This window comes from Pristis pectinata, chromosome 8 (genome assembly GCF_009764475.1).
Source record: "Pristis pectinata isolate sPriPec2 chromosome 8, sPriPec2.1.pri, whole genome shotgun sequence".
NCBI classification, from domain to species: Eukaryota; Metazoa; Chordata; class Chondrichthyes; order Rhinopristiformes; family Pristidae; genus Pristis; species Pristis pectinata.
Window position 1 is genome coordinate 34,508,690 of NC_067412.1, and position 132,347 is coordinate 34,641,036.

General features: G+C 39.7%; 2 protein-coding genes across 4 annotated transcripts; one reads left to right on the top strand and one right to left on the bottom strand.

The window, feature by feature from the left end:
* The first annotated feature begins 10,951 nt into the window (after window positions 1-10,951).
* Window positions 10,952-78,171, top strand: flr (fleer). 3 transcript variants are annotated; one of them, XM_052020939.1, is made up of 19 exons: window positions 10,952-11,317; window positions 19,607-19,672; window positions 26,478-26,687; window positions 34,872-34,928; window positions 37,570-37,705; window positions 40,458-40,562; window positions 42,797-42,925; window positions 44,682-44,731; window positions 46,801-46,953; window positions 49,922-49,987; window positions 51,461-51,514; window positions 52,342-52,407; window positions 53,540-53,616; window positions 56,074-56,284; window positions 66,086-66,157; window positions 66,874-66,977; window positions 67,828-67,906; window positions 70,560-70,689; window positions 78,035-78,171. In XM_052020939.1, the coding sequence occupies exons 1-19, from the start codon at window positions 11,264-11,266 to the stop codon at window positions 78,169-78,171; spliced, it is 1,956 nt and encodes a 651-aa protein (XP_051876899.1). In that variant the 5' UTR covers window positions 10,952-11,263. The 3 variants fall into 3 exon arrangements, with proteins under 3 accessions (XP_051876899.1, XP_051876901.1, XP_051876900.1); XM_052020941.1 differs by lacking the exon at window positions 19,607-19,672 and having other exon boundaries at window positions 11,139-11,317; XM_052020940.1 differs by lacking the exons at window positions 10,952-11,317; window positions 19,607-19,672 and adding an exon at window positions 25,646-25,776.
* A 1,616-nt stretch (window positions 78,172-79,787) lies between these two features.
* Window positions 79,788-104,250, bottom strand: c8h16orf89 (chromosome 8 C16orf89 homolog). The gene is made up of 8 exons (XM_052020942.1): window positions 104,056-104,250; window positions 103,285-103,437; window positions 97,013-97,163; window positions 94,812-94,929; window positions 90,094-90,256; window positions 87,195-87,296; window positions 83,593-83,676; window positions 79,788-79,924 (listed from the first exon to the last, which is right to left on the bottom strand). Exons 1-8 carry the CDS (start codon window positions 104,216-104,218, stop codon window positions 79,830-79,832), a joined length of 1,029 nt encoding a protein of 342 aa, XP_051876902.1. The 5' UTR covers window positions 104,219-104,250; the 3' UTR covers window positions 79,788-79,829.
* Window positions 104,251-132,347: the final 28,097 nt, after the last annotated feature.

The window sequence follows — 132,347 nt, forward strand, 5'->3', positions numbered from 1 at the left end:
TTTCCAGTCCAGTGAGGAAGGGACATTGCTGGGTCTGGATCTGGGGTCAAGTTAAGCAAGTATCAGTGGAGGAGCAATGATGGTAATAGTGCCAGTTTTGATTAGCTATGGGAGAGACGAGGTATAAAAATCATTAACTGGAGGGGGCCAATTTCAGTGATTTGAAAATAAATCTGGACAAAGTAAACTCAAATCATAAATTGGCAGACATGAATACAATTGAAACAAGGGCAGCCTTTAAAAAGATATCAGACAGGTCTGGGTACCCAGGAAAAGGGAGGGCAACCAAAACCAAAGTTTACTGGGTAAAGATAGAGGTAAACAGCAGAATGAAGGAGAAACAGATGTATGACCGGTGTTAAATTGATAATACCAGTGAGAATCGGGTTAAACAGAGAAACATCTATGAGGAAGCAAATAAGGAAGTAAGAGGGGAAGGGACAATATGGGGCAGACTGAGAATTAACATAAAATGAATCCAATAGCTTTCTACATGCTTATGAATAATAAATGGCTAGCATAAAGTGGTGACGTAATATAGCTGAACTGGGGACTAAAAAGGAGGCAGGGGGATATAGGATGCATATTCTATAGGATACATTGAGGCAGGGAACATAGCAAAAATATTTTAAATCTCTCTGGAAGATTCTGCCATATAAATGGTGCTTCAGGATTTGGTAACTATTGGTATTGGTATTGGTTTTTATTGTCACTTGTACCGAGGTACAATGAAAAACTTGTCTTGTATACAGATCGTACAGATCAATTCACTACACAGTGCAGTTACATTGAGTTAGTACAGAGTGCACTGATGTAGTACAGGTAAAAACAATAACAGTACAGAGTAAAGTGTCACAGCTACAGAGAAAGTGCAGTGCAATAAGGTGCAAAGTCACAACAAGGTAGATCGTGGGGTCAGAGTCCATCTCATCGTACAAGGGAACTGTTCAATAGTCTTATCACAGTGAGGTAGAAGCTGTCCTTAAGTCTGGTGGTACGTGCCCTCAGGCTCCTGTATCTTCTATCTGATGGAAGAGGAGAGAAGAGAAAATGACCCGGGTGGGTGGGATCTTTGATTATGCTGGCTGCTTCACCAAGACAGCAAGAGGTAAAGACAGAGTCCAAGGAGGGGAGGCTGGTGTCCCTGATGTGCTGGGCTGCGTCCACAACTCTCTGCGGTTTCTTGCGGTCCTGGGCAGAGCAGTTGCTGTACCAAGCCACGATACATCCAGATAGGATGCTTTCTATGGTGCATTGATAAAAGTTGGTGAGACAAACCGAATTTCTTTAGCCTCCTGAGGAAGTAGAGGTGCTGGTGAGCATTCTTGGCCATGGCATCTACGTGATTTGACCAGGACAGGCTGTTGGTGATGTTCACTCCCAGGAACTTGAAGCTCTACACCCTCGTTCAAAAAAGGATGCAAGGATAAACCCAGCAACTACAGGCCAGTCAGTCTAATCTTGATCACCAGAAAGCTGTTGGAAAGGACAAAATTTGTGATTCACTTGGACAACTGTGGATTAACAAAGGAACACCAGCATATATTTATTAGGGTAAACTGTGCTTATTGCATATTTCTTAACTAGGTGTCAAGAGAAGAAAAATTGTGTTTATTTCTATTGCTCTCCATGAATCAGTCAAACTGGAATGTTCCAAACTGTCTATTGCAACTTCTTCAGGAAATTTATGTGTAGTAAAAAATAGATCTTAACCCATCCTGCATCCTATCATAGAACATGACCTGCTTTATTTCTATGACCTGTTTTACTTCTGCCACTTCCTTTGGCTGTCAGTGAATACAAGGATGCTTAACGCTCCTTTATCACATTAATCAAAATGGACCCAAGGAAATGGTTTTGTGGCCACTTCCAAATCTGGAGTGGTGCTTTATGAAATTGTGTTCTGCATTCTGACATACCATATATTTGATGGGTAGACCTTTTTTGTCTTTGTGGATACCAGGCCAATGGATAAATCCTATGGCCACTACGTTCATATTTACTATAGCCAAGCATTCTGCACAGATTTCTTATCTAAGTTTCCTTTACAATCCTTTCAATTTCACTATCCTGTGTCCTGGTTAGTGGACAATTTGGAGCGTTTGTGATATCTTCATTTCAGATCCTTGACATAGTCTGTCCATCTACTCAATGGGAATTTGCTTCAAAACAGGATCATCTTTTATAGCTCTAACTACTTCCACTGCTAAATTACAAAAATCCTCTTCTGCTACCTATAAAGTATAAGTACTGATTTCTCTTTGTATTGTGGTGTCTTCATAGGGTAGTCTCAACAAGGAACTTGTCATAGCATTTTGACTGGATGTTCCACACTCAGTACTATTATCAGACTGAGGATTTTCTCTGATAGCAGCTTGTGGTCAGTAACTAGTATGAATGGTCTTCTCAGAAAGAATTGATGAAACCTTGTAATTCCAGATATAATGGTAAAGCTTCCTCTTCTATTTAAGAGTTTTTTTATTCAGTTTGCATCGCCATAAGCTCTAGACTTTTCATGGCCACTCAATGGATCATACTTCAGAATAACCAGAGCTCAGGAATGTTTTTGGATTTAGGTTTATTTTGATTCTGAAGATGGCCTCAATGCCCGAGTCAACTGGTGGCAACCATTTCTCTCTGCTCTTAAGCCTAAATAAATACATTCTTTTGTCCAATTGGAATGTCATTTTAATTCAACAAACAACGCTGGATCTCTTGCAGGGTTCTATCCATTGTTGCTTAGGATATTTTGGGTAATGATTTTTATCTCACATGATAACTTGTTATACAAGTGCAAACCCTTCATAGCATTTGCCATACAATCCCACACAACCCCCAACTCACTGTCTACCCAAGCAGTTAATTTTAGAAGGTTGTGAAAGTCCTAGACCTAAAGAAGATGAGGAACAGATTTACTCGAATAGTTCCCGTGATTCAGCTTTAAGGTCGGACTCAAGAAGATGTGATTTGTTTTCCTTGGGGCAAAGAAAGATGAGAGGAAATTTGTCAGAGGTCTTGACTAGTTTAAGGAAGATGAACAGAGAGATGCTGATCCCAACTGCAGATGGTTCAAGGGCCAGGGAACATACAGATTTAAATTTGAGGCAAAATGGTATGCAAAAAGAAACTATTTTTACTCAATATAGTTATGATCTGGAATTCAGTATAGAATTGGTGAGAACAAATAATCAGTGCCTTCAAAAGGGAACTAGATAGACTTATGAGGGAGAATAATTTTCAGGGTTTTGGAGAAAGAATGGAGGAATAGGATTAATAAGATCACTCAGCTAGAAGCCAGTTTGTTCTTGATGGACTGAATGGCTTCCTTTTGTGGTGTAAAAATTATTGTCTGTTTCAATTTGAATTTAGTTTAGCTTTACGTACAGAGACTATATGCCCTTACTTTCTACAGTTGAAATATCTTGTTGCTCTTAACTGACATATTTTTTACTGAATCAACAAACAGTCTGCTGGAGGAACTCAGCAGGTCTGTGGGGGGAAAGTAACATCTGTGAGGGAAAGTGTCGACGTTTCAGGTCATAAACATGCATTATTCCATTCCCCCCACAGATGCTGCTTGACCCACTGAGTTCCTCCAGAAGAATGTTTGTTGCTCCAGATTCCAGCATCTGCAGTCTCTTATTTCTTACCCTCACTGAATGATTCCCATTGCAACAATAAGAGCTTCTTATCAGACTTGCTTTTCACACCACTTATGTGACCCAGATTCAATGTCAAACTCCTGCCATTGCTCCAGAAACCTCATTTACACTAATATTAGGAAACGTCCAAAATTCTCTTGCAGTTCTAAAGGCAATTTCCATAGATATAACTACCTTGTAGGACCTGTCAAATGTTAAATCTTGAAATGGATCTACTCATCCATTAGTTCCTGCACAAATATCTCTTGGTTTGCAGTCTGGAAACACACCAAAATTGCATTGCAAAGCAAATATATTAGAGCAAATATATAGTTGCTAATCGTCTCCCCGATCTCTGGTTATGGGTTCCACTCATGTTATTCCACAATCTCTAATGGCACTTTTCCACTACTTCAATAATTGGGACATTGATTGTTACTTAAGATTACAAAAGTCACATTAATGTCTAGCCCCTAGTTCTACTAACTGCTGCACATCTTTATTTATGACCTCATTCTGAACACCCACACCTTCATCCTCTATTTCAAAAAAAATTTCATCTGCTAGATATATGAATTGAAGTGTTTCCATGCCTTGTTTTAACCACCAAGAATTCCAGTAAAACTAGTGGATTGGTTGGCCACTTTGTATTATCTAGCACTTTGACAATTATTACATTTGACTTTTTACTCACACTCAGTTTTTCATGAGCTACATACTGTATTTGTTTCTGCTGCTCAGGTCTGCAAAGTCTGCATGTCAGAGTTGCTGTGATTAATCATGAACTTCAAAGATTCATCCTACCAACAGAGTCATGTCACCATTTATTGTCCTTAATGATTGTCACTCTTAAACGTGTGTGATTCACCAACATCCTGTCCTTGTTGCCGGTGTGAACTATGTGTACTCAGGTGGTTGCTTAACTTCCAACAAAGTCCACTGCAGAACATGCAGACTCGTTAACATGAGGAGTTTACATGTAGTGTGAAGTGTATGTAGTTTATGCAAGGGCTCTTCACAGATGGTATCTCTAAAGCTCTCTATAAACGTCTTTCTTGTGGTCCAGAGAGCAGAATCCTCAAAAGGGTGGCAGTATTAAAGTAACAACCATTGTTTACAACCAATATACTACACTACTCTGTTATTCCCTAACCTCCAGAGGCAGCAACATCCATATCCCTTATGTCATAGAGTCATAAAGCATGAGTACAGGCCCTTTGGCCCAATGAGTCCATGCCAACCATGGTGGTCATCCATCTAGTCCCAATTTTGTGTGTTTGGTCCATATCCCTCCAGTCCCCACCCTCTATGTACCTATCCAAGTGTTTCTTAAATGATACTATTGTACTTGCCTTAACCACTTCCTCTGGCAGCTCATTCCATATACTCACCACTCTCTGCATGAATAAGTTGCCCCTCAAGTCCCTTTTAAATGTTTCCCCTCTCACCCTAAATCTATGCCCCCTAGTTTTGGGATCCCCTACTCTGAGGAAAAGACTGCTACCATCCACCTTATCTATACCCTCATGAATTTATAAACCTCTATAAGATCACCCCTCATTCTCCTACACTCCAAGGACTAAGGACATAGCCTGGCCAATCTCTCCCTGTAATACAGGCCCTCTATTCCTGGCGACATCCTTGTAAATCTTTTCTGCACTCTTTCCAGTTTAACTACATCTTTCCTGTAACAGGATGAACAAAACTGTGCACAGTACTCCAAGTGCAGCCTCACCAGTGAGTTATACAACTGCATCATAATGTCCCAACTCAGTGCCCTGACTGATGAAGTGCCTTTTTCACCACTCTGTTTACCTGTGACGCTGCTTTCAACAAACTATGCACTTGTACTCTTAGGTCCCTCTGTTCCATTACACACCCTAGTGCCCTACCATTCATAGTACAAGACCTACACTAGTTTGACTTTCCAAAATGCATCACTTCACACTTATCTGTATTGAAATCCATTTGCCAATCTTTGGCCCACTTCCCTAACTGATCAAGAACCCCTGTAATCTACGATAATCTTCTTCACTATCAACAACACCTCCTAATTTCATGTCATCCGCAAACTTACTGATCAAGCATTCTCCATTCACATACAAATCATTTATATAAGTAACAAATCACAAGGGTCCCAACACTGACCCCTGCAGCACACCACTAGTCACCAGCCTCCATTCTGAAAAGCAACCTTCAACCACCACCCTCTGCTTCCTACCTCCGAACCAATTTTGAATCCACCTAATTAGTTCTCTCTGGATTCCATGGGACCTAATCTTCCAGACCAGCCTACCATACGCGATCTTGTCGAAGGCCTTGTTAAAGTCCAAAAAGACAATAAGAGGAGGAGGGGTGGTGTTACTGGTCAGGGATACTATTACAGATGCAGAAAGGGTGGATAATGCAGCAGGATCCTCTCTACAGTCAGTATGGGTGGAAGTTAGGAACAAGAAAGGAGTGGTTACTCTACTGGGAGTATTCTATAGGCCCCCTGGTAGCAGCAAGGATACTGAGGAGCAGATTGGGAGGCAGATTTTGGAAAGGCGCAAAAATAACGGGGTTGTTATCGTGGGAGACTTCAACTTCCCAAATAATGATTGGCGCTTGCTTAGTACCAAAGGTTTAGATGAAGCAGAGTTTGTTAAGTGTGTCCAGGACGGATTCCTTTCACAGTATGTTGACAGGCCGACTGGAGGGGATGCCATATTAGATCTAGTATTAGGTAATGAACCAGGTCAGGTGACAGATCTCTCAGTGGGTGAGCATTTGGGGGACAGTGACCACCGCTCCCTAATATTTAGCATTGTGATGGACAAGGATAGGAGCAAGGAGGACAGGAAAATACGTAATTGGGGAAGGGCAAATTATGAGGCTATAAGGCTAGAACTTGCGAGTGTGAATTGGGATGACATTTTTGAAGGGAAGTGTACTATAGAGATGTGGTTGTTATTCAGGGATCTCTTGCAGGATGTTAGGGATAAATTTGTCCCAGTGAGGCAGAGAAAGAATGGCAGGGTGAAGGAAACATAATTGACAAGAGAGGTGGAACATCTAGTTAGGAGGAAGAAGGCAGCAAACATAAGGTTTAGGCAGCAAGGATCAGATAGGTCTCTTGAGGAATATAGGGTAGCAAGGAAGGAACTTAAGAAGGGGCTGAGGAGAGCAAGAAGGGGACATGAAAAGGCCTTGGCAAGTAGGGTTAAGGAGAAACCCAAGGCATTTTTCGCTTATGTGAAGAGCAGAAGGATGACGGGAGTAAAGGTAGGTCTGATTAGAGACAAAGGTGGGAAGATGTGCCTGGAAGCTGTGGAAGTGGGTGAGGTCCTCAATGAATACTTCTCTTCAGTATTCACCAAGAAGAGGGGCCTTGATGACGCTGAAGACAGTGTTGGTAAGGTTAATGTTCTTGAGCATGTTGATATCAAAAGAGAGGATGTGTTAGAGCTGTTAGAAAATATTAGGACAAGTCCTCAGGGCCTGACGGAATATTCCCCAGGCTGCTCCATGAGGCAAGGGAGGAGATTGCTGAGCCTTTGGCTAGGATCTTTGAGTCCTCGTTGTCCATGGGAATGGTACTAGAGGATTGGAACATGGCAAATGTTGTCCTCTTATTCAAAAAAGGAAACAGGGATTGTCCAGGGAATTGTAGCCTTACGTATGTGGTGGGCAAGCTGTTGGAAAGGATTCTTAGAGATAGGATCTATGGGCATTTAGAGAATCATGATCTGATCAGGGACAGCCAGCATGGCTTTGTGAAGGGCAGATTATGTCTCACAAGCCTGATAGTGTTCTTTGAGGTGGTGACCAGACAGGTTGATGAGGGTAGTTCAGTGGATGTGGTCTACATGGATCTTAGCAAGGCATTTGACAAGGTTCCACATGGTAGACTTCTTCAGAAGGTCAGAGGGCATGGGATCCAGGGAAGCTTGGCCATGTGGATTCAGAATTGGCTTGCCTGTAGAAAGCAGAGGGTTGTGTGGAGGGCTGTGACTAGCAGTGTCCCACAAGGATCGGTTCTGGGACCTCTGCTTTTCTGTGATTTTTATTAATGACTTGTATGAGGGGGTAAAAGGGTAGGTTGGCAAGTTTTCAGACGACACAAAAGTTGGTGGTGTTGTGGATAGTGTGGAGGACTGTTGAAGATTGCAGAGGGACATTGATAGGATGCGGAGCTGGGCTGAGAAGTGGCAGATGGATTTCAATCCAGAGAAGTGTGAGGTGGTACACTTTGGAAGGACAAACTCCAAGGCAGAGTACAAAGTTAATGGCAGAATTCTTGGTAGTGTGGAAGATCAGAGGGATCTGGGGGTCCATATCCACAGATCCCTGAAAGTTGCCTCACAGGTGGATAGGGTAGTTAAGAAAGCTTATGGGATGTTAGCTTTCATAAGTTGAGGGTTCGAGTTTAAGAGCCACGAGGTAATGATGCAGCTCTATAAAACTCTGGTTAGACCACACTTCGAGTACTGTGTCCAGTTTTGGTCACCTCATTATAGGAAGTATGTGGAAGTGATGGAAAGGGTGCAGAGGAGATTTACCAGGATGCTGCCTGGTTTGGAGAGTATGCATTATGAGGAGAGACTAAGGGAGCTAGGGCTTTACTCTTTGGAGAGAAGAAGGATGAGAGGAGACATGATAGAGGTGTACAAAATATCAAGAGGAATAGATAGAGTGGACAGACTGTGCCTATCCAAATACTGGTAGATCCTGTTCCTTAGAATTCCCTCCAGTAACTTCCCCACTACTGACGACAGACTGACCGGCCTATAGTTCCCTGGCTTATCCTTGCTACCCTTCTTAAACAACAGAACAATATTAGCCACCTTCCAGACTTCGGGAACTTGACCAGTGGCTAATGATGAGCAAAAATCTCTGCAAGGGCCTCTGCAATTTCTTCTCTGGCCTCTCACGAAGTCCTTGGACTCACTTGGTCAGGCCCTGGAGATTTATCCACCTTAATGCATTGTAAGGCTGCAAATACCTCCTCCCTGGTAATATGAATGTTCTCCAAAACATCTCCACTAGTTTCCCTTATCTCTTGAGCAACCATGATTTTCTCCTCCGTAAACATCAAATAATAAAATAAATCCTACAACACTACTTAATGAAAAACTGCCCCGATAGGCCCATTGTTTCCACATGCTCCTGCCCCACTGAACTTGTGTCCTTGTATCTCGACTCCATTTTGTCCCCCTTGGTTCAGTCCCTTCCCACCTACATTTGTGACACTGCATGCTCTCCACCACTTCAACAATTTTCAGTTCCCCGACCCTGACCACCTCATTTTCACCATGGACATCCAATCCCTGCACGCTCTGTCCCCTATCAGAAAAACTTCAAAGTTCTCCACTTCCTTTTTTGATAACAGACCCAATCAATTCCCTTCCACAACCATCCTCCTCCGTCTGGCAGAACTGGTACTCAACCTTAACAACTTCTCTTTCGGCTCCTCTCACTTTCTCCAGACCAAAGATGTAGCCGTGGGCACACACAAGTCCCAAATATGCCTGCCTTTTCGTTGGCTACATGGAACAATCCATGTTCCAAACCTACATCAGTAACTCTTCCCAACTCTTTCTCCGCTACATTGATGATTGCATTGGTGCTGATTCCTGCACCCATGCTGAGCTCATCAATTTCATCAACTTTGCTTCCAACTTCCACCCTGCCCTCAAATTCACTTGGTCCATCTCTGACACCTCTCTCCCCTTTCTTGATCTCTCTGACTCCATCTCCGGAGACAATTATCTATCAACATCTTTTACATACCCACTGACTCCCATAGTAACCTTGACTACACCTCTTCCCGCCCTGTCACTTGCAAGGATGCTATTCCCTTCTCTCAGTTCCTCCACTTCTGTTGCATCTGTTCCCATGATGAGGCTTTCCATTCCAGGACATCTGAGATGTCCTCCTTTTTTCAGAACACAGGGTTTCCCCTCCACTGCAATCAATGCAGCCCTCACCCACACCTCCTCCATTTCCTGCATATTTACCCTCACCCCATCCCCCTGACATAACAGGCATAGGGTTCCCCTTGTCCTCACTTACCACCCCATGAGCCTCTGCATCCAACATATCATTCTCTACAACTTCCGCCATCCCCAACGGGATCCAATCACCAGGCACATCTTTCCCTCCCCTCCCCTCCCCTCTCTCTGCAAAGATCGCTCTCTCCGTGACTCCTTTGTCCGCTTGCCCCTCCCCACCGATCCTCCTCCAGGTAATTAATATCCCTGCAACCGCACTAAATGTTACAGCTGCCCCACTCCTCCTCCCTCATCACCAATCAGGGCCCTAAACAGTCCTTCCAGGTGAGGCAGTCCTTTACATGTGACTCCACCATTATCATTTCTTGCATCCGGTGCTCCCAGTGCAGCATCCTCTACATCGTTGAGACAGGACGTGGATTGGGAAATCACTGCGTCAAGCACCTTTGCTCCGTCCTCCGTAACAGCCAGGACCTCCCGATGGCCAGCCATTTTAATTCCATTTCCTATTCCCCCACTGACATATCCGTCCACGGCCACCTCTACTGCCAAGTTGAGGCTAAATGCAAGATTCCACCTTGGTAGTCTCCAACCTTACAGCATCAACATCGATTTCTGTAACTTCTGGTAACCGCTCCCCTCTGTCTCCCCCTCCCCTGTTTTCCCTTATCCCTCCGGCCCCATTACTCCTTCTTCTCCTCCTTCCTCACCCTCACCACCTGTCCATCACCCACACCTTCCTCCCTCTGGCTCCCCACCTCCTTCCCTTTATTCCATGGTCCACTGTCTCTCCATCTTCTTCAGCCCTTTATCTCTTCAAACTATCACCTCCCACTTCTCACAACAGTCCCATCCACCCGCACCTCCCCCACCCCGCTTTCTTCCCGGTCCTGATGAAGGGTCTCAGCCCGAAATGTTAACTGTTCATTTCCCTTCATAGATGCTGCCGGATCTGCTGAATTCCTTCAGCATTTTTTTGAGTGTTGCTCCAAATTTCCAGCATCTACAGTCTTTCCTGTGTCTTAATGAAAAAAAGATTTAACTTGTTCAGTGATTTTTTTAAATGGCTTTAATGGGACATTTATTTAGTTGTTTGTCCTTTCTTAAATTTGTTATGCCAGCTTTTGTGAAATAGGCTCTAAGTTTCTCTTAAGTTATTTCACAGTGAAGATGTAACTCTCTAGCAATTGGTCCGATTTTTTTGAGAAAGTATTTCCTATTTTCCTTCATGCTGATTAATGTTAGATGAAGTCGCATTCGTTGAAAACACAGTGATTATTGCAGGGTTTACAAACAAGGCTTGCCAGTAACGAAGATGGCGCCTTACCTTGAGGACAGCTCGCCCGTAATCTTGCCAATAGTAAGGACTGTGACCTCGCCTCCGCTCTATTCACCAGCGACTGTGCCAGTAGTAAAGATGGCACCCGGAGTTCAGGTCGGCTCGTCAAGAACCGTCGAGGGCGGTGATCTCATTTCCTCTCGTACTTCCGGACGGTTTCCATGATCACAGCGTACGCGCAGAAAGAAAATTTTATCACAAATGACGGATAATGAGTGGAATTAATATATAGTCAATCAAATCAGATCTTTGTTAAAAGTCTGTTTATTTCGCCCACATTATTAGTGACAATGACACTGGTGCAGATAAAGGATGGAGAGTATACGGCGACCATTTATAAACTGGTGAGTTTGTCGTGACGGAGCGGCTAAAAACGGCGAAACAGAGGTTTGTATTGCACCAAATGGGCAATGAAAGTATTCTGCAAACACTCAGCCAGCACTTGTGCCGAGAATCTGGTGATTGACAGAAGTCATTAATTCCCACCTTTTATTGGTGGTGTGCTGTCGGTGTGTTGATATTTATTTGAGTGGTGGAGTTGTTGGGTAAGTTGGGGATGGGGCCTCTCGTCTGTAAAGTGGCCTGTTTATCTTCCAGGCTGTTGGGCCACAGTGCTGGGCAAACTGTTGGAGAGGATTCTTAGGGACAGGATTTATGAGCATTTGGAGAAGCATAGTCTTGTTAATAATAGTTAACATGGCTTTGTGAAGGGCAGGCCGTGCCTCACAAGCCTAATAGAGCTTTTTTAGGAAATGGCAAGACAAATTGATGAAGGTAGTACGGTGGATCTGGTATATATGGATTGTAGCAAGGCGTTTGACAAGGTTCCCCATTGTAGGCTCATTCAGAAAGTCATGAGGTATGGGATCCATGGAAAATTGGCTGTATGGATTTAAAATTGGCTTGACTACAGAAGGTGGTTGTAGAAGGGGACTATTCAATCTGGAAGTCAGTGACTATGGTGTTCCGCAGGGATCTGTTCGGGGACCCCTGCTCTTTGTGATTTTTATAAATGATTTGAATGAGGAAGTGGAAGGATGGGTTGGTAAGTTTGCAGATGACACGAAGGTTTGGTGGTGTAGTAGATGGTGAAGAAGGTTGTCGTAGGTTGCAGTGGGATTTAGACATGATGCAAAGAAGTGGCAGATGGAGTTCAATCCAGAGAAGTGTGAAGTAATACACTTTGGAAGAATGAACTTGAAGGCAGAGTACATGGTCAATGGCAGGATTCTTAGCGGTGTGGAGGAACAGAGAGATCTTGGGGTTCAAGTATGTAGATCCCTCAAAGTTGCCACACAAGTGGATAGGGTTGTTAAGAACGCGTATGGTGTGCTGGCCTTCGTTAGCTGGGGGATTGAGTTCAAGCACTGAGAGGTAATTTTGCAGCTCTATAAGACTCTGGTTAGACCACACTTGGAATATTGTATTCATTTCTGGTCACCACATTATAGGAAGGATGTGGAAGCTTTAGAAAAGGTGCAGAGGAGATCTACAAGGATGCTACCTGGGTTGGAGAGCATGTCTTAGGAGGAGAGGTTGAGCGTGTTAGGGCTTTTCTCTTTGGAGCGATGGAGGATGAGAGGAGACTTGATAGAGGTATATAAGATTATGAGAGGCATAGACAAAGTGAACAGCCAGCATCTCTTCCCCAGGGTGGCAATGGCCAATACTAGGGGTCACCCGTTTAAGGTGGGTGGAAGAAAATTCAGGAGGGATATCAGAGGTAAGTTTTTCACACAGAGAGTGGTGGGTGCCTGGAATGCACTGCTGTGGGTGGTGGTAGGGGCCGATACAATAGGGTCATTTAAGAGACTAATAGGCACATGGTTGAAATAAAAATAGAGGGTTATGGGAGGTGAAGTAGAGAGGGGGATAGATTGAATGTGGATAAGGTTTATATAGGTCGGCACAACATCGTGGGCTAAAGGGCCTGTACTGTGCTGTACTGTTCTATGTTCTAAGTCTAAGGTACAGAAACAAACCATTCACCTCAGTAGGCCCAGTGCCAGTATTTATGCTCCACACAAGCCTACTCCCTCTAATCTTAACCAATATTATTATTATTTTTTTAAACTGTTGTTTCTAGACACATTCACAGATGACGTGGCTTACATTACAGAGAACCATGATACACACTATTTTCTAAGAACTCACACCCATGCCCACCCTCTAGTAATGTTGGGATCACCTGTAAGTTCTGTGTACAAGGAGCCAGTGCCACTCATGTGGCCTCTTTGGATGATACATCCTTTGTGTTTGAAGGGCTGTTACACAGGACCCAGTCCTCAATATCTAGTGGCGGCAGGACCTTAGACTGTAATTCTTCCCCACAAAGCCTTTGCATTGTCTGCACCAAGCTTCAGTGCATCCCTTAGCACGTACTCTTGCAGCCTGGAATGCGGCAAATGGCAGCATTCCCTTATGGACATCTCATTGTACTAGAAGACCAACAAGTTTTGAGCAGACTAAAGTGCGTCTTTCACCGTGTCGATCGATAGCACTTGATATTTGTCTGTTGTGTCACGCAGCTACATAGGAAAACCTCAGCAAAGACCCTTGCCTCCTTTACCAGACCTTCTTTGCAAACACGTAGTCGACAAAGAGGTGGACAATCATGTCAACCTCATTGCTGCCACCTCAAGGGCAGCTTGTGTTGCGGGTGAGACACTGACTATGCAGGAAGGATCTGACAGAAAGGGCCCGTCTTACTGCCAGCCAAGCAAGGTCTTGGTTCTTGTCGGTGAGTACCTGCAATGAGGCTTTTTGCTAAATGGTTTTGTCAGTCTGCCTGGGAAATTATCCCACCGTGTGCTTCTCCCACAAGGCCCACAGGAGGTTCAATGCTGACCACTGCCTGATGGAGTTCTGGTCAAAGATGTTTCTTGAAAGAATTTTTCCACGAAGGATGGGTAGTGGGGCAATGTCAAACTGAATGGAACATTTTTTTGATAACGAGGCCAGGCCCATCCTTCCCAACAACGGAGACAGGTAGAACTTCAGCATGGGGCAACAAATGGTATTTCCTACATTTGATGCAGCCAAACACAAAGGGGACCACCAGGACAAATGCAGTGTTGGGTTTGCTTTGTCCCCTGTTCCCTGACGAGTTATGCACACACCTCTCTGAGTGCATTGAGGTAATTTCACTAGCAACTGCCAATGACACAATAGAGTGGGGATGGTGTGTGGTGCTTTGAGAAATTTAGGGAACAAAGTTACACAACTTGTTAGCATTCGTCCAAAGCAAATCTTGCTGAATTCAGTGAGACTTATCCAATCCAGGTATAATGGTAGTTCTTGTGTATGTCTGCTTCCCACCCTACCCACAGTACAGTTGTTTTGTAAGATCTCTGTATTTGTATTTTCTTCTAGCTGAAGGGTTCACACCTAAAATGTCGTCATGTCTGTTCTCATGATAGATGTTGATGACATATTGAGTGTCTTCAGTATTTTTGATTTCATTTCAGATCTCCAGCATTTGCAGATTATGCTTTACAAATGGTTAGATAAAAGCCTAGAAAATACAATTGTTGACATTACATGAAAGCTTGGAATTATTTATTATTTGAAATTTTACAATGCATTTCCGAATCTTCCAAATCTGGAGAAGGGTAGCAACACTGAAGGAACAGTGACAGGAGTCAGGATGGTGTGCATTTTGGAAGAAAACCTACAAGTGGTGGTGCTCCTATGCACTGGTTGGTGGAATTCATGGATTAGGGCAGTGTTGTGACAGCCAAGCAAGTAACTGCAGTATGCTGATAGTGGAGGGAATAAATAGTTAAGGTGTAGGATGGGGTAGCAGTCAAGCTGGCTGCTTTATCCAGGATGATATTAAGATTCTTTAGAATCATTGGGACTGTACTCATTTCAGTTTATGGCCTGCTCTTGTAGAACTACATTTATGTATCTGATACAACTGAGTTTCTGGTCAATCTTGACCCTACCACCCCATAATGTTGATCATAGAAAACTTGGAAATGGTAATACCACTGAATATTAAGGGAAGTGGTTAGAATTTGTCTCGTTGGAGATGGTCATTGCCTGAAACGTGACGTGAATGTTACTTGCCACTTACCAGTCCGTGCCCATGTGTTGCCCAGGTCTTGCTGCATGCAACTGTGGAAAGTGAATAATGTTATCTTAGTTAATTAACTCAGTTAATTTAGTTAATTACCTTAGTTAATTAGTTGATGGAACTTAGTTCCATGGGCTTCTCAATGTATTTTCATGGATGTCAAATCTTATCTGACATAGGTTATACCACTTCAATAAAATTGATCAGCTTGGATGGGGTAGCAGTATAGCTGGCTGCTTTGGGATGGTATCAAGTTTCTTTAGAATCATTAGGACTGCGCTCATCCCAGCTTCTGACCTGCTCTTGTAGGACTATATTTATGTACCACTTCAATAAAATAGAAGCTGCCTGACCTGTTGAGTATTTCCAGTAATTTATATTTTTAATTTGATTAGCTTATCAGCTAGATAATATTTTGGGAAAGATTTAACTTCATGTATCAGTGGAGGGATCCATGATGGAGTATCAGAAAAGATTTTTAAAAAGTACATATTGCGCTGAAAGAGACATAACAAATATGCCTATGTGTTTCACAATATCAATCAATAATTGACATCAAACCACAAAGAGTGGTATCTACAGCAGAGAAGGAGGCCACTTGACCTCTCAAGTCTACATCAAGTGAGCAAAACTTTGGTCTAAAATCTAGGCTTCAAGCAATATTGCAAAGGAGTCAAAAGACGTAGTGAAGCTGATAGGATTTGGAGGGTGTTTCAGAACTTGAGCCTAGCCAACTGGTGCACCTACCAGTACTGAGGTGTTCAAAACTGGAGATAAAAAGGAACTCAGAAGCACAGAGACCTTGGAAGGTTGTAGAACTGAAGAAGATTGCTGAGACTGGGAGTGGCAAAGCAATGGAAGTATTTTAAAATTGTGCTGCTGGACTAGGGATTTTACCAAGTCAACAAACAGGAAGTTGATAGATGACAGGACAGAGTTTGAAACTTTTGGACTACTTTTTCTTTTATTAATCTTGAAACCCCTACAAATTATACATGCACACCAAGGCTATTTTGGAACATCATACTCAAGGTTCCCATATGTACCTACTGCACATAATTGCATGAATTTGTTTACCAATCTCCCTCTGATCACAAAGAGTTATTAGTGTTTGAGTGATAACAGAATAATAGTTATGATTCTGGTAAAAAAAAAACACAACCCATCCACTCCCTGTTAATCAGTGCCATAGCTATATTGGTTAAAACTCTCTAGTCTGGCATTCTGTGGTCCACCAACTTCTGTGGTCTGGCATGTTTTGAATTATAGTACAGATCTACACAAATTCTTAGATCTAAGAGAGATATAGCATGGAAACAGGCCCTTCAGCCCGCCAAGTCCTTGCTGACCATCAACCACACATTTACACTAACTCTAACCAAGATCTAAGTAAGATCTGTACTAATCTGTGGCTAATTAACCTACCAGTGCAATTTTTGCAATCTCAGCCAGATTTCAGCCAACAGCATTTCCAATTTATGGAGACTTTGGGTTCTGGCAATCCTTAGAACCATATGTGACCGTGGAGTCTCTGTACTTAAAAAGAACCATTCCCTTGCTCTTTCCCTGATTGCTCTTCACTGATGAATAAAAAATATTGCAGCATGAAAATGTTAATTATATTTTTAATTGACACATTGTCTGAAATATAGTAAAACAGTGGTTATATAGCCCATTGTCCTTGGTCCTTGTTACAAATTCCATTCCTAAATCACACATTGCATTCCTGGCAACTATTTGAAACACAACTAGGATATTTATGATCTTGCTCTCAAACCTAACCCCTAAATGAGCTTTAGACCAAATATCTGTGTCATCACTAAGACTGGTTTTGGTTTATTATTGTAACTTGTACTGAGGAACAGTGAAAACTTTGTCTTGCATACCGTTCATACAGTTCATTATACAATGCAATGAGGTAGTACAGGGTAAAAACAATAACAGAATGCAGAGTAAAGTGTCACAGCTACAGTGAAGTGCATTGCAGGTAGACAATAAGATACAAGGTCAAACAAGGTAGATTGGGAGGTCATGAGTCCATCTCATCATAAGGGAACTGTTCAATAGTCTTATCACAGTGGGATAAAGGCTGTCCTTGAGCCTGGTGGTATGTGCCCTCAGGCTTCTGTATCTTCTGCCTGATGGGAGAGGGGAGAAGAGAGAATGACTCGGCTGAGTGGGGTCTTTGATTATGCTGGCTGCTTCACCAAGACAGCAAGAGGTAAAGACAGAGTCCAAGGAAGGGAAGCTAGTGTCCGTGATGCGTTGGACTGCGTCCACAACTCTCTGCGATTTCTTGCGGTCCTGGGCAGAGCAATTGCCATACCAAGTCATGATGCATCCAGATAGGATGCTTTCTGTGGTGCGTCGATAAAAGTTGGTGAGTGTCAAAGGGGACATGCCAAATTTCTGAAGCCTCTTGAGGAAGTGGAGGCGCTGGTGAGCTTTCTTGGCCGTGGCATCTACGTGGTTGGACCAGGACAGGCTATTGGTGATGCTCAACCCTCTTGACCTCGGCACCATTGATGTAGACAGGTGCATGTACACTGCCCCCTTTCCTGAAGTCAATGACCAGCTCTTTTGTTTTGCTGACATTGAGGGAAAATTTGTTGTCATGACACCATGTCACTAAGCTCCCTATTTCCTTCCTGTACTCCGACTCATCGTTATTTGAGATACTGCCTACTATGGTGGTATCATATGCAAGCTTGTAGATGGAGTTAGAGCAGAATCTGGACACACAGTCAAGAGTGCATAGGGAGTAAAGTAGAGGACTGAGGATGCAACCTTGTGGGGCACCAGTGTTGAGAGTAATCATGCTGGAGGTCCTCACTGATTGCGGTCTGTTGGTCAGAAAGTCAAGGATCCAGTTGCAGAGGGAGGTGTTGAGTCCCAGGTCTCGCAGTTTGGTGATGAGTTTGCTTGGAATTATAGTATTGAAGGTGGAGCTGTAGTCAATAAACAATAGTCTAATGTAGGTGTCTTTACTGTCCAGATGCTCCAGAGAGGCGTGTAGGGCCAGGGAGATGGCGTCCACTGTAGACCTGTTTTGGCAGTAGGCGAATTGCAGTGGGTCAAGGTTGTCTGGGAGGCTGGAGTTAATGCGTGCCATGAACAGCCTCTCGAAGCACTTCATGATGGTGGATGTCAAAGCCACTGGTCGGTAGTCATTAATGCACACTACCTTGTTTTTCTTAGGTACCAGGATGATAGTGGTCTTCTTAAAACAGGTGGGAACCTCGTATTGAAGCAGGGAGAGGTTAAATATGTCTGCAAATACCCCTGCCAGCTGATCAGCACAAGATCTGAGCACATGGCTGGGGTCACCATCTAGGCCAGATGCCTTCCTCGTGTTCACTCTCCAGAAGACTGATCTTATGTCCTTGATGGTGACCATGGGTTCAGTTTCATTGGAGGCTGTCAGGGTGGGTGGTGACAATCCACTTAAACAAACAATCTCTCCTGTTTAAAACACATATAGAATGCATTAAACTCATGAGGAAGGGATGCAGTGGTGTTGACTATGCTGCCTGACTTTGTTTTGTAGCCTGTTATAGCATGTAAGCCCTGCCACAACTGACAGCTAGTCTGGAACTCTATTTTGAACTGGTATTGTCTCCTGACATCCCTGATAGCTTTTTGGAGGTCGTATTTTCTCCCTGATAACATCATCTCACTCCCAGATCATTTCCTGCTGAAATCCTCACCCATTCCTTTGTTGCATTGAAAATTGACTCAGCCTACAACCCACTTCTTCTGCCCTCTATAAACACTGAGATAATTTAAAACAGCCATTCATGTATAAACTACACCAAATCCCATTCATCTCGCATCTCCATGCTTGCCGACCTACGTTGGCTCCAGGTTGATTAATGCCTCAATTTAAAAATTCTCATCCTTGTTTTGAAATCCCTCCATGGCTTTTCCCCTCCCCCTCACTGTAATTTCTTCCATCCATACAACCCTGCAAGGTATTCATGCTCCTTCAATGGCCTCATGAGCAGTCTCAAAATGAATCTTCCCACTTTTGATGGTCATGCTATTAGCAGCAAGGCCTAAATATCTGTGTATTCCATCACGTTCCTCCAAAGAGCTCTCCTCAAGGTCTGGTCCTTGACCCATGCTTTTGTAACCTGCACTAATATCTCCTGGTAGTAATATATTTTGTTTGATAACATACCTGTCAAGTGCCATGCAATGAGACATTACACTAAAGGTGCTATTTAATTAGAGACACAAGATTCTGCAGATGTTGGAATCTGGAGCAATACACACAAAATGCTGGAGGAACTCAGCAGGTCAAGCAGCATCTATGGAGGGAAATAAACAGTCAACGTTTTGCGTCAAGACCCTTCATCAGGATTGAATGAAACGTCGACTGTTTATTTCCCTCCATAGATGCTGCTTGACCTGCTGAGTTCCTCCAGAATTTTGTGTGTAGTGCTATTTAATTTTTTAGTGCAGTTTTTGTTATATGTTTTGCACATTCTGCTAATTATCAGGAAGGAGAAATTCCATTAGTTGTGTCTGTAATGGCATCTGTTCAATTTTTCAGATCCGAGATGGAAGGTATGGAGAGGCCATTCATGTTCTCAACAATGAACTACAGAAACACTCAAAAGTAACTATTGTAATTTTGAATGCTTTTATATCTTCTATTTAGTGCCAGAAGTAACTGGACATACATCTAATTTACAGAATGTTGAGGCCTTATAAATAGTCACGATAATGAAATGCCCTTGGATGAACCTGCTAAGCATTTACTTTGATGCAGAATTTATTAGTACAGCACTGTAATGGGATTTCCAGAAGCAATGAAGTTAGCTGCCGGTGGTTTAGCATTTTCCTAACCAACAAGTTTTACATCGTCTGATGAATTTCATTTAAAAGTAAAACTATAGTTTCCATAAAATATGGTGTGAACAGTTGCATGATGAAGTTTGGTCTACAATACAGTTTGTGCAGATCTTTTATTACCCTGAAGGACAATTATTCCTTTTAAAAAAAGATTTTTGTTTTTATGTTGTTAGTCTGATAGATCAATTGGAAAATATTGTGACTTTTTATTTTATTGTCAGCCACAAATAACGTACTGTGGCCTTTCATAACACTTGTTTGCCCGCAAATCTTCCATGGGCTTTTGCTCTGCAGTCTGCTGTTTACAGAACCATGGTGGCATAGTACCCTCTACAGGGATGCCGGGACCTGTGCAAGCATTGGCTGAGAAATTATCTTCACAAACCAAAAAAAACAGTGCCTTCCATCTGAAAATTGGGTTAACGCAGAGCAGAGCAATAATTGCACACATTTGAGTATCTTAGCACTCATGGAGTAAATTGGCCCCTAACATTTTGGCAAGGTTTTTGTTTGCACTAACATTTTTTCCAATATAAAGCTCCCCTAAATGATCAGCTGAATTAATCTCCTGCATGATTTTTAACTTCATTAGTCTGAATAACCTAATATACTTATCAAAACACGGAAAGCTATTCAGTCCATCAAATGCATGCTGGCTCCCAATAAAACAATTCCATCAGCAATGTTAGTCATATTTCCCTGTAGCCCAGCAACGTATTGTCTCTCACATGTCCATCAACTTCCCCTATTGAGTCTTTTGCCATTTATGAACATTATTGGCAATTTACAATGGCCAATTAATCTAATAGTGTAGCGGTTGCTACCGCGGAATAAAACAAGACTCTACTCGGAGGATTGCCAAACAGAACTGGTTTATTTTCCCGCCTTGTGCGGGCCCTTTAAGGGAGAAAAACTCCCGCCCAAAAAAAAAACCGGCAATGACGTAAGTCCTACGTCATCAGGACTTTCCCGCGCGCGGGTTCTCCCCGTCGCTCGGAAAGACGAGGCCCGCCGCCATCTTGGGCCTCGTCGCTCCGACGCCGCGCGACCCGACTGCCGAGCCGGTTCGCCCGACTAGACGGTGAGTCGCCACACAACCCCCCCCAGAACCGGCGAGACAGTCCCCAAGGTCCGTGGGCTGTGCCAGCTGCCGCTTAGGGGGGCGGCCTCTGCGTTGTGGCGTGGCAACCTCGACAGGCTGTTGCAGATCCAAATGGGCCGGTTTGAGGCGGTCCGCCGTGAAAACCTGTTCCCTGCCTCCAATGTCCAAAATAAAAGTGGATCCGTTATTCCGTATGACTCGGAACGGTCCCTCATATGGTCGTTGCAATGGCGCCCGAGGTGTGCCCCTGCGAACGAAAACAAACTTACAGTCCCGTAGTTCCTTGGGCTGGCAGGATGGGGCTTGACCGTGCCATGAGGTGGGAATCGGGGCCAAGGCGCCGAGCTTCTCGCGCAGTCTTTGTAGAACTGCTGGGGGTTGTTCCCCTTGGTCCTGAAGGGCAGGTATGAAATCCCCGGGGACAACTAGTGGCGCCCCGTATACAAGCTCAGCTGACGAAGTGCGGAGGTCGTCTTTGGGGGCAGTGCGTATGCCGAGCAGGACCCAAGGCAGCTCGTCAACCCAGTTAGGACCCTTCAGGCGGGCCATCAAGGCCGATTTTAGATGGCGGTGAAAACGTTCCACCAACCCGTTTGATTGAGGATGGTAGGCCGTGGTGGTGTGCAGCTGCGTCCCTAGCAGGTTCGCTAATGCAGCCCAGAGACTGGAAGTGAATTGGGTGCCTCTGTCTGAAGTGATGTGGGCCGGAACGCCAAAACGTGAGACCCAAGTTGTGAGCAGCGCTCGGGCGCAGGAATCAGTTGTGATGTCAGTCAGGGGGGTTGCCTCAGGCCACCTCGTGAACCGGTCCACGATGGTAAGGAGGTACCGGGCTCCTCTTGAAACCGGCAGAGGGCCCACGAGGTCGACGTGTATGTGGTCGAACCTCCTACGGGTAGGCTCGAACTGCTGTGGTGGGACCTTGGTGTGTCGCTGGATTTCTGACGTCTGGCAGTGCAGACAAGTCCTGGCCCACTCACTGACCTGTTTGCGCAGGCCATGCCAGACAAACTTGCTGGCGACCAGTCGGACAGTAGATCTGATGGATGGGTGCGCCAACCCATGTACCGAGTCAAAAACGCGTCTCCGCCAGGCTGCAGGGACAATAGGGCGGGGCTGACCAGTCGCAACGTCGCAAAGTAGGGTCCGCTGACCTGGACCAACCAAGAAATCTCGGAGCTGCAGACCCGAGACTGCGGTTCTGTAGCTGGGCAGTTCGTCGTCGGCTTGCTGTGCGTCAGCCAGGGCCGTGTAGTCGACACCCAAGGATAGGTTGTGGATGGTTGGTCTGGAAAGTGCATCAGCAACGACATTATCCTTTCCGGAGACATGTTGGATGTCAGTTGTGAACTCGGAAATGTAGGATAAATGTCTCTGCTGACGAGCTGACCAGGGATCGGAGACTTTGGAGAAGGCAAAGGACAGAGGCTTATGATCGGTGAAAGCGGTGAAAGGCCTGCCTTCTAGAAAGTATCGGAAATGCCGGACCGCCAGATACAGCGCTAGAAGTTCCCGATCAAAAGCGCTGTACTTCAGTTCGGGCGGTCTAAGGTGTTTGCTGAAAAATGCCAAGGGTTGCCAGCGGCCTTCGAGTAGCTGTTCCAGTACCCCACCCACCGCGGTGTTGGACGCGTCTACCGTGAGGGCAGTCGGGACGTCAGTCCTAGGGTGTACCAGCATCGTGGCGTCTGCCAGGGCGTCTTTGGCCTTAACGAAAGCAGCCGCAGCCTCGTCAGTCCAGGTGATGTCCTTGCCCTTACCAGCCAGCAGCGAGAACAGAGGGCGCATGATACGGGCTGCTGCAGGGATGAAACGATGGTAAAAGTTGACCATCCCAAGGAATTCCTGTAGGCCTTTGACTGTGTCGGGGCGGGCAAAATGGCGGATAGCATCCACCTTGGCGGGTAGGGGTGTTGCCCCGTTGCTGGTGATTTTGTGGCCGAGGAAATCGATAGAGTCAAGTCCGAATTGGCACTTGGACGGGTTAATCGTGAGGCCGAAATTGCGGAGGCGGGAATACAGCTGGCGGAGGTGGGAAAGGTGTTCCTGGCGGTTACGGCTGGCGATCAGTATGTCGTCCAAGTAAATGAACACGAAGTCCAGGTCTCGGCCTACCGCGTCCATCAGCCGCTGGAAGGTCTGCGCGGCGTTCTCAAGGCCGAACGGCATCCAAAGGAATTCGAACAGGCCGAATGGGGTGATAATCGCAGTTTTGGGGACGTCATCCGGATGGACCGGGATTTGGTGGTATCCCCTAACGAGGTCCACTTTGGAAAAGATGCGGGCCCCGTGTAAGTTCGCTGCGAAGTCCTGGATGTGAGGGATGGGATAGCGGTCCGGGGTGGTGGCGTCATTCAGCCTGCGGTAGTCGCCGCAGGGCCTCCACCCTCCGGTGGCTTTGGGGACCATGTGCAGGGGGGAGGCCCAGGGGCTGTCTGACCTGCGAACAATCCCCAGCTCCTCCATGTGATGGAACTCTTCCTTTGCCAGGCGGAGCTTGTCTGGAGGTAATCGTCGTGCTCGGGCATGAAGGGGTGGCCCTGTGGTAATGATGTGGTGTCGTACCCCATGTGCGGGCCGAGAATTTGTAAACGAAGGTGCCAAAATCGATGGGAATTCGGCTAGGAGCTTGGCGAAATCGTCGCCAGAAAGGGTAATGGAGTCCAGGCGCGGGGCTGGTGGGCTGATTTCTCCCAGGGGATAGGTCCGGAGAGTGCTAGAGTGGACTAACCGCTTCCTTCGCAGGTCGACTAACAGGTTGTGGGCCCGAAGGAAATTGGCGCCTAGGAGTGGTCGGGCGACGGTGGCAAGGGTAAAGGTCCAGGTAAAACGGCTGCCGCCAAAGTGTAATTGAAGCGTACGGGTGCCGAAAGACCGTATCGTTGTACCGTTGGCGGCATTGAGTAGAGGACCTGGTGGCCTGTCACGAGTGTCGCGGCCTGTCGGGGGCAAAATACTGACCTCCGCTCCAGTATCAACGAGGAAATGCCGTCCAGATTTCTTGTCCTGAACGAAGAGGAGACTCTGTCAGCGGCCAGCCGCCGTAGCCATCAGCGGCGGCTGGCCCTGGCGTTTCCCTGAAACTTGCAGGGTGGGTGGCATCGACGGGCCTCCGCACCCCACCTCTGATGGTAGAAGCACAGCTGGTCACCCGTGTCGTCGTCTGCGTTCCTGGGGCGTGGCTGCTCGGTTGCTGGGGCCGGGCGAGGCAGGCGTTGGGCTCGCGGCCTGGTGATTTGACTGACGGACGAACCGCTCTCGCGCTTGGCCCTCCACAGGACATCTGCCCGGGCGGCCACCTCACGGGGGTTGCTGAAGTCGGCATCAGCTAACAACAAGTGGATGTCATCGGGGAGCTGTTCGAGGAAGGCCTGTTCGAACATCAGGCGTGGCTTGTGTCCCTCGGCCAATGCCAGCATCTCATTCATTAGGGCGGATGGGGATCTGTCCCCCAGGCCATCCAGATGAAGCAGGCGGGCGGCGCGCTCACGACGGGAGAGGCCGAAGGTCCGGATCGAAAGATCTTTGAAAGCCGGGTACTTATCTTCCTCCGGAGGCGACTGGATGAAGTCTCCAACCTGGGCGGCTGTCTCCTGGTCCAGAGAGCTAACCACATGGTAGTACTTCGTGGAGTCGGAGGTGATCTGCCGAAGGTGGAATTGCGCTTCAGCCTGGTCAAACCAGACGCTGGGCCAAAGTGTCCAAAAGGTGGGCAGCTTGAGGGCCACTGCGTTGGCTGCTGCGCTGTCGTCCATTTCGCGGGTCCAAAAGCCGTTTGGACCGTCGGGGTCACCAATGTAGCGGTTGCTACCGCGGAATAAAACAAGACTCTACTCGGAGGATTGCCAAACAGAACTGGTTTATTTTCCCGCCTTGTGCGGGCCCTTTAAGGGAGAAAAACTCCCGCCCAAAAAAAAACCGGCAATGACGTAAGCCCTACGTCATCAGGACTTTCCCGCGTGCGGGTTCTCCCCGTCGCTCGGAAAGACGAGGCCCGCCGCCATCTTGGGCCTCGTCGCTCCGACGCCGCGCGACCCGACTGCCGAGCCGGTTCGCCCGACTAGACGGTGAGTCGCCACAATAGCATACATTTAAATGTGGGAGGAAACTGGATCATTCAAAAAAAAATTCCACACAGCCATGGGGGAGAACGTGCAACCTCCAGATGGGAAGCACTTGAGCTGAGGATCAAACCCAGGTTTTTGAAACCCTGAGGCAGCAGCACTAATTGCTGCATAACGTGGGTTTCCTCCAGGTGCTCCAGTTTCCTCCCACATCCCAAAAATAGGTTAGTTGGCTGCTAGAAAATGCCCTTTGGTGTAGGGTAATGGTAAAGGGAATCAAAGGGGAGTTGATTGGCAGAGATGAGAAAGAATATATCGCCGTATTGCCAGGGGTATAAAGAAATAGAGGGGAATTGGACTAGTGGCATTGCCCCTTGAAATGTAACATCTGGTAAGCCAAAAATGTTTAGTTATAAGATAAAAAAAATTTGTTTTTGGTTTTAAAACAGCATTTTGGCTCACGTTAAGGCTTTTTATGAAAGTCACATAAAGATTTAGTAGTGTTAGCTTTTTCTGTGTAACAACAAACTAAAACTGATGTCATTGGTTTTCAGTGCAGGGTTCCCTGTTGATGTGTTATAAGTTCTCGCAGTTGTCAACACAGCCCATCTAACAATACAAGCAGCACTCTTTCAGTTGAAGGGAATGTTGCTGCTCAATGATGCTGCATTGATGATTGTTTTGAAGGATATACTTGGACAGGCAAGTGAAGAACCCATGGGATGCATGTTCTTTGTACAGGTGGAGATCCTCCCAGCAGGAAATGCTGGGGAAATCAAGAATACAAGTGCAACTTCTGAATGTCTACACTTTGGGGAAGCCTATAATGGTGACGAATGCTGGTGTTCATGCACCCTGCTTCTGTGGGCTGAAGGAAAAGTGGATACAGTCTTCTGACCTAGAGGACAGAGTCTGAGTGACCTCCTTAATGCAACAGTGAATAGCAAACCATGAGAAATGGCAGAGATTTGCGGAAGGAGCCTGGAATGATCCTGAAGTTTGGAAGCTGAGAGTGACTTTGAGCCTGACTACCATGGGCTGAGCAATCCAGGCACACGCAGTTGCGATTGCAGCTCTCAATGGTCATGGATCTCATTGAGGACAATGAAAGCAATTTGACTTTTGGCCCTTTAAGAAACAGGGTTTAGAACTTGTTGTTCCATGAATATATAAGAACTGTCATTTCTCAGACTAATGAGGTTGAAAATCTCACTGCAGATAAACTTTGTGTTGCTATACTGTTGAACCGCATGGCAGATGTATCTCTCTTTGGTGTGCTTTTACATGTGGCAATTCATGATTGCTTTTAATTTGAAAATATTTTGGAATTTAAGGAGATGGTTAATATTTCTAATGAATGATCTGTGTGCTAAACCTCTTAATTTATGTCAATTTTTCTCCAGTCTCGGGCAGCACTCTCTCTCTTGGGATATTGCTACTATCAAATGCAAGACTTTTCGAATGCTGCAGAGTGCTATGAACAATTGGTACAGATTCATCCAGAAGTAGATGACTACAAACTCTACCACGCACAATCTCTATACAAGGCTTGCATGTATACAGAGGCCATGAAAGCAACTTTTCTAATTGATAATCCCGTTTATCAAATTAAGGTAATACATTTGAAACTTTTATTGCTAAAAAATCTTGTATTTGTATTTCCCGTTATGTTATGGAGAGATTCATATGTCCATTTTGCCTAATTTAAAAAGTATTGCATAGCTTCTGTCAGCCATTGGATGTATGTGTAGCAATTAACTATATATTACAAACTTAAATTGTCAAAAGTCCTATTTCTCTGAAGAACAATAATATCCTATAATTTCAAGACTTCTCTATACCAATTAATGAGAAAATTCCGGAAGACAGCTAATTGTGATTCTTGCAGTTATTCTGGGGAAAAAAAAGACTTGGGCAGAGTAATCAGATCTCCTAATGAATGTTGGTTGCAAAGATTACCATGGTTACATATGTAGGTAAGATATGGCACCTCTGATTGAAAGGATATGACACTTCTTTAGTACCAACCTAAGATCTAAGAGGAGGTGCTGGAAGTCTTAAAAAGTATGATTTGATGACTGAATTGAAGGCTTTGTGGCCAAGTTTGTGAATGATACAAAGATAGGTGGAGTGACAGGTGGTGTTGAGGAAGCAAGGAGTCTGCAGAAGGACTTGGACAGGTTGGGAGAATGGGCAAAGAAATGGCAGATGGAATATAGCGTAGGGAAGTGTGTGGTCATGCACTTTGGTAGAAGGAATAAAGGCGTAGACTATTTTATAAATGGGGAGCGAATTCCAAAATCGGAGGTGCAAAGGGACTTGGGAGTCCTAATGCAGGATCCCCTGAAAGTTAATTGCAGGTTGAGTCTGTAGTAAGGAAGGCAAATGCAATGTTAGCATTCATTTCAGGACAACTAGAATATGGATGTAATGCTGAGGCTTTATAAGGCATTGGTCAGACCACATTTGGAGTATTGTGAGCAGTTTTGGGCCCCATATCTAAGGAAGGATGTGCTGGCATTGGAGAGGGTCCAGAGGAGGTTTACAAGAATGATCCCGGGAATGAAGAGGTTGGTGTATGAGGAGCGTTTGATGGTTCTGCGCCTGTACTCGCTGGAGTTTAGAAGGACCAGGGGGGATCTCATTGAAACCTACTGAATATTGAAAAGCGGTGGATACAGTGGACGTGGAGAGGATGTTTCCAAGAGTGGGAGAGTCTAGGACCAGAGGGCACAGCCTAAAAATAGAAGGATGTTCCTTTAGAACAGAGATGAGGAGGAAGTTCTTTAGCCAGAGGATGGTGAATGAGGGGTGAATGCACTCAGTCTTTTTCCCAGGGGTTGGGAAATCAAGAAATAGAGGGCATGGGTTTATAGATGAGAGGGGGAAGTTTCAGTAGGAACATGAGGGGCAACATTTTTGCACAAAGTATAGTATGTACTGTATGTGGAATGAGCTGGTAGAGAAAGTGGTTGAGGCAGGTATAATAACAACTATTAAAAGACAGTTGGACAGGTACATGGATTGGAAAGGTTTAGAAGGTTATGGGCCAAAGACTGGTGTGGATGGGGCATCTTGGTCAGCATGGACCAATTGAGCCAAAGGGCCTGTTTCTGATTGTATGACTCTATGAATACAAGTCTCTGTATCCAAAATGGTTGTTATCTCAACTTGAAATGATAACTGACCATGGTTATTCCTGGCAAAAGCATGCAATGAGGATGCCTCATTCTGAGCTTGTTCTTGGTGGTCAACATTGTTTTCTGTAAGAGGTCATGTGGTCAGGATGTCCTATTCAATAAATGATACTTATGTAGCTCAGAAGGAATATGGGCTTATAGAGAATACCCAGAAACAAACATTCCCAATCAGAATAACTGAAGGATACAGTTTTTCTTTATAATAACCCTTCTTGTGTGAGACATGACTGTACGTAAGGTGCTTATCAGTCATTTTTGATAAGAATTAATACAATTAGGCAGCAGGACCATTAAGAGGCTCAACTCCTACACTGAAGCAAAATAACTGCACCTTGCAATAACTCAATTACATCAAGATCCTTTGCCATCATTCCAAGACAGCCATCGTTACTCCTGTAAAGAAATCCTTAGTTACTTACAGATTCATCTTGCTGCATGGGTGGTGAGCTCATTTGAGAAAATTATGCTGCAGAACATTTTGCCATGTTGTTTGGGAATCTGAGGTGAAGTATGAAATCGTGTTCCTGATAAATGTGGGAACTTTAGTTGTGGTCCTGTCAGCCTCCAGTATGACTATGAGAAGATGGGGACTACATGCCAGGAAAGGCTGAAGGAAGAAGGAGAAAAGGGTCATGACAAAGTGTTGATAAATTTTCAGACATTAAAAAAGTAACATTAATTTAAATGCACTTAAAAGTCAATAAAATATTGAAGTAAAATAGTTTTTTTTAAATATCATTGACATTTCTCAATCCATGGACTGGGAATCCCCATTGAAATGAATGGGATCTTCAACTGTACACACATCTGGCCTGTCATGGAAGTGGTAAGGTGATTTCCCCACCTAACACTGGGGGATCCCAACAAGACCATGCTCCTCCAAACAGAGTTTGGAATTGCAGCAGAGTGACCGATAAGACACATCTGTTATTCAGTAAGTCCTGGACTTGCAACAGTTTCACATAAATATGGGATCTACTGCCTGAAGAACTCCTGGACATAAACAACACAGTGTAGCCCATAGAGGAAGTAAAATCCTTATTGCATCACAGTTTCCATTTTACCTTCACTCTGTTGCTTATTGTTTTTGAATTGTTTGGCTGCAAATTCTGAAAATAAGACCAAATTAATTCAATATTCTGAACCATTTCTATATTTCTAATAAATGCAAAACATATTTGAAAGTCAACCAATCACCCTTGTGTATACACTTTCTCTGACCTATTCTTCATTGTAGTGCACTGTAAAACTGTTGAAAGGCTGTGAAAGGCAACCTCAAGCCTCTCCAGGCTTAGAAAGTCTGCTTTGGATTGTAACTTTGTGGTACAGTCTGGGCTAACTGGTTGACAGACAACAAAGTGGAGTGCTATTGATGAGATCACAAATGCTGTCACCCTGAGGACAAGCAATTTGAGTTCCATGGAGAAGCTGCCATTCTCATAGCCAGCACCTCGTGAATCTGAGTCCGTTGTTGCAGGATGGATTGCTAGAGCGCTGTGAAACTCTCAATCTTTTTTTTTCAACACCAGCACCCAGAACCAAGTTAGCAGCAGCCTGAGTTTCTTCTGCAGTAGTTGGCCATAGAGCAGCTTCTGCCTGTACTGCCATGGAAGTAGAAGCCTCAGTCATTTGATGCTGCATCTTAGTTGGGTTGCTAAATGTTGAAATGGAGATGGCTGTTACTACCATGCTGAAAAGATGGGCTTCAGCCTCCACCCAATGCCATGTGCATGACTAGAGCAGGATATGTCAAGTTGTCCTTGATTTTTTTTATGTACGCTTTCAGGCAGACCTGGCAGTGCCTCAGTGATACTAATATGTATGTCTTTCAGCCTGCTCCATCAGAGTCCTCACCTGAATCCCCTGGAGTTGGACTCTTGTCACTCTCAATGAAGTGTGCACCTGAGCTACTATTGCTTCCTTTCTTGGCTGCAGGTCATTCAGCTTAGTGACTTGCTATGTGCAGATCCACCTTCTAAGCTACCCTAAACACCACGTGGAATGCCAGCAACTGAGCTGGTAGCATTCAGTCTCACATCAAGTAACAAGGTGTCTTACATTTTTGTCTTGGAAGTCAGGATCTGGGACTTCTGTGTAACTGGAGTTCGACTTATCTAGTAAATCTTCTCATCCATTTTCAAGTTATTGGTTCCAAACTGCAAAACCAAGGGCTGAAAACGTAACTGAAAATCCTGAGATGTTCTAAGAATTAAAACTAGCCAATGCTTTTCTTTTTTCAGAGAAAGGCCATTTTCTTTCTCTCAAATAATTTAACTTCTGTTCCAAAAAGTGTTTTACTCCTTACTCCAAGCAAAGATTATCCAACAGGCTTAACTTGCAGGATCTTCTTAGCATTGAGAGAGTACAGTCAGCAGTCTGTGCACAAAAGGACACACATTCTGAGAAGTTCTTGTTTCTCCTTTTTACTGCTCAAACTCATTTGCTCAATGCCAAATACAATCTGCCATTACCCAGTGCAATCAGGCAGCACTTTAAAACATTACTTAAAGCATTTTTCAAAGAAGTTATAATCTTTTGATTCATTCAATTTGATGCTGATTGATTAGCACAGATCAAAAAAAGACATTTTAATGACTATCAATCCAGCATCTGTGAGTAATATGATTTTAAATGCTGTAAAATTGTTTTATTCATATATACTGAACAATTTGCTGGTTATAAAAACAGAAAATGCTGGAAATACTCAGCATATGTGGAAAGAGAAACAGAGCTTTTCAGGTGAAAGACCTTTGTCGTTTGCTTCTTATATTGGAATACAGAATTTCCTTAGTAATTGTATTAAATTGTATACAAAGCATTTAAAATGTACTCACTGGTGTCTTTGATCCAGAAAAGACCTAATGTAATTTTTAGAACCACCTTTAAAGTTTGCACTTGAATGCAATTAGAAACCCCCAATGGTGATTAATTTGGCTTTGGGTGGAAACAAAAACATTTATACATTGAACCTACTCTGCCATTCAGTAAGATCATGACTCAACTTCTCCATCAAATTGTCAGCTGAGCATCAGCAGGCCTCTGGAGTAGAGAATTCCAAAGATTCCTTCTTGGTTCTAAACGGCTGATCTATTATCTTGCTGCTCTATACAGCCAGGGAAAATAACCTCTCAGCACCTTCCTGTTAAGTCCTCTTTTTTTTCCTCCATTAATTTTTCTTGTACTTTTAGTAATATTAATTACATGCATGTTACACATGCATTAGACTCATGGTATCCATGATTTTCATTTTATTTTTATTGTCCCAACTGTTGAGGACATACAGTATTTAAAGTCTCTGACAGTTCCTTATTCCTCATGAAAATTTCTCCTTTCTTTATCTCTAAAGGACCCAGGTTTATTTTCACTAATCTTGTCCTCTTGGCATACTTGTAAAGACTCTTAAAGTTGTTTCATATTCCCTGGTGGTATACTTCATTTATTTTCTCCCTCCTCACCAATTTCTTGCTTATCTTTTTTTTATGCCTGCCAGTCCAGAGCCTTATTGCTGTTTTTGGCAACATTGTAAGCTGCTGTGTTCAATATAATACTGCTCCTACTTCTCTAGTTATTCAGATTTAACTTGCAGGATCTTCTTAACAATGAGGTAAAGTTTCCACTTAAGGCACATTCAGCAGCCTGTGCATAATTTACGTCCTTTTTGAAATGCTTTTCGCCCTCTTGTGTCTTTCTGCTGAAACATATTTGCTCAGTGTTTAATACAACCTGCCACTTTTTCCAGTGGATTTTTTGTTCAAGTGAATTTATCTTTTTGAGAATTACTTTAAATGTTTCTCATTGCTTAACGCTATCAATTTTTAAGCTAATTTCCCAACATACCTTAGCTATTTTATGCTCCTACCTAAATAATTTGTTTTCAAGTTTAAGATCCCAGTTTTGGACTTAACTGCATAACTCTCGGGGAAATACTGTCATATTATAATCAACTTTATTGGAACCTCATTCACTGTAACAATACTAATTAACCATATTGTATTATACATTATTAAATCTTAAACCTATTTGCCCAGTTTTTGGTCCTAGAAAACTTTCTCTTGCATTCTCTTAATTTGACCTGTTTGAATTTTCCAGTCATACCCCATAATTATTATTTTCCCAATTTGCATGCTCTTCGAATCTACTGATCTATTCTTTCTCCAACAGCATGCTTAGTGTTAAGGGACATATAAACTACTTCCACCTGTCACGTACCAGCAACAAAAGAAACACATCGAGTCATGTATAAGTGATTAAAAAAAACTATTTTATTAATAACTAATGATAATAAAAAAAATAAAAATAAAATTGTTAGGATGTTAGAAGTAAAAATGTTAGATCTTAAACATTAACCCCAAAAATTAAACTCGAAGTGTGTGTGTGTGGTAAATTCCCAAACTCCAAGTCCAGGAATAGTTCTCAAAGTTCAGTTCAGCAAGCCGTAAGGTGAAACGTGAGCAAAGGCTTCTGCAAAACCACCATTGACTGAAGAGGAAATGTAGAGAGAAAATAGAGAGTAATTACGAAATCCAAATGTTCCACTTTGGAACTCATACGACACCTCAATCACTGATGATCTTCATTCCTTTGTTCCGAAGTATCTGCCACCCCGAAAGGCATTCGAGATGTGGCCGTCCACACAAATACTTGTTTCCTTCTACAGGTTAACGACAAAGTGGACTCCACTGGATTATTCCAAAAATCCATATGTGGATTGTAGTGACAGACACAGTCGTTGTTTTTCATCCATCGATACAGAGACCAGCAGGCTGGTGTGTGTGTGTCTCTCTCTCTCCGACTGACTGACTGCTCCAAAAACGTCATCACATCCTTATCTCCCATCACATCCTTATCTCCTGTTGTTGTCATCATCACGCCCCACAAAAAAACACACACACACACACACACACACACACACACACACACACACACACACACACACAACTGTACTATGTCTTAAAGGGACATTCACCAATAGTAACTTAATCCATAACACACCAGTATTTATGTTCTTGTTTTTTTTTACTCCACCTGTACTGATTCTATATACAGATTTTCTGGAATAAGATCCTTTCTCACCCTGCCTTTACTCAGTCCCTTATAGTCAGTCTGTTTAACCTCCTTATCCATTTCCCTATTGTTTCTAAAAGCCATATTATGAAATATTTAGTTCCCAACCTTGGTCATCCTGCAACCACATCTGACTAACAACTACTCAAATCAAACTTGCTCACCTCTATTTGTGCTAGTACTTCATTTAATTTGTTGCATTCAGATATTGCACTAAACCCTATGACCATTATGAAATCCTCTATCTCTTCCTGATACAACCTCCTTGATGTTGCTTAAGTTGTTGATCTGCTCTTTTCCTTTCGGCCACAAATTAACTTGTAAATTTTGAAAGGAGGTTTATTAGCTTGAGAATGAAGGGACCCTCCTGATTCTCATATTAAGTTAAGGCTGTGTCTCCCTAGTTATTTGACTTGCCAGTTATTTGTTCCTTTTGTTAACATTTTAGTGGAACCCATACAAATTATACAGCTCCCCCATTCCATGAATTGAAACCTCTTGTCTCCCACTTTTTCTGTCACACATTTAAACATTTCTGTTCCAGTTTACACGTGACTTGCTTGGTAATCTAGAGACTACCTTTGAGACTTGGCTTTTTTAATTTTTATGCTTGGCCTTCAGCTTTTTGTCAGCAGAACCTCATTCCTAGTTCTAGCTATGTTATTGGCTCTTAATCAACCATAACAAGAATATCTACCTCAAAGTATTTCTCTAGTCATGAGGAGATATTTTTAACTTGGCAATGGGCAGGCAATACAGCTTTTGGGACTCTAGCTCTGAGAGGAAAGAACAATATTAGTTCCCCAACTATTTTATGCCCTACAGTAAACATTTTTCAGCTCTCCAGTTTGAACCAACACACCGGGATGTTGTGAGCAATTTGTGCTGCAGTCTTTGTCCACACTTGTGGCAACTGTTGGATAACAGCATTGTTGGATGGAGCTTCTCCACTGCTCTGTATGTCCTTCCCTTATCTGTTTAAATGAAATTCATGTCTTCTTGATTCTTACCACCAACAAAATCAAAACTACTATCTAATCTGTGGTACAGATAGGAGTAATAGGAGTGGTACAGCCTCATAAATCAAAATACCCAAGTTACCCTTTCCCCTCCCTAATGCTTCACAATAGCTGTCCCTTACACTACCGCTCAAAATGTTGAGCTAAGTTTCTTTGAGTTGCTAATACTTCCTGCAAATGTATACCTAGGATTAGACTACTGATCCTGGAGACTACTAAACATGTCAGATCATGCACTACTGTTCTTTTTAACTTTGTTTTTTATATTTATTTGTTTTATGAATTTTAAATCAGAGCTATACTAGTTTAATGTATAAACAGAACTTCTGAGAAGCTCTGTAATGTTTTGTCCTGGTTTTGCTGGTTTCAAACAAATTATAACAAAAAAATACAAGTGGAGCTGATCAGAAGCTGTGGCTTACTTTGTTTTCAGTAATAATTCAAATATTATAGTACAGTGTGATTTTTCTAGAAAGTATGACAGCATAAATAAAATTTGATTTTTCTCAATCAGGTGTTGAAACTACAAGCTGCAATTAAATATGGTGAAGAAGACCTTACAGGAGCAAAGGTAAGTATTGCATAATCCTCACAATTAAGTTTTGGATACCTGAACATTAATGTGAATCTAGAAAGTTTAAAATGTTCTATGTATAAATAAAATTGTAACTTTGACCTGTATTTGAACAAATCTTTTACTAATTTTCTGGAGTTTAAACATTGTTCTAATTAAACTACAAGAGAGCCACAATTGACACCGAATGATGAATGTGCCTATGAAAGCAGAAGATGCTCAGATGAATTTATCTCAACCTTTCCCTCTTTTCTGATGCTTTGTTCCCTCCCAAAATATCTGATTTTGCTACATTATATCCTTCTGTGTTATCTCTGCAGCTCTTCACCTTTACGGAAGTTCTCATACTCATCTTTTCAACGTATTTTTTCGTCACTTCACCACCTTGCTGCTAAGTGTGCATTTTCAGTATATCTACCTGTGATTCTCAAAGGATTTTTTAAATGTTGAAGGGACTGGAAAAGTCTTTCCACTCACGTGTGCACTCTGAATGGATTCAGTTCAATACGCTCAAAAGATTAGAACATTTCAAAGGCTTTTCAAAAACATTTCAAAATTCCCAGAACCATTTGTGTTGAGATATTATTAATTCTTTTTATGTTAATTTTGGATTTAATTCATCTGAATTAAAATTACCCTCACAATTAGCCTCTTCTCCAGTTCAGAACTGTAAGTTTTCCCAGGAGCACTAGTTCAAGTTGTCTCTTCAAACTATTAATGTTTTCTTAGTTGCATAGGAATTAATTGATATGTTGTAAAAGTTTTTGCATATAAAGTATTTAATTTTTTTAAGAACTTGGCTAGCTAGCGTAGACTATTGAAACTTTCAAATTGTTCAGCGTAGTTTGTTGGAAGTTATTTTTAGATTGGTTTACTCATAGATGGAGGATTGGACACCTACAGAAAAAGGCTTGTTTTTGGAGATAAGCTCATTTTCAGCTGAAACTTGTAACATATTACTATCCCAAGCAGAAACTTTACCTGATGCATAAATGCAGGTTCCTTCTTCTCATCTTCTGTTTAAAAAAACACTCTGGATATCCAGGCTGGAACTTATTGATTTAATTAAGACTGAGCCACCAGAAGTAAATACTTGGGAAATGGGTCATTTTATGGGATAGTTCATCTGATGTTTTTGTTTCCATTCTAACAGGAAAGTGCAGGGTGCTCTATTATGTAGAATTCCAATGCGAACCAGGTGATGTGTCAGATTCTTTCAGGTTGATAGCGGAGTGACCAGTTGCAATATGTATGCTTTTTAAGGAAGCTGATCAGAGCCTTGAGAAGTTCATTTGCCTCTGTTGCCATCCACGCACAAAATGGGTTAGCCAGGACCACCAGTAGCACTCAGTATTTTCATGAAGACAGAAGGGTTACACGGCTCTAGCTACTCTTATTGACAACTATAATAGTCTTGATCATCTGTTGGGTCACTCTCTCCCAAGGGAAATAGTCCAATCTTTTCCAGTCTCTCCTCATAACTAAATCCCATCATGAATATCCTGACAAACTAACTCTGAACTCTCTCAAAAACCTTTATATCTTTCCTGAAATGTGACAATCTACAGTCCCCCATCTGAGGTCTAACCAGTGAGTTATAAAATTCTAGCATGATCTCTTTGTTTTTGTATTTCAGTCTCTTATTTATAAGTTCAGGTAACAAATATGCTTTTTAACCAGCTTATCCTCTCGCCTCTACTCATGAACATTTTTAAGAATCATGCTTTTTATTGGTTTGCTCTTTTTCCACTTTAACCCTCTCAAAGTGGAAAAAGAGCAAAACTTAACACTTCCCCACATTGATCTCCAATCTGCCTTGCTTCTACCTATTTCACCATCCTCTATGTGCCATCCCGAAATCTACTAGAATCTCCATCACTGCCTCCTACTTTGCAAATTTTATTTTGTTGCTTCTTTATTAAAGTTTAAGCAGTTTATAAAAATCAAAAAGAGTAATGGACCAAAAAAAATCTGTGGAAACCAACTCCCAGTCTAAAAAACATCCATCTACCATTATCTGTTGCTTCTTGTCAATGAGCCAGTTTTGCATCCACTTGGCTTTTTTCCACTCAATTCAACAGGCTTTCACCTTCTTAACAAGCTTACTATATAGCAATTGAATATCTTCCAAAACTCCAGACATGTATCATGCATAACACATCAAAGAATATAGTCAAGTTTATTAGACATGATTTCTGTTTAAGAACTAAATGCTTGGTGTCCATAATTAACTAAAGCATCTCCAAATTTAGCTTGCCTCTGATAATAGCTATCAACAACTTCACCATTGATGTTAGGATGGCCTATAGTTTCCTGGTTTATTCTTCTCCACTTTCTCAGACAGTGGCATAACATTAGCAGCCCTTCAGTTCTGCAGTGGAATGAAGGGATTTGGGAATAGAGTGAATGATAGCAAACAGCCAAGTAGGCTGTTAACAATTCTAATGCACCGCTAACGTCCTTAACCACTAATAGAAAGCAAGCTTCCATTCTGATATAATTTTAAAAACATTTATCTGTTAAAAATAAGGAATATGTGACAAAACCTCCAATATATGTCACTTGATGTTTCTAGAAGACAGTTTTCTTATATGATTGTATAATGAAATGTAAGAATGTATTTATTTTTAAATGTTAGAGCCTAGTAGAGCAGCAGCCAGCTGATGATCCAGACACTGAGATTAACTTGGGATGTTTGCTATACAAGGAAGGACACTATGAAGAGGCCTGCAAAAAATTTACCACGGCCATGCAGGTTGTGGGCTACAAACCAGGTAAATTATCTAAACTGATCTAAAATTTAACCAAGTATTGGTCAAAAGATATTTTTTTTTAAATCTTTCTAAGCCTTGCATCCCAGATTATTTTGGGTTTCATTGAATCATAAACCTTGAAATTAGATGAGAAAAAATAATTAGTACCTTTCTTCACGTATAAGTCACATGTAAAAAGCATGTTGCATATATTTTGGAGGATTTGTGCCTATGTCCGGCAGAAATCCCATGAATGAGGAAATTGAACCAAGCATTTCCTATTGTGATTCACACCAATGCTACTATCATTTCTCTCTATTTCATTGTGGAAGGTGGAGTTTCTAATGGGAACAGAAATTGAATCAAAAGATTGTGAGCTGGCTCTTGTTCAATTTTGAGGAATACATCACAGACATTATTTTTACTCTAATTGACTTTCCCATGTTGATGTACAAGTGCTGTACCCTTGGCAGGTAAGCAGCACTGACGAAGATCTGACAAATTCCCCTACTGACAATGTTGTGCGTCAGTGATCATCCCTGATGATCGTTGTGTTAGTTGCCCAGTTGCAGCATGGTGCCTGATTCTGCCATTCCATAGAGTAAGAGCTATGTTATCCAACACTGCACCTTGAACCTCAGTCCTAGTTTATCTCCCCCAGCTCTCTCATTCACCCCCCCCCCAACCCATTTTATCTCATTTCTATAGAAGCCTATATTGAATTAGAGTTTCTGTGAACTCCAGCAGTAGCTGTTGTCTGTGTATGTGCAAATCAATTGCTAATGTTTTTAAATGGGAGTAAACCACAATAGCAATTTCTTAAAGGGAAGATGTCCAGTGTAGAGATTTTGAGGTTTTATTTGCATCACTAGTTTGGCAGTAGGGCAAAATATAGTGCTTATTTTGAGCAACAAAAATGGACGTAATATTGAATAATACAGCAAAGGTCCCATTCAGCCCATACTACCTGTTCTACCCTTTGATGTTGTTCCAAATATTCTCCTGCTCTGGTCCCTTAGACATTCTCTTTTGAAAGTTGAGTCTGCTTCACTATCTGTTTATGCAACATATTCCAGATCACAACAGTTTGTATATCTTTTTGAGTAAAATCATCTTCAATTCATTTCTATTTCTTTTAAGCAGGGAGCTTATTCACAACATCATCTGGAATTAGACAAGATCAAGACCACAGCATTCAATAGCTGTACAGATTCGTGCACAGTGACTGACTTCTAAAGAAGAAGCTGTTAAATCAAAATGTGGCTTTTCTCAAATATATAATGAAATTAATCAAGATTTTCTTTTATCACTATGGTAGTCAGAGTTTATTGGACTGGAAAGAAAGTAGAATTGTTCCCCTGAGAATGGAGAAGGTTAAGAGATTTGGTAAAGTGTGCAAAATTGTAAAAGGTTTTGGTGATAATAAATAAGAAAAATCTGTTTAAAATGTCAAAAGAGTCAGTAACCAGATGACACATATTTCAAATGATTAGCGGGTGAGGATGATTTTATTTCAAGAAAACACAGCTAGCTGTTGTTATCTGAAATGCACTGCTTGAATAACTGAAATAGATTCAACATAAATTTGCATGCCACACACTTGATAAACAGTCGCTCAGAGATCAGCAAAGGCAATTTATTGAGATCAAAGTAAACTGTTAATGCAAAAGAAAAGATGACCAAATAGCTGATAAAGATTTGAGGAAAACCTATGGGGTCCTGTTATTCCTGCTTGTTATCTACAGCAGATTCTTGCGTCTTACACATAAGCACTTCTTCAATCCCTAAAACCACTGGGAAAGGCAGATTTTAATTTGCTATGTTAGCTGCTTGATTATACAGTAAAGTGTAATTTAGAATTGCTTAAATCCAACATTACAACATCTATTTTCATAATGTTAAAAAAAAAAGCATTTGTGATCTTCCTATGTTACACTGGGTCATCCCATTTAAACAAACTAACTTCTCTACAACTTGGACTACAGTCTAGGATAAATTTTTTCTCCCAGTGATCTTGTGTTTCAAACCTTTAGTGCTTCAACTTTGTGGTCATGCAGCAAACCTATCCCTTCTCTGATTGATTTATACCTCAGGTGGGCTGATTATGTTTGCCTCATTCTCTTAGATTATAAATGGAAAGATGAATACTAACAACAGGTAGAGATGTGAAGGAAGGGGAGGGTATATTTTCCTGTCTCTCTCAACAATGAATATTCTTGGACAGTGTTTTGAATTCAAGTAATTGAATTGTCCTGTTTAAATTTTTTAGGGGGTAGACATTCATCTCTGGTCATGTTCTAAATAAGTATTGGCCTCTCATTATACTGTCTTGGACAAGAGTATATAGATGTATACAGTGGCCAAGCCATACCAAAGCAGAAGCAAACGTAGTGTTTATATCGGGAGGGATGAAGAGCTTCCACTAAAACAGTTAATTGCGAGTTACCAAAGGTCAATTTATAGTCTGTGTCAACTTCAAAGTAAAATTAAGGATAATAATTTAATTGTTATGTACTATTTATACTTAGCAGATTGCAACTATTCTTATTACAACCTGAAATGGCAAAAACATATAGTATGATAGAATATAAAGTTCATGCATAGTTGATTTAATACTGAAACTGGAAATAACCACCTACTTTTACAGAATTCTCACTTTTTTTTAAAAGAAAACAGTGAATTTATAGTATTGTATCTGAACAGCTATGCTTATAGCATGCAGCATGTTGCAGTTTTATTTAAAATATCGTCTGTCACTTGTGCTCTCTTTCAGATTTGACCTACAACATTGCCCTCTGTTATTATAGCATGAAGCAGTATGCACCTGCTTTGAAGTATATTGCAGAAATAATAGAGCGTGGAATCAGGGAACACCCAGGTAAATAGATTAGTCTGATTTTACATTTGTTTTACAAATTGCACAGATTAGTTTAATTAATAAATTTAAAAGGAAGACCACAAGAGTGGTAATCTTTGGATTACTACCTGAGCCATATACTGATTGACTTAGAGATATATAGATCTGGATGGTTGACAGCATGATGTGGGACGAAGGCTTTGCATATCACCATGTCAGGAAGAAGAGGACCAAGATTCCAGTAAAATAGATAAATGAGTACCTGAGTAAGACTTTAAATCAGTAAAAAAAAAGAAGTGAGGGGCGGTACAATTAACAGGCCAAAAATAAATGATATAGGAGAGGAGACTAACTGACACCAAGTTGAGGAATTGTGGCACATAAATGTTTAGGAAACAATAAAGTTACTGAACATGAATGTAAAGTAATTGTTAAAAATAGGAATTATCCACAGCAAACGAAACACAGCAGGACAACTGTAGGCAATAATATGTACCACAACCAGATATAGCAGAGGTAACATGAAGGGCAGGACTGACAAATAAATAACAAAGGAAATCGCATCTAGGAAGAAGGGGAGTGGAATCATTGTATTAATCAGAATTATAAGATTCATAATTTAACCTTATTCTTAATTTTCTTGCAATATGTAGAATCACAGGATATAAGGCAAATGAAAAACATTCTAAAAATTTGTTTGCAACACCTTTTTAGGGGCTTTATTTAATAATATGGAAGTTTGCAGCAAATTTAAAGAAGGGATCCATAAGTGAATGTTTCCGAAGATTTTAGTTTTTGTTGTAACGTGACAGATATAAAATAAGTTTGTATTCCTATTTTATCACCATAAAATAACTGCTTTAAGGTTCTTTGATGCATGCAAAAAATTGTTTAAACACTTAATAGTTTATTGAACTGTTTCTGGATACTTAATAGCTCTTGTTTAGATAGATATACCCCAGAAATTTCTTTATCTCTTTTCAGCATTGTGTAAATGAATTTTTTTTTCCCCCAGACTGAAACACAATAGCAATAATTTCTGGGTCATTTTATGTCATCCCAGAAATTTAATGGGGCAATTCCCAATATTAGTCAGACTTGTATTAAAATGTAATTTCCATGTCTGGGATGCACAAGATGGCATCATCCTCCATGCTTTGTTTGTTTTGGAGCATTATGGGGGATCTTGGAGCCATGTGGTTTTGGACCCCATCCATCATGTGCACTCCCAAGGAGTCAGGTCTTGAAAGCACGGAGCTGTATCGGGCTCCTTTCATCCTTTGGGTTGATCCACCTAGTCCCCTTCACCTCCTGTGATGTTGCTGCTGACCACATTTCCTCAATGGAGGGCATGAGCCCAGTCTTCTGCCTGCACCGCCCCCCCTTCTCATCCCCACCTGCCTACTTACGACATTGCTGTTACCAGTCTTGGCCACTCCTGAGCTCCCTCCCCAGTTCTCTCTTTTCTACCCCCAAAGCTAGTGCACATTGAACTGATCCCAGTTTTCTCCCTCTCCTCAACCCTAAACAGAAGATTTGATCCCACCCTACCCCACTTCCACCCAGAGTGCAAGGTCAATCAGACCTATTTCTCCCTTCCCCTTTTGCATCTCCTCCACCTGTCCACCTAACCCAGTCTTGGACCTGTCTCCAGGATTAACAGATTTTCATTCATGGAAAGGTGTAGCGTTCATTCATTCACAGGGGGCCCATGACCCAAATTATTGTTGCTGTCCTGCTGCAGCCGCACTTGAATTTCCAGACATTTGAATTTTCAGTACTGATGTCAAGGCTACCCTTCTTAAACAATGGAACAATGGAACAACATTAGCCACCTTTCTGTCCTTGGGAACTTCACCAGTGGCTAATGATGCAAGTATTTTTGCAAGAACCTCCACAATTTCTTCCCTAGCTTCCCACAAGGTCTGAGGATACACTTGGTCAGGCCCTTGGGGATTTATCCGCATTAATGCGCTGTAAGGCTGCAAATACCTCCTCCCTGCTAATATAAATTTTCTCCAAAATATCAGCACTAGTTCTCCTTGTCTCTTGAGCAACCATTATTTTCTCCTCAGTAAACACTGAGGAAAAATATTCGTTAAAATCCCCCCCATTTCCTGCAGCTTAAGACATAGGCGGCCCTGCTTATCTCTAAGGAGACAACTATCTCCCTAGCCACCCTTTTACTCTTTATATACTGTAGCTATAGAGAGTTCTATGATCGTTATTTTTAATTAGCTTTTGTTCTTTCTCAGAGCTCAGTGTTGGAATGACAACTGAAGGGATTGATGTGAGAAGTGTTGGAAACACACTGGTGCTCCATGAAACTGCATTGATTGAAGCTTTTAATTTGAAAGCAGCTATTGAATATCAGCTTAAGAACTGTAAGTGTAGAAGGCAAAGATAATTGGAACTGTCTTTCACTTTCTTAAGACATCTTTTTCTGGGTGTCAAATTATTGCAATTTAAGGTTTTAGCTGGATTATCAATTGATAAGGGGAGAGGTGACTCATCTTTGATGACAGCAAACAATCTTTAGTATGGGTTATCCTATTAAGTATCATGGCCAAGAATTTGCTGAGAAAACAACAGGTGTCTAATGCACAGACCATTTAATAATGTGTGAATAATCTAATAATTTATTACAGAGAAGGGTTAATCTGAGTTGCAAATCATTGAAAATTTTAACTCCACTATAAGGTAAAAAATTAAATTGCTTTCTTTCCAAATCTGGATAGATCTGGTTCAAATCAATTACATCTTTGTAAACTAATATAAAGGAGATATTTGGAGAAGAAAATGGCACCAATGAACTGAAAAGAAGTTAATAACATTCTTGTATTTAGATTAAGGGAAAGTGGCGTATGAACAAATTCAGGAAACCTGTTATTGGCGGTGGTATTTCAAGGTGTAATGGACATGCCTCTGGAAATTCTATCACGTGTTGCTGCTTAATTCAACAGCTTACAATTGAAAATAGATTTTCTCTGAATGGAATTTAGTAATAACTATTTTCAGATTGTTTCACATAACTAAAAGTTTGTTTGGGCATTTTCTTAAATGATTGTGCTTACAGAATCACATCAGATGCAGAACAAATAACATTATTCCCCATGCAATGCTCCTTTTTGAATATTGCCAGGGATATTAGACTATATACTGTATGTTGTTCAAAGGAGCCACCATTGTTGGTTATTTCCAGGGCAAATGGGTTTTATAAGCATTGCTGCTCCTAGGACCCTATTTAAAAAGGACTTTCTAGTATCCATAGTATTTGCTTATACTGGCCTTAATCTGTACTGTACTGAATTACTCTGTGTAATTCATCTAAATCCAAATTTGGACTGTTGACACATACAGTAAAACTCTAATAATCTGCTACCAGCTTTTCAGAAATCCTGATGGTTTGGGATCTCATTCACTTGGTAATGTTTGCCACACTCTCTTCTGACTTGCCAGTGTCCTGGTTCCTATTGCTGTGTTTCACCTGACCAGGTCCCTTTTCCTGCAGTCCCTTTAAATTTACCTTGTTCACTGGGAAATTATTATAATACTGTGTAGCATCCTTAAAAAAAAAGTGGTCCAGAAAATGTGTTACTCTGGCAGCATGGAAGTTCTGAGCATGCCAGATTATCAGAGTTTTACTGTACTCAGAACACTATTGCAATGTAACAAATTACAGAGAAAGAATGTCCTATATTTCCTTTTCAGCCATAAATAATATTGCATAGGCTTTCAAAATAATACTGCAGATTTGCTGAATTTTCATTTTGTATTCCATTTATAATATTGACTGTCACTTACTTGTTATCTTGACCCAGGCTTCCCTTGACACGCTATACCACATGCCAAGGTTTCACTGAATTTGCTAAAAACTCCATTGCATGTTAAGATTTCTGACATGCTTCTAGGTTATAATGGTGATTTGGGCACAGCTCTGAGGAAATTCTGGGTCTTTGCTATTCATAACTCTTAGAGTTAAATAAGAGAAACTATATCCCTTGGGAGTTTTGTGTTTGTTCTGATAATTTGCTATGTTTTATAGATTTTAATGTTTAATTTGACATGGGAAAATATTGTTGCAATGACTGAATATTATGGATGTTAATGTTTCTGTTGTCCTTTTGTCTCTTTAAACAGATGAAGCAGCACAAGAGGCATTGACAGATATGCCTCCAAGATCTGAAGAGGTAAGCTCACTTGCTGGTTGATAAAGACTCTCAATATGAGCAGGAATAGGGCATTCAGCCCTTCAGGCATGTTCCACCATTCCACACGTTCATTGTTGATCATGCGTTAGGATCCTGTTCTCAACTTCTCCCTGTGTACTTTGATCCCTTTATCTTTAATAAATATATCTTTTTTAAAATTTATTTAATAACATATATTCCATCGCCTTCTGTGGTAATGAATTCCAAAGGTTCAATGCCCTCTAGATAAAGAAATTTCTCCTGATATAAACGGTATACCCCATATCCTAAGGCTGTGACCTTTTTGGTCTGGACTCTACAGCCATTAGGAACACCTTCCCTGTATTTAATATGTCATGTTTAATTTGTCACTAATTTAGTCATGTGTATCTCAGCATGATTGAAACTGTGTCAGGAATTTTTTTCTTTTGAATTAACAATTTCCTTTATGTATAAGTTGCTAAAAAAAAATCATTTGCTTTATTTTGATTGTCGTCCAATGGTTTTGCTTGCTGTCTTTTGTTTTCATAACCAAGGCAAACTTAACCTTGAAAGTAAAGACAGTTTGCCAAGTAATAGTCCAAATAATTAATTCCACTGGTTTGAACAGATCTACAAAGGAGTCAAAATAAATATTAACTTTTCAAAATATAACAGTAATTTTGTAAGTGTTAAGTGAAAATTTGGATCTCTTTTGGCATATCGCGACAGTCTATCCTATAGAGAGGATTTGATCCAGAGAGGCCAGAACAGACACGTTTCTCCCTTTTTGCCAGCCAGGTACAGGTCCAATCATTCCACAGTTAAGGGACTGAGGAATGACCTGTGTAATTGGGGCTCCTGAGGATGGTTGAGTAAAGGGAAAGTGCCTGGCCTGTTTTGTTTGGTGGGATCCATTAACTTCACGTACTGGTTGGATTTCCCATTGCCTAGTTCAGGTCCAGAAGGCCAAATGCCTTGGACCTGATTGGCAAAGCCTTGGACCCTAGAGAGACACAAGGCACGTATGTAAGCCGGAACAAGCTTCGCCCACAAAGTTGCTGAGGTAACTTTTGTCTGTTACATTGACAACATAACACAGGGAAGTGACAGGTGATGGAGGTGTTGGAAGAAGTTAACGTGGAAAACTTTGGAAAGCACCATTGGTACACCATACATTACTATTTTAACTCTCCCAAAGTTTTCACATTTTCCCATTGTTTTTCACTTTCCCCTTGTGTGGATGAGTGTGTTCCCTCTTAAATTTTCACCTTCTGTTGACCTTTTGAATTTCTACCCTACAATTCTAGTTCTGCTGACATTCTGCTGCACCTCTCCTTTTCTGCTTGTTACACATGCCTGCAATCATCCAGCGCTCTTGCTCCAACCCAATATTTTCTCTTCTCAGCATTTGTACTCTGCTGCTCTCAAGCCTTTTACTCCTTCACCTCTGTACTCCATCAGAATAAAGTACATCACCCGATGTTCTTATCAACTCCTTTTGCCTTCCCTGACATTTGCCAAATTTACCTCTCCCACTTTTCTCGCCCTATCCTCCTTAACCTTCCTTTCATGACACAGCTGTACGCAGCAATGGAACACAGGCTATAAGCTGTGAGGAATAAATTTTGTTTCAGGAACACAACAGAGATTTGATTGCTAGGAAAACAGCTGGCATTTATCTGAAATGTATGCTGAAGAGGGAATGGGCCAGGAGGTCAGCTGGACTTTGTACAATGGCTGCATTTAGAAATGGCAGGAGGGAACCAATGTAATGCCTAGAAGTAGAAATGGAGCCAGCAGCACGGAAGAACGTAGAGTATGATATAAAATTAGTGGAAACAAAGCCCATACTGGTAGCTTAAGGAGTGTTGGAATGGAATAGAAATCGAGGCATGGCAGAATGTAAAAGGAGGAAGTTGAATTGGTAGCTTCTGTACCCAGCTGAGGGTGAGAAAAACTAGTGATATCTAGAAATGTTTAAATTATACTAAAATGCAAGAAGAAACTTGAGTATTTACTAAAGCTTTCTTTGTTAGAAATTAGTCACCTATATTTGTCTGCCCTAACTTACTGAACTTTCTTTATAGGAACTTGACCCAGTCACTCTTCATAACCAAGCCCTGATGAACATGGACTCCAAGCCAACCGAGGGTTTTGAAAAACTGCAATTCTTACTCCAACAGAATCCTTTTCCACCAGAAACCTTTGGCAACCTACTTCTTTTGTACTGCAAATATGAAGTGTGTTTATGTGCAGGTTTTTTATTTCATCTTTTGAAAATAAGTATTTCTGCTTTAAATATCTTCCATTTACAAGAGACTGCAATGCTGGAATAGAGTCATAGATAAATACAGCGTGGAAACAAGCCCTTCAGCCCAACTGGTCCATGCCAACCATGGTGCCCACCAAGTTAGTCCCAATTGCCCGTCTTTGGCCCACATCCCTCCAAACCCCTCCTATCCATGAACCTGGAGCAAAAAAACAATCTGTTGAAGGAACACAGCGGGTCAGGCAGCATCTATGGAGGGAAATGGACAGTCAAAGTTTCGAGCCAATCCAGATGAATGGTCTCGACCCAATCCAGATGAATGGTCTCGACCCAAAACGTCAACTGTCCATTTTGCTGCACAGGTGCTGTTCACCTGCTGAGTTCCTGCAGCAGATTGTTTGCTGTTTACAGTCTCTGTTTTATGAGATTTGGCATTTTTTTTAATATAAAATTTGGATACAATAATTTCTGAACCACAGAGAAAAGCAGTTTATTGACCCAAATAATCTTTCCACCATCTCCAAAGCACAAGTCAAAGCATGATGCATTTGCCTGGATAAGTGCTGATCCAATAATACTCAAGAAACTCAAAACTATCCTGGACAAAGCAGCTCACTTGTTTGGCAGCTCATGTAGCATCTTAAACATTCAAAACCTCCACTTTGGTCTGCAAGGTGTTCAAGCATGCAGTTCATCCAATTTTTGCATTCCATTAACCCAAATCTGGCATTGAATTTTCCTCCACATACTGAAAACTAGAGCCTAAGATGCATAAAGGGAGAATATAAGACAGAAACTAATTTGGGGGAAAGCAAGAATTCATTTTGCTTTTAATTAATTAAATTCTGGGTTTCATATGGCGAATACATTTACAAAATTCTGGGAGTATAAAGGAAACTAGAAGGTGAGAGTATTGAACATAATTTATAAAACTAAGTGGTAATGGAGAAAATATTAAGACTTCAGGTGAACTATATCCCAAACCTGATGACTTTCATTACTGGGGACTAAAAGTGGGTCAGGAAATTACAGATATTTTAGCAGTAATTTTGCAAAGGTCTTGACATAAAAGCCGTGCTTTTGATAAATTTGATTGATAAATTGCTGAAGTCTTGTTAATATTCACGAAGAGTGGAAAAGAAAAATCAAGTACTATCTGTTCTGTCTAATACCATTGGTAGGAAAGTTACAAGAACATGTCATTAAAGACAAAGTGAATGAGAACTTCAATAAATTTAAGCTGATTAGTATAAATGTGGGAAGAATAAATTTTTGAGAAGGTCACTAGTATAGCAGATATAAGTGTTATCTAAATTGCCTTCTAGAAAATATTTGACAATAGAATTGGAGCAGAAATGAAGCCATGCTGAATTCGTAACAATACTGGTTTGTAATTGGTTTTCACCATGTGTCAAATGGCTTGTATATGGCAGTAGAGCTTTCCTCTAATTGAGTGAGTGAAATTGTTGCATGTTTGATCACACAAAATTTAGTAGAAGTATAGATTCTCCCCCAAAATGTTTTGGATGCCAGGTTGCAGCGTTCACATTCAAGATAGAGATTGAAAGATAAATATATTAAATGATGGAACCAATACCAGTAAATGATTTTGAGGTACAGATAAGCCAGGAATTAATAGAATGGACTCAGGAGCTGGGTGACTGCTTTAGTTCCCAGCCCTGGATGATGCTATAGACTGAAGCACTATTTGAAATATTAGTAAATTTCTTGGAAAATTAAACATTGACAATTGTGTTTTGATCAGGTAAGAAACTTCCAAAATTATTAAGCATATTAGAAACTTGACAATAGCAGCATTTCAAAAACTCTACTGAGCCCACAGTTGTGTGAAAATCCTGACTGTCAATTGTGAGATTCAGTGGGCAGAGGGTGACAGGAGCCAGTTAATGTCCCACCCATCTGTGACAGATGAGATCATGGCACCCAAGATCACCACCTAAAATTGGCCTTGTGTCCTCCTCAGAATTTGGATTATCCCGAGTGAAGCTGGAGTTCAGGCTACTCAAGCCTGGTTTTCTCAGGATAGAGGCAGGAAACATACACTTATTACTTTTTTCATTCACACACAACCAAGTTGGGCAGGAGTGTTCATCTAGGCACTGCAGCACTTAAGTCAGCCATAATCATCTCCTCCCAGGACTCACCTACAATGTTGAAGTGGTTTTTGATCAATTTACGGTTGAGAAATGGGCATGTTTCTTATCAATTTTCAAGAATTGTGAAATGTTCCATTACTTGCTAAAAAGTAGTTTTATAGTTAGTGATATTTAAGGTCTATATTATTACTTTTATATATTGATTAATTCATGTTTCTGTCAAATTTTAATATATTAAAATGATCATAATGTTATCTTTCCATCCATTATAGGCAAAAGATATATAAAAGAGTTTGTGGCATCCTCAAATATTTTCTGGAATATAGGCTAACAATTTTCGTATGCAGCACTCTTAACTCGTATGCAAGATCAGTTGTTGATTCACTGGATAAGCATGGTCGACCCTGAGCACAAACAGACTTAAATCTTGACTGAGTTCAGATCTGGCAAATTAGATTGTGCAGCCTTGTAGATTTAAGGATATGTTAAAATATGCATGAAAGGTTATGCAGATATATACATAAATTCCAAGTACATTAATTAATAGTTACTCAATCATTGTTGTGAAATGATGCTTTTAGTGTTACACTGCAAGTTAAAAGCCTGTTTTTTTTTAAATACAGAAATGTATTATTCATTTTATGGTATTTATAATGCCCAAATGAAATCTAATGAATTTCATAATTTTTAACATATTTATGGGAAATATTGAAGGACTTGCTCAAATATTATTGCATATGGTTACATCTGGTACAAAGATTTCAAATAATGTTCTACTGGGAAAACTCAAAACTGGTGAACTATTTTGCTTTACTTTTTCAGTATTTTGACTTGGCTGCAGATGTTTTGGCTGAAAATGCTCATCTTACATACAAGTTTCTCACACCGGTAAGATAGTGAAGTACATGAATTTCACTAAGAAGCAATGTGTTTATTTGTACTTACAAAAAATGTATTTGTAATGTATAAAGTACCAGCATTTCAATGTAAAGATTTAGTGCTTAAAAAAGAATTATGCATCTATATAAACCATGGTCAAGAGGAATCATACATTTGTACAGAAGAGAATTGATCATTGTAAAAGATTTCATAATCTATATGACAAACATTTAGCTTGCCTTGTATATTTTCTCAGGTAAAAGGGGATGCATAGCAATAGACAGCAGAGAAGGACAGGGGACGTCGAGCTGAGCCCCAGAGGGCATTATAGTAAAGACCATCATGGAAAAGGGCATCACTGAGATTGTGGCTACTGACAGAGCTGTAGATGAAGGAATAATGAGGGAGCCTGCATGCCTTATTTTATGTAGGACAAATTCTCATTTATCCCATGCTCTCTTTTGACATGCAAGCTGCGGGTGAATGCACTCACAGAAGCATGTACTTAATTTCTTCATTTCCCCTCCACAGTCTAAATCTTTCCTCTTCTTTTTGGGTTACCAAGAACTCCCCCCATCCAGCCTCTTCCCCCCCCCCCCCCCATTAAGGAAAAGAAGATGGCATGGCAAATTCAATGAAACAGAGGATTATACCACAACAACTACAGATCTGCTTGTAGCAAGGGTGAATTTCTAGCCTGCTGTCTTTCTTCCCCCTTCTTCCTCTTGCACTCAATAGCCAAGTTTTGTAGCTTTGGACACCCGATACCACTCAGCTCAGTACACCAGAGCTGCTCCAGTGCATTCTGACATACTTTCTAATATTCCCTGTGGCCATGTCACTCTCATTTTAGGCCTTTTGTGCAAATGAACATATGTTCTGGTTTAGAGTCATGACATGTAATGAATAGAACTTGCTTTTTGCTCAGTTGCCAGCGTTTGATTTGCTGTGGTGGGTCAAATTTAGGTATCATAGAATGAGGAATTTTGTTTTCATTCTATGACACCTATATGATGTGATGCTGCGCATTGTTGAAGTGGAATCCTTTCAAATGCATGAAAATATCCAAATTCACTTGGCATCATGCAGAAGCTGTAATCCATGCAAATATCTATGCTTAAAGCCTAAATAAAAAAAAGTCACTAAGCAGTTCTGTTGAGGGTCTCAACAACAGATGATCTGAGGGAAAAGTGAGGTGAGGTTACTAGTTGATCTGTGTTTTGGTGTAGTTCCCTCACCCAGCAACTCTGTGGTTTATCATATTCATGTAGATCTTTGGTTTTGTAAATTTATCTGCATTCTTTGAAATACTAGCATAGAACCAAAAAGTAATGTATTTCTGGAGTATTTAACACTCAAGTTCTTCATGTTGTTTTAAACATAGCTTTGATGTGAATCCTCTGTAAAATGGCAAGAATAATTATATTACAACTTTTCAAGAATGTCTGTATACAGTATTTATCTTTGTTTTATATTGTATAGTATTTGTATGAGTTCCTGGATGCCATGATAACCTGTCAGACAGCACCAGAAGAGGTAAGAGTTTTGTTTTTACCTCTTATGATTTTAAATACTCTCTTTAATTCTAAAACATGTACTTCACTTAATATTCTTATGCATTAAGCACTGTATAAATAGGGCACTTGGATAAAAGACATGATTGTTTAGTTTGTTATTCTGATTGTTTAGTTTGTTATTCTGAAATGCCTCTTGGGTAGGTGTCCATTGTTTAACGTATTGGGTTAAAAGCATCTTCAAAAATAATAGAGAGTAATGAAGGAATATACAATGGAGGTGACATGGCCAACTAGAACTAATAACTTTTCTATCAGTGGCCTTTCAAGTAATGTAGTTTTTATGTGATAGAAAAAAGAGTGGGGTTAGAATAAACTACTTTATTATTAAGATTATTGTCTATCCATTTGTGCCCAGATAGTCACTTGCAATGGTTTCTCCTCCTGTTCCTACACCATTATTCCTGGCATTTCCAAGAATCTTTCCTTGGCCCCTTCCTACATTGAATCAATTAGCTGATTCTCTGTCATTTACCTCTGAACTACGTGGAGTCATTGTAATGTAAGGCAGCTGAGTGATCTGGATTTTTCTTTGAGTAGTACCATTATCAGAAATGATTCAAGCATGGGCTCCCAGTGGCAACAGTACTTTCCAAGGGAATGCAGTTCTGAAATTAAAAAATCCCATGATTCAAAATGTAGAAATAATATGGAACAAGCAGGATTCTGTTTGAGGCCTACAATCCTGTACTTCAGACCACAACAGAATTGCTGATAGTTAGAGGCAACCTTTTATTAATAACTTTTTCATACAGTAAAACTTCATTTTGATTATTTATATCTTTATAGGCATTCAGAAAATTTGATGAAATGGCTGGTAAACTCACTGAACAGTTACGAAAATTGACAAAACAGGTAATTAACTAAAAATTAATTGTCCATAATTTAGATTAAATGCTAGTTCTATCACTGCCATTTATTGTGAGAACTGCGTAGCTTATTGGTATCACTATGCTATAGGAACTGCTTTAATTAAATCAATGCTCTTCTGGTGTGATACTCTTAATTTATTATGATACCACTATATTGCTAACAAATCTATAATTGCTGGTGATTAGCAGCTATTTGTTCTGTTTCAGGACAACTTGGAGAAGTTTGACTGCTCTTTTTAAGTTGATACATTGGGACCCATAGATTTTACAGTTTACAAATAACAGTAATGCTTTATTAAAGAGGTCATTGTGAACAATAGCTAACAGTAATATAAGCTGAAGGGGTGGGAGGGAGTTAAATGCCCTCAAGCTTTTGCAATACTGTTCTACAAAATGCCATGCTTTTGGACTCTTGGATTTATGATCCTCTACAGCTGTCCAATAACTCAAAGCTGTTTTTATATTGGTAATATTTATGATTGAATTTAATTTCAAGAAAATAAATGCATTTTTCAGCATCACTTTACAAGGTACAATTGAGAATTGTATTACACTTTGAATAGAACATGTGACTCATTCCCCTTACTATATCTCATACATATGCCCTTCATGCCACTTTTACACAGAAAGAATATATCTTAAAAAAAACAGAACTACAGAATACTCCATCAAATCATAGAGACTGTATATTCTTTGACTCCTTTATCTGTCTTTTAGCCATAGACACAAGCTTTTACTGTTCGAATAGTTGACATGCCTGATAGATCTTGAAAGCTACAATAACCCATAGTAAACTGTTATTTAGCAAAACTAAGTACAAAAGAATTATAAAAGAGTTTTTGTTATGTCTTAGTAGATAAGAATTATACCCAGTCAGAAAAAAGATGAAATGTACAGTTAGAACTCAAACTGTTCTTCCCTCACTTTTAACAATAACAATTACAAAATGAGAACATCTGTGATCTTTTGACATCCTTCTAGACGGAGAGTATCAGCCATGCATCCATGCCTAGACAATTCTGTTGAAGGTCGCTTCACTTTTTCTTGCAGTAGAAAATGAAATAATATTGAAATATGATGAATGTATAACGCAGCAACGTTTACTTTCCACCCAGGTACAGGAAGCAAGGCATAATCGAGACGATGAAGCTGTGAAAAAGGCTGTAAATGAGTATGATGAAGCACTTGAGAAGTGAGTTACATTCAGCAAAATTCCTGAAATATGTGAATGGACTTTAATAATTGCTTTTCAGATGTTGCTAGGTACGGATATTCTACAACAAAAAGACAACGGGCAGACTGTTTCTACTCTTTCCCCTCCGCTATCAACTGCCAAGGTCCCACGTCTGAAATTATTTATTTAAACCCCATCACCTCAATATTGTTCTCTCAGAATTTCCTGAAAACCTACCTCTTATCCAACCTTCTGGTCTCCACTCATAATAAGTCTTCTATGCTCTGCAGTATTTTATATAATGGCTCTATGAAGCATTCTTGGACCCTTCTACATTAAAAGTGTTAGATAAATGCAGCTGTTTTGTGGAAGTTGTGTATTAATTTTTTTCTAGGATGAAATTCAGTGAAAGTGATGGAGTTATAATCTCAAGATAGGTGTAATTTCTTTTATCAGCAAATACATCTTCTCCATTTCCCCCATTTTTACCATTCAAAAGGAATCATTCTTTCACCACCTCACTTTACTTCCACAGCACCTTCTCAGTCCAGCCCTTTTAATATCCCTTAAAATTGATATTAAAAGTTCAAATAGAAAAGGAGCACAGTATGGCATTTGCTGCTCTACTTTCTCTAATTTTGAGAATAATCAGCTCATCACTTCCTCTTGCCTTGTATGCTGTATACTTACTGCAGTTGAAACCTACAATTTCATAAGCACCTTTGTAAAGAGCTAACAACCCAATGTATCCCTTTTTAATCACTTGTGAATCTCTGCTCCCTAAATGGTCTGCTGTTCCATAACAGCATGTCTACTTGCATTCAGAGAACAATTACCCAGATCAAATTGTATCACCTTGCTCTTAGTGACTTTGAATTCCATCTTCCACTTTTTCCTTAGTTTATCAATGAGTTGGATTGTCCTCAGCCTGGTTTGTGCCTCACATTCAACTCCTGCAGGGCCCTTGCATTAACCTTTTACAGCCACCCTTCTCCCATTATCCCTTTGAGCTTCACTGTCACAGCTGTTCCACAAAGCTGACCAGTCTGCAAGAAGCAAGTACACTTCAGACAGCAAATTCTGAGGCTATGTTCCTGAGCTGCGCTGACCACCTTCTGACAGCTCAAGCTTCTCTTACCTTTTTTTAATGAAGATCGACAACCTCATTCAAGATATGAAGTGTATCCCACCCAATAAGGAATTACTTTTGGACCCGGTGCTGAATCCAACAGCAGAACTAGAGGTCATATGTGCTACAGTACTGACATGTGGACTGCAGCTAGCTGGTGGTTCCACTTTTCCCTTTGCTGCTTCCTTCGATCATCAAAATTATATCACTGCAAATTCTACCACTACCTTTGTTAAAACAAAATCAGTGATACATAGAAGAGAAGTTGCTCCAGAACACCATTACAAATTGTGTTAATGTCATCTTTCAGAAGATATCCTTAACTTCTGGCCAAAAATCAATTTATTTAATATTGATTTAAAATCTAAAAAAGCTACTTCTAACATACTTTTTTTTGACCTAGATGCTATGGTACTTTCATGTTTATTTAGAAACAGCAATTTTCTCTAGTAGAACTTTTAAATTAATCAACCAGTAATTACCAAAATTAGCTTGTCCTCTATATTTAAAGACAAATTTTGGACACTTTCCAGCAGTTCATCATCCACCCACAGTTACAAAACCCCTGAAATAAAATTTCTAGGTCCACACAGTTTCTTTCTTTGTCTTCCACAAGACATTGGGAAAAATACTTTGGTGATGTCATGAATTATTATTCTTCCAAAATACTAGGCTTAGGAGGGCAATAATCGGTCCAGGTTTCAGATACTCCTGGACTGTGACTCTTGCAGGAACTCCAGATGTATGAGACCTTGGATGAGACAAGGTTGAGCTCAGGATGCACAAGCTTACTTCCTCACTTTTGAAACATCAGTTGACCCCATCTATTGAGGGCTGGGCAGGGGGTGCATGAAGAAGTGATTGGTTGAACCTCTTCCTGCCACAAAGAAGTATCACTGATCATTGTCATATTTTCTCAAACTAAAACAGAAGATATTGGAAATACTCAGGTCATGGAGAAAATCAGAGTTTATGTCTTGGGTCAAAAGCCTTGTATCAGAAGCTAAGAAGTACAAATAAAGCAATTTTAATATGTTGACAAAGAGGAAAAGGAAGGAAAGAATAAGGGGATCATCTATGACAAGGGAGAATGCAAGAGACTGCTGTATTTCTCAAATTGGGTAATTATCATTATTAGAGAGAAACTCTTGCAATCTGCAAGATAATGAAGGATCTGTGCAAGGTGACATTCCCCAAGATCAGTGCTCCAGTATCTCTAGAAAGCACTTCCACAAGCTACTAAAATAGGGATACTACAATAGAGATATGTTAGCATTTTTTAACATACATCTTGTATTAACTTTGAACCTTCATGATTAAAAACCTAATGGAATGCATTTTCTCAGGTACATTCCAGTGCTTATGGCTCAGGCCCGAATCTATTGGAACTTGGAAAACTACCAAATGGTTGAGAAAATCTTCCGAAAGTCAGTGGAGTTCTGCAACGAGCACGATGTTTGGAAACTGAATGTTGCCCATGTTCTCTTTATGCAAGAGAACAAGTATAAAGAGGCAATAGGCTTCTATGAACCAATTGTGAAAAAACATTACGATAACGTAAGATACCAATGTTTGTATGCTTTTTTTTAAGAACAATAGTAAATTGTCATCCTATATCCCCAATGATTAAGCATTTATTATTTGCATTCTGATAGTAATCAAGCAACAGTAATTTACAAAATGAATTTAGTTACTGATAGTTGATTATGAATACGTATGCAAATGGTATTTAGGATTATTACTCATCGTGAGATACAGTATATCTTTATCCTGACGTGCTCACAGGTGCTCATAACGTGAATTTATTTGCTTCTCACTCAATCACCAAATTCAGTTTATCTTTAATTAAATTGAAAAAACAAAAGTAGTTCTTGAGCAGCATTAGTCAATTGATCACCACAAGATTTCTTATGTTTGCCTTTTTGGAAGTGTCCCTCCTAACTGTGTGATCAAGTCTTTTCAAATTCAAGTCAAACATAATCCCTAGCTTTTGTGGATTCCTTATTGAATCAATGAAGAATATTTTCTTATTGAATACTCACCCAAGAACTTAAGTTGACAGACCTAATTATCACTGAAATGTTTTTATGTGCTGTTTTCTCCATCACTTGGGTATAAATTGTACCTGGTAAGTGCCAGTTTTATTGTGTGTCTAATATGTAGCCTTGGATTCACGATGCAGTATCCCGAACCAGTTTTCTTCTTAGATCACTGAGAAATAGGACTGTACATTTTACAGGATATGAAATTCATCAGAGTCTGACTTTTTAAGATCCTACTGCATTCTTAAAAAGTTAGAGACTGATGAATTCAGTGCCCAAAAGTTGTATAAAATAAAATTCATCAAGTTCTTGCAACTTAATAAAATTTGATAGATTCTGCAGAACAAATGCATCTTATGTAAACTATACTAAAATAAGTGAATTAAAAAAAAACAATTAGACTGCTTGACAATATCGCAACCTCTATGTAATTTCGACAGAAATTCAATGCATTTTAAGAAATTTAAGATTATTTTTTAAACATTTTTAAATGTAGCTATCAAAATCTTCATAGTTATATATTTTTAAACATGTAACTTTTTAATCTTCCCCTTTTTTAAAACTACAAATCAGTTTTTCCAAAAGAAAATAGTAGATTAAACCCATCAAAACCATCAAATCTCTTAAATTACGTGGAGAAGCTTAGAGGGGTTGTTGCTCTTGGAGTACTGAAGATTAAACACAAATTTAATAGAGACTTTTAACAAATATATACTTCATTAATAATACTATATAATAGTTTTTTTACATTCATTGTACCACCTAATCACTCCATTCTCTTACGTCTATGAAATGTTTGAGGACTGTTTCACGGGACCCAGCCCTTCAGCCTCTAATGATGGCAGGACCCTAAACTGTTGTCCTCCCCCCACCCCCTGCCCCCAAAGCCTTTGTGGTGACTGCACCAAAGTTCATCGTGTCCCTCAGCATGTACTCCTGCACGCTGGAATATCCCAAGTTGGCAGCTTTCACAGAAGGACATCTCCTTAAAGTGGAAGATCAAGAAATTCCAGCCAGAATAAAGGGGCATCAGCATGTTAATGATCTTCCAGCAGTAGTTCATTTTTGTCTCTGTACACATCCCCTGGAACAGTCTATAGGTCACAGAGACGTCTCTTATGTTGCTGCTTGCTTTCAAAATCATGAAAAGTTTTGTTAGAGTATATAAGGAGAAGCTGTTTACCCTGAATTAAGGTTCAGTAACCAGGGGACACAGCTTTAAGGTAAAGTGTGAGAGATAATACCAGATTTTTTTTTATCCAGTTTATGATCTAGAATGCATTGTTGAAAGGGAAGTAGATTCAATGGAAACTTTCAAAACAGAGATAATTATTTGTTAGGGAGAAAAATTCTAGGGCTATAGGAAAGGAGCAAGCATGGGATTAATTAGATAGTTCTTTCAAAGAGTCTGCACAAAGGGTTGAATGGCCTGTGCAGAAGATGTTACATCTCTATGTATCAGTTAGGTTTTGAACTTTGAATACTTTTAATTTAACCAAAATTGCTAAACACCCTTTCTATTGATTACAATATCTCGCATCTCTTTTAGACAATTTAGATTTTTACTTTTCCCCTATATCATTCTCTTTTTGTAAAAACTGAAACAAAATAATTACATATCAGTATCAATTTTCACTTATCCTCCAATAATTCATTGGCCTAGAAATTCTGTTGTGTAGTGCATTGTTTCCTTTTATTCACTGTGCAGTAAAGTTTAATCTGGAAGCTAACTGATCTGGTCCTGCATGCATATGAACACTACATTACACTTTTTTTACTGTTCATATGCAGTTGACGAACAGTGGGCTTAAATACTGGAACAGATATTATCTGGAGAGCTAAAGCCTTTTACTGTGTTCATCAAAGGGTTTGTTCATACCTGGCTGCTGCTGAAAAGCTTGGCAATGAAGGTATTTCGAGGATGCATTAATCATCCTTAAGTTCTAGTTTTATCAACTCAAGTGGAGGGACGATTGGCATCTCCCCTCTCTGTAATCAGTCTCAACACCAGCCATTTCCCTCCTCATCCCACTGCATCATACCTTGATCTTTCTCATTTTTCCCCCCAAATCCCTCCCAAACTTCTCCTCAACCCCTCTGATCTTCATGCTCAACGTTCATCTCCCAGCACCAATCTCTTCTGCAGCCTTCCACATTTCCTTTATATCCTCCCAAGCCTCCCCAATCTTTAGTCTTGATGACTTCCTTCTTTCCAACCCTTGCAATCCTCTTCCCAACTCTGCAATTATCTCCCCCTCCATTCTTACCACACCACTGCCTCCCACCCTTTGCCTTTTTACAGGCTCTTCTCACCACCAAATGTCTTCATCCCATTCCTCAGCAATCTGCTCCCATTACTCTCTTCACAATCTCTACCCACACATGGCATGGGAGATTGCAGAGGGAAGATCTTGCTGTGCAATTGATGATCTTATCATGCATGGAAATTTAGGTAGAATATGGCACCTTGCCTCTCTGCATTAAACTGCAACGGAGAACAGAAAGCATGTTGAAGTATTTATAGCCTACTATCATTCTCTCTTAAATCATCCTGATATTTGACCATTCTCCTTGTATTAATATTTTTGGGAAACACTTTACTCTTTTTGATACATTTTATTAAAAAATCTTTGTGTTGTCTGATTGCTTTCGGATCCTTTCTTAACCTTTTCTTATGTTTTTATGTTGTTTTTATGTATACAGTATATACGTATCGTTATAGGCTTTAGCTGCTTTTCTCCATTCTTTGCTGGTTTCCAATCATTTACTATTAGTATGCAGTAACTGAAAGTAGTCTTTTTTTAAGAAGGTATTTATTATGCAGTTTTATGATTTGTTTCTTAAAGTATGCCACTATATAAACTATATAGTTCTATGCAACATTTTCTATTTTAACCTCTTCTTAGCTTGTTCATGTCTACTCTAATCTAGTGTCCTTGTACTACTGTAATTATTTTCCTTTTCTGAATAGACTTGTATGTCTACCCATCAGAAGTGCAATTTCTGATCAAATATGGCAAACTTCCGTATACCAACCACCATATATAGTTGATGTCAGATAGCTGAGTATTCCAGCAACAAGAGATTGTTTGCACAAATACGTGACATTTCCTCAGAATATTGTCAGTTGTAATAGCTTGACAATACTATTACATCACATGCTAGATTTTGCATGGGGCTAGATTATTAATATCTTCATTGGAAAAGCCTTATCTGCTATTGTAGTTTAACAATAGGGAAATTAATATATCAAAAGGTTTGCAATAATATGACAATACCATTGTAAAACATTGTTCCAAAAGAGAAATTTTAAATGCATCTTTAAATTTTGTAAAGGTACTTAATTTGGTAAAATGTAATTTCTACTTGTCACATTTTAAGGGAGATTGTTCTTAAAATATTGCATCTATATTCCATCAGGATTTGTACTTGAACATGGCAAAACTGCAGGTAATTTAGAGTCCATTCTAATCAGATTTGTTTTAGAATTGTGCCAACATTAAAAAGGCATTAATAAGTAATCACTATAGTTGTCAGACAGTATATGAATTTCTGAGTTGCCACTAATATTAATTCAGCAAGGGACTAATGCTTTTAAAAACCTATATTGTCTTACCTGGAATTTTTACACCTGCATGTACTATAGTTAGGCCACTCTACAAGAGAAATATTTCAAAGTGCACAACAGTGAATGAGTTTTTATGGCAATTGACATTGCAATTTAATGGAACAAAGTCTGACACTGAGAACCGTTGTTTTCATTTTAAAGGAAGTGCTCTGGTCATGAGTATTTATTGTAATGAATAATGTACATTTGCAATACCTCATGTTAAAATTTAAATTGAGGTCTCTATTGCAAAACTGACCTTTTTACAAATTGATTTGATCAATATTAAATTGTCTTAAAGCAGGCACTGAAGTCTATTTTGGTAACTACCAGCTGGATAGAATTTAAGGGATGATATTAGAGACTTGGTTATCCATTATATGTAAAACAATTGCATTATTTAAACTATACAGGTTATGCAAGCTGATTAAAAGTAGTTTTTTGGGTATTGATTTTACTGTAATAGGGTAGTATGACTTCTGTATTTTTAATTTATTTCAGAGTGCATGCAGTTTATATTATGGGTTTAATTACACTTTAAATCATGTTTTTAAGCTAAATCGTCACTGTAAACTCTGTGACTGAAATGTAGCAAATACAGCCTTCATTAGAAAATTGGACTTTCCATATTATTTTTTCAGTATGATGATATGATTGACCTTTGTAATTATATAGATCTACTATAATTTATACCAGTCACTAGCTGTAAAATCAGTCACATATCAGATAAAAGCTGTTTAAAGTATTTGGAAAGTGGCTGTAGCAAACCCTTAAAATAGATAGATAGTTTTGCTTGAAATATTATGTAACAATAAAGTTGTAAAGTATGAAAATATTAGATAAATTTAGAAATTTAATATATTTAGGAAGTGGTTTGGCAATGCAGTAAATCTCAGGAGTATGAAAATGAAAAATGTGATTAATGATTTACACTTAAATTTCATGTGCTATAACATTATGTATAATTACTGGATTCTGGGAAAAATGGGACATTCTAATTGATATTTTAAGTCTAAAGTTATATGAAATTAGGATAATGATACAAAAGTTACTTCATGAGTGATATGGAAACAGAAAAGATGAAGTTGAAAGATTGTCTTATGAGGCTCTTTGTTCACTCAGTGCAGTCTCTAAACCAGCCAATAAATCAAGCAGACAAGAAAACCTTGGCTGAATGAGAAAAGTACAGATTTGATGTATACTCACTTCCCAGTGTACCACTGCCCACACTTACAAATGGCTATTTAAGAAGCTATTATAAAGTTTTGCTTTATTAAGCTGTCCAAAGTACACATTTATAGTGCAAGTATTGGGGAGTAGAGCCAGAGGGAGTCATTGATTTAGACAGTAAGCGCCCTTCTAATTACTTCTCTTGAATTTCTACATTGTTTCATTGAACCATTGCCTTTTATTGATTCTTACAGGCAGGTTCATCTATGTAAACAAAGACAAGTAGAATGGCAGCTGTGCATGGTTGACACAGACTTTAGCTTTTGATGTTAACTGCAAGACAAATCACTTGCAATTGTTTCATAGAGGCTAAGGCAAATGTGAAATATCTAGGTCTGTATGCTCAATGTTTTATATTTTACATGCTTTATTAAGTATATCATTATTACAGGTATTTACACTAGAATATTTCTTCTTACCATTTAAAACTACTGTAACAATAATGTTAAGAATATGTTCTGACTAACGAACAGGTTTTAGCAATGTAACTTGTTCATAACCAGGGGATTCCCTGTAGTCGAACACTGCACTGTTATGCTCAATTCTTCTGTGGCTTGGTCAGACCAACTGTGCAGTTCAGATAATCTGATCACAAAGAAGGAAGTCTAGTCATGGAGACAGTGCAGAGGTTAGTGGTGACATTGATCTCTAGCTTCAAAGAGCTAAGGCAACGGAGAGGTGACATTGGATATGTAAACAGTGCAGCATACAGGTATGTCTGAAACATATAAAGTATACTGGCTTTTGCTCTGCAGCCTTGCAAATTTTCCTTCACCACATATTTATGCAATTCTCCCTTGAAGGCCAGGGCAACCTGCCTCCAACACATCTAGAGGCAGTGCATTCCAGATTCCTGCCACGTGGTCCATAAATAAGTTCTTCCTCCTATCATTCTTTATTCTCTTCCCCTTTATTTTGAAGTTGTGACCTGTACTCTTTGACCCCTCCAACAAAGTGAGCAACCTCTCACCATCCATTCTGCCCAGACCTCTCATCATTTCATATATTTCTATCAAATCTTTCATCAGCTTTCTCTTTTCCAAAGAAGACAGTCCCAACATCTCTAATTTATTCTCATCCCAGCAACCATTCTCAAAGCTTTCCTCGACCCAGTCTAATACTTTCACATCCTTCCTATGTTAACCAGAATTGAATGTAGTTATCCAATTGAAACTGGAGCAGTGTCTAATAAAGGTTCTGTATAACTTTTGTATTCTTATACTCCATGCCTCTATTGATAAAGAAAAATTTTGTATTCTTCATGAACCACTTTCTCAACCTACCTTGCTACTTTCAATGATTTGTGATCACATATCCTCAGGTCCCTCTTTCCTGGACTCCTTTTAGAACAATATCCTTTATTCTACATTGCCTTTCTTCATTTTTACTACCAAATGTATCATTTCAGATTTCCCAGTATTAAGCATAATCTGCCATTTGTCTGCCCATTCCAGCAGCCTGTACAGAATATAATTCTCCTCTTTGCATTTCATAATGGTGCCCCCAAGCCTAAATCATTAATATAGATCAAAAAAATCAATGGTCCCAATAGTAATAACTGAAGAAGGCCACTATTCATCGTCCTCCAGTCTGAAAAATTACTTAGCCAACTTTATCCGTACTATCGTTCTCCCTTTTATGCTATCTACTTCAACTTTGCTAACAAGCCTGTTATATGGCACCTTAATCAAAAGCTTTCTGGACTCCAAATATGGCCTAACCAAAGTTTTCTATAGCTGCAACGTGACTTCCCAACTATTATACTAAAAACCCTGACCACTAAACGCAAGCATTCCCTCACCTTCTTTACTACCCTACCTACTTGTGTTGCCACTTTCAGGGAGCTATGGAAAAATTGAAGTGTCAAAAAGTCAACAGAAATGAAAATCGGGAGAGATGAATGTCAGTTTTTTGTACCCTGTTATCCAAATTCTTAATTGTTCAAATTGAGACCAAGAAGAAAAGTCAACTCATGGCTGTCTATTTATTGCTTAAGGAATAGTGGGCAGTAGTTGAAAATTGGAAGGTGGTACCAGTTGAAGATTTAGCCCCATCTATTTAGGCAGAACTGTTTTATGTGAGTAGCTCAATTGCCTAAAAAAGGCAAAATGCTTCCTTGATTTGCAAATTTGGTAGAACCTCTGTGCAAAATTCACAGAACAAATGTAAAGCCCCATGATAAGACTGGTTTTGCCCTGATCTATCTCTAGGACATACCTCAAAGCAGCTCAGAACTGCTAGTGAATTTGTCACTTTGCCATCTTGGACTTAAACATGTTATAATGGCAGTAAAGGCAAACAAAAAAATCATTTATGAATAATTTGAATGTTCTGATGGTGGGACAGTAGGGTTTTTTGGACAGCTGAACCAGGAATGGCCATCCTCTTCTTGTGATCTTGTAAACAAAGTTGTAACTATATTCACTGTAAAAGGATGTATCATGTATAAGAGAATAAAATCAATATAATTGTTTCCCTAGCTGCTTTTAAGGGAGTGAATGCCTGCTTCTAGCTACAGTGCTTCTCACTCAAAGGCTGAGTGTACAGTTTAATTTACAATTAAATTATCAAAGGCCATTCCTGGCTGATGCAAGATACCTTTTACTGAGAGACCAATAAATCTTTTTCAAAAGTTATCCTTCTTATGGAATATAATTTCAAAATTAGTTAATCTGATTTGGTAAGCAACTGAAATACCAATGCTTTTTAATAGTTAAACTATTCAATACAGGCGACCCCTGTCTTAAGGCTGTTCGGGTTACAGAAATTCTCCCTGACATAATTCACAAATTATGACCCATAAGTTTGAGATACAGATTAAAATTCACTCTCACTGAATTTATGTGGGGGGAAAAGGTAAGTAAATCAGCACAAAATTCTTATTTCAACTTGCATTTCTTGATGGGACTTCATGTTACAGAAGATTGCAAAATGGACTGTTTTCTAGGAAAGCCCCCACCCCTAACACAGAGGTCACCTGTACACTGTAATTATTAACTGCTGTTCTTCAATTGTTTAGGTGTTAAGGGTACATAATGTTCTTTATGCAAATCAATGTCAGTTACTACCAATATTTGTGAAACTTCTAGGCGTTTCTCCTGATTCAGTAATTTTAATTTGATATTTTAGTTGGTGTTCACTTAGATTTATCTCCCAAACAGGGAATTGCAGCTCCCTGTACATTCTTTTTGTTATAAAGGTTTTTAGTTCTAACATCAATTTGTACTGCAGCTGGAAATTGTTTGATTGTGTTGTAATGTTTAATTAGCAATCTCCATTTAAAATCAAGTATGTCACAGTACAAAAAAAAGCCCATTTAACTCATTGTGACTACAGTTGTGCAGACTCTTCAACTGGAGCTACCTAGTCTAGTCCCACTTCCTTTTCTTTGGCTTATATCATTTTATATTAAATTCAAAGTGTATGATCAAATGATTTTTACTTCAGTACTCAGTAATCTCTTGTAGAGAATTACATGGCCCATATTTAGTTGGAAATTACTCCAGGATAAGGCTAAGTATTAGTATATTTTTGGTCAGGTGATAATTTCAAAATTATTCACCAATGATATTTTTCTATTTTTCTTGATTATGGCCAATAAATTAAAGATGTATTTCCATTCCATTCCACTTTTATCAGCTGGCAAACTAAACTGCTGTTATTTGTTAGGTCACTTCTTAGCACAAGGATGTTTAGCACCAACCTATGCTAAATCATGATACTATGACATCTTACAATCTAGATTGAGGCATTCTACAAGTTCTCCACCACCCCGCCCGCTCCCCCCCCCTACCCCCCCCCCCCCAGTCCTCAGCCTACCATCACCCAGTAACACCAAGATGAGGAATCATTCATCAAAGATCAATAACATCACTCAATTGATTTACTCATCTCAATTACTTTGGCCACTTTTCCCATTCTCCTTTGTTATTTCAATTTACAGTCCTTTATGTACATAGTTTCACTACAATTCTAATACTGTCTAGGATGTATCAACCAAGAAATATGTGCCCCCCTCCATTTTTATTTACTTTTATTATTTTATTTAGTTTGATTTTGTTTCTGAAGTTGATGGCTGAAGGTTTATATTTTCTCATCACTGGGTTGATACCTTGATTAGTAAAATAAATTCTTATAATGCATCTTATACAGAGATAAAGGAATGCTGTTAGTGAATGTTTCATTAATCTTCTCCACTGAGACTTCATTGTGTAAACAATTTTTACACATCAAGAATGAATTATAATCAGCTGAGCATTGTGTATTTGCTAGGAATATGTTGATATATTTACATGTGTTTTAATTGAATTGCAATTCTTAAATGCCTGAATTGTTCATTGCATCCTTTGTGCTTGCTTAAAATGTCATTTTGTTTATTTTGATATTGCGATCCATCCAATCTTTTATTTTTCGTGATTTTCAATGTAATGCTGTTTTTATGTGGGGAGGTGCTTACATTCCACTTCACTTTACTTTCAGATCTTAAATGTGAGTGCCATTGTCCTTGCAAATCTCTGTGTTTCCTATATAATGACCAGTCAAAATGAAGAGGTAAGTAAAACATACCATTTTATTGAATGAACTGAACTATTTTAAATGGCTATTTCTTAACTTGTCGTATTTGTTTAAGTTTGGCTTTTTTTCATCATTTGATACACCTTCTCCACTTCAGCATATCCTAGCCTGCCAGTCTCCCAATAGAACTCCTTGTGGAGTTACTGTTCCAATGCTCCATACTGATCTATTCTGTTCAATCAATTCCTCCTTAAAACAAGTCTGTTTTCCTAAATTTTCCCAATGATGATAGAGGATTATTGGCCTGATGTGTTAATTCTGTTTCACTCTCCACAGAATATGCCTGACCTGCTGAGTATTTACAGCTTTTTCTGTTTTTATCCCTATTTGAACATATCATTGGCTGTGGTACCAATTTATTGTTGACCCTTTCCTAATTCTCACATCTCATTGACAGGCAGATAAACACATGTCAGCTAAAACATAACGCAGAAATGCAAAGTGATGCATTTAGTCTGCTTGTCAAATTTACCTTTGTATTTGGCCTTTTCCACAAAGCCATGCCCCATGTTGGTTAAGCTTTCTGCAGGTTTCTTCCACAGCACTGCACTATCTGATTTGTGTTCCCCTTGTTCTAATGTCTATTTTAGTTTCCTTCTCCATTTTGATTCCATTAATTTGTTTTTAACTAATGATTTTTCAAGATAGCTTACTTTTTGGACTAATATGGGTTTTTATATCTCCATCGAAAGGCAGAAGAATTGATGAGGAAGATTGAAAAGGAAGAGGAGCAGCTAGCATATGATGACCCAGATAAAAAAATTTATCACCTTTGCATTGTTAATCTTGTAATAGGGTAGGTGGTATCTCATTTGATGGTGAAAGATTAAGTGCTAGAGTTACATAATTATATTAGTATATAAACAGAGGATTTTATCTCAAAAGGAATAACTAATACACCGAAATACCCCAAAACTTTGATAATCCGCTATCTGATTGTTTGGAAATCCTGATAGTTCGGCATCTGGCTCACTGGGTGATGTTTCCTGTGCCCCTTTAAGTGCACCAGGGCCCCATTTCCTAACTTCCTTTTAAGTCACCTTGTTCACTGAAAAGTTTATTGTACTACTGTGCATCATCTAAAAGAAAGTGAATTCAAAGTGTTTTGGGAGTGACATCCAAAAGTCCAGAAAATCCAGCACCACCAAAATCCCAAATATGCAGGATTATTGGATTTCTGCTGTCTAGAGGACTGAATGATGTAGTTGCTGGGGAACTGCAAATGAATTTCAGTGTAGTATTGGTAGACGAATGCTCTCTCTTACAAAGTCGGTTGAATTTTTAAGGAAGGTAACTGGGGTTAACATGGGCAATGGTGCTTGTGTAGTTATTGAAGGACTGTTACTTTACAGAAAATTATGTTTCAGGACATATTACCTGATGTTGTTTGTTTTAACTAAACCTTGCAGAGCAGATGTGAGGGCATTTGAACTGCATATCATAGGGTTCGAAATTGGCAGTTTCAGAATTTTCACTGGCAATTGAAGTAGCTGTTTTCTGATTCAGTCTTTGTTTACTCTGAGCAGGAATATTTTTTAAATGTCTAGAATTCCAGATACAAGAAGGGATGCTAAAAAGGCATCCATGTTGAATTCTATAGCTAACGCTTTGTAATTTTTACAGTTTTACATTCTCAATTCTTTCAGGACTTTGTACTGTGCTAAAGGAAATTATGAATTTGGCATTTCAAGAGTAATAAAGAGCTTGGAACCATACAACAAAAAGGTAAGAAAAAGAAAAGATGCCAGATTGTACACAGGAGCACAAGAAAATAGGAGCAGGAGTAAGCCACCAGGCCACTCAAGCCTACCCTGCTATTCATGGCTGATCAACACTGACCTCGGCTCCTCTTTTGTGTCAGTTCTCCATAGCCCTCATTTCATCAATCTTTCAAAAATTTACCTACCTCCAGCTTAAATACTTCTAATGATCTAGCCTCCACAGACCTCTGAGGTAGAGAATTCCAGAGATTCACCACCCTCAGCACAAAAGTTTCTAAGCACCTATATTTTAAATGACCAACCCTTTATAACTATGTTTGTCATTGTGTGTCCCATTATTTAAAACAACTCAACATCTATCCTGTCATGTTCCCTCAGGATCTTGTATATCTCAATAAGGTCATCCCTGGTTCTTCTAAACTGCAAAGAATACAGACTGGCCCAACCTGTTTAGCTCATCTTGATAGTACAGTCCTTGCATCAATCTTTTATGTACTGCCTCCAATGCTCCAAAGACTGTGTGCAAACCTCCAGGTGTGGCATCACCTACACCTGTACAATTGTAACAAAAATTCCTTCTTTCTAAACTCCAGCTCCTTTGCAATAAAAGGCAATATGCCATTTGCCCTCTTAAATACTTGCTGCACCTTCCTGCTAACTTTTTGTGATTCATGCACTAGATTACCTAGAGCACTCTGTACTTAATGCATACAGTTGCTCTCCATTTAGATAATAATCTGCCTTTTGATCATCCTGCCAGTGCATGACCTAGTTCTTTCCCACTTTGAAATCCATTTGCCAAGTTTTTGCCCAATCATTCAATCTATATCCCATTACGGAATCACAATATCCTCATCACAACATGCTCTTCCACCTATTTTTGTGTCATTGGCAAAGTTGGATATCTTACATTTCACCCCCTCCTCCAGGTCATAAAAATAGCGAGTAATAATTGAGGCCCAAGAACTGATCCCTGGAGTACTCCACTGGGATACTTCCAACATAAAAAAAAGACCCACTTATTCCAACTCTCTTTTCAATGTGATAGGCAGTTTTCAATCCATGCTGACACACTTCGTCCAATACCAGAAGTTCTTAATTTATGTAGCAGCCTCTTATCTTTTATCAAGTGAAAATTGTACAATTATCTGTCATCTTGGAAAAAAAAATCAGGTAATGTTAATAGCTTACAAAATGATTGAGTTTAGAACATCTTAATAATCAGTACTGGCATTCAATTTGATCTGTTTAAAATCATTGTGTTAAGCTTGGTATTTATGACTGTTTGCTGATGATGTCCACAAATCACAACTCACTTGGTCAACAATAATCAAGAATACTGCTTGTATCCACTGCTTCTGTAAAACACCTGGAAGACCTCAGTTGTATAACCCATGATGCAGAAATTAAACTGAGTAACATAAAAGTTGCTTTGTTATATTGAAATTGACATAAAATGCTTGATCTTATCTTGATTAGATACTCTTATAGATTGAAATTTGTTGTGTATTTAATCACATTAACATTTTTTCCAATTTTAGAGCTTGCAACACATTGAATCAAATCTTATCGGTGTTGCGTCATAGTCTTTTTCAACTCAAACTTATTGTTCCACAGCTTACTTGAACTGTGATCTGATAGTGGCATAGAAGTGACAATGATGCTTCTACGATCCTGATGAAAAATTGCACCGACAGTGTAAATCTTTATCCAATAAAATTAAAGGATTAAAAAAGAAACAGGAATAATTGAGGAGGATGAATTATAATGGGACACAGAAAAAAATATTGGAGAGAGAAAAAGAGTCAAGGAAAACATAAGTTGTGTAAAAAAAAAGACTGTCTCTTAAAAAAAAGTTTAAACTTATAAAATGATGCTCCAGAGTTTAAACTGACCCAATCCAGAGCTAGAGTAATTAACTAGCATTATATTCTCATATTATTAAGAGGGTACTTTCATATTAATTAAATGCCCTAATTATCTGTGATGAGTTTACTGTATATATCTAGCAAGTTCCTGAGAATAAACAAGAGGCAAAGGTTACGTTGTTATTAATGAACAACATAAATTAACTAGCAAATTCTCCAGATTTACGACATACTTTTTCATCCTCTGGTTTTGTTGCTGATGTATACATTAATCCACTTTAAATTTCTAAGTCTGCCATAAAAAGTGAACATTGGGAAAGCATTGCATTTTATACATGCACTGTATAGTTTGTTGATTGCTAAATATATGAAGTTTATTCTGATTTGGCAATAATCTAATCAGAACTTCATTGTGATGCGCTAAATTCAGTTTATGTAATCAAGGAGCAGTTCATTGGCTGTTCTTGTCAATTCTTGACCTTGCAGGCTTAATTGTGACAATTCTTTATGTGCACCAACAATCTCAGCTATAGTGTTCTTCACAGTCAATGGCCTTGCAATCCATTGTACGTCAAAGAACTATTATTAAAAGATTATTTTTCTTCAAATTAGATTTCACATTTAAAAAGATTGTATTAATTTTCTTTCAAGAGGATCTTAATAAAGTAAAATGAAACTTTTTGTTTTACTTGGCAGTCATTGATAAATACAGAACACATATTTCGGTGAAATATTAGTGTAAATGAAATTGGCTCCCAAACTTTTAAAGTTTATTTTCTCCTTTTACAGCTTGGAACAGATACTTGGTATTATGCCAAACGTTGCTTCTTGTCTTTACTGGAAAATATGGCAAAACACATGATTATGCTAAGGGACACCGTTATACAGGAATGTATTCAGTTTCTCGAGCACTGTGAAAGTAAGTACTTAAAACATCATTTTTGAAAGCTGAAATGCCATTGACTAGAAAATGAGGAAAATATATAATCTTAAGGTTCTCTATATTAAAGAGGTGCTTTTTTTAAAGTAAGTTATTAGTACTGTTGAGGACTAAGTTTCTCTGAACAAAGATTAAGAAGCAAGAAACCCCTCCTAAGCAAGGATGTATTTTTAATAAATCTCTAAATGGCTTAGAGATCTGAATAACCAATTATCACTCCCATCTGATATTGTATGCTAGCCTTCTGTGAATCAGGACATCCAGATGTCTCTGCATCCCAGAACTCGACAGTACCCTACCATTTTGATAATTATAGAGTCATATACCACAGAAACAGGCCCTTTGGCCCCATTGATCCATGCCAACCAAAATGCCCCATTCAAGCTAGTCCCATTTACCAGTGTTTGGCCCATAACCTTTTAAACCTTTCCAATCCATGTACCTATGCAACTGTCTTTTAAAAGTTACGATTGTACCTGCCTCAACCACTTTCTCTGGCAGCTAATTCTACATAGATACCACACTTTGTGTAAAAAAAAAAGTTGCCCCAAGTTCCTATTAAATCTTTCCCCTCTCACCTTAAACCTATGCCCTCTAGTTCTTGATTCCCCAACCCTGGGAAGAAGAATGAGCGCATTCACCCTATCTATGCCCCTCATGATTGTATACACTTCTATAAGATCACTTTTTAGTCTCCTACACTCTAAGGAATAAAGTCTTAGCCTGTCCAATCTCTCCCTTTAACTCAGTCCCTCAAGTCATGACAACATCATTGTAAATCTTCTCTGCACTCTTTCCAGTTTAATAACATCTTTCCTATAGCAGTTTCTTTCTGCCAAATTGAGCAATTTCACATTTTCTCACATCATTCACCATTCATTTACTCTATACCTTTTTGTAGCCCCCTTGTGTCTTCTTCAAAACTTTCCTTCCTATCTGCATATCATCAGCAAATTTATCAAACATATTTTCAATGCATTTATCCAAGTCATGTTTAAAAAATAGTTGGGGCCATAGTTCCAATCCATGTGACACATCAGCTTTCCAGAGAGCGGAGAGTGCCGGAAATTAACGAGGAATGATTTTTTTTTTACTTTCTAGCGTTCGGGATAGCGGCGAGTGACTGCGCAGGCGCGTGACGTCACTTGGCAGTGCGCGGGCGATTTAAATAGCAGACCAACATATCTAGCGGGCAGCGTCGGAGCGGGCAGCTGAGTGAGAGGGAGCAGAGTGGGTTAGGCTTTGGCTCAACGGGCTTCGGCGAGAGCGGGAAAGAGGCGAGACTAATAGAGAGGGGGTAAGTTATTAGTTTATTTGTTGAACTCAGTGGTATTCAGCAAGATGCATCTAGGGTTGGTCTTATGTTTGGAGTGTCAGATGTGGGGACCCTGGGAGACTACCAGACTCCCCGATAACTACATCTGCGCAAAGTGCACCGAGATGCGGCTCCTCAAGGAACGGATTGAGAGTCTGGAGCTGCAGCTCGATGACCTTTGGTTGGTTAGGGAGAGCGAGCAGGAGATAGATAGGAGTTATAAAGAGTTTGTAGACAGCACCTCTGTGGCGGTCCCCCTCAAAAACCGATATCTCATTTTAGATTTGGTTGGAGAGGATGACCTGATAGAGGAAGACCTCAGCAACCGGGACCTTGGCACCATGCCTGGTACTGTGGTCCAGCGGAGGAAGCGAAATGCAGTAGATATTGGGGATTCTATAGTAAGGGGTACGGATAGCAGATTCTGCGATAGCGACAATGAGTCTCGGATGGTGTGTTGCCTCCCTGGTGCCAGGGTACAGGATATCACGGACCGGGTCCAGAATATTCTGAGGGGAGAGGGTGAGCAGCCAGAAGTCTTGGTACATGTAGGTACCAATGACATGGGTAGAAAAAGAGAAGAGGTCCTGAAGGAGGAATACAAGGCATTGGGGAGAAGGTTGAGAAGTAGGACCTCAAGGGTAGTAATCTCAGGATTACTACCTGTGCCACGTGTCAATGATAGGAAGAATAGAAAGCTCTGGCAGATGAATGCGTGGCTGAGTGACTGGTGCAGGGGGCAGGGCTTCAGATTTTTGGATAATTGGGACCTTTTTTGGGGGAGGCATGACCTATTCGCTGAGGATGGGTTGCACCTAAACTCCAGAGGTTCCAATATCTTGGCGGGAATGTTTGATTTAGTTGTAGGGGAGGGTTTAAACTGATCTGGCAGGGGGATGGAAACCAGGATGTTAGGTTACAAGATGCTAAGGTAAAGGAGGGAGTTTATAGAAACAAGTCCAATGAGGATGGCAAGAAGGACAGGCAAGTGAGAAGTCAGGATAATTTGCTGAATATTGGAAGTACAACAAGTCAGGATGTTAGGATACAGAATGTTAGGATAGGGGATGAGGTATATAGGAACATGCCTAAGGTAGTATGTAGTGAAGATGGTAAGAAGGATAGACAGGTGGAAAGCCAGGATAATCTGCTGAACAATAGAAGTACAACAAAATTAATAGCAGATACCGGACTAAACGTACTGTATTTAAATGCACGTAGCATTAGGAATAAAGTAGATGACCTAGTGGCACAACTACAGGTTAATAAATACGACATTGTGGCAATCACCGAGTCATGGCTTTATGATGGATGTGATTGGGAACTGAATGTCCAGGGGTACACAGTGTATAGGAAGGATTGGCGGGTAGGCAGAGGGGGAGGTGTGGCCATGATGGTTAGTAGTGATATAAAATCGATAGAAAGGAAGGATATTGGGTCAGAGGAGGTGGAATCCTTGTGGGTGGAGCTAAGGAATAGCAAGGGTAAAAGGACAATAGTAGCAGTCATATATAGGCCCCCTAATAGCAGTCAGCAAGTGGACAATAAGTTGCAGTTTGAGATAGAAAAAGCATGCCAGAGTGACAACGTGAAGATAATTATGGGGGATTTTAACATGAAGGTGGACTGGGAAATCCAGAATGGCGGTAGTACTCAGGAGAGGGAGTTTGTGGAATGTCTAAGGGACGTTTTTCTAGAGCAACTTGTTGAAGAGCCCACCAGGGGATCGGCTGTTTTGGATTGGGTGCTGTGTAATGAACCGGAGGTGATTAGGGAACTAAAGGTAAAGGAACCACTGGGAACCAGTGATCACAATATGATTGAGTTCAGTTTCAAGTTTGAGAAGGAGAAACTGATAACTGGTGTATCGATATTTCAGTGGAACAAAGGAAATTACAATGGTATGAGAGAGGAGTTGGCCCTAATTGATTGGAAGAGTAAGCTGGCTGGAGGGACGGCAGAGGAGAAATGGAAGGAATTTCTACAGGAAATAAGGAAATTGCAGGATAGATATATTCCAAGAAAAAAGGTTTTTAATGGAAAAAAGGCACAAATGTGGATAACGAGAGAGGTGAAGGCTAAAATAAAAGCAAAAGGGGCGGCGTACAAAGAAGCAAAAATTAGTGGGAAAACAGAAGACTGGGAAGCTTTTAAAAACCTGCAGAGAGAAACTAAGAAGGTCATTAGGAAAGAAAAGATGAATTATGAAAGGAAGTTGGCGGATAACATTCGAAAGGATACTAAGAGTTTTTTTAAATACATAAGGTGTAAAAGAGAGACACGGGTTGATATAGGACCAATTGATAACGGTGCAGGAGCTATTATAATGGACGATAGAGAGATGGCAGAGGAATTGAATGAATATTTTGCATCGGCCTTCACCGTGGAGGACATCAGCAATGTGCCGGTTAGTCAGGAGTCTCACGAAATGGAATTGAGTTCAGTTAAGATTACTAGGGAGAAGGTGCTAGGAAAACTAAATGGACTAAAGACTGATAAGTCTCCCAGACCGGATGAGGTGCATCCCCGGGTTCTGAAGGAGGTGGCTTTAGAGATAGCGGAGGCATTGGCGATTATTTTCCAGAAATCGATAGATTCCGGCGTGGTTCCGGAGGACTGGAGGGTCGCAAATGTAGTTCCGTTGTATAAGAAAGGTGGGAGGCAGCATAAAGGAAATTACAGACCTATTAGTCTGACGTCAGTGGTGGGAAAGTTATTGGAATCTATCCTCAAAGACGGGGTTACGGAATACCTAGAGGTGCAGGGCAGGATAGGTCCTAGCCAACATGGTTTTGTGAAGGGAAGATCCTGCCTGACCAACCTATTGGAGTTTTTTGAAGAAATCACAGGTAAGGTGGATAAGGGAGAGGCGGTAGATGTTGTGTATTTAGATTTTCAAAAGGCCTTTGATGAGGTGCCTCACAAGAGACTGATTAATAAGATGAGAGGTCATGGAATTACAGGTAGGATAACAGAATGGGTGGAGCATTGGCTAGTTGACAGGAAGCAAAGAGTGGAAATAAAAGGATCTCGTTCTGGTTGGTTACCGGTTACTAGTGGTGTGCCGCAGGGGTCGGTGTTGGGACCGCTCCTTTTTACCTTGTACATTAATGATTTGGATGATGGAATAAATGGTTTCGTGGCTAAGTTTGCGGATGACACCAAGATAGGGGGAGGAGTAGGGAGTATTGAAGAGATAGGAAGGTTGCAGAGGGACCTAGGCAGTTTAGGAGAATGGGCAAGGAAATGGCAGATGAGATTCAATGTAGGGAAATGTGCAGTTGTACACTTTGGAAGCAGAAATAAGCGGGCAGATTATTATCTAGGAGGAGAGAAAATCCAAAGCACGGAAGTACAAAGGGACTTGGGGGTACTCGTGCAGGATACCTTAAAGGTTAACCACCAGGTCGGATCGGTGGTAAAGAAAGCGAATGCTATGTTGGCATTCATTTCGAGAGGTATAGTGTATAAAAGTAAGGAAGTGTTAATGAGGCTCTACGGGGCACTAGTGAGGCCTCATTTGGAATATTGTGCGCCGTTTTGGGCCCCACATCTTAGGAAGGATGTGTTGACGTTGGAGAGGGTTCAGAGGAGATTTACGAGGATGATTCCAGGAATGAAAGGGCTTACGTATGAGGAGCGTTTGTCGGCTCTTGGACTGTACTCGCTGGAATACAGAAGAATGAGAGGGGACCTCATAGTGACATTTAAAATATTGATAGGAAAGGACAGAGTAAATGTGGCTAGGCTGTTTCCCTTGGTGGGTGAGTCCAGGACCAGAGGGCACAATCTTAGAATTAGAGGGTACAGTTTCAAAACAGAGATGAGGAAAAATTTCTTTAGCCAGAGGGTGGTGAATTTGTGGAACTCCTTGCCACATACAGCAGTGGAAGCCAGATCAGTGGGGGCATTCAAGGAGGAGATAGATAGATATCTAAATAGTCAGGATATCAAGGGATATGGGGATAAGGCCGGTAATTGGGATTAGAATAGTTTTTTCTTCTTCTTCTTCTTTCCCCATTCCCCATTTCTCATTTCTATTTCCCTTTCCTTGGAGCAGACTCGATGGGCTGAATGGCCTGCTTCTGCTCCCTTGTCTTGTGATCTTGTGATCAGTTATAATACCTTGGCAACCAGGAAAAGATCGATTTTGCTAAAAACTCTTTTTCCTGTTAGCTAGTCAATTATTTTTCCTTACCAATATATTACCACCTTCACCACAGGCTTTTATTTTCCATAATAAACTTTGATGTGTCACCTCATGAAATTCCTTCAGAAATCTAAGTGTAACATCCACTAGTTTCCATGATCCTCAAATCATGTTACTCCAATACATTAAACACTATTTCCCTTTCACAAATCCATATTGAAATTTGCGTATCTTAATTTTTTCTGAATGATCTGCTACAACATCTTAAATAGCAGCTAGCTTTTTTACGAAGACCGATGTTGAGCCAATTGGTGTATAGTTTCTTGCTTTTTGTCTCCCTCTCTTTTTGAATAAAGAAGTTACATTTGCTATTCTCCAACCTAAATGAAGTTTCCATAAATCTAGGAAAATTAAAACCAATGGATCAACTTTCTCAATAACCCCCTTTAAAGCTCTACGGTGAAATTTAGCAGGGCTCAGGAACTTGTCACCTATAACTCCAACATTTTTCTCAATCCCACTTCCCTGATGATTCCTTTTGGGTGGAAACTATTAAACCTGTGCATCTTAATCCTCATTATTTACTTTATTATGCTGAGAGGCTGCATTTTGATGCAAAAGATTCAGAGACACTTTGCATACTGAATGGTATGATCTTAAAATGCAATAAAAGACAACCATGAATGGTTGTGCATAAATCTTATGAAAGTGACAGCGTAGTCTAACAAAAAAATATATGGGATCTGGAGCTTCATAAATAGAAGCATAGAGTACAAAAGCTAGAAAATTGTGTTAAACCTATAAAGGAGGCTAGTTAAGGCACATCGCTTTAGTAAGGAGGTGAAGATTTGTAGAGTGTATTGGACATTTACTTGTTCCAGGAATGACATTAGATTCTCATGAATAAATTGGGAAGGGTTGGGTTGTTGTCCCCTAAGCAGAGAAGGTTAAGAGGAAATGTGATAGAGGTCTGTGAAAGGTTTAGATCAATGGGGGGAAAAAAAGCAACTGCTTCCAGGACCTGAAGGGTTGATAAACCAGAGGTCACAGATTTAACATTACTGGCAAACAAACCAGAGAGAGACACAAGGAAATACCTCTTTTCATACTTGCATTAAATGGATGGTGAATAAAGATTCATGAGTTAATTTCGAAAGGGAAAAAAGTGTAGCGATATGAGGCAATGAACTAACTAGAATGGTCGTTGAAAGAACAGGACCATTCCCAAGGACTGAGCAGCCACCTGGGATGAAAAAATGAGATTGTACATTTTTTTTCTTGAATTCAGTCCACTTGGTTCCTCCCCTTCACTTTACATATCGTTTTCACGGGACATCTTCAAAGTACAAGTTCAACACTAGCCATTTCCTTAGCTTCTATTATGGTTTCACCTGAGTGAACTCATTTTCTTCATCAGCATGGATATTCTCTCAGTAGTTTTCTGAAGATCTTCAGATACTATTTGTGTGTTTCTTCCAATTATTTTTTGTATTTAATTGCTCTTTTTATATCCCATTTCATTGGATGATTATTTGTTGCAACCCCACTTTTCCTTAGATATGTGCAAGTCTTTTCATGCTGCCTCCTGCCTCATTTTGTTGATCATAGTAGCTTAACCACACAAGTGATGCTGTTGCTGTTCAGGAGTACAGAGTGTTTTTAAATGGAGCAACTATTTATTTGAACAATCTCTTTACAGGTTTACACATGAGTAGTTCAGCCAAATTTACATAAGTGGTGACACTTCAACATTAATTGATTGTAGATCACTTTGCAATATCTGAAGCTTGTGAAAAGTATTATAAAACTGATGTTTTAATATACAGTTATAACAATCTTTTTATTTCTGGCCCATTTAGTTTATGGCAAGAATGTACTAGCGGTGATTGAACAACCCTTAGAGGAACAAAGACTGCATACAGGAAAGAATACAGTTACATACCAGGCACGACTGTTGAAGTCACTCATTTATGAGATCATCGGATGGAATAGCTAACAAATACTTGTTTAAAACAAACATGTTTGGCTGATCTATTAAACAAACTATTTTAAAATTTAGCCCTGGTTCAGAAGTTTTTTGATGTTTTTTCATTGAAATGTTTAATTTTTGGTTTTGGGCAATATTGTAACATTTTCTCATGGAACAAAATTGTTAAATAAAATATTTAACAATTTTGTTCCATGAGAAAATGTAAATACATTTCACTGTCTTGTAAATAACCAGCTCTGAGAAACAACCCCAAACAAATATTTTATAAACTTTCTGTTCTGTGTATTTCTGGAAACACAAGTGTAAGATCTTTGGCTCCAATGTAATCTTTTTTTTTCAAAACTTGGTTTCAAAAATCCTATAATGACAAAATCTTTGCATTTTTATTTTAGATTTTGAATAAAGTATTAGTGAAAACTAGATTATGTTGCATCATTTAATCTACATTAGAGTTGCCTAACATTCCACAGTATGAGCCCAGATGACAATTTTTTGTGCTAGATGAAAAGTGCACTTCCAATATCTTATTTTCTAAGACCAAAAAAAAGTCCTCTTAACTAGAAAAAAATTGTTGGTAGTTTCCATAAAATTCAGGAAGAAAATGATTAAAACAAAACTGCAGAAAAAAATATCCAAAAACTAAATGGGACAGAAGTATTATAATCAGTAAGAAAATAATCTGCCACTGAAAAGCAAAAAACTGCAGATGCTGGAAAATAGAAATAAAAACAGAAAATGCTGGAGAAAGTCAGCAAATCAGACAGTGTGTGGAGAGAGAACCAGAGTAACAATTCAATTCACTCTGCCATCTTGCCTGCCAGAATTTTGGCAACATCTTTTGAAAGTGATTTTCTCCAACTGTTTGGCCCAGTATAATAATCCTTTACTCATGTAATACAATGCTGTAACAATTGATTGGGTGGAACTTGTATATTAAATTTTAAAAGCTATCTGTACCCATTTTACTATGAATAATCAATTTCATGCCTTAAATATAAAGCAGCTTGGGCTCCTGAATGACCTTTTAATCAACTTCCTGTTCTGTGAGTCATAAAGGTTACACCATGACAAAGCAAACAGGATTGATGAAATGGCTTCTTGGATTTCATTAGTTAACCTGCATGAAGTCTATGCTAATTGATTTTACTTCAGTCCTTTCAGGTAAAGAAAATGACCCCATCAGCCATCCCAGATACATATTTCTCTACAAATACAGGAGGCCATTCAACCCATTGAGTCTATGCTAGCTCTCAGATCTATCCCATTCCCACTTCCCTGTAACCTCTCTCAAACACCCATCAACTCCCCTTGATTCTCCTACCACCCACCTACACTACAGGTAACTTAGCCAATTAACCTACAAATGTCACATTGGAGGAAACCAGAGCACCCAGGAGAAACCCATGTGGTCATGATCTGAACTCGCCATTTGAAAACAACCAATTCTATATCTACCTTAAATAGAATTACTCTGAATGCTTTACCCTTGCTAAGTCAAGATAAACGTTTTTCCATCTTCACCTTGAGCTAATTGTAGGAATAACTGTCACTAAACAACGTAAGTCATCAAAAGTAGGATGCAGCACAGAATTGTTCTGATACATTAATAGTATTACAAATGCAAAATAATCATAAGGACAAGTTGGAGTTTATTGTTGCATTTTTCATGGTTCTATGACGTTCTGGCTTATTCCATAGAAACGAAGGTAACTGCCCAGAGCTCCTACAGCGACGGCAGTCTTGTGACATGAACAATTATCTGAAAAGAAGTAAACATCTTGATCATCAGATCTCTTCAAGTAAAAGGTTAATATTTATAATATTGTAATCCACAATCCATTCACTGTTGGTTTCTTAGGCATTGTTAATGTATTAGTTAAAATTGCACAGTGATGGGATGAAATATCAAAATGTTTATCTTTTGCTTGAAGTAAGGACAACCATACTGGTTTAATATGTTGATGAAGTATTTTTTCTGTGGCATCTTTGGAATGAATTGTCATCTTTTTTCAGTTGCTGGGGAGTTGTAGTAGAATTGAACTTTCTGCAATCATCAGCAAACATCCGCCTTTCTGATGGTATAATGGAAGGAAGGTCACTGAAGGTGATTGGGTCTAGAACACTGCAGGTTAGTTTCAACTTGTGCTATGACTTCAGAAATTACTTGCAGTTGCTTTGTACTGATGTGAAAAAGATAGTGATTGGTGGCATTTAGTGCAGAAATCATTGCTTGAAAGCAATGCAAGAAAATTTTGTGCAACAGGCAGGGCTTATGGTGCAGCACTGTTTTAGCACAACATTTTAATCTGGTCCTTCTTGCCTGTGCCAACTCTGTTACCTTCATTTAGCTCTGATATTATTACTTTGCAGGTAAGTATATATCCAATTCCCTTTTGAAAATGACAGATGAATCTGATTTCAGTGTTTTTCATGTCATAATCACTTGCTGCATTAAATAAATTCATCTCCTCTGATCGTTTGACACTTTGTCGTTAGTGATGCTCTAACTTGCTTCAATTCTTTCTCTTTTTTTTACTCTAAAGAAATTCTTTAAAGTTTGAACACTTTGATTTATGGTCAACTTTCTTTGCTTTCAGGAGAAAAGTGCCAGCTTCTCTAAATGCTCAAAGCACTGACGTTCCTCAACCCTGCTCTCACTTCTGATAAATCTTTGCAAATTCAGGATCGTGTCATCCTTCTTCAATGGATTAGATACAATGCATTAGATCTTCTTAGACCCACAGTCCCAGCCCACCCTCAGCTGATTAGAATAGGGACTGATCTTGCTGGTCCTTTGTATTCTGAAGTTGGGCATTGAGGTCCAGATGGCAAATGGTCCTCTGGCAGCACAGTGCCAAGGTCCTGCCCCTGAAATGTCCTGACAGGCTTTGACAAAATTCAAAACGGGGAGTAAAACTGTGGCCTCTGTGAAATATGTCACCAATATTAACAGGTTTTTAAAATGTCCCTGACAGTGATATTTAAGAACTATTAGGTTTGATGTAAAAAAACGTAAAATGGAAGTTTTTAATTTCATTTAAAATGCAAATTAATTAAAAACACTCAAAAGTAATTAAGAACATTAAACAATAATGTTTCAAGATACTTAGCTGTAACATTTGCTTCCCAATCCACAGGCTTCTCCAACTGGGATAGGATTACAGAGGGAAATTCCCAGTATAATGCTGGGAAATCCCAGCAAGACTGGCTCTTGCTGCTAGACACCACATTGAGAGCAAGTTGGGGACTTGCTAGTTGGAAATCAACAGACTACTTCCCTGGGAGTTCACTTTTGGAAGTTATGCTGTAGTCGTATTTCACTGGACCCCTATTACATATTGCACCCCATCCCCTTAACCTCTCCCCACCACCACCAACCCCCAACCCCCCCCCCCCCCCCCCCCCCCAAAACACACACATCATATCCCTTGAAGCTTATGATTTCTTGGACAATGTGGAATTAACTTAATTTACACCATCTTAGAATGAGGCTGCACAAAATGAGGCCATTCAACTCAGTGCTGTGTAGAGTTGCCCAGTTCATTACAGCCCACTGCTCTTTCCCCTTGGCCATATGTATTTGTTCCTTCATGAATAAACTCCTGTTTGAAAACCTCATGAATCTATTGCTGCCATGCTGTTGTACACAATATTTCCAAATTGTATTTGGCTCTTTAGATAATTACCTCAGATCTGCCTCCTGTTACTAATGCACCAGTCACCAGAATTGTTATTTTATTTCTTGTATTAAAGAACAAACTCAACTTCTCGCATTCCCCATGTACCCAAATTCACATTCTAATAATCTTCCTCTACATCTTTTCCAAGCCTTAATATTCAACCTAAAATGCTGTGTCCAGAATTGTGGTGCCTAACTGGTGACTTAAAGGTTTAGTATAACTTCCTACACCAGCTCTGCCAAATTGTGGCACGATATTCCAGCTACTATTGCATGTTTAAAAGCACTGCAAAACCTGGCAGCAGGAAGTACCTCCCCCACATTCCCTCCTACCCACCATCTCACTTTATCCACACTATGTAAGAGGTCCTTTCAGAGCTTTGTTGGTAACTGAAGGGAGACTGAAAGGTTCAATAGAACTGTGCTGAGGAAATCACTGTAAGGTCTTTGCTGCCTACACAGAGTGCCGTGGCTGTGGGGGGGGGGGGGGGGGGGGAGTGGTGGAAGGGGACAAGAAATTCCCACTATTGTTAAAATAAGGGGTGTCACTAGACCTCCAGGGAGATAAAGGATGGTAAAGTATTGCTCCCCTTTAGTGGTAATCTTTTGTCTTGTGTTTTGTTACCACCTTCGGTAAGAAATCAAGGACAAGGGATCTGGGTTAGTGAGAATCATGGGGAGAAACCTGGGCAATGTGGCAGTCGTGTTTATGTGAGAGTGTGCTTGATGTGAAATTTGAAACAGTGTTACAAGAATAACGGAATGAATGTTGTGTGTGCTGCATTCACTAGAGCTGTGTGCATGGTACTGGGCAGTGGTGGATTGGTGCTTTTGCTCCACAGGACAAGGCTACAGGTGGTACTGCTGTGCTAAGACATTTGAAGAGTCTTCTTACCGTGGCAGCTCAAAACAAAATCATGAAACTTTTTTTGCAATGCTGTAACCATGTTTCCAACACACAGTTCTTGTAAATCCTCTCACTGCCAATTACCCGGATGCTCTCTTGCCTCAGGAATATTGGGATTTCCCTCCCCCTTTGCACTTTCTTAGACCAGGGATTCTAGTAGTGGCATCAGAACCCTGGTGTCTCCTTGCTCCTACGTCAGCCATTCCAGACATTAATTTCACAGATAGCATCTCTTAAAGGAAGAGATTCTAGAAGCTTTAACAGAGTGTAGGTTACTTCTAATATCAGACCCTCACACAGGCTGTGCACCATCTACACCATGATCAAGCCAGTTTGAATATTACCAGGCATCATCTATACAACCCACATTTATTGAACTGACCTCTTTTTTAAAAAAAATACAAAATAATCTTCTTTCATGGAACATTGAAATGCACAACAACAATATCAGTGCATGGATATACTAGTCTCAACAACAATATTGCTGTACTGTACAACAATATTTGGAGGGACCATGATCACTTCATCATGTACTGCCCTTGTTCTGTATTTCTAAATGTGGGAAGAAAAACAACTACTCTACTATCACATCTAGAAATTTAGGCTCCAAGAATTGCTGAGACACATCAACAAGATTACAGTTGTTTGAGGCAGTTTGTGGAGCAGCTGCAATTTATTTTCTTGCATAGGTTTTCAAAAATCAAAAGATTAACATTGATTATATTGAGATTTAATCACATTTTAACATGCATTTCTCATCAATTCCTGGTGCCAGTCAATTGTTTGGTACCAATCTCAATAACAGAAACTGTAGTAAATATTTAAAATGGAAATATTTTACCATCCAATAAGACATCTTCTCTCTTCACTCTCTTGTGTTCTGTGAATGCATTTTGTTTCATCTCTGCTGAGTGCATAGACCTGCCTAATTTTGTATGAAATACAAGGTGTGAATTGTGGAGGAACATCTACAATTTTCAACAGAACACAATCATGTTTAAAAATATATTACACATTTTAATTTTAAAATTTATACACTAATAGATTGATGTAGCTGTTTTTAAAAAAGAAAGTCTGAGTGGAAACACTGCTTTTTAAACATGATTAAGACCTCCTTAAAACTTTTTTTTAAAAAACGCATTGAATGCTTCTGCAAAAAAGACCATTGAGCAGGATTTTAACACTGCTAGACTGCTTTGGTGAAGTTGAACAATGGTAGTACCCATCCCTAATGGTACAAGGAGAGGAAGTCAGACTCCAAACCAGCTCATGAATTGCTTTGCATCTGCTCAACTCTAGGAAATTATGACAAAGGATAGAAAAGTAGGATCAAATATATCCCAAGAGTTTCTTGCACTAATGAGATGATTGCAAAGGAAGTCCTTTGGGATATGTGAAATAAAACATTGCAAATGCTGGCAAATAGAAACACAAAAAGCTAAAAAAAAACACACAGCTAATTAAGTGGCACAGGATCCATATACTACATCTTAAAATTTTATTCCCCTGAGCACCTCTCCTGAGCCCTGAGGCATACAAGATGACAAAGAGAGAGAAATAAACACAATGTTCCCAGTTTTAAACCTTTAGAGTTATGGAGTCATAGAGCATGGAAACAGGCCCTTCAGCCCATCTCATCCATGCCAATTGTGTTGCCCAGTGAGCTAGTCCCATCTGCCCACATTTGGCCCATAGCCCTCTAAACCTCTCCTATCCATGTACTTCTCTAGATAGCTTTTAAATGTTGCTGATGTGCCCACCTCAACCACTATTACTGGCAGCTCATTCCGAATACACATCATCCTTTGCATGAAGAAGCTGCCCCTAATGTCCCTTTTAAATCTCTTGCCTCTGATCTTAAACCTATGCCCTCTTGTTTTTAGCACCCCCTCCCTGAGAAAAAGACTACATCCCTTCACCCTGTTTATGCCCCTCATGATCTTAGATACCTCGATGAGGTCACCCTCAATCTCCTATGTTCCAAGGAATAAAGGTCCTGGTCTACATAACCTCTTCTTGTAACTCAGGCCCCCAAGTCCAGGCAACATCCTGGTAAGTATTTTCCACACTCTTTCTAGTTTATTAACATCTTTCCTATAATAAGGTAAACAAAACTGTACATAATATCCCAAGTGCAGCCTCACCAATGGCTTTATATAACTGCAGTGTAGCTTCCCAACTCCAATACTCAGTGCCCTGACTGAGGAAGGCCAGCGTGTCAAACGCCTTCTTCACCACCCCGTCACGCTGCTTTCATCATTATCAAATCTTGCCTCTATCCCTGTAATGTATCCCAACCCTGTAATTAACCAAGATATCTTCACTGCTCAATTTCTGGCCTCTCATTTAGCTCTGAATTTAATGGTTCCACATTATTACCAAGGGCTTAAGCTCCAGAATTCTCTCCCCATACTTCGCAGTCTCCCCAACTCGTTTTACTCTTTAGAGACACTATTTAGAATTTCTCCCACTAACTAAGCTTTTAGTCAGTTGCTCTCACCTCTCCACTTTTAGGTAGGCATCACTTTGTGCAATACACTCCCCAGAGAATTTTCACGAACTTTTGGTACATTAAAGAGGGAATAAAAATAATAATTCTTCTCCTCCCACACCCTTGGGCCTCCTATCGGTATTCTTCATCGATTCTTCTTCTCTCCCTCTCTCTACATCATCTGTCTGCAACTCGATGTCACAGGCTACTTTGTTTTCAATCTGGATGTCTGCAGCAGGATGGAATATTATGGCCCGGGATGATGGGTGGGGAAGAGGTAAAAGGGCAGGTGCTGTAATTGCTGTGGTTGCACATGAAGGTTGCATGAAGAAAGCAAACATTGGTGAAAATGGAAGACTGAAGTTATGAGGGAATAGACCTTTCAGAACAATAAAAGGGAGGGGAAGATGTGTCCAGTGGTGGAATCCTGTCCCAGGTGGTGGAAATTACTGGGGCTGATCCTTGAAATGTGGAGGCTGGTAGGATGGAAGGAGAGGACAAGGAGAAACCTATCTTTGTTCTGGCTGAGTGTAGAGAGAAAGAGCAGAAGTGTTGGAAGTGGAGCACATTCAGATGACAGCCTTGTCAACTACAGTTCAGTAGAACTCATGGATGAGCAAAATGATGATACTTCAGAGGAACTGGTGTGGGAAGTGTTCTCTACAGAACAAGTATATGGAGAATGGAATGGAGTCATTACAGGAAGCAGGCCCAGGCCGAGAGAAATTGTGGTCAAGGTAGCTGTGACTGTCCATGGGCTTGCAGTGGATACTGATCACTTGCCCGTCACCTGAAGTGGAGGTGTAGAAGCTACAAAAAGGGAGGAAGCAGAGATGGACCATGTGAAAGTGAGAGCAGGCTGGAAATTTGCAGCAAAGGCAAAAGGAGCCTTCAAGTTCAGTACAAGTGCAAGAAAGGCAATTAATACCTTCAGCAGTGATAGATTTTATCTATTTTTCAGGATGTGTCATCTCTCTGAGAGCGAACATTTATTGCCAATCCCTAAATGCCCTTGAGGTAGAGGTGGTGAACCAATTTCTTGAATCAATAGTGAAGGTATTTCCTATACCAATGGATAGGCAATTCTAGGCTGTGAACTCAGGAACAAATGAAAGACCAGTGATGCAGTTACAAGTCAGGAAGGTGTGCATTTTGGAGGAGAGTCTGCAGATTGTGGTGTTCCCCAGGCCTAAGGATGGCAGCTTTGTCCTAGATAGTGTTAAGCTTCTGGGGTATTGGCAGGATCTTTTTGGAGCTGCAAATATTCAGTTGAGTGAAAGGTATTCAATCACATTCCTGACACATGCCTTGTAGTTAATATTCATATGGTTCTTTTGGTTGAGCTTCTGATCAATGCTGACTCCCAGGGGTTCAATGGCAAGGACTCAGTAATGGCAATGTCATTAGACGTCAAATGTAGGTGGTTAGACTCACTTGTTGGAGATGGTCATCACCTTGCATTTTTATGATAGATATGCCACTTATCAGCCCATTCCTGAATGTTGTCAAGGTCTTGCTGAAAGCAGGCCCATCTTGTTTCATGTCTTGAGGAGTTGCAAATTAAATTGAATGTGATGCAATCATTGGGAAACTTACTTACTTCTGACCTTTTTAAGGAAGTTCATTGATGAAGCAGCTGAAGATCATGGGGACAAGGACACTATCCTGACAAACTACGGCACAGTTGCCCTGAAGCTAGAAAGATTAATCATCAACAACTACAACCATCTTCCTTTGTATAACTCCAACCAGTGATTTCAAATCAAACAGGATTCCTTGATGCCACAAAAGCAGCCTTGATATTAAGAACAGTCCTCTCATCTCACCTCTGGAATTCAATTAAATAGCTGGTTTTAAAATTGAATCTTCAACGGGACCTTTTCAAAACATCTCATCAAGCATATGAACAGTAGCTTTAATTCTAAACAATGAATATTAATCAATCAACTCACCAGTCTCCACGTAGCAACCACTGGGATACTGCCATGACAGAATGGCTTCAAGCCACCTGGTCTTGTAGAAATCAGAATATCCAATCATTCCGCAAAGCATTACTGTATAAATTATACATTCAGTCAGAAACTTTGACCTCAAACAGCTGAAGTCCAACTGTGAGTACTACATTCAGTTTACTTGTTAACCCCTCACACTCTTAGGTGTGTCAAATTTAGTCATTATTCAAGCCTTTGTATTCAAATTTGCTACACCACTTAGCTGGTTGCACTCTTCCAGTTACTGAACACCTGGTTGAAATTTGTGAATTGATAGTTAAAATAATGATCATTGTTGAATGGCTAAACAGGCTCAAGGGGCCAAACAGCCCTCTTCCATTCCAAGTTCTCATGTTCTTACCCTGCCCAGTTCAGTCTTTCATTATATGGTTCATTGGTTAAAGACTAAAATCTCAACCGGAACTAATGACCACTGAAACTGCAGTAGTTCAAGAATAAGGGTATCAGAGCAACTAAAGAACATCAATAATTACAATTGTCAGCACATAATTGGAGAACAATTATATAAAGATGTGACCCAAATCCACTGCAGGCAATCCTCACAGCAGTATTGTTGGATCAACCATCTTCAACAGCTCTGGTAACCTTCCCTGTATTGGGAGCAAACGGGTTTGAATGTAATTCCACAGCTCCATTCATGAAGCAGCTCATTCCAGCAGGACCTGAAGAGCACTCAGGGTTGAACAGACTAGGCAGTAACTTCTCTGATAAGGAAAAGTCAAAAATATGTCCCCAGCTCTTGAGATCTTGCCATCAACATGGGCAGGGGAAACAAAGTGTTGACTGTCTTTAACTACACTAATAATAAATTTCATATCTGTAAATTACACATCAAGTTACTCAGCTTCTCAGAAGATAGAACAGTCATTAGGGAATGAAGGGAATGGGCCTGGAACAGAAGCTTAATAACATTCGGAAGAGCAATTATCAATTATATTCAATACACCTTAGACAGTTAATGTTTACTCTATTTCCAACACTTTCACATAACACATTCTGGGTCATAATAAAATCACAATGCAAAAGAAATTCTTCCCATTCTTCCCACAATTCTTTTGTCTGAAATTCCCAGCCTACCGTTGTGGAGGAACGTCACCACAAGACAAAGATTCATCACAGCTTTTCCAAACAATCAAGGGGCAGGGAGGAATGGAAAACAGGGAAAATATGTACAGATATAATCTAAAAATCAGAAGTTAGTTGGTATGGATTATGCATAAGCAGGAGGTGTTTTCACAGAAAATTTAAAAGGGCTGACAATTTTCATGAAAAAAAAACGCTCAGGATTTTAGACTGAGCAACTGCAGAATGCTCTATTCAGGGCCATCTGAATCCTTGTGTCTACTTCTAGTCACAGATTCAAAAGCTGTTTAGCTTTTTACACTATTAACAGAATTAAGGCAGTGCAGAGTGGCAAAGAAAAATGCTGAAACATTTTTGCAGTCTGAGTAATGACCACTTAAAGGAAAACCTATATAATGCTTTGAATTAAGCCAAAGTTACACAACTTCAAATCAGCAGAAACTAATTTAGCAGTGATATCAGGAAACTCTTCCTCACACACTAAAGACAAAATAAAATGGAATTCCAGATAATATAGAGTTAAAAATCAAAGGACTAGTTAAAGAAACAATGCCACGATGGGATTCAGCCAGGGTTGAGCTGATGAATTATCTGCTGAATGCTGCAACAATATAATTCAAGTCAAAACCCCTTACAAAATATAAAAAGCTCACATCATGTTAGAGTTAGGTCAAAATGTACCAGTTTAGAAATTTGGGAGAAGTAGAAGTATCAGTGACAATGTTTAAGCAAAAACAGACATTGTATCATTTTAAATAATTTTACATGTCCAAACATTTCCTGAATGTTAAGTTATTGAACTGACTCGACACTTACTGCTCTTCATTCACCCCATCACAAATGTGAAAGTTCCAACTAAAGTATTTCATTTCCGTAAAGGTAATGCTCCAGTAAAACTGCACTGACGTAGGTCTTATAAAAAGAAATAATGGAGGAAGTGCAAAATGCAAATTATTCAAATAGAATTTAACCTCTGTTACAATTACAAGATTAAGTATGGAAATTTGGTTGCATGTTTACTTCCCCCCCCCCCCCCAGGACGACACGATCCAAGTTATCCTGCAATACTCATTTGGAGCACATCGTACCGGGTTGCCAGGTACTGGGCACTCCCAGGACAATGTAGTCTTTTGAGCACAGTGCCAGGCTGGGAGGCTGGCTGAAGAACCAGCCAATAAAATGCCTTCTAATCATCAACCATTTTCAGTGACTACTCCCATTCAACCCCACCCCAATCTAAATCACCCCCAGGTCCCATAATTGCCTCCTCCTCATGAAGAAAATGCCTCCCCTTTTATCCTACGTGAATAGTGACAGTCCTCCCTCCACCCACCTCCCCCCCCAACCACCACAAAAACTGTGGATCCACAATAAACAATTTCATTCTTTGCTATCCAATACCCCTGAGAGGTAAAATAATAAAATCAGAAAATGCTGGAAAGACTTAACAGTTAAGGGTACATCTCGGGAAGCAAAACAGAGTTAATGTTTCAGGTCAAAGACCCTTTGTGCTGCTGCAATAAAGCTAATTTTAATAGCATTTATACCCTGGGTATGTATGCCTATGACAATAAACTTAAATTGCAACTTGAAACACTAAATATCTGCACTATTCCAACATGTTCTATTGGGTGCACTAGAGTTTCTAGACCCTCATGCACAAAATAATCCACTTTGTAAACAGTGACATGATCATACTCCTATTTTCATTTTTCAATTTTATCTCAATAATTCAACTTAAATTTAAGCCACTTACTGTTTTCCAGAAATAAATCACGTTGATATACTGGAAAACCATCCTTTTCAATATGCAAGTTTATTTCCATCATATTGGTGCAGAAGATTTTCTTAAGACGCTGAGTACTGATTGAATTTCTTGACTGTGGGTGCTGTGATCCTACGATATTTGTGCAATTTTTCTAGAATTTAAATTGAAAAATAGATCAGTTAGGAAGAAAAATTATGTCTGGAAATTGACAGAAAATTGATGTTGTACCAAGATCCTCAAGGCTCAAATTGTTGTACTTTCTCCTCCCACTGTCATTGCAGTGATTGTCTGGAGGTTCCCAGAGTCCATGCAGATGGATCACAGACTAGAAATGCAATAGTGCTGTAGAAACAAGGCACAAAGGTCTCACCTGCACTTCTCATCAGGAGTTGATCTCTGATGGGAATGTGCTCACTGACCACAATCACAGTCATCATTCCCAAGCTTTGGGAGTGTTTGCCACAGAAATAATGAAAACAGTTCTTGGGCGGGCACTGTGATTGTCCATGGCACAATTGTTCAAAGGTGGAAGAGGTGGCGATCACACATAGTACCCTGATCACCATTAACAATAAACCCCATCGATCACCCAGCACTCATTTGCCCCAACATTCGCACATCACAGTTGCCACATATTCCCAGCCAGGGCCATGCACTAGATGGGGAAAGCAAGGCCACAATACCTCCTTTGGATCACACTAATACATGCATGTGTGTGTGCACTGAACATGCCCTCCAGTCCAAAACTACTCTAATTAAAATTCCTGTGAACATTCCTGCTCCCAGCTATTTGCATATCACATGAACACATTACAACCTATTGCACCAATTCCCTTTTCTTGCAAGAGAAGGTAGGGCACAACAGCTACCAGTGGCAGCAGATTTGTGACAAGCACTACAGTGCCCAAAGGCTCATGGCTTGAATTGTGGCTGTGCTACCATAAGAGTCTGTGGCCAGAGGTTGTGTGGAAGTCATTGAAGATAGTACATACTCCTAGTTTTCCCTCCTGCTTATATCCAGCTTCCCCAGCACTCCACCATCTCTTCTTGTTTGCAGAATGCTGATGGCTCAAACATGAACTCTAAGGTGCTCCTTTCTCACTGGGGCCATACCTTTGGCCCTCTCTATTTTCAGATCCCACTTTCTCAAGCCTTTGCAGGTGAGACTGAAGCAACTGAAGTGGACATCCCATCACTCCAACTTGCACTTGCACACACTGGTGCCCTATGAAGTGCTGAGAATACTTTAGAGATGGGATCTTCATCAGACAGCTAGACCAAAGGAAAATAGTAATGTGTGCCAGTTCCCTGGAGGATGAGTCACATGCTAACTCTTTGTGTGGATGGCAACCCCATTGAATGGCATAGGCAAGGAAGCAAATAGCTGCCTGTCAGGCCTGCCCAAAAGCCCATGAGAAATGTCTAAGAGCACAAGGGAGTCCATCTCCAACCACCACTTAGCTCTTTGAAGTGTCTAAATCTTGCCCTTTCCTGCATGGAAGGTGTGGCCAATTCCAATAAAGGCAGCAACCCCCTGCCCCCAATGCTGCACCAAAGGCACAGACTGTTGCTTTGGGTACCAGTGTTCAAGGTCTTAGGAGTGTCTTGGCATCCTCTTAATCCAGCCTACAATAGATCACTCAAATGATCAACTGAGTTGTCACCCCAGGGAATCAGCTACTTGGAGCACAAAGCAGCTGTTCCCCTATCAGGTGGGCCACAGGGAGTTCACCACTGCCATTTCAACACTGTTGACCATCAGCCAACCAGCCCAGACTAGCGAGATGCAGAGCTCCAGGTCTAGTTCCCATGTGGAACCCTCAGCACAACACTTCTATCAGATCCAAGCTGCCAGCATCTCATTACTGGAGAAGTACAATATGAATTCCACTCATATTAAAACTGCAGATTGAGGACTGTGACAAATATAGAGACTAAAAACTTCAGTCATCTGTGACTATCTTAAAAAGCAATGCATTCCAGGCACAGCTACAATGATTTTAACATGTCCATGTTCAGACACACACACACACTGCAAGTAAGGACAGGGGCTCAAGTTTAACTCCAGAAATCTTATGCTACAGTCCAAGCTGGACCTGAATTGAGTGACAATTGCATTAAACCAAGGTTCCACTGGTCCTTCAAATGGATGCAAACAGTTCCATGGAACCATTTGATGAAAATTGCTGTCTTTTCCTTATTCTGGTCAATAGGCTTATTCAAAAATTCTGCATTGTTTGCTAGCATACATTACCATTTTTTCCCTTCGCTTTAGTAAATGTCCATTCCATTCACACTTCAAGCCCCTAAATGATTATTAAAATTTTAGTAAATCTGGTAGTTTATTTCATGATTATATCTGTACTGTTGGCCGAGCTGCCTAAAGTCAAATTATTAGAGCAGATTTTTCCCAATACTCCAACTCATTCTAAAAATTACGTTGGGACTGTTCAAAGAAGAACTTGGGGCTGGGTGTATTGGACACCCACATCCATTTAAGTTGTACAATGTCATGACTGCTGTGCAATCTGACTGCATGGTTTTCCGCAATCCACAGGTGTAAAAGGAAAGTCTTCCCATTAGCAAAATAGCTATAATGAAGTATCACTTCAGATTGATCCACAGTGATTTAATCATAGCTCATTCTGCAATTTAATATCTTGCTCTTCTTAGACAGTCCCTCAAGAATGAGGATGACTTGCTTCCACTCAAGCTCTGTGGGTCCTGTGGTGGCTGACAAAGCCAACAGGTGGGGCAGGAGTTGCTTCGAAAGGCAGGTGGATGGTAAATTTGGGAGGTGCCGAGATCTTTCCAGCATTTAGATTGGATATCTGTGTACTTCTGATGAATGGACTCGAAGTTATCAGTTCCACGAAAATCAAATGGCAATTAAGTGAATTAGAAAAGGTAATACATAATGCTTTTTAGGTTGTACAGCATAACCTTTTTTTTAAATTTGTATGTCTGGGCAATAAAGAATACAAGAAAAATTCTATTGTAGAATAATTTAGAAAATATAAAGTAACTTTATGTAAGTGTTGCTCCAAATGTCCATATTCCCAAGAAATAATGGTGCCCACTGATGGAAGGATATCCAATTTTGGTGAATGCAGGGAAGAACATGATTAACCTTCACTTTATTATCACAACAGATTCTGACCCAGTAATTTTCCAGAAAGATTTGATCAGTTATATAAATTATGGTAAGTTGAACCTCAAAAGGTATTCATTTGAAAAACACAGTACATTACAGTGGTCAATGAGCTTTACTGTGTGGTTGGAATTGTAGGCAAACGCACAAGGTCTGATTCTAGGGAATCCCAATATGTACTTTGTTTTTCTTTGGTCACCAGATCTTCAAGAGTCCTCTAACCCTATCTGGGCAGGATAATGGCTGGTCCAGGTGTATTGTTGCAGTGTTTGCGAAATAAGGTGTTGATTTGTCAACCAACCCTTGAGAAGGGACCACTTTCTGATCTTCTTGAGTTTGTCTTAGAAAAGACCAATTTTTCTGACTGCATGCAGACTTTCTGGTGAATTGTACTGAAGTGCATCTACAGAAAATGGTACAAAATTGACAGCCCCAGCCTAACAAATAAATGCAGTATTCATGGTAAATAAATGTTATTGGTGAATGCTGAAGTAGGGTCTGTAGAGAGCGTAGCAAAAATAGTAATTATAAATAACGCCTTATAATTGGAAGCAGGGATTGTCATCTTTATTAACAATTTGGATGACAATGTTGTTAACATGGTTAGTAAGTTTATGGCTGACACCAAGATTGGTGGTGAAGGAGATTGTCTAAGATTACAACAGGATCTAGGTGAACTGGGGAAGTGGGCCAAGGAATAGCAGATGGAATTTAACTTGGACAAGTGCGAGGTGTTGCATTTCGGTCAGTTAAACCAGGGCAGGACTTACACAGTAAATAGTAGGGCTGTGGAGAGTGTTGTAGAACAAAGATCTAGGGGTACAGGGACACAGTTCCCTGAAAGGGGCAACACAGGTAGACGGGGTGCTAAAGAAGGTGTGTAGCACCTTGCCTTTATCAATCAGGGCTTTGAGTACATGAGATGGGATATCATGTTGCAACTGTACAGTTTGTTGGCAAGACTGCACTTGGAGTATTGTGTGCAGTTTTGCCGGCCCAGCTATGGGAAGGATGTCATTAACCTGGAAAGAGTGCAGAAGGATTCAGAAGACATGGTAATGACTGGAGAGCTTGAATAATGGAGGAAAGGATGGATAGGCTGGGACTTTTTCCCTGGAATGCAAGAGATTGAGGGGTGACCTTAGAGGTATACAAAACCATGAGGGGCGCAGATAAAGTGGATGTTCAGTCTTTTTCCCCAGGGTAGGGGAGTCTAAAACTAGAAGGCATAGATTTAAGATGAAAGGAGAAAGATGTAAAAGTGACCCAAGGGGCAACATTTTCACACAGAGGATGGTGGGTATATGGAACGAGCTACCAGAGGAAGCTGTAGAGGTGGGTACGTTTTGACAGGTACATGGCTAGCAAAGCCTTGAGGAATATGGACCAAACGCAGGCAAATTGGACTACCTCAGATTGATATTTTGTTCAGCATGGATGAGTTGGGCTGAAGAGCTTGTTTCTATGCTGTATGATTACTTTTACAGTTTAAAGTATCACAATAATAAAAGTAACTGTTTTTCAATCAATGCTGTTAGTCAATAGTTTTACTTACAATCTCAGCTAAAATGAAGTAGATCAACTGGTGTGACAAGGAGTAATCTGAGCAATATAGTGTCGTCATCAACTTCGTACACTTGGCTGTATCCAGGCAATTTACTCTATAATCCTTCCTTGATTTTAAAGGATAAACATATATTTACATAATTTGTTTTAGTGGATTAAGACATTACCAGCTCATTTGAAATTATATTGAAAACTGTTTTCAAGTATCTTCCTAAGTACCTCAATCTCATTGGTTCTCTCCTAATACATCTCTTAACTCTGTCTATATTTCTCCCCCCAGCTGTGTCCCTGTGTAATATCTTAGGATATTCTCCACTTAAATGGAACTCAGCAAAGCATCAGTTGGTGTTCCCATCACACAATATGACTGTAACATTTACACCATCTGTGCCTGTGAAGTAGTTCATGCATTACAGAAACCAATCAATGGAAGGGATGACTGAATTATTTTTAGGCATTTCTTTAGGATTTCCGGGCATACTTATACTGTGGCAAAATACCACAGTGCAATCCCAGTCCATTCTGTAATGAATGGAAAGAAATGGTTTTTAAAAAATATTCTTAAATAGGTAGATAAGTTAATTATGCAAATAGATGTAAATGATAGGATATCATTAAAAATACAGAAACGTGCCAGTGGGGCTCCAAGCATAGGAAATGAACATTCAGAGGTATTCAATATCTGGGAAGGATAGGCAGGAAGAAAAAGTGGGAGAGCATTGCTGGTTAAAAAGGAGATTAATACAATAGTAAGGAAGGATATTAGTAAAGATTAAGTTGGATCTGTATGGGCAGAGCTACCAAATAACAAGGGTCGAGAAAACCTTAGTGGGAGTAGTTACAGAAATCGGTGTTGTTGGGATTGACATTAAACAGGAAATTAGAGAAATAAAAAGTTGGAAATGTAATACTTGGTGAGTTTAATCTACACATAACTTGGGCTAACCAAATTAGTAACAATACCGTGGAAGAGGAATCCCTGGATTGTGTACAGATTAGTTTTCTGGTCCAAAACATTGAGAAATCAATTAGAAAGCAGGCCACCAGAGACTGGGTATTGTGTAATGAAAAAGAATAAATCAGCAGGTCTTGGTGTGAGAGGCCCGCTGGGGAGGAGTGACCATGATAGAATCCTACATTAAAATGCAGAGTAATGTAGTTGTTGCTTCTGCAAATAGGGTCCTGAATCTAAATAAAAGAAACTATTATGGCATGAGATGAGAGTTGTCCAGGACCGATTGGGGAATGTTACTTATGGGGTTGATGGTTGATCAATAATGGCAAGCATTTAAGGAGTGCATGGATGAAAACAATTGTTCATTCCTAAATGGCACAAAAATGAAAAAAATGATGGATGACAAAAGGAAATTATGGATAGTATTAGATCCAAGGAGAACTGATAAAGCAGCAAAACTGAGGACTAGGAACAGTTCCCAACTCTGCTCCAAGGGATTAATTAAGAAGGGGGAATGAATATGATCAGCCATCAATCACATAAATGACACAAAAGGCTCAAAAGGGGAATGGTCCCATTTTCTGAAGGTCATAGACCCAAAACGTTGACTGTTTCTCCTTCCACTGATGCTGCTGTTTTACCAGCATTTCCTGTTTTTTATTTCAGATTTCTAGCATCTGCAGGTTTTTTTATTCCCATTTTCTATGGGGTTTTTTTGATCTCAGAAATGTAACCATTTAAATTAAAAATGGTAAATAAAAGCAGAACTGTCAAAAGGAAGTAAAGATTTTATGTTGTAAATCTCAAAAACAAATGGAAACTTATTCACTTTAATGATACAAATATTCCAATTTATCATTTTTTGACAGAAACACTGGGATGAAAATTCAAAGCGCAGTCAGGTCAATTATAAATACATCATCAAGCTAAAATTGCAACTGGTACCTCATTTATGATATTCATAATTTAAGGCTGTAGTTATTAAACTGTAATTAAACACTTGAACCCTGATTAATGGAATAAAATGTTGCTTATTCATTTTCCAACCTCTGGGAACTTAATGTTTCTTCTTAAAACTAAAGTGTTAATGTGATGTTAAAAGAATTGTTAAAATTTTACTAAGTATTTTGTTGTAGCAAGGTGTAATGGAATTGTAACACTTGTTTTACCCCAATAAGTGACATATATCAGTTATATATGATAAAACATTTCATAAAATCAAAAGCAAGACATACCAGGTACCCAATATTTGAAACATACATATGTCACTGTCCTCCTCCTCAAAACATTCTTTAACCCTCCATTTAGGATAGACCAATTTTCTGTCTGTCTGTGTCCATTCAGGTCTGAAAGTCCAGAAATTAACTTGTAGTATTGGTTCAAAGGCTAGGCAAAGAAATATATTACCTCAATATTAATCCAGCACTATCAGCAATATGAAAAATAAAATGCATTATTTTGCAATAAAATCTCAGATTACTTTATACAATAATATAATTCTCCAATTGTGCTGAAGGACCAGATATACAGGTGACAAGATGCAAATCTAATTAACCCTTGGTGTTCATTGGTCGAGTTGCCTCATTCAGATTGACAATGCTCATCATTAGAACTTTACCCATTTTCATATTTTCCTCCCGAACCCAATTGTTCATGTTTACCATATTGTGTGTTGCAGGGCAGCAGAGGCCTTTGCATCCAAGTTTTTTTTCTGTTCTCTTAATAACAAGTGGACCCTTAATACCAAAACGGACAGTAGGAGACAGGAAAGTAAGTTGGGTAAACTGCCTATAATCCTAAATTGTGTGGTATGTGAAGCAAACTAATCTAAATCAGGAAGTTAAAACAATGCGAGAAGATGAATATAATCAAGACATCATAAATTTTGAACTGCCATGTAGTTTCATTAAGATTAGATTGACTATTGTGTTGGTTTGACCTTTCACTGTAGGTTGATTAAACATAGTTCAACCAGCTAGCTAGTTTTGCAAGCTCTGGTTCGACCTTTCCCCAGACGTCTTGTCAATTGACCTCACATCTTAAATGATCCTCATGGTTAGATGGCCAGTTTCCTCATCTCCAATGACTTTTTAATAAATAATAGTTCATTTTTAAAGCACATTTTACTGCTGTGTGGTGGATCAGATCTTGCTGGCCTGCTCACCTCATCCCCTACCAATACTAACCTTTCATAGATGCAGAGGAGTACTCTGCATTCCACCTGGATGACAATGTCGCATTGAGGCCCTGCCTTCAAATCACCGTAAAGAGCCAGCAAAGCTGGGGGTTGGGCTTTGCTGGCTGTAAAACATGCAGTTGATCTTAATAGTTTTTAAATGTCTGAAATTGAGACTTAATTAAAACTTAAATAATTTTAAAAGTCAGAGGTCATTATTAATTAAAATTAAACTACAAAAAAAATACAAGTAATTACATTAAACAAAAACAGGTTTAAACAGTTACCTTCCTCTATGTATCTTAAACTTATGTCCTAATATCCCCTTTGAAATCAATAGCATCTACAATCCTGCACCAGGCCTGAGGTGGTACAAGGTCAAGAAGCAGTTACCTACATAACGCTGTTGAATCCCCGCAAAATTGAGCTTCACAGATCATCTCCACATGGAGTCCAGTGGTGGAGTAGATAGACAGATACGACCTTCCAAGACTACCCATTATTTTCTAATTTTAACATTTCATAGAGCACAGGCAAAATTTTGGGATGTAGTTCTACTTAAATCACCATGTGATAACAGTTCTGATGAAAACTACCAGCCATATTCAGAAAGATCTAGTTCATCTTTCAAAAGGAAACTTACTTAATTTTATTCAAATTAAGCTTTAAAGTGAGTAACTTCATAATAGAAACAGAATAGAAATGCAATAATAATCTCATGATCACATTCCATTCCATAATGAATGTGTGGAAAGCAAGGGGTGTATCCTGGTATGAAAAAAAAATCAGACAACCTTGTGGTTTGCCTTGAATGGGCAGAAGTTGGGAAGGGGGCACCACAGAAAGTTTGCTTGTGAAAAAATTTATACAGAGCAATTGTCTGTTGGGACAGACTCAGGGTAGCTTTGGACCCACCATATTCTGGAGAACAAAAATTAATAGCTTCCATCTATATTCTGCATTCCTGTGAATAAAGTCTCAAAACAATTTGTTATCAGCACCCTGATTGTCAGGTGTCCAAAATTGACGAGGCAGCCAAGCCTTATCAACATGTAATGCATCCATTTGTTCAGTTTTCACTCCCAGTGCTCTTTTCAACACTGATCATTCTCACGGAGAATGATCAGTCATGGAGTTATACGGCAAGGAAATAAGCCCTTCAGCCCAACATCCACACCAACCAAGTTGCCTACCTGAGCTAGTTCCATTTGCCTGTGTTTGGCCCATGTCCCTTTATACCTTTTCTATCCATATACCTGTTCAAATTTTTTTTTAAACATTGTAAGTGTACCCACCTCTACCACTTCTTCTGACAAATTGTTCCACATGCCTACCACACTGTGTGAAAAAGTTGTTGTCAGGTCCCCCATAAATCTTCCCCCTCTCTCATAAACCTATGCCTTCTAGTTTTAAACTCCCTATCCTGGGAAAAAGACTGACCATTCACCTTAGTTGTGCCCCTCATGTTTTTTTACATACCTCTGTAAGGTCACCCCTCAGCTTCAGATGCTCCAGGGAAAAAAGCCCCAGCCTATCCAGTCTCTCCTATAACTCATGCCCTCTAGTTCCAGTATCATCCTTGAGAATCTTTTCCACATCCTGTCCAGCTTAATGACATCCTAGAGCTAGGTTCCTAGAATTGCACACAATATTCCATTTGTGGTCTCACCAACACCTTGTACAATTGTAACATGATGGTCCAATTCTTGTACTCACACTGACTGATGAAGGCAACATGCCAAACGTCATCTTCACCACCCCGTCTACCTGTGTCGTCATTTTCAGGGAACTATGTACTCATACCCCTTGGTCTCTCTGTTCTACAACACTCTCCAGGGCCCTACCATTCACTATACAAGTCCTGCCCTGATTTAACTTACCAAAATGCAACACTTCGCACTTGTCAGAGTTAAATTCCATTCCTTCCAATCCTTGGCTCACATTTCCAGTTGATCTAGATCCTGTTGTGGTCTTAGATAAGCTTCTTCACTGTACCATCAATTTTGGTATCATCCTCAAACCTAACTATGCCAACTACATTCTAATAGATGACGAACAACAGTGGACTGCCCTGCCCTCATCAATCCTCTTGGCCACCTCTTCAAAATAACTCAATTTAATTCGTGAGACAAGATGTCCCACACACACAAAACCATGCTGACTATCCCTAATCAGTCCTTGCCGCTCCAAATGCAGGTACATGTACGATAAAACTAAATTCCAAAACATCTGCCAAAGCAGCTTCATTTTAAGACAATGCATTCTGCTAGACATATTTGAAAGGCAAAACTCAGTTCATCCTTTGTAGCCATCAATATTTATTTTGGCATCCTAGGAAACAGACTGAACTCAGACATTAATTGGAAACCTCCACCAGAATTGATATCAAACATGCAAACATCACATTTCCAAGTGTTTAGCTACTCCCCGGGGTATAGGGGTGCCAGTTGTCTTTAGGAATATGTCTGTAATGGCCAGTTTCTAATTTAACAATGGTATGTTTCAAATGTTTCATAATTGTATCCTTCATAATTCCCCCATCAGCTTCTCTAATCTTCCCAAAAAAATATTTGATTGTTCTCTACTTTCTCAAAACTTCAGTCAAGTCTCAGCCTAATTCTTGCATTCAAGGCTCCAGAGTGGGTTATGACACTCTGACCTTCAGACTCAGAGATGAGAGTGCCTCTGAGTGTCAGCTGACATCTAATCATAGAGTGCTTAGTGAAGACATAGTATTCTTGGTTCCCATGGAATGTACTTGGAAATGAGGATAATTAGGTGTGGTGTTTTGAAACTGTAAATTTCTGTTTGAGTATTTGTAAAGTACATGATGAATTAAAAGCTAATCACCAGGTTTGCTGCAGGTGGAGAAGTGCATTTGATTACAGGCAACTGTGCCAACTGAGAGTTTTACCTCAGGTAAGGCATTTCCATTGGTGCATGTGAGAAAGTGTTGATTTGGGGCTACCCTGCCAGACCCCCAGCATGAGGGAAAGGTGGAAGGTGAATGGGGGAATAGCCCATTGAACAACCTGCCACATTGGGTAGGAGGAAGGGAAGAAAGCCTATCCTCCAAGAGTGCAGCTCCAACACACATCTTCCTGAACAGCAATAAGAAAATGTTGGAAATATTCAGCAGGTCAGGCAGCATCTGTGAAAAGAGAAACAGAGTTAACGCTTCAAGTTGGAGACCCTTTGTCAATTCTGCCTGGCCTGCTGAGTGTTTCCAGTGTTTTCTGTTTTTATTTCTGACTTACAAGATCTACCGTTTTTTGATGTTCATTTTCTGAACAGCAATGTGTACAGAACAGAGATTCTCCAAGGAGGTGGCCACAGACCCAGCAACTACCACGGAGTGAGCTGTAGCCATAGAGCCACATCTATACCATTTCTACCTGTGTCAGTCAAGGACACAGTGGACTTCAAATTCTTTGCACCCAACTTCTGCAAGACAGCAGTGGCAAACCTCAGCAAATATGTGGCATGCCACTTGGTGAGGATATTAGCAGAGATTCTGCACATGGAGAGAGTAAGTCCTTTCCTTCTCCTAGAATAAAGTATAGCAGACATGGCAGCCTTCCCCACAATGCAAGTGTCAATTGACTGAACAGACACCAGGGCAGCACAATGGCACAGCTAGTAGAGATTCTGCCTCACAGTACTAGAGACCCAAGTTCAATCCTGACCTCAGGTGCTGCCTGTGTGGAGTTTGCACATTCTCCCTGTGACCACGTAGGTTTCCACAGGGTGCTCTACGGGATGGGAATGTGGAGCAAATCAAATAGATTAGGGTAGGATTAGTGTAAAAGTGGTGTGCTTGATGGTGTGAACTTGATGGGCCAAAAGGCCTGTATCTCTCTACACAACTCTATGCCTGTACAATGACTTTTTGCTCCTTTAACATTCAAACAGATTGTGACCAAACTCAGAAAACTCTAATATTTGTTGTTATTCACTTGGAAAGCTCAAGGCCACGCCCACTATATTCATGCTACCACAATCAGGTGCCCTTAGGTAACAAGAGAACATGAATCACTGTAGTAAAATGAGGCTTCTGCAGAAGGCAAAATATATTGTGCCAGACACTGCTGCTGTTTACTTGCAAATTAAGAGAGAAGAGCATATCACCTATACAAATAATCCTCACAGCCACACATCTGATTACTGCCCTCAAATCTCCAATTCATGCAAAGAAATGTAAACTTCCCACCCTACCTTGGTCTTTAATTGCCCCCCCCCCCCCCACTGGCCCCAATACCCTCTGCCTCTATTTACCTCCTCCATCATATTATCCTTGGAGTGCTATTCCCTGACAATGGCAGCCTTTTGCACATCTCTAATTTTAAAAACGCTCCACCACTGATGTCATATCTCTAGCTGCCTAGGCCCCAGGCTCAAGAACTCCCTCCCTATGCTCCTACAATCCTTTACCTCTCTTTCCTCCGAGAAGTTCCTCAGATACTCTCCATAAACAAGCTTTTGGTCATCTCTCCCCAGTTAAGAATCATGTAATGTTTTCTTGCCATATAGGCACGGTAAATGCAATCTGCTAAATATACTCATGGGTACAAAGAGATTGAACTCTTTGAAGATTACTAGAAACATTAGAAGCAGAGAACACAGACTCAAAAATAAAAAGGGGAAGCCACACAGAGAGCTTGGATTTAATGGCTTTATGCAGAAGTTAAAATCTGTGGAACAGATATTGTTGAAAAGTTTATGGAAGAATTGGATGCATATTAATTGTGGTTATTTTCAAAGTGTTTGCATTCTATGGCCAGCCTACTAAATGGTACATTTTTTCCTAGACCTGTACTTTTTTTTTTACATATTCCAACTACATGTTGCTATCCTTTAAACACTGTCCTATGTCTCAGTTAACAACATCAGTAATTGCAATGGGAAAACAAATTCAGTGCAATTTAAAATGCAAACATGATATACAGCAACTCACTATTATGGAGAAAATATTTTGCATTCATATGACAAAAATCAATTAAATACTTCTCATAGTGTAGTCACTGTTATGATGTTTAAAGCTGAAAGATCATTATCGATTACCCAAAATATTAACTCCATCTCTTGAACTCACCCCATTGTTGCTGCCTGAACTGTTGAGTTCAGTATCTTCTGTTTTAACTTAATCTTTGATAATACTTGTAACTACAGATATGTCTCACTGGCACTATCAGAGCCATGCATCCATTGTTGAAAACAATCCAGGTAATGAGTAAGGCTTAATCTCACTCATTATCTCTTGTGGAAAGGCTACAATGCAAATTTGCAAATTAGGTTTGAAAAGTGGGAGGAAATTGTGTTAAAGAAGTTTACCATTAAAATATGCAGGCTGATGTAATTTTAATTCTTTGATAGCCATTTCTACTGTGAAGCCCACTTTTTTCACAAGATCCTCCACCTTTGTATACGGAGAGTCAGCTTCAGGTCCTGAAAGAGTCCATCTCTTCAACGTATCTTCCAGCAGAGCTATGTGAACAAAACAGCACAAATCATATTCAAATTCAGTTTCAATTCTGGTGAGACTTTCAACCAATATAAAAATCAGATGATCAAAAACTTCAACCATGTATAACCATATATATAAAAAAACATTGATACGCGTGTTCACTAAAAATCAGCTATTTTGGAACTATCATTTTAAAGTCCTTTTACGGTATGTTTTTTAAATATATGCTTTTAAAAGTAGCCCAAAACAGAATGCACAGTTGGCGATTCATTTACTATGAGCACCTCTGATTCCGAATGCAAGTTTTGCTTTCCTCTTCCACACCAGTTTTTTTTCCCCCGAGTTAAACCTTTGTCAAAATGCAATGACTTTGAAACTAAAATCATCCTTCTACATCCTTATGGTGCACAAATTAAAACGCACAGAATATATTTATTTCTTTTAAACGCCACCACATCGCAAAACCCGTTTGGGGTGGAAATATCTGGGCCATTCCCCCCAATCACAACTGTAGCCCACTCTACAGTAAGAAACTCACCAAGTCTCTATACCTGCAGCAGTTCATAGCCTGCCTATGTGTGGCTGACAGGGCAATGGGCCAAAACCCCACTGTCGCTAGGACTCGTTATTCGACTTACCTTGTAATACACGATACCCTGTCACACCATCCAAATTAAATCGATCATAGTTGACTTCAAAGAAGAGAACTGCCCTCTCGAGTGTGGAAATAATATGGTTGACTTTTCGTTCATTTGCTGAAACACAACTTAGTACAGTAATTATGATCAGAACAGAATTCATGCTTCCTCTTCCCTGCCGCTGTTTACCATCGACTGCTTGTGGGTGGTGCTTTCCCTATGGATTTTATCGAGTTGCACCATTACACGTGACTTGTTCACTGCTGCGACTGCTACAGGGCTGGTTCTCCTGTGGAATAATTTTATTAATGTTTATCTGTTTTCAGGCTGACGGTTTGTATAATATCTAAACCACGGAGGTTTCAGTGGATGGCTGCTGCAACTAATGGGGAACAATTTCCACCTGACAATGAGAAAACATAAATAAAACCCATTGCAACAGGCATCCAAAAGGGAATGAGTTCTAATCAAAAGTCATTGACCTGAAATGTTTTCTCTGTTTTTCTCCCTGGTCAGCATTTTCCGATTTTATTCAAAAAATGTGTATATTATGCATGCAATGGATATTAAAATATCTTTAATTAGAATTGTGCAGGGATGAATTCCCCAATATTTAGTGGATAACTGTATTAGTACTGTGCATTCAATCTGGTTGACCCCTGCTTTGTGCCGTGTTTACTGATTTAAGACTGTTGGGCTCCTTTATTGTGCATTTAATTAGCTACAGGAATAGAGAAAGAGTAATCCAAGGTAAAAATGATTAACTGGAGGAAAACCAATTTCAACAGATGAGAGTGGGTCTGGCCCCAGTAATTGGAACCAAAGATTGATGGGCAAAACTGTAGCAGGACAATGGGGCTGCCTTTAAGTGAGCGATGGTTCGGGTATAGTTGAGGCACGTCCCCAAGAAGAGCAAAAGAAAAACAAATTCAGATCCCCCAGCGAGGAAAGAGATGCAGAGAGAAGTAAAGCAAAAGAAAAGACTGCTTATGACAAATGGTGGGTTGTAAATATCAGGAGGAAGCAGAATGATTACACAAGAATCAGAGGGGTAGTGAAAATGAATGTAAGAGAGGTGAAGGGAGCTTTTGAGAAAATATTAACAACAAACAATAATGAGAATCCAGAAGTATTGTATCGAAAAATAAATAATAAAAGGGTGGCATGGAGAAGTGAAGCCCATTAAGGTCGAAAGTGGGAACTTTCACAGGGTATTGGTATTGGTTTATTATTGTCACTTGTACCAAGGTACAGTGAAAAATTTGTCTTACAAACCGATCTTACAGGTCAATTCATTACACAGTGCAGTTACATCAAGTTAGTACAGAGTCCATTGATGTAGTACAGGTAAAAAAAACAACAGTACAGAGTAAAGTGTCACAGCTACAGAGAAAGTGCAGTGCAATAAGGTGCAAAGTCACAACAAGGTAGATCGTGAGGTCATGAGGTCATAGGTCATAGTCCATCTCATTGTATAAGGGAACTGTTCGATAGTCTTATCACAGTGGGATAGAAGTTGTCCTTAAGTCTGGTGGTACGTGTCCTCAGGCTCCTGTATCTTCTACTCGATGGAAGAGGAGAGAAGAGAGAATGTCCCAGGTGGATGGGGTCTTTGATTATGCTGGCTGCTTCACCAAGACAACGAGAGGTAAAGACAGAGTCCGCAATGCGCTGTGCTGTGTCCACAACTCTCTGCAGCTTCTTGCAGTCTTGGGCAGAGCAGTTGCCATACCAAGCCGTGATACATCCTGATAGAATGCTTTCTATGGTGCATCGGTAAAAGTTGGTGAGAGTCAAAGGGGACAAACCAATGCTGAGAGCAGTGTTAAGGTGCTGAATGTCTTCACGAGGGATGATGTTACTTCCGAAGTAATGCAAAAGGAGGAAATAATTGAGACATTGGCTACATTAAAAATTGAAAGCAGAGAGGTGCTGGAAAATTTGACTGAACTTTAAGTAGGTAAGTCACCATGACCAGATGGGATGCATCCTTTAAGGAAGTATGGGAGGAAATCACAAGGGCACTGACCATAATCTTCCAGTGCTCTTTAGAAATGTGTAGTGTAAGAGGGATTGTTATTCTCTTGTTCAAAAAAGTAAGGATGTGCTCAGCAACTACAATTTAACCTTGGTGATGGGAAAGCTTTTAGAGACATTAATGCGGGACACAATGAATAATCACCAGGGAAAAAGTGGACTGATTAAGACAAGCCAACACAGAATCTGCTAAGGGCAAATTGCATTTAACCAATTCAATAGAATTACTTGATAAGATAACAGAGAGAGATGATGAGGGTAATGCTGTTGAAATGTTGTACATGGACTTAAGAAGGCTATTGATAATGTGTCATATAGTAGACATCAGCAAAGTTGAAGGACAGGACATAAATGGGATGTTATTGCATGAATACAATACTGGCAATGTAAGAGAACTAAAAGTCATGGTAAATGTTGTTCAGACTGGAAGAAGAGGAATAGTGACATTTCCCAGGGATCATTGTTGGGACCATTGATTCTTTTGATCTATGTTAGTAACCTAGGCTTGGGGTGCGAGCCACAATTTGTAAATTTGCAAATGACATAAAATTTGACAGTATTGTGAACTGTGAGGTGGATAGTGATAGATTGCAACAGGATATAAACAGGCTGGTGAATGGGCAGATGCACTGCCAAGGAAATTTAATGCAAAGAAATGTGAGGTGATGCATTTTGGTAAGAAAATTGAAAAGAGGCAATGTAAAATAAAGGATAATTTTCTCAAAGAGTTGCAGGAGCCTGGGGGTATGGGTGAACATGTCATTGAAAGTAGCCAGGCAGATTGGGAAAGTGGCTAATAAGGCATGCACAATTTTGAGCTTTACCAATTGAGGCATAGAGTATAAAAGCAAGGAAGTTATGCTGAATCCTCATAAAAAAAAGTATTTTTCTTTCCAGGAAAAATACTGACCAGAATGGAACACAATTGAATCTTGAGCACAGGACAATTGTGTTCAATTCTGGTCAGTATTTTTCCTGGAAAGATGGGAAGACATAGTGAAAATTGTTCCTTGGATGAGGGAAGAATTTTTTGTTTGAAGAGAAGACTGACAGGAGATTTGATGGAGGTGTCTGGACAGAATGGCTCATGGGAGGCTGCTCCTGTTGGTGGAGGAGGTGAGGACCAAAGATCACTGGAATAAAATAAAGGGAAAGAGAGTTAAAACTGACGTGAGGAAAATCTTTTTTTATGCAACATGTGATTAGAACCTGGAATGCACTGTCTGCACATACAGTGGAGGCAGATTACATGTGGCTGAGAAGTAATTCAATGAATACATAGACAAAAATTTGCAAGGCTACAGAGGGAGGACTACTGGATGGATGATAGAACTAAAGTCCTTCTCTGCTAGAGAGTCAACATGGATCTGTTGGGGCAAATGGCCTCCTTCTGTGCTGTACCTGTTCTACAATTCTATGAAAGTGCTTAAGTTAAGGGTGGGTTTGATTGAAATTAGGGGTATTCTTGGAGGTTTAAATGTCCGTAAATATTCTAATATTTACTACATCAAAGTTGGGTATAACCATAGAGACCTGAGTTGTTTTCAATGTGGTAGATTAACAATGTCAAACTGCAGGAAGTGCAAGGGATAAAATCCAAAACTCCACCCAAGGATGAAAGGAATTCCAACAGTATAAATACTGTGTCTCATATACATTTATGTAAAATTCAGTTATACATATGGAATCAGCTTTGACCGAGATAGGTAGTTCAAAAGGCCGATAAATTCATTACACAGGCAACCAACTCCACATATTCCTGGTGCTGACAATCTCATCTCAGCTGTTGATGGCTCACTCAAAACCCTGCAGAGTTTGCAACTGGGCTTTGAGGTGGTAAGCAATAGAATGGACAGACCACTGGTCCAGTGTTGGCGAATATTTGCCTAAATTATTTCTAAGTAACACAGTGATGAATTTGTTATGAACACTATACACCTTCTTATATTATTTTTTAATTGCTTGGAGTGATAATGAGATGCATACAATATATTTTTCCAAAGAAATAACATGGTATGAGATTGTCTCTTATGTACATGTCAGCTCACTAGGGAAACAAATCAACCAGCCAGAATACTTTATCAGGTTCTGGTGATAATTGTTATTGGAATAGATGAAAGGCTAAATCCCACAGAGCATTTAAATAGTAAAATGTTGTTCAAGATGTTGGAGGATTCTATCATGCAATTAATGTTGGCTGCAATAGGTTTGGGAAAGATAGGGAAGTGAAAAACAGGGTACAGCAGTTCAACACATAGTCCTTGACTATTTCTGTTGTTTCAATTGCTTTTCTGCTGTCTTCTGTTTAATAGATGGAATCCTAGAAACGTACAGAACAGAAGCAGGCCTTTTCGGCCCTCCTCATCCATTCCATCCCTGATGCCTATCTATGCCTGCATTAGGCCTGTTTCCCTCTATGCCTTTCCTATCCTAGTACCTATCCAAATGCCTTTTAAACATGATAATTTTATCTGCCTCTGATACCTCCTCTGGCAGGTCCTTCCTCTGCGTGAAAAACTTATCCACAGCTCTCCCTTAAATTTCTCCCAACTTACCATGAACCCGTATCCTCTAATTCTAGACTCCACTGCCCTGGAAAAGGACTGTATCTCTGACCCTCATAATTTTATTAACCTCTATAAGGTCACTCCTCAGCTCCAATTTCCAGTGAGAATAAACCCAGCCTATCCAATCTCTCCTATAACAACAGTCCTCCACTCCAGGCAACCTCCTGGTGAATCTATGCTGCACTCTCTCCATTGCTACCACATCCTTCCTGTAATATGGCGATCAGAACTGTACGCTATACTCCAAGTGTGGTCTAACCAATGTTTTGTGCAGCTGCAACGTGATGTCCCAACTCTTATATTCAATGCCTCGGCCTATGAAGGCAAGCATACCAAATGCTTTCTTCATTACCCTATCCATCTGCCACTTTCAGGGAGCTATAGCCTTGCACACCAAGGTCTCTCTGTACATCGACACTTCTGAGGTCCCTGCCATATACTCTGTATGCTCTGCCAGAACTTGCCTTCTCAAAGTGCACTACCTCACACTTGCGTGGATTAAATTCTGTCTGCCACTGCTTCACCCAACTTTCCAGCTGATCTATGTCCCACTGTATCCTTTGACAACCTTTCTTCACTATATACAACACCGCCAATTTTCATGTCATCTGCAAACTTACTAATCACACCACGTAAATTGTCACCCAAAACAAACAACGAATATTCCAGCACAATCCCTGCAGTACCCCATTTACAACAGACTTCCAGTCAGAAAAACATCCATCCACCACTACTGGCTGCCTCCTATCACTCAGTCAATTTTTTTGTTCCAGTTTGTCAACATGCCACTGACTCCTTGTCCCTTAACCTTCTGGACCAGCCTCCCATGTGCGATCTTGTCAAAATCTATGTAAACCATGCCTACTGCTCTGTCTTCATCAATTTTCTTAGTTACTTTATCCTTTTGTTCTTATTTTTAATAATTTGCAGCAGTTTTAATGGCTTTCAAATATCAGAGATGTTTTAATTCCTTGACAACTTTGGCCCAAAGAAAAACCCTGCCCTCTGCTTTGTATTCAGACTAAGCTTGCCAGTTGGATCCACTGAAATTTTCAGGATAGAAAACAATAAATTTTGTAATTACAATAGATCAGGGATGTTGAGCAAAACCAAGCGAGTGGGTGAAGAGGTACAACTCAGCCACAATTTTGCTTTATCCAAGGTGCGAGTGTGTTTGATGCTGGAGTGCCAAATTTGCTTCTTTGTACTAACATATCAATGATTAAACACAATCCTCCAATATACACACATCTCCACAATTGGAAGTTATATTTTACTTGTGTAGCTTCCGTGTATCATGAACACATTAAGAGAAGTATGGATCACTATAAAGATTAAATTCAGCACGAGGAGTTGTTGCATGAGGCCACACTGCCATCTGCTGCTGCACATTGTGTGTGTGTGTGTGTGTGTGTGTGTGTGTGTGTTTGTTTTAAATCATGATGTGTACATACTTTAAACATCCTGCAACTGAGTGCAAATAAATATTAACAAATATTTCACATTCAAATCTTATGTAAAAATAGCAAAACAACAGATTGGTGCAAAGTACAGTGGTGCAAACTGAAGCAGTGCAAAAAGAAATGCTGAAGTGACAATAATGGAAGAAGTAGAATTAAGGGTTTGAGAACATGGCAGCGCCACTGGGAAGGGGATGTGAAAGAGGTGATTGGTTCATAATTCTGATAGCAGTGGGAAAAGAAGCTGTTCTTGAGTTTGGTCTTTCAAGCTCCTGTATCTTTTCCTTGAAGGTAGAAGAGAGAAAAGGGAATGGCCAGGGTGGCAGGCATCCTTGATGTACTGTTAAGTCTCCCTGACGCAAAGCACCGTGAAGATGGACTGGATGGAAGGATGTGATGAACCTGTGATTTTGTAGATTGTTAAATTTTGTAGAACCACTGTGCAAAGGTCACAGAAAGAAAGCTCCTTGTTATAACTGTTTTTGTTCTAATCTATCTCCAGGATATACTTTAAGAGAGCTAAGATTTCCTTATGAAACTATCATTCTGCTATCTTGGGTCGAAGTCAAATTTCTCTCCCATGTATTGAACTTAAACATGTTATAATAGCAGCAAAAGCAATAGAAAAGAATCATCCACAATTCAATTGAATGTTCTGGTGGTGGGAAAGTTTTTTTTTGAACAGCCGAGCTAAGAATGGCCTCTTCCTTCTGAATCAAATTTATGATCTTTTAAACAAGGTTTTTGTTATACGTACTGTAAAAGAACATATCATGTATAAAAAAAAATCAACCTAATTGGTTCCCAAGCCATTTTAAGGGACTGAATGCCTGCTTATTTCTAGCTATGGTTCTGCTCACCCAAAGGTTGAGTGTACAGATTAATTCATAATAAAATTATCTAAGGCTATTACTGACTGCTGTAAGATAGCCTTTGCTTATAGACTGAAAATTTTACAAAAATTATTCTTTTGAAATTTTATGTCTAATGAGCTTGTTAATTTTATTTGCCAAGCTCTGAAAGGAATAGCAATGCTGATAAATAGTTAAACTACCAATACACAGTTACTTTGAAATGCTGATCTTTAGCCCGTTAGGGACACAGAATGTTCTTTATATAAGTTAATAGCAGTTACTGACAACAGCTGTGAAATTTTTAGGTTTTCCTTCCAGTTCAATTGCTTCATGTAGCATTTTAGGGCAGGCACAGTAGTGTAGCGGTTAGTGTAACACTATTACAGTGCCAGCGAACCAGGTTCAATTCTGGTCTGTAAGGAGTTTGTACTGTACTTTCTCCCCGTGTCTGCATGGGTTGGTCCAGGTGCTCCGGTTTCCTCCACATTCCAAAGACATATGGGTTAGGAAGTTGTGGGCATGCTATGTTGGCGCGAAAGCATGGTGACACTTGCGGGCTGCCCCCAGAACACTCTACGCAAAAGACGCATTTCACTGTGTGTTTCAAGGTACATGTGACTAAATCTTACCTTATCTTAGTTGGAGTTCACTTGGATAATCTTCCAAAATTGAATTACCTTTTGTATAAACTGTAGTTCCTTTTTGTTATAAAGGTTCTTAATTCTAAAATCAACTGCTTTTTGTAACTGGAACTTATGCTTCCCTGGTTTGATTAAAATGTGTAGTAATGTACAATTAGCAAACTCCATTTTAAACCAAGTAAATCACAATACATAAAAAAGCTGTTCATTGGACTATAACAGTGCAGACTCTTCAGATGGAGATGTCTGGCCTAACCCCACTTTCCTTCCTATTGCTTAGATCATTTAATATTAATTTCATGTACTTTCTAAATACTGACTAAATGATTTTTGCCTAAGTCATCTCTTGTAAAGAACTGCATGGCCCAATTTTAATTGGAAAACTCCAGAATAAGGCAAAGCATCAGTATATTTTTGATCAGATGCTAATTTCAAAATAAATTATCAATGGTATTTTTCTATTTTTCTTGATTATGGCTGATAAATTAAAGATGTATTTCCACCCCATTCCATTTTATCAGCTAGTAAACTGAACTCCTATTTTTATGTCACATCTTAGCACAAGGATGTTTAGCACCATCTTGTACTAAACCATGATTTATGACATCTTAAAATCTAGATTGAGACTTTCTGCAACAATTCCACCCCCTTCTCCCCAACTCCCAGCCTGTATTTAATGGGCCTCATCTCAAATACATAGCTCACTAAAGCTGTGTAAGGCATCTCCAGCGTATAAGGTTATTTCAGTTTTTATGAAATGAAAATGAGGAATCATTCACCAAGACCAATAACATAATAACACAATTGATTTACTCAATTATTTTGTCATTTTTCTGTATTTTTCTTGAATATCCAATCTTTTAAGTACATTGTTTCATTACAAATCCCTCTGCTAATACACCATAGGATTTGTGAATGATTAGAAGTGTTTTATTCCCCCTTTAGTTTGTTTTCGTTTCTGGAGCTGATTGCTGAAGGTTTATGCTTTGTCATTGCTAGGTCAATACCTTGGTTAATAAATTCTTCTACTACATCTTAGATAAAATGATGCATTTCATAAATGTTTCTGTTGCAGGTATTCACGCTGAACAACAATAATTGATTAGGCACAGAGAGAATCTGTATTAACTGACAAATATGTTTACTGGTTCATTTTTTAAATTTTTTTATTTACAGCGTGGTAACAGGTCCTTCGGCCCAACGAGTCCGCGCCACCCATTTTAAACCCAAATTAACCTACCCGTACGTCTTTGGAGTTAACAACAGACATGCAAGTCATACAAAACTAAATATCTGTGTGCACACCCACTAAGTTTCTCTGACCCTCCCTGAACAGTTAGCAATAGAAAAGGTAATACCCAGGAATAGTTTACGCTGGCCAGGTGTTCCTCTTGGCCCTAACGTAATCTCCACGTTTCTGACGTGGGGTCATCCACTTCTGCGATGGTTGGTCTCCAGAGTTTTCACTGCTCTGCATCTGAAATCCTCAATTCTTATTCCCTTTTTTAACAGATCAAACTGTTGTGCTTCGATTTTGTGGCTCAGGCTCACCTGACTAGCTGGTGTCAGCTTCTCACTGGACCTGGCCCAAGGCTACAAGCAGTATTGCTTTATTACTCTTCAACCTGACACGTGCCTCAGATAACTTCTTTGTTCTTTCTGAATCAGACCAGCTCAAACCAGTTTAGCCAAGTCAGCCAAACACTGGGCTCAGGTTACTTCAAACTGCAGGCTGTTCTTTCCACACTCCTGCCATTTCTACCTAACCAAATAAACAGCTTCTTATCTGGAAATGAAACCAGTTTCAGCAGATCATCAGCAGGGTCTTCACTGTGTCCATATTCAGTCGCTCTGATCAAACCATCCCTGAGCAAGAACCAGTTCACAAAATGGTGGTCCCAAGAACAGTCTCACAAAATGGCAGCCTCCATACTTTTGACCACATAACAAGAACAAAGATATTTGGTTTGTCTGCTTCCACTGTCCTCAGCTCATTCCACTTCGATGATTTAAAGATTTTAATTCCTTCTGGCCAACACTTCATAACCTTATACATTGCAACTTCATTATAGAATTTTTTTTTACGTGTCAAGAATGAATTGTGACATTATAATAATCTGCATGTTGTGGCTTTACTAGGAATATGATAATATCTTTACATGTATTCTTATTTAATTGTAATATTTAAAATACCTGAATTACTAATTCTTTTATGTTGTCTTTAACTGTCATCTTGCTTTGAACAGTGTATATGGTTTTTGTTTTCCAATGATTTAAGCATTTTAAATATGTGCTTCCAGATTTTGAATGTGAACACCATTGTCTTTGCTGATCTTTGCATGACCAGTCAAAATGAAGAGAAAGAAAGGACAGCAGACACTGGAATCTAGATGAAAAACACTAAGATGCTGGAGGAACTCAGCAGGCCAGGCAGCACTGGAGGAACTGCCTGGTCTGCTGACTTCCTCCAGCATCATAGTGTTTTTCAGTCAAAATGAAGAGGTGAATGAAACAAACATTAATGGTTGATCCATATAAGAATGCAATTGTTTCATTTTTATTGCACAAACTGAACCATTTTAACTTGTGGAGTTATATCATCACTCAAGTCCATCCTGCTCACTTGGGAGCTTGAGCTGCAGAACTGCAGGACTTCATTTTAGAATATATGGGCATTGTAGGAGGCCAAGCGTGATTTTACCCAAACCCAAAAAGTTAGATCATGAAGACACAAGTTGAAGGAATGGGCTTGTATTTCCCGAAGTGAAAAAGAAGTGAAGTAAGTGAGTTATTTAACATGACTGTAGTGGAAATATATAACTTTCTTCCACTAAAATGCTACTGAGACTAGGTCAATTGAAAAGTTCAACTTGAGTCTGATTGCCAACAAAACAAGGGTATCAAGAAGGGTAGATCTGATTAAATGAACAAACAGATTTGAGCGAATCATTAGGCTACTAATACAATGAATTCAAGTGTTCAGTCAGCATGTCTCTGACTTCCTGACATTTGACTTTGGACTGATACTTCTATGGTTATCTGTTTTCACCCCTTCCCTTAATTGCCAAATGGAGTGTCATAATGAAATTTAGCAATCCAACTGCACAATTCACAAAGCAAAGCTTTGATAAATTGTTGACATTCATTGGATACATGATGCACACAGCATCAATGTTAAATAATGGTGAAAGTTCATGGGATGGCAATGCAGTGGATTGCGTATGAGCTAAAACGTTGTTCATTCTCTTGGAGCTACACTGAAATTCTCATAAGCCTGACATTCCTTGTAGATTAGCTTCAAATGCAGCCTAGTCCATATCAGTTTTTGTGAATGGTGGTAACCCAGGATGTTGCTGATGGGAAATGTTAAAATGTTGAATGTAAAAGTGAGAAGAAAACTGTAAGACTTCCTTTTGCCTCATTCACTGCTGCACTGAAGCCCTATGTTACCTTGAGGAACAACATCTCATTTTCCATCTGGGCATGCTACAACCCTCATGGCTTAATATTGAATTCAGGAATTTCAGATAGCCATCTTTTCCAATTGGTCAGAACTGGCTGGTTCTGGTACAACAGTAGGGAATGCTGGGGCAGCTTGGCAGGTCTAGCAGCATCTACACCATGGGGAGAAGAGTCAACATTTCAGCCTGATGAACTTTCATGGTGTGGGTTTCTCATCATGAAGTTTTGGCTCCAGTTCTCTATCCACAGATGATGCCTGACCTACTGAGTCAGTACTTTCTGTTTTTATTTCATAGTTCCAGCAACTGCATGTTTTTTTAGCTTTTTTTAAATCTCTGACCAGTTCTGATAAAATTCAGTTTTTCTCTCTCCACAGATGCCGCCTGACCTGCTGGGCTTTCACATCATTCTCCTTTACTTGAGTTTTCCAGCAGCTTTTGCTCACAGTTCCAACATGTTTTTTTTTCCTCTCTTTACCCTCAATTTGCACCTCCTCCAAACAGATTAAATGCCATAAACAAGCCTCTTCAACCTTTCTCAGTCAACAGCCATCTGTGTCACCCATTTTCTTTTGATCTCCACCCTATCAAAAGGCACTACCTTTGTTCTCTGCATCTGTCCACCTTCTCAGCAACGTAATACATGCCCGCTTTTTAAAATTTCCCGTCACAATGAAGGGTCATTGATCTGAAATGTTAATTCTGTTCCTCCACAGATGTAGCCTGACTTGCTGAGTATTTCCAATATTTTCCATTTCTATCCTTTTGAATGTATAATTGGCTCAAAGACCAATTTATCATTGACCCCTTCCTGTTTCTCACATTTCATTGACAGATGGATAAACACATGTCAGCTAAAACATAACACAGAAATGCAAAGTGATGCCTTAACTCTGCTTGTTTAGCTTTATATGTGGGCTTTTCCATAATGCCCTGCCCCATGTTGGTTATGCTTTCTTCAGGTTTCTTCCTCAATACTACACTATCTGATTTGGTTTCCTGCACTGTAATTTACTCTGTTAAGCTTTGCACTAAGATATGACAGTAATAAGGGATTTCAAAGTATTGAAGTGTCAAAATCATATATGGATGCTTTTTTTGTAGTTTTGTAATGAAACACAGGTTGTGAAATATTTCATCTGAAAAACTGCAAAAATTACCATACTATTTCTAATTACAAGATGATAAATATGTAAATTAGCAGTGCTTACAGGTTGTATGCTATGGAATTATATCTTAATGATGTTACGGATTAGGTTACTATTTGGTGAATGTCCCTTTAAGACATTGCACAGTAGTGTGTGTGTGTGTGTGTGTGTGTGTGTGTGTGTGTGTGTGTGTGTGTGTCTGTGTGTGTGTGTGTGTGTGTGTGTGGTGATTACAACAATAACAGGAGATAAGGACGTGCTGACGTTTTGGAGCAGACAGTTGGAGAAGAGAGAGAGAGACCCTGCCTGCTGGTCTCTATCAATGGATGAAAAACAATAACTGTGTCTGTCACTACAATCCACGTATGGATTTTTGGAATAATCCAGTGGAGTCCACTTTGTCGTTAACCTGTAGAAGGAAACAGGTATTTCTGTGGACAGCCATGATTTGAATGCCTTTCGGGGTGGCAGATACTTCAGAACAAAGCAATGGAGACCTTCGGAGACTGAGGTGTCATATGGGTTCCATCGTGGAACATTTGGATTTCGTAACTTCTCTCTATTTTTTATCTACATCTTCTCTTCAGTCAACAGTGGTTTTTGCAAAAGCCTTTGCTCACGTTTCACCTTATGGCTTATTGAACTGAACTTTGAGAACTATTCCTGGACGGAGTTTGGGAATTTGCCACACACACACTTCGGGTTTAGTTTTTGGGGTTAATGTTTGATATCTAACATTTTTACTTCTAACATTCTAACATTTTTACTTTTATATTTCTTATTATCATAAGTAGTTATTAATAAAATAGTTTCTAACACTTATACATGACTTGGTGTGTTTCTTTTGTTGCTGGTACGTAACAGTAAACTTAATTTAAATCTAGTACTTCCATTACTGGCATTTCCACTGTTCTAATGTCTATTGTAATTTCCCTCCCTATTTTGATTTGAATAGTTCCTTTTAACTAAAAAATAAATCAGGTTACTTTACTTTGGACCAATATGGGATTTTATCCATCTGTTGAAAGGCAGAGGATTGATGAGGAAGGTTGTAAAGGAAGAGGAGCAGCTGGCATATGATTACTCAGATAAAAGAAAACACCTCTGCATTGTTTGTATTATAATAGAGTAGGTAATATTTTGTTTAATCGTAGCAGGTTAAGTGCTAAAGTTATAAATTTATATTTAGTATACAACAGAGGATCGTATCTCAAATAGAATAACTAATATCAATGATGTAGTTGCTGAGGGGCTGGAAATGAATTTTAGTGTAGCTTTGGTAGGTAAATGCTCACTCTTAAGTAGTGGCACTTTACAGAAAATTATGTTTTTAGCCCATGTTAACTGATGGTGTTTGTCTAAACTAAACCTTGAACAGCAGATGTGAGGACATTTTAACCATCCATAGAAGGGTTCAGAATTTTTGTTTACTCTGAGTAGGCCTCTTTAAAAAACTCTAAAATTCTTCAATAATGTATTAATAAAAAAAGGGTAATGAAAGAGGCATCCATGTTGATTTCTACATATATTACTTTGCAATATTTATACAGTGCTTTACTTTCTCAATTCTCTCAGAACTTTATACTGTGCTGAAGGAAATTATGAATTTGGCATTTCAAGAGTAATAAAGAGCTTGGAACCATACAACAAAAAAAAGAAACAAATATTGCAGATTATACAAGTGAAATTTTCTATATAATTATCTCTGTCATTGAAAATAATTAAGTATTACTAATAGTGTAAGACAACTGAGATCAGAACACTTTGATCATCAATATTGTCATTCAGTCTGTTTAAAATCATGATGTTTTAAATTTTGTAATTATGACTGTTTGCTGACAATGTCCATAAATCAAAATTCATTTGTGCAACAAATAATCATAAACACTGCTTGCATCCACTGCTTCTGTAAAACACCTGGAAAACCTCAACACTAAGGTGGATCAGTCATTGACATTGGTTAATAGTCTTTCTTCAACTTAATACTTATTATACCACAACTTGACTGATAAATATTGGATCTGATAGTGGCGTAAAAGTGGGCAATAAGGTATCTCAGAACAGTGCAATTTTTATCCAATAAATGTAGGATTGAGAAGAAAACAGGAATAACTGAGCAGAGTGAAATATAATGGCGAATTAACACCAAATCAAGCACAGAAAATGAGGGAAAATATTGGAGGGAGAGAGAGAAATGACTAGGGAAAAGTAAGGTAAAATACAAAACAAAATTAATTTAATTTCTACAAATAATTTAAACATACAGAATGATGGTCTAAGATTGATCCCTTTTCAGAGCTGGAGTAGTTAATTGGCATTGTATTAATTATCATATCATTAAAAGGGTAACTTTCATTATTAATTAGAACCCTTAATTTTCTGCAATGAGTTTAATGAATATATCCAGCAAAACCGATAAGAATAAACAGAATAAAGATGTTATTTGCATAAAATGAGCATCAGAGCAGTAAAAATTTGGTAAATTCTGGAGATTTGTAAGATATCATTTAAATTTTTTTTGCTTATTTCTACATTAACACATCCTGTTATATTTCCAGGCAGATTTCACTCGATCTAAGTCTGCTATGTTAACATCGGGAAAGCACTGCATTTTATATATGCACTATGTGCACATTGTATAGACCTGTGGATTGATAAATATGTGAAGTTTACCCTGATTTAGCAATAATCTAATCAGAACTTCTTTGTGATGCGCTCAATTAAGTAATCAAGGAGCAGTACTTTGGCTGTTCTAGTGAATTCTTGACCTTGCAGGTGTAATTATGACAATTCTTTCTGTGCACTCAACAATTTCATGTATTATCTCCTCAACAGACAATGACCTTGCAATCTACTATATGTCAAATTCACAATTGCTAAAGAATTATTTTTCTTGGAATTAGATTTAACCTTATTTAAAAAGGGATGAATTAATTTTCTTTGAAGAAAATTTTGAATAATTCTGTTAGAGTTCAGGGAGAGGGAGATATTCCATTGAAGTTTGCATCAGAATTAAAAATAAAGAAAAATCTTTTATTGAATTGGCAATCATTGGTAAATATAGAACCAATATTTCAGTAAATATTAGTATATGTGCCAATGAATTGGTTCCTAAATTTTAAATTTCATTTTCTCCTTTACTGCATTTCAATATGCATTTTTTACATTAAAACTCCAGTGCAGTTACAAAGAAATACATGAAATGCATTTTTTTATGTGTGTATCTTATACCTAGAAATTGGACCCAAGCCTGACTTCATGTGTAAATAGTGTATAAAATACCTTTAATGCAGAAATTCAAGGGATAATGCCAAAAATTATTAAAATTAGCACCTGTTAACAACATTGGCCCAGGCACCTCTGTACCCATTCACCTTTACACGGAAAACAATTTCCAATCCAGGGGTAATGAGATCATCAGTGTGTGTGACATGCTCTTCTGCCTTTATTTTCATAAATTGGGCTATTTGGCTACAAAATTCAGGATTCAATCATTGTTCATCTGTGAGTACATCATGCTACTTAATAGCTGTTTTTGTGATTTAAAGGCACACCATTGAGCTCTGGACATCTATTAAGCTACCTTTAGAAATTGGTTACTAACATGCCATACAAAGCCATTGATTCTGCTAGGATCCACACTCAGTGACTTCTGCTGCATTTAATAGCTTGAGTTCTCATCTAATGGGGACATCAGTCGTCATGCCAATGGGTGTTATCAGTTGAGGATATTGGAGGATTTGCTATGGTGATGATTGGGCATTAGTTTCATTGATGAGAAAGGCTTTTATACAGTAAACCTGGTGGATCATCAGAAATACCCATGACACATTCATCCTTGGGGAGAGCAAGCAACCAGACATTTCCAGAGAGAACTACTGTGGTTGGACACTTTTCTTGACTCCTCACTCCTAAGTGATTCCTAATGCCATGCAGAGCACCATTATAATGGAAACCATTGGGGGTAGCAGAATCATTTGGAGATTGCAACAAATTTTCAAATGCAGCAGTAAGTGCCACAGGTCACTGGGGCTATGAGCACTACCTGCTGCACTACTGAGTTATTGTCCATTATCTAAGATATCTTTAATAGTCACATGTACATCGAAAAACATAGTGAAATGCATCTTTTGCATAGAGTGTCCTGGGGGCAGCCCGCAAGTGTCGCCACGCTTCCGGCGCCAACATAGCATGCCCACAACTTCCTAACCCGTACGTCTTTGGAATGTGGGAGGAAACCGGAGCACCTGGAGGAAACCCACGCAGACACAGGGAGAACGTACAAACTCCTTACAGACAGTGGCCGCAATTGAACCTGTGTCACTAGCGCTGTAATAGCATTACGCTAACCGCTACACTACCGTGCCTGCTTCCTAGCACACTGTTTGGTTGCTATCCAGGTCAATAATTTGTCCTCAGTTCCATGAGTTTCAACATGCTTGGAATTGCACTGAAGGCAATTGCACTGAGGGAAAACTTTCTTCATCAACTGTCTCTTATAAATGATGGAAATGCTTTGCAAAGTCAGGAATTCCTCATTGCAGAACATAGAAATTAGGAGCCTGCGTAAGTCACTCAGCTCCTCTGCCATTTGTGGTTAATCTGATTGTAACCTCAATTCCAGATTCTTGTCTCCCTTGTTAACCTTGCATCTTCTTGTTTTGTCACAAATCCACCTACCTCTGCCTTAAATATCCAGAGTCTCTACTTGCACTGCTCTTTGAGGAAGAGTATTGCAAACACTCACGACCTTTTGAGAAAAAATTTCCTCTCAACTTTCAACTGGATGACTCAAAGTTCTAGATTCTCCCACAAGAAGAAGCATCCTCTCCACATCCACTTAATCCTTAGGGGTGGCACAGTGGTACTGCAGATTGTGCAGTTGTTTCACAGCTTCAATGATGCCAGTTTGATTCTGAGCTCTGTTATTCTCTGTGTGGTTTGCATGTTCTCTCTGTGACTATGTGGGGTTTTGTCATGGTGCACTGGTTTCCTCCCACTTTCCAAAACTGTACTGGTTGTTAGTTTAATTGACTACTGCAAATTGTCCCCAGCGTAGATGGGTGAAAGAATCAGAAGGGAGTTCATGAGTGTTTGAGAGAGAGTAGATTATACAGAAGTGTGGGAATGGTATTAATGGGACTGCTCTGAGAGCTGGCCATAGACTCAATGGGTCAAATGACCTCCTTTGTTGTAAGGAAAATACCTAATCCAATCACTCAATCTTTTTTTTTAATTAGCTCCTCTCACAGTCTTCTAAACTCCAGCACATACAAATCTGTCCAGCTTTCCTCATAATATTACCTGTCCATTCCATTTATTAGTTTAGTAAGCCTTCTCTGAACACGTATATATCCTCCCTTAAATAAGGAGACTAATACTGTAGCTTTCCTAATTAATTGCTATAGTTGTATACTAGACTTCTGCAAATCAAGATATCTAGATCTCTCTGCATCTCAGAACTCGACATTCTCTCACCATTTGGAAAATAAAGCCTTTTTTTTCCTGCCTAAATGGGCAATTTCACATTTTCCCACATTTGTCACTCATTCATCTCTCTCCTCCACCAATCCTGTCTATTGCATTTGGTGCTCTGATATGGCCTCCTTTACATCAGTGAGACCAAGCATAGACTAGGTGACTGCTTTGCCTAGCACCTGTGCTCTGCCTGCAATGACCATCTTGAGCTCCTGATTGCATGCCATTTTAACTCCCCTTCCCATTCCACACTGACCTGTCTGCCCTTGGCTTTCTCCATTGCCCGGATGAGAAAGTGCCTTACCTCATGTTCCACCTGATTAGTCTATAACCCAATGGTATGAACATTGAACTTTCCAATTTTAGGTAACCCACACCCCTGTGTCCCCTTCTCGCTCCTTCTGATCCACCCAGGTTCTCTCAACCCCTCCTTTTCAACACCCTCGTAACCCAGTTTCTTTCCCCTCCCTACTTGCCCATCACCCACACACAACCTATTGGATCCCCTATCCCTTACTCCACTGGTTCCATTTGCTCTTATCTGGTTCCACTTATCATCTTCCTTGCTTATCAGATTCCAGATTCTGCAGCCCTTGGTTGTCTCCACATCACCTTCCAGCCTCTGCTCTAACTCCACCCTCCCCTTCCCCCAGCCCCCAATCTAGCTCCATCTGCCCATCATCCCTCTCTTCATCTTGCCTCCAGCTCCTGCCTCACCCCTCCTCCTTACCTCTTTATCCTGGCTATTGCCCCTCTACAACTCTCAGCCCTGGTGCAAGGTGTCGACTATCCCTTTGCCTCCATGGATGCTACCTGACCCACTGAGTTCCTCCAGCAGTTTGTCTTTTACACCAGATTCCAGCATCTGCAGTCTCTTATGTCTTCTTTTAATCTACCTATATCTCTTTGTAGCCTCCTATTGTTCTCTTCAGTACTTTATCCTCCCACTGTGATTGGAGTGATTGTCTGGAGGGCCCTAGAGTGCCTGCTGATGGATCACAGACTAGAAATTCAATAGTGCTGTAAAAACAAAGCACAAGGGTCCCACATGCACTTCTCATCATGAGAAGCTCTCTGATGATAATATACTCACTGACCACAATCACACTCATCCTTCCCAAACTTTGGAAGCCATTGCCACAGCAATAATGAAACCAGCTCTGAGGTGGGTACTGTAACTGTCTAATGCACAATTATGGAAGATATGGAGACCATGAACAGTACCCTGATCACCATTCAATAATAGATTATACAGCAAAACTTCTAATTTTTTTAAATTTTATGTGGGAGTAATAAAGAATCCATGAATATTCCTATTGTAGAATAAGTTAGAAGGTATGAAGTAACTTTACAGAAATGTTGCTGCCAAATGTCCATATTCCCAAGAAATAATGGTGTCTACTAATGGAAGGATATACAATTTTGGTGAATGGAGGGAAGAACATGATTAACTTTCATTTTATTATCACAACCGATTCTGACCCAGTAATTTTCTGACAAAATTGGATCTATTACATAGTATAATGGTAATTGAACCTCAAAGGCATTCATTTGAGGAACACAGTACATTGCAGTAGTCAATGAGCTCAACTGTTTGGTTGGAGTAGTAAGCAAAAGCATAGGGACTGATTGCAGGAAATCCCAGTATATAATTAGTTTTGTTTTGGTCACCAGATCTTCAGGAGTCATCTAGCCCTGTTTGGGCAGGATGATGGCTGGTCCAGGTGCTTTGTTGCAGTGTTTGTGAAGTAAGGTGGTCAAGCCTTTCTCATTCTCATTTTCTTGAGTCAGCCTTGACTGTATGCAGAGTTTCCTCTGAATTGTACCAAAGTGCATCTACAGGAATAGGTACTAAACTACCAGTCCCGGCGTAACAGATAAATGCAGTGTCCATGATATTTATTTGTTAGTCACATGTACATTGAAACACACAGTGAAATGCGTCTTTTTGCGTTACTGAGAATGTGCTGGGGGGCAGCCCACAAGTGTCCCCACTCTTCCGGCGCCAACATAGCATGCCCACAGCTCCTAACCTGTACATCTTTGGAATGTGGGAGGAGTCTAGAGCACCCGGAAGAAACTCATGCAGACACGGGGAGAATGTACAAACTCCTTACAGACAGTGGCCGAAATTGAACCCGGGTTGCTGGCGCTGTAATAGCGTTACACTAACCGCTGCGCTGCTGGTGAATGTTAAAGTGGAGTCTTTTCAGAGCATAGCAAAAACAATATTCATAATCAATGCCCTATAAATGGAAGCAGGGACTACCTTTACAGTTTAAGGAAGTATTACAATAATAGATATAACTGATTTTCAATCAATAATGTTAAACAGTCAATAATTTTATTTACAATCTCACCAATAAGGAAGTACAGCAACTGGTGTGACATGGAGTAATCTGGGCAATTTATTGTCACCATCAATCTCCTACATCTGACTGTTTCCACGAGAGGCATTCTATGTTCCCTCCTTGATTTTAAGGAATAGACAAATATTTACATGATTTGTTTTGGTGGATTGTGACATTGCCAGTTCATGTGAAATTATATTATTAACTGATTACCTATGACTCGTAAAAAAAAATTTGCTGCCTTTCATTCAAGGCCAGGTTCCAAAACGTCTTTATTTTCTGTGTAGATTGACACAGAAACAAGAATGGTTTCTGGAGACACCTTTCTGGATTTCTCTGGGGCAATAATGCTGCAGGGAAAGGAATTGAGTACAGAATCAGGGAGGTTTCACTGACATCACACAGGATCCCACCTGGTGCACTGTGTGCAGGTTTGGTCTACTGATCTGAAGAAGGGTGTTTGTGCAAAGGAGGGAACGCACTAAGGAATCAGCAAATTGATTCCTTGGATGGCAGCATGAATAAAATTAGGACAATTAGGCTTATATTTGCTAAAACTTAGATGGCTGAGAAGAGCCCTAATTAAGACTTATAAAGATCTGACCAGACTGGACAGACCAGACGAAGGAAAGATGTTCTCGGTGGTGGGAAATCCAGAACCAGAGATCACAATCTAATGACAAAGAGAAGCCAGTCAGCTCCGTAATCAGAGAAATTTCTTCACCCAAAGAGTGGTGCACCACAGAAGGAAGTAGAGTTCAAATCATTACATATATTCAAGATGGAGTTAGATATAGTTCTAAAGGCTAAAGACATCAAGGGATAAGGGGAGAAACCAGGAACAGGATATGAATTTGGATGTTCAGCCATCATCATATTGAGTGGTGCGGAAGCCTTAATGGGCTGAATGGCCGTCCCCAGCTTCCATATTCTACATTTCTTTGATTTCAAAAACATAACAATCTAAACTAAAAATGGTAAATTAGAGCAGAGCTGTCGAAAAGAAATAAAGATTTTGTGTTGTACATCCCAGAGTCATACAGGTACAGCATAGAAACAGACACTTTGGCCAACCATGTTCACGCAGCCCGTTGTACCTCCATACACTAATCCCTTTTACCTGCATTAGGTCCATAGCCTTCTGTGCCTTGGTGATTCAAGTACTTGGCTGGATGCTTCTAAAAACGTTGTGAGGGTCTCCACCTCCACCACCTCAGTGCATTCCAAACAATTTAATTATTATTAATTTAATTATTAATAGTTCTGTTAATTTAAGTTTATGTAATTTATGTTTGTAATGTACTATGCTGCTGCTGCAAAAAGCTAATTTTCATGGAACTGGAATTGCTTTATTATTGTCATGTGTACCAAGATACAGTGAAAACCTTAGTTTTGCAAGCCATCCATACAGATCATTTCAAAACCCTAGGTATGTATGTCCATGACAATAAACTTGAACTTAGACAACCAACCACCCTCTGTGTGAAAAAAACTTCCCCTTCAGAACCCCCTAAGCCTCCTAGCTCTCACCTTAAACCTTTGCCCTCTTTTTGACAGCCTCATCTATCTACCCTATATACTCCTCTCATAATTTTACATACTGTGTTATATCACTCCTCTGCCTCCTCCACTCCCAGCCTATACAGTCTCTTCTTCTAACTGTAATGCTCCAATCCAGGCAAAATCCTAGTGAATTTCCTCTGCACGTCCAAAAGTGTTGCGTCCAGAACTACACACAATACATCAAGTGTGGCCTAACCAATTTTATAAAACTATAACATGATGTCCCAGCTCTTATATTCTATGCCATGGCCAATGAAAGCAAGCATCCCATTTGCCTTATTCACCGCCTTACCCACCTGTCCTATTGCTTTCAAGGATGTATGAACCCAATACTCGCTTGGGCTCTACCATTAAGTGTATATCTACCTTTGTTTGCCTTCCCAACATGCATCACCTTGCATTTGTCAGGATTAAATTCCACTAGCCATTGCTCTATCCAACTTTCCAGCTGGTATATATCATGCCATAGCCCTCAACAACCTTGCCTGCTATCTACACCACCACCAAATTTCATTTCATCTGCAAACTTACTTATCATACTTTGTACATTCACATCTAAGTCATTAGTAAAGATAATAGAACACACAGTAGAACAATACAGCACAGTACAGGCCTTTCAGTCCACATTGTTGTGCTGACCAATATAAACCTTATCCACATTCTATCTATCCCCCCTCTACTTCACCTCCCATAACCTTCTATTTTTCTTTCATCCATATGCGTATATAAGAGTCTGTTAAATGACCCTATTGTATCGGCCCCTACCACCACCCTCACCCGCCCCCCCCACAGTGCATTCCAGGCACCCATCACTCTCTGTGTAAAAAAGCTACCTCTAACATTCCCCCTGAACTTTCCTCCATGGACTTTAAACAGGTGACCTCTAGTATTGGCCATTATCGCTGTTCACTCTGTCTGTGCCTCTCACAATCTTATATACCTCTATCAAGTCTCTTCTCATCCTCCGTCTCTCCAAGGAGAAAAGCCCTAACTTGCTCAGCCTCTCTTCACAAGAGATGTTCCCTAATCCAGGCAGCATTCTTGTAAATCTCCTCTGCACCCTCTCCAAAGCTTCCACATCCTTTCTATAGTGTGGCGACCAGAACTGAACACAATATTCCAGATGTGTCTAACCAGGGTCTTATAGAGCTGCAACATTACATCTTTGCTCTTGAACTCAATCCCCTAGTTAATGAAGGCCAGCACACCATATGCCTTTTTAACCACCCTATCAACTTGTATGGCAGCTTTAAGGGATCTATGTATGAGAACCTCAAGATCTCTCTGTTCCTCCACACTGCTAGGAATCCTGTCATTAACCATGTACTCTGCCTTCAAGTTATATCTTCCAAAGTGTATCACTTCACACTTATGTGGATTGAATTCCATCTGCCACTTCTCTGCCCAGCTCTGCATCCTGTCAACATCCCGTTGCAACCTACACCAACCTTCTGCACTATCTACTACACCACCAACCTTTGTATGAGCTGCAAACTTATCAACCCACCCTTCCACTTCTTCATCCAAGTCATTTCTAAAAATCACAAAGAGCAGGGGTCCCAGACCAGATCCCTGCGGAACACCACAAGTCATCATAATGAACATCACTGGTTCCAGCTTCAATCCTTGTGGTACACCATTGGTCACAGACTTCCAATCTGTGAAACAACCCTCCACCACCATCCTTTGCCCCCTGCCACCATCAATTTTGGATCAAATTTGCCAGCCTGCCCTGGATCCCATGTGTTCTAACCTTCTGGACCAGCCTACCACAAGAGACCTTGTCATAGGCCTTACTAAAGTCCATGTAGAAACTCTCCACTGGCAGTATGAAAATTATTTAATACAAAGAGCTCTAAACATTCCAGTTTATCATTTTTTGACAGAAATATTGGGATGAAAATTCAAAGCTCACACAAGTTTCTTACAAATACATCACCATGCTAAAATTCCAGTTGATGCTTCATAATATTCATAATATTAGGTTGCAGTCATTAAACTGCAATTAAACACTTGAACTGCGATTACTAGAATACATATTGCTTACTCAGTTCCAGCCTAGGGAAAAATTAACATTTAGTATTGAAAAGAAATATTAATATGATGTTGGAAGAATTGTTAAAGTTTTACCAAGTATTTCATTGTAGTGATCTGTATTAGGAGACCGTAGCACTTGTTTTACCAATGACAGTTGACATAAACCATTCATAGAATCAAAAAGACATGGCAAGTAATTGCACAATACACATCTTATAGAAATTTCTTGAAAACAACCTGTATCACTCTGTTCAGGATAAGTAAATTGTCTGCTTGTCTGTATCCATTTAGGACTGAGAATCCAGAAATCAGTATCTAGTATTTCATTATAGTCTAGGTAAAGAAATAAAAAAAACCAATATTAACACACTACTATTAGTAAGATTAAAATTAAAATGCAACATTTTGTGATAAAATCTCAGATCATCTTATCCAATAATATGGTTCTTCAGTTGTATTAAAAGAACAGCTAACAAGATACAAGTATAATTAATGCTTCATGTTCATTGGATGAATTGCTTCATTCACATTGACAACACCCATCATTAGAAATATACCCATTTTCATATATTCCTCCAGGACTCAACTTGTGCATCTTTACCATATTGTGTGTTGCAAGGCAGCAGTTGCCATTGCATTTAACTTTATTTTTCTGTCAAAATCAAATAGCCACTTATTTTCATTACCAAAATGGACAGTGGGAGGCAGGAAAGTAAGCTGGGTAAACTACCTATAATCCTAAATTGTGTGGTAATTGGAACAAATTAATCTAATTCAAAAAAAGTTTAAACAATGGGAGAAGATGAATATAATAAAGACATCATTAATTTTGAACTGCCATATACTGTATTTTCATTAAGTTTAGAGTGATGATTGCCATAAAGTTATAGAGTAACACAGCATGGAAACAGGACCTTCAGCCCAACCTGACCATGGTGCCCACCAAGCTAGTCTAGTTTGCCCATGTTTGCTCCATATCCCTCTAAACCCCTCATGTCCATGTACTTTTATTGTACCTGCTGTAGTGTGAAAGGGCATGACTGTCACGTGACACCATTGAGCACTGGTCAAAAGTGACACCACTGTCAATCAAGGTCTGGCTCCACCCATCCATTAGTGCACACGCTTGACCATTGGCTTCTGTACATACCTTTTGTACCTGGCCATGACCTATTGGACCTTTTGAATTACCTGGGCTGGCTCCACCCAGCTCCCCAGCTATATCAAGAATGCCATATGTGCGTGGTTCTCTCTCTTTTGATTGCTGCAGGAGTCGAAACCACACCGAAGGGACCATTGGTAAGAGTGTGAACTTCCACAGGAGTTAGGAGCATCCTGAGTAGATTCCCGGTAGCGTAGAGCCGATGCTTACACAGAGTCGGGGTGTTCAGGCATCGGATTGTTTTTACGCTGATCATCTGTAACCAGTTCGCCGTGTGTGTGTGTGTGTGTGTGTGTGTGCGCGCGCGCGCATTTCACCCCCGTTGCAATTTCCCCCTCGTTTCACGATCACCCATGTGCATCTGTTCTCATTCATTCTGATCCCGTGTTTGTCTTTGTGATTAAATCATTTTTAAAACTCCAAAGACTGTGTCCAGAGTCTTCTACCTTTGAGACCTCAAAGAACCTTTTCTCATAACACCTACCTCAACCACTTTCTTTGGCAGCTCATTTTATATATATACCACCCTCTGTGTGAAAATTTTGCCTCTTAGGACCCTTTTAAATCTTTCAGCTCTCACCTTAAACCTTTGCTCTCTAGTTTTTAGTTCACCTTCCCTGGGAAAAAGACTAAGTTTGTTTACTCTATCTCTGCCCCTCATGATTTTCTCCACCTCTATAGGGTTATCCCTCAATCTCCTACGTTCCAAGGAATAAAGTCCAAGCCTGACTAACCTCTCCCTATTACTCAGGCTCTTGAGTCCTGGCAGCATTCTTGTAAAACTTCTTTGCACTCTTTCCAGTTTAATGATGTCTTTCTTGTAACAGAGCAACCAAAACTGTACATTAATACTTTAGTGTGGTGTCCCCAACATTGTATAACTAAAACATAACGTCCCAACGCCTAAACTCAGTGCACTGACTGATGAAGGCCAGTGTGCCAAATGCCTTCTTCACCACCCTGTCTACCTGTGATGCCAGTTTCTGCAAACTATATGCTTGTACTCCTAGGTCCCTCTGTTCCAGAACACTCCCTAGGGCCCAACCATTCACAGCACAAGTCCTACCTTAGTTAGACTTCCCAAAGTGCAACACTTCACACTTATCTGAATTGAAAGCCATCTGCCAATCCTTGGTCCACTTACCTTGGTCTGACCTTTCGATGTAGGTTGATTAAACACAGTTCAACCAGCTAGCTAGTTTTGCAAGCTCTGTTTAGACCCTTCCCCAGATGTTTTGTCAATTGGCCTCCCATCTCAAACTATCCTCACAATTAGATGGCCAGTTTCCTCATCTCCAATAATTTTTATTAAATAACAGTTAATTTTTAAAGCACATTTTAGTGCTGTGTGATAGATCAGATCGTGATGGCCTGGTCACCTCCTCCCCTACCCCACTAATACTAACCTTGCATAGACACAGAGGGTCCATCTCAGTGGCAGTCTGCATTCCACCTGGATGACAATATCGCACGGACGTCCTGCCCTCAAATCACCATCAAGCCAGCAAAGCTGGGGGTTGGGCTTTGCCAGCAATAAAACAGGCAATTGACCTTAATAGTTTTTAAATGTCTAACATCGAGACCTAAAAACATCAAGATTTGAAATAAATCACTTTTAAAGTCAGATGTCATTAAAATTTTAAAAGTAAACTAAAATACACAAGTAATTATAAAATTAAGCGAAAGCAAAATGAAATTTAAGGAGTTACGTTCCTCTTTGTGTCTTAAAATTTTGCCCTTTGAAATCAATAATGTCACACGGAGTCCAACAGTGGAGCAAATAGACAGATATGACCTTCCAAGTCTGTCCATTAATTTCAAATTTTAACAATTCATAGGGTGCAGGCAAAATTTGGGATTTCTGCTTTAATGGCCATGTGCTGGTAGTTCTGATGAAAACCACCAGCTATATTCAGAAAGATCCAGCTTAGTTTTCAGAACAAAACTTACTTTACTTTCAAAATAAGCTTTAAATGAATAACTTGACAACAGAAGTAATAGAAGTACAATAATAATCTCATGACTACATTTCAGTCCATAATGAGTGGGTGGGAAGCAAGGGGTATATCTGGCATGAAAAAAAAAATCAGACAACCTTGTGGTTTGCCTTGAATAAGCAGAAGTTGGGAAGGGGGCACTGCAGAAAGTTTGGTTGTGAAAAAACTTGTACACAGAGCAATTATCTGTTGGGACAGACTCAGGGTAGCTTTAGACCCACCATATTCTGGAGAACAAAAGTTAACAGCTTCCATCTATATTCTGCATTCCTGTGAATAAAGTCTCAAAACACAATTTGTTATTGGGACCTTGATTATCAGGTGTCCAAAACTGACAGTGCAGCCAAGCCTTAACAACATGTAATGCATCCACTTGTTCAAAGTGACAATTTTCATTCCCAGTGTGTTGTTCAACACCGATCATTTTCACTGCATCATGGTAATAAAACTCAATTCTCAAGCACCTGACAAAGCAGTTACATTTTAAAGCTGTGTATTCTGCCAGCAATATTTGAAAGGTAAAATTCAGGTCGTGCTTTGTAGCAATCAGTATTCATTTAAGCATCCTGGGAAACAGACTGAACTCAGACATTAATTGGAAACCCCCACCAGAATTGACATCAGGTGTACAAAGAACACATTTCCAAGTGTTTAGCTGCTCCCTGGGGTATAGGGGTGCCAGTTACTCACATTAAGATGCCAGTTGTCTTTAGCAATATGTCTGTATTGGGTGGTTTCTATTTGACAATGGTGTATTTCAAAGGTTTCATAATTGTATCCTTCACAATTTCCCATCAGCTTCTCTAATCTTTCCAAAGAATATTTGGTTGTTTTTCACTTTCTCAAAACTGCAGTCAAGTCTCAGCCTAAATCTCGCATTCAAGGCTCCAGAGTGGGTTATGACACTCTGACCTTCAGACTCAGAGATGAGAGTGCCTCTGACTGTCAGCTGACATCTAATCATAGGGTGCTTAATGAAGACATAGTACTCTTGGTTCCCATGCAACATACCTGGAAATGAGGATAATTAGGTGTGGTGTTTTGAAACTGTAAATTTCTGCATGATTTTTTAGAAAACTGCATTATGAATTAAAAGCTAATTACCAGTTCATCCTTGCAGTTTGCTGCAGGTGGAGAAGTGCACTTGATTACAGGCAACTATGCCAACTGAGAGTTTTACCTCAGGTAAGGCATTTCCATTGGTGTATGTGAGAAAATATTGATTATGGGGCTACCCTGCCGGACCCCCAGCATGAGGGAAAGGTAAAAGAGGGAATAGCCCATTGAACAACCTGCCACATTGGGTAGGAGGAAGGGAAGAAAGCCTATCCTCCAGGATCATTCCAGGAATTCAGCTCCAACACACAACCTAAACAACAATAAAATAAGAAAATGTTGGAAACACTCAGCAGGCCAGGCATTTTTCATTTCCTTCTCCTTGGACAGAGGACAGCAGTCATACCGCTCTTCTCCTGAACATAACTGACTGAAAAGACATCTTAAGGGCTCTGCAAAATAGGCCTGATCTTTGAACAG

Coding starts and splice junctions, on each gene's coding strand:
- flr (XM_052020939.1), top strand. CDS start 11,264: ATGACACTGGTGCAGATAAAGGATGGAGAGTATACGGCGACCATTTAT. Junction 66,978..67,827: donor ATTGTTAATCTTGTAATAGG/GTAGGTGGTATC, acceptor CAATTCTTTCAG/GACTTTGTACTGTGCTAAAG. Junction 70,690..78,034: donor GTTTCTCGAGCACTGTGAAA/GTAAGTACTTAA, acceptor TGGCCCATTTAG/TTTATGGCAAGAATGTACTA.
- c8h16orf89 (XM_052020942.1), bottom strand. CDS start 104,218: ATGAATTCTGTTCTGATCATAATTACTGTACTAAGTTGTGTTTCAGCA. Junction 103,438..104,055: donor AGGGTATCGTGTATTACAAG/GTAAGTCGAATA, acceptor TTGTTCACATAG/CTCTGCTGGAAGATACGTTG. Junction 97,164..103,284: donor TCAGCCTGCATATTTTAATG/GTAAACTTCTTT, acceptor TTCTTTGCCTAG/CCTTTGAACCAATACTACAA.